This window comes from Rhinatrema bivittatum, chromosome 2, assembly GCF_901001135.1.
Source record: "Rhinatrema bivittatum chromosome 2, aRhiBiv1.1, whole genome shotgun sequence".
Classification (NCBI taxonomy): domain Eukaryota; kingdom Metazoa; phylum Chordata; class Amphibia; order Gymnophiona; family Rhinatrematidae; genus Rhinatrema; species Rhinatrema bivittatum.
This window is the reverse complement of record NC_042616.1, coordinates 520,286,062-520,430,240: the sequence shown is the minus strand read 5'-3', so window position 1 is coordinate 520,430,240 and position 144,179 is coordinate 520,286,062.

The window sequence follows — 144,179 nt, the reverse complement described above, 5'->3', positions numbered from 1 at the left end:
GGAGGGAGTGGAGTAGATGAAACTCCGTTTACAGAAGAGAATGTATGGGAAGAGCTAGGAAAAATAAAAGTGGACAAAGCCATGGGACCTGATGAGGTCCATCCCAGGATACTGAGGGAGCTCAGAGATGGACTGGCAGGTCCACTGAGTGACCTGCTTAACAGATCCCTAGAAATGGGAGTGGTACCGAGTGATTGGAGAAGAGCGGTGGTGGTCCTACTTCACAAGAGTGGGAGCAGAGAGGAGGCTGGAAACTACAGGCCTGTAAGCCTCACCTCAGTGGTGGGAAAGGTAATAGAGTTGCTGCTGAAAGAAAGAATAGTGAACTATCTACTGTCGGAAGAACTGCTGGACCAGAGGCAGCATGGATTCACCAGGGGAAGGTCCTGTCAGACAAATCTGATTGCCTTTTTCAATTGGGTGACTAGGGAATTAGATAGAAGAAGAGCTCTCAATGTCATCTACTTGGATTTCAGCAAAGCTTTTGATATGGTCCCGCACAGGAGGCTTGTGAATAAAATGAGAAGCTTGTGAGTGGGTGCCAAGATGGTGGCCTGGATTGCGAACTGGTTAACGGACAGAAGACAATGTGTGACAGTAAATGGAACTTACTCTGAAGAGAGACCGGTGTTAAGCGGAGTGCTGCAAGGATCGGTGTTGGGACCGGTTCTGTTCAATATCTTTGTGAGCAACATCGCGGACGGGATAGAAGGTAAGGTTTGTCTTTTTGCAGATGATACTAAGATCTGCAACAGAGTGGACACACCGGAAATAGTGGAGAGAATGAGATGTGACTTAAGGAAGCTGGAAGAGTGGTCGAAGATATGGCAGCTGAGATTCAATGCCAAGAAGTGCAGAGACATGCATATGGGGAGTGGAAATCCGAAAGAATTGTATTTGATGGGAGGTGAAGGGCTGATGTGCACGGAGCAGGAGAGAGACCTTGGGGTGATAGTGTCTAATGATCTGAAGTCGGCGAAACAATGTGACAAGGCAATAGCTAAAGCCAGAAGAATGCTGGGCTGCATAGAGAGAGGAATATTTAGTAAGAGAAAGGAAGTGATGATCCCCTTGTACAGGGCCTTGGTGAGGCCCCACCTAGAGTACTGTGTTCAGTTCTGGAGACCGTATCTCCAAAGGGACAGAGACAGGATGGAGGTGGTCCAGAGAAGGGCTACCAAAAAGGTGGATGGTCTTCATAAAATATGTACACCCTGGAGGAGAGGAGGAGCAAAGGAGATATGATGCAGACTTTCAGATATTTGAAAGGTTATAATGATTCATGGTCAACATCAAACCTTTTACAATGGGAAAAAAAAATCAATAGAACTAGGGGTCACGATTTGAAGCTCCAGGGAGGAAGACTCAGAACCAATATCAAGAAGTATTTCTTCACGGAGAGGGTGGTGGATGCCTGGAATGCCCTTCTGGAGGAAGACTAAAACTGTGAAAGATGTCAAAGTTGCGTGGGATAAACACTGTGGAACTATAAAGGCTAGAGGATGGAAATGAAGAGTAGAGCCATGGGGGTGGCTTGCTGGAATGTTTACTCCCTGGTGATTACTACCCTTACTCAAAAAAAATCCCTTGCACGGTTAATGCAACCCCGACATTGCTCTCTGCTTCAACGGCAAAGGGAAATGTGGAAAAGAGGATTTGCATTCAGATAACAACCAAAAAGGACTGAACTTCACAATCTGGGTAAATACATAAACATGGGGGTAGCTTGCTTATTATAGCAGTTACTACCCTAAACCAATTAAGCCTGATACATCACTTGAATGCATACAGAGCGTTGCTCTCTGCTTCTACAGCAGGGGGTAATGTGGAAAAGAGGATTAGCATTCAGACAACAACCAACAAGGACTAAACTTCATAATCTGGGTAAACAAATAAGCATGGGGGTAGCTTGCTTATTATGGCGGTTACTACCCTAAACCAATTAAGTCTGATACATCACTTTGAATACATATACAGTGCTGCTCTCTGCTTCTACGGCAGGGGGAAAAAAGTAGAAAACAGGATTTACATTCAGGCAACAACCAACAAGGACTGAACTTCACAATCTGGTTAAACAATCACGGGGGTAGCTGCTTATTACGGCAGTTATACCCTAAACCAATTAAGCCTGATACATCACTTTGAAAGCATATACAGCATTGCTATCTGCTTCAACAGTAGGGGGAAGAGAGGAAAACAGGATTTGCATTCAGACATCATCCAACAAGGCATCAATCTGTGCAGTCTGGGTGAACAAGCATCAGGGTGGATTGCTTGATGCGGCGGTTACAACCCTTAAACATAAGCCTTATGCTCACCTTTGATGCAACTCCAACATTGATGCAGAGAGTAATGACAGGAGATGGCAGGAAATTTGAATCAAACAGTTACCAACAAGAGCCCTGAAGTTGGTGGTTGGTGAAACAGATAAGTATGGGAAAATATTAAGAGTCGAAGCTTGCTGGGCAGACTAAATGGGCCGATTGGTCTTTTTCTGCCGTCATTTCTATGTTTCTATTTTCTCACATGTGGGTAATTGCCTGGTTTGACCTCTGTTGGAAACAGGATGCTGGGCTTGATGGACCCTTGGTCTGACCCAGCATGGCAATTTCTTATGTTCTTATAATCATGGCTGCCCCATGTCAGTTTCTCCAGCCTTTTTGAAAACATGATGTAATTGACCTGTTTGCATGTATTTTCCTCTCTTTGGCCCTCTTAAGTTTCAAATGACTGAGCACTCAAGGCCTTCTTTCATTTCTTCTACCTGATACTCCCACCACCACCTGTTCTTACCACTGCATCCCAAACATGTCTGTCACAGATTGGGTTGCCACTACCTCTATTGGTAGATTAATGCAGACATCTACCACCAAGCTTTAAAAAAAAAAAAAAGTTGTACAGGAGTGGGAAGCCTAAATAAAAGGTTTTATACAGTTTCTATAGGTATTCAGACTGAAAGGGTGATAAAGGAAGGAATATAGCTTTCATACCATGCAAGTTAACCAGCGTTAAAAAGCCAAATAGTCAGATGAGTGCTGTAATACCTAATCCTAAATCATGCTGTACTTTCCTCATAAGTGCACTGTTCAATCTTTCCATATCAAGGGAATTATCATCTACTGAATGCTGTGATCTCTAAGATCCACAAAACAAAGGCGCTATCAATGCTATTTTTGGACCTTACCTAATGTAGCACAGGCGGATTTCAGTGAACTGTAAAACACTTTCCAAACTTTGTTGCTCTCAACTGCTCCTGCTTTTACCATGAGTAATGTGAAAAGTTCTCTTTCTCGGATGAATGCTCCTCCTTTTAAGGTGATAAATCTTTTGGTCTCTCATCAGCTAAGAGGTTATGCATTTCATCTAAGCCTGAATGGCCTACATTTTTCTGTTCTACTTGTATAGTTTTTACTTTGCTTATTTTAGTCTTTTCACCTTAAATTAAGAACCCCCACAAAACTCCACCCTGCATTAACCTTTAACTCTGTCTTTATTTGACAGAGATAAAAATCTGACAGAAACTTAATTAAATGCATAACCTGACTAAACCTTCACCTGACAAAAATGGGCTCAGCCTTTAAGAGCTTGAGTTATGTGAAGAAAACCACATGCATGGCACAGACGCCATTGCACAGACTTGTCCAAGATTAGTTCCAGCACACAGGCATTAATGAGCAAACAAAGTGCATTTATAAAGAGACACCAGGCCACTTTATACCTTCAAGCAGCAACCTCAAATCAATAAAGCTCCATGTTCAAGTATAGTCTATTTACATGCTACTAGAACTTAAAAATGGCAAACATAAGCTGCATTAACACTAAAATCCTACCACAAATTAATAATAACAAATGAAAAGGAATGCATGTTTTATATTACAATTAAGCAAAAATATAAGAGCAATATAATGGTACTCCGTAACTGTTACTGAAAGGTAGAGAGAAGCTTACATGATAGATTTTAACTAACTAGGAGGGGTATGAAGGAATGTGCCTAACGCAAACGTATGAAAACCTGAGCAAAACAAATAGTATAGCGTGCCTTGTAATATTTATCATGATTCTTCGCCATATCCAATCAGAATAACATGAAAGGATGCTGTTAAGGGAAAGCTGAATGTCCATTAGAATGAATGGTATTCTGTTCCTTATCACCTGGATGTGTAAAGACTTTTGGGCAGAATGCATATGAGAATGTACTAAAGCATGTTATTTACCATATACTGTAGATTTATAATTTTTGAGGATAAAACAACGGTGTTGAAACATCAGGTATAACTTTTAAATTCAATTCACACCAATACATGACTCCTTTTCATGTGAAGGTGGGGGTGGGGGGGGGGGAGGGGAGGCAGATGGAGATTGAAGTAGCTTTTTTTTTTAAACGTCTTCCTTCCATATACTTAAAAAGTTGTTACTTATTATTTTAATTCTCTCACAAAGGTATGAGTGGATGCATGATGGAAGAAGCAGAATCACTCACAACATTATTAGATGAGATTCCACTGACGCATGAACCTCACCCCATAATGATGATAGGCTGACAGGTTCCACCTCTCCAGCAACCTATAAGCTGCAAACAAATGAGAAACTATTTTCTCATTTTAATTTTGAAAAAAAAAAAAAAGTAATAGCTAAAAAAAACCTTCCAGAGGCATATTTTACCAAGCAGAAGACTCAAGAATGCAGAATCATAGTTTACTAGTCTAGTATGTGAACCAGAAACGCTCCTTACAATGATGAAAGCTTAAAAGTACAGATATATATAATATTAAAATTAAAGTCATTCTATAAAAGCATATAAACATACCCAAAAAGTCCAAGATGAGACAATTTAATGTCCAGTTCATCCACGGTTCTGCACCCTTCTCCATCCCATCCACGGTCCTGCACCCTTCTCCATCTCATTTGGAGACTGTCACTAGTGGTATGAGGTAAAACTTACGTTACTGGGTGTGTAGCACTAAAATATAGCATTACATGACCCCCTCATCCCTGCCCACTGTTGCGGAATGTGGATCCTTGGGCCGAGGGGGAAGTTGGCACCACCTGTGGGGAAGAGCCCCATAGGACCCCACAGTCAGCAGGCGAGGCTGGGAGAGGCCTGAGACACCGCTGGCACTTCACCACTACCAGCTCGCATTCCCCTCAGGTTGAGCCCTTGGGTACCGAGGCCGGCTGGACGTATGTGGGGTCTCAGGTGACAGGGTCTGGGTGCCGGCGTAGGTCTCAGCAGATGGTGGTGAGTCGGAATCTGGTACTGGCAAAGGTCCTGGCAGGTGGCGGTCAGGTGTTGGCAGAGGTCTTTTCAGGCGGCATAGCTTGGAGGTCGGGTACAGGCAGAGGTCTTGGCAGGCAGCATATCTCGGAGGTCAGGTACAGGCAGAGGTCTTGGCAGGTGGCGTAACTCAGAGGTCAGGTGCAAGCAGAGGTCTTGGCAAGCGGCAAATCTCAGAAGTCAGGTACAAGCAGAGGTCAGGCACAGACAGGTCAGAATACAGGAACGCAGGAACGGAACTTCCAGGAACACAAGCAGGAGCCAAGTAGCGAAGGAAAGGACTGTAGGATAGGCCTTGCCTTAAATAGACCATAGTCAAGAGGGAGGAGCCTTGGCACCTCCCATAGCAAGCCCTTTAAATGGTGTCAGGTGACATACGCACCTAGGAAGTCCAGGGTGTGCAGGCGGGCCTGGACGGGGCTCGGCCATGTCCTTGCCGGGAAGGCGCGGCAGAGTTGTGGCAGTGACCCAGCACGGATGGAGCATGTGGCCAGGAAGGAGCGGGAAAGTCGGAGGCCTGGCAGGGCCCCAGTGCAGGTGGAGTGCGGATGCCGTGGCTCCCCACAGCTGTGAGACTCCCAGGGCTGACGAGTGGTGGGTGGCCTCAACAGTAGGTGGAGGGAGCCGGTTGCGGCTACTGCAGCTGGTTCCCGTAACAGTACCCCCTCCTCTAGGCCTCCACCCAAGAGATCTGGGTTTCTTGGGGTGATCTTTGTGGAATTGTCGGATCAATTTCTTAATTGATCCGACAGGAGGTGGGTGGAGGGCTCCCAGGAGTTTCCTCTGGTCCGAGACCCTCCCATGAGAGTAGATATTCCCACCTCCAGCCTCTTCTGACATCAAGGATTTCTTGAACCTGATAAATACTCTCATCTTCGGCAGAGACTTGTGAAGTTTCTGGAACCCTCCTGGAAGGCCATGATAGCACCAATGGCTTTAATAAGGAGGCATGGAAGACATTATGAATCTTCATTGAGGGTGGCAAACGAAGACGGTAGGTCACCGGCCCTAGCTTCTGGAGTATGGAGAATGGTCAGATATGGCAGGGCGCCAAGCGCATAGAGGGGACCCTCAAGTGACTAGAGCGGGTGCTGAGCCAGACTCTCTCTTCTGGACGGTATTGAGGTACCGGTCAACAGTGGCGATCGGCAAACTTCTTCACCGAGCGACCTGCTTCTGCTATCATCTGTTGTACATGGGTCCAGAGTCCCTTCAGTTTCTCGGCCGTCATCTGGGCAGCGGGTGAGGGAACAGACAGAGGAAGAGGCAAGGGAGGAAGTGGCTGTTTTCAATAGATTATCTGGAATGGAGAGGCTCCTGTCACGGTACAGGGGTGAGAATTGTGCGAGAACTCGGCCCAAGGGAGAAGCTCGGCCCAGTCATCCTGGCAGGCATTGATGAATGTTCTCAGGAAATGTTTCAAAGTGCGTTTGGTCCACTCCGCTTGGTCGTTTTCTTGAAGGTGATAGGCCATGGTGAAATCCAGGGTGACGTAGAATTTCTTACAGCGGCTTTGCCAGTATTTGGCCGTGAACTGGAATCCACGGTTCGAGGTGATATGCAGGGGAAGACCGTTGAGTCGAAAAACGTGTTGCACAAACAATCATGCTAACTGGGGAGCTGATGGAAGACTAGGTAGTGCCATGAAGTGGGCCAGTTTTGAAAAACAGTCCACTACTACTCAAATGACGGTATTACCTCCGGAGGCAGGCAGGTCCATCAGGAAATCTGTAGCTAGGTGAGTCCAGGGCTTACTGGGGGCTGGAAGAGATTGTAACAGGCCCCAGGGTTTGCCCATCAGTGTTTTTTGCTGGGCACAGATTGGACAGGGTGCCACATAAGCGCAGACATCCTGTCGCATGTTGGGCCACCAATAATATTGCTGGAAGAGAGCCATGGTTCTGGCCAGTCCAGGGTGTCCGGAGGTTCAGGAGTCATGATCCCACTTAAGGACCAGTGCACGGAATCTCCGTGGTACCATGGTCATGCCCGGAGGGACCGTCTGGGTTGCTGAGACGATAATCTGTGTGGGGTCAATGATGTGTTGAGCTGGCTCCACATGGTCCTCCACTGAGAAGGAGCGAGAGAGGGCAACTGTGCATTGGTTCTTGGATGCCGGGCGATAGCGCAGGTCGAAGTTGAAGCAAGTGAAAAATAAAGCCCAGAGGGCTTGGCGAGGATTGAGGAGCTGGGCTGCTGAAGATGTTCCAAATTTTTATGGTCTGTGTAGACTCTAATCCGGGGTTGGGCCCCCTCCAGCCATTGGTGCCACTCCTCAAAGGCCAGCTTAATGGTCAAAAATTCTTGATCACCAATGGCGTAGTTATGCTGAGCTTGGTTGAACTTCCTGGAGAAGAAAGCACATGGGTGCAGGATCCCAGCAGAATAGTTTTGTCTAAGCAATGCTCCTATGCCTTCCGAGGAGGCATCCACCTCTATGAAGAAAGGGAGCCTGGGGTCCAGGTACCAAAGACAGGGCCTCTGCAAGTAGGCCTCCATAAGGGCCCGAAAGCAGTCCAGAGCCTCAACCGGCCAATCTTTAACCGGGGCTCCCTTGCGTGTGAGGGCAGTGAGAGGAGCAGCCAATCTGGAGTAGTTCTTGATGAAGCGGTGGTAGTAATTGGCAAATCCCAAGAATTATTGGAGAGAATGCAGCCTGGCGGGTCATGGCCATTTTAAATGCTCTTTAACTTGGCTGGATCCATATGAAACCTGCGGTTGGATACGATGTGTCCCAGAAATGGAAGGGACTCTTTCTCAAAGAGGCACTTCTCTGGTTTGGCATACAGATGGTTTTCCCGTAAACATTGCAGAACTCGGCACACATCCTGGCAATGGGCTTGTAGGGTTTTGGAATAAACCAAGATGTCGTCCAGATACACGACTATGCAGTCGTATAGAAGGTCACAGAAGGCTTCGTTCATTATGTTCTGGAAGACGGCGGATGCATTACAAAGGCCATTACAAAGGTATGACCAAATATTCATAATGGCCATCGTGGATTTTAAAGGCTGTCTTCCATTCGTCCCCTTCTCTGATCCGGACAAGATTGTACACCCCTCGGAGATCCAGTTTTGAGAAGATTCGAGCCCCTTGTAGATGATCAAATAGCTCAAATATTAGGGGAAGCAGATACCGGTCCTTCACTGTAATGGCAATAAGGCCTCGGTAATCAATACACGTGCGAAGGGATCCATCTTTGTTGCCTACAAAGAAGAAGCCAGACCCAACCGGAGAGTTGAAGTGGCGGATAAATCTCTTCTGCAGGTGTTCCCTGATGTATTCAGGCATGGCCTGTGTCTCCGGCCGGGATAAGGGGTTCACCCGGCCTCGAGAAGGTGTGGAATCTGGGACCAGGTTAATAGCACAATCAAACTCCCGGTGCAGGGGCAAGGTATCAGCCGCCTTTTTTGAGAAGACGTCTGCATAGTGGCCATATTGCGGAGGGACTCCCTTGGGAAGCGTAGTGTTATCACTGGTGGCAGTAGCTGAGGTAGCAATTATATATGTCTGGTGGCAGGTGGACCCCCAATGGTGGAGCTGTAGATTCGCTCAATCAAATTGTGGGTTGTGTTGCTGTAGCCACGGGATACCCAGCAACACCAGGTCGGGTGAATGGCCTTCTGGATAATGTAGAAGGAGATTTGCTCCCGATGGATGGGTTTAATGTGGCATTCCATAGGGACAGTCATGTGGGAGATCCTGCCAGGAAGGGGTTCCCATGGATAGAGGACAACATGAGTGGGACAGGACATGGACATGTGGGAATCAAGAGCTGGTCCACGATCTCTTACTTGAGAAAATTCCCACCAGCCCCACAGTCTACCACAGCAAGTGCAGAGAAATTGCGGCCCCTTATGACGGGGTTACAGGCAAGGTTAGTGGGGGAACTGTTGCTGTCAGGCCTAAGGTCACTCTTCCAGTGAACCCTAGGCCCAGGAGTTTGACGGCCGCACAGGACATTGGGCTAAGAGATGCCCGGGTGCCCCACAGTACAGGCAAAGACCGGCCGATCGACGTCATTGACATTCCTCTGGTGATAACGGGCCTCGGCCCAACTTCATGGGTTCCTCCATCGACCCCTCAGCAGAGGGCTGGGGACGGGAACCAGGAGAGGGTGGACGCAGCCGAATTGGAGTGGTGGGGAGTCATCTGATGTTGCCTAGCTCCAGGGACTTCTCCCGAAGGCGGCAATTGATCCAGCCTGCCAGATCAAATAAGGCATCCAGAGACATAGGGAGATCACGGGCCACCAATTTATCCTTCATCCTGGACGACAGCCCTTCCAAGAAAATGGCCCTAAGGCAGGGCTCCTCCCAGTGGTGTTTGGTGGATAGAGTCCGGAACTCAATGGTATAGTCTACCAAAGAACGTACTCCCTGGCGGATATGCAAGAGCTTGGTGCTGCCCTGACTCTGCCAACCATGGTTCTCGAAGACAGTCCAAAATTGGTCCAGGAACCCTGAGAGATCCAATAGGAGGGGATCCGAGCACTCCCATATGGATGATGCCCAGGCTAAGGCCTTACCAAGAAGGACAGAATGTATGTAGTTTTAGTAAGGTCATCATGGAGTGTAGACTGCAAACAAAAGTGCATATTACACAGGTTGAGAAAGCCACGGCACTGCTGAGGATCGCCTGCATAGCAAGTCCGAGCCAGCAGAGGAATGACCAGTCGGGGAGCCGGAGCAGCAGCTGGGAGACCCACCGACGGTGGATATCGAGTTGTACGATATTTCGCTCACACCCTGCACCTAGCAGTGAAGGAAGTCCTGGAGCTGTGGTCCAGGGATCCAGAGCATGCGTATCTGCATGGCTTACATAGAGAAGTTTAGAAAAATAGCTGAAGACTTCCACCGAAGCATGAAGGTGGGTGACCTTTTCCGTGAAAAGCAGGAGAAATTAGAGAAGCCTCACAAGTGCCTCATCATAGATGTGGGTACCCGCTGGAATTCAACAAACATAATGCTGCAGAGGCTAGTGGGGTAGCAGACACCCCTGCATGATCTGTCTCAAGAAAAGGAAACATGTGTGCAGGCCCCCCTAGTGCATCATGACTGGTCAGTCATGAGACAGCTTGTGAAAATCCTGAAGCCCTTTAAGGATGCCACACAGGAGCTGAGTGCTACAAGCACCACCTTGGAAGATGGCTTTCCAATAGTAAACATCCTGTTAGAAAAGTTGGATGATTTTCAACAGGAAGAGAGAATGAGAGGTGAGGTGCTGCACTGTTTGGTGTCCTTGGAAAAGCAGGTGACAGAGAGACTAGGACCTCTAACCAGAAACCCCACATACATGCTCGCTACATTATGTGATCCACATATGAAAGGGAGACTTGCACTGGAGGAGAACATATATGAAGAGCATGCTGACAGAGGAGGTCTGTCAAATAGCGTGCCAGAGGTTGAGGCAGAGGAGGGATGAGGCACAGGAGAAAATACCATAAATGGCCAGATCAGACAGTAGTGCAAGTCAGAGCAGCTTCCTGTCATTGCCACCTAGCACACCCTCCATAGGAAAACAGAACAATCCTCACTTCTGTCCCAGGCAATCACTAAAGCAGCTGTGAAGAAAGATTCATGTCCAATGCCACCAAAGGAGATGGCATCGCAAATCTCAGTGACTCACTATCTCACTGAGACAACCGAGGACATGGAGACAGATGTGCTGGCATACTGGTCTCACAAGTCAAGCATCCAGCCAGACCTAGCGAGAGTAGCTCAGGGCTATCTCTCTTGTACACCAGCCAGTATCCCCAGTGAAAGAGTATTTTCCATGACAGGAGACATCATAAGCCCTCATTGCTCCAGGCTGTCACCATACTTGATGGAGAAGCAAGTGTTCCTAAAAATAATCTGCTTTGCTTGGCTTTCCAGATTTTCCATACGAGTGACAAGATGGATGAAAGGAACGTGAAGGTCCTGTAGCTGCTCTCTGCTCTGCCTTACTGAATACCATGCCTTATCAACAGCAATGGGGCCTCATCCAGCAACATGGAGTGACTGTGATAACTGTATCCGCCTACTTTGTCCGAAACACCATCAATTGAACCACAATTCACAAATCAAAGAGATGCTGCTGTCCAGGCCTGAGATGCCAGAATGATTGTTAGAAAGGTTTGCAATGCTGAGTCCTACTGTGTCGCCAACACTGACAGTTGGGCTAGACTACAACAACAACAATGCTGCTCCTATCCAAAGCCGAGATGCAAGACTGAAGGCTGGAAGAGATTAAATGCTGTGTCTCCAACACCACCAGTTGGACCACATTACAATAACTACACTGTTGCTGCCTACATGGCACAAAAAGTCAATCCAAGGGCCACAACTCACATCAATGCTGAGTCCTGCTGTGTACCCAACAAGGCCAATTGGGGCACACTTCAACCATACTGCTGGTCCTGTCCAGGCCTGAAATGCAAGCTCAAGAGCCACACTACAACCACCAAAATGCTGCTCCTGTCCAGGTCTGTGATGCAAGATCGAGGGCTGAAAGAGATGCAATGCTAAGATCTTCTGTGTACCCAAAACTGCCAGTGAGGCCACACTTCAACAACCACACTGCAGCTCCTGTCCAGGCCTGAGATGCAAGATTGAGGGCTGGAAGAGACTCAATGCTCAATTCTGCTGTCTTCCAATCCCATCAGTTGGGCTACACTACAACTCCATTGCTGCTGCCTCCACAGCCTTAAAAGTCAATCTGAGGGCCAAAAAACATGAATGATGAATCCTCCTGTGTCCCCAACATGTCAGTTGGCCCACACTACATCCACCACACTGCTGCTCTCGTCAAAGCCTGAGATGCAAGATCAAGGACTGGATGAGATGCAATATTGAGACCTACTATGTCCACAAACTACCAGTGGGGCCACACTTCATCAACCACACTGCTGCTGTCTCCAGGGTCTGAAAACCTAATCCAAGGGTGACAACACAACAATGCTGAGTCCTGTTAAATGCTGTGAACCTAACACCTCCATAGGGCCACACTTCAACCCCACACTGCTGCTCCTGTTCAGGCCTGAGATGCAAGATTATGGGCTGGAAGAGATTCAATGCTGAGTCCTATTGTATCTGCAATACCACCAGCTGGGCCACATTACAATAACCACACTGCTGCTCCTGTTGTTATGAGCGTGACCTCTGGCAGCTGTTACGAGCCGAGGGCTTGGAGGCCTGCAGCTATTGTTACGAGCGCAGAGGCAAGTTCATTTCTAAAGCAGGTGATGTGAGCCCTTGGGCCACGGCATGACTCAGGGAGGAGCCCCAAGACACACCGCGGAAGGTGAGATGGTACGAGCATGGGTACGAGGAGCAGGGCAAAGCTGAAGCAAAGTTAAGGATACAAGGTCTGACCCTCTACCGAACCTGCACGCCCCAGGATGACCAACAACACAATGTTGATCGATGAACAGTCCTCCAATCGTTCCAAGCCCTTTTGGACCTGCCACTGGGTATGGCAAGAGGCAGCAGGCCAGACAGAGGATGAGGGCAGATGGAGTCCTTAGAACACAGAAGACTTTGGACGAAGATTCAGGCGAGGATACTGTAGATGAAGTCTCAGGCGATGATCAAGGCACTGTAGACGAAGGCAAGGATCAAGGTACTGTAGACAAAGGCAAGGATCAAAGTGCTGGGTCGAGACTGTGACGCAGCGTGCCCTACACAGTCCACCCTCAGGACTGGTCGCGGACCATGCTGGGCTCGAAACAGACTCCAGGAGGGATAGTGGAAGCTGATACCGGAACATGACGAAGATACTGAAGAGGCCTGCACTGGGGAATGCCCTACACAGTCCACCCACGGGACTGGTCGCGGACCACGCTGGTGCGGAACAGAGTCTTGACATGGACGGACGCAAATTGCAATAGGCTCCAAAGACCGGGACAAGACTCAAGCACAGGATTCACGATTCTCAAGGATTAAAAACTTAGGACTGAAGCAGAAGTCTTCCGGAGGGTTGCACTGCGGAGATGAGGATGGCCTTTGTACCGTGAAGTGCCCTACACAGCCCACAACAATGACACGCCAGGAAAGTGGACATCAAGGAACCAAGGCATGGAGGCAGAGGCAAAGGCAAAGGCGTCAGGAAGGACATCGGACATCAGGAGGTACAAACGAAGAACATCAGGAACATGAAGACATCTGAAGAAACGGACGAAGGACATCAGGAACCTGAAAACATCTGGAGGCCCGGACGAAGGACATCAGGAACATGAAGATGACTGGAGACCTGGACGAAGGACATCAGGAACATGAAGACGAAGCTATCAAAGCAGGAGAAGACCACGGAGGACCTGTACTGGAGAGAAGACACAGACGACTGTGGAACCCGATCCAAAGGCGAGGAGTGACTGAAGAGGGACCCCTTTTATAGGGCTGAAGTAGGAAGTTGTCATCAGGTGGAGCCCGGGGATTATCCAGCCGCAGGCCCTTTAAATGAAGTGAGGGGGCACGCGCCGGCGCCTAAGAGGAAGGCAGAAGAGAAGACAGCACCAGGGACAGCGGCGTCCCCCTGCTCGCTGACACAGATGCAGGGAAAGGCAGGCTGGCTGCAGGCACCGGCAGGGACAGCCTCCCTGCTGGTCGAAGACCCCGGCAGTGGCGAGGACGGCTCCCTGTCGTCTGAGGACCTCAGGAGGAGCGTCGGGGAGCCGGAGCGGCATCAGCCATGTGGGAAGGCTCCCGGCTGTTCAGCCCTGCCGAGCAGGGCCGAGGACGTCTACAGAGGAGCCCAGAGACAGCGGCAGGCTCAATGCTCAATTCTGCTGTGTCCCAATACCGCCAGTTGGATCACCCTTCAACAACCACATTGCTACGGCCTCCACAGCCTGAATAGCCAATCCAAGGGCCACAAAACTTTAATGCTGAGTCGTGCTGTGTCCCCAACACCACCAGTTGGGCCACACTTCAACCACCACAATGCTGATCCTATCCAGGCCTGAGATGCAAGATCGAGGGTTAGAAGAGATGCAATGCTGAGACCTACTATGTCCCTAAAACCACCAGTGGGGTCACACTTCAACAACCATGCTGCAGCAGCCTCCAGGGAATGAAAACCCAATCCAAGGGTGACAACACAACAATGCTGAAGCCTGCTGAATGCTGTGTACCCAACACCGCTGGTTGGGCCACACTTCAACCCCACACTGCTGCTGCTGTCCAGGCCTGAGATGTAAGATCGAGTTGGAAGAGATGCAATGCAGTGTTCTATTGTGTCCTCAGCACCGACAGTGGGGCCCACACTTCAACAACCACACTAATGCTGCCTCTTCAGCCTGAAAAGTCATTTCAAGGGCCACAAATATCAATGCTGAGTCCGGCTCTGTCCCATCACTGTCAGTTGGGCCACACTTCATCAACCACACTGCTGCTGTCTCCTCAGTCTGAAAAGCCAATCAAAGGGCCATAGAACATCAATGCTGAGTTCTGCTGTGTCCTCAACACTGTCAGTTGGACCACAGAACAACCACCACCACCACACTGCTGCTCCTGTCCAGGCCAGAGGTGCAAGATCGAATGCTGGAAGAGAAGAAATGCTGAGTCTTACTGGGTAGCCAACACCACCAATTGGGTACAATAGCTACTCTGCTGCTGCTTCCAGAGCCCAAATGGCCAATCCAAGCATCACAAAACACCAATGCTGAGTCCTGCTGTGTCCTCAACTCTGCCAGTTGGGCCACACACTACAACAGCCACACTGCTGTGCCTGTCCAGGCCTGAGATTCAAGATCGACGACTGGAAGGGATAGAATGCTGTGTCCTGCTGGGTCCTCAAAAATGCCAGTTGGGCCACACTTCAACAACCACATTACTGCTGCCTCCAGAGCCCAAAAAACTAATCAACAATGCTGAGTCCTGCTGAATGCTGTGTGCCCAACACTACCAGTTGGGCCTCACTTCAACCCCCACATTGTTGCTCCTGTCCAGGCCTGAGATTAAAGATCACCTCCACAGCACCCAAGGATCCACAAACACACATAATAACAACATATACAATTGTATATCATCTGCAAAAATGTGAAAGCAGATGTCTGTAGATGTAAAGCAAAGCTACTTACCTGTAATAGATGTTCTCTGTAGACAGCAGGCCAAATCAGCCAAACCAGTGGGTGATGTCATCCATCAGCACGAGATGGGAAAGCTCTCTCAGAGCTCAGAAAAACCATCTCGGTATCTGCACTGCCACTGTTGCGCAAATCTCCTCAGTTTTGTACCTAGTAGCTAACCTTCAATTCCAAATGGAGGAGGACAGGATTGTGTGGCTGATTTTTCCGGCTATCTATGGAGAACAGCTGTTACAGGTAAGGGAACTTTGCTTTCTCCATAGACAAGAAGGATGATAAACACCTACGTAAGTGGGAACTGCCATGCTGAGGGCTGAATGCAAGTGTTTATCATCTTATTGCAGCAAAGAATATGCAATCCATGTTATGCTAGAGATTGGAGGGAGAGTTTAAGGGCTTAAATTAAATAAAATTTTGAGAACTGTTTGCCTAAAACTGCTGCCTTGATGTGAAGCATTTTCTAGGCAATAATGATTTGTAAAGGTGTGGAAAGAAGACCATCTTGCAGCAGTGCAGGTATCCTTTATGCAAACAGCGCGAAGATTAGATAAGGAAGTTACTGTATCCCTGATTTCATGGATTTATACCTTATTTTGAAACTGCTGTCATGACTGAGCTTAACAATAAGAAATGTAACCTGACGTCCATACAGACAGAATTTTTTTTTTGTAACAGATTACCCCTATTTGATTGGATTGAAGGAGAAGAATAGTTGTGAAGACCTTCTACAAGATTTTGTCCTTTCCAAAGAAAGCTCTTCTTCAGTTTGTACAGCTTAGCCCAGGTTACTCTTAAAGGAGTTGTGTCTCACCGAACCAACAAAATGGTCCCGGACCAAAGATGGATGTCACAGCAGTGTATGGGACAAAGAACTGCTATTGTTTCATAAGCAATGGCTAGCTGGACATAAACTTGTTGAGGCTACAAACCATGTATCCAGTTAAGCAGCACATACTGAAGAACAGGCTGCGTTTCCTAGCACATGCACCATCACATGAATCAGCTGCTAAGGAGAAAAGCAGTTTTAATCACTCTCCAATGATGTACACAGAAACGGTGATATATCCAATCAATACACACTTTGAACAGAGTGGGGGGGGGGCACCTTATTTTTCACTTGCGTGGCCCTTTAGCATAATGGCAGCCCCAGGCGAAGTGACATGTTTTTCCCCATTTCCCCATGATATTGCAGAAAAAAAAAAGCTGTGATATTTTATGAAGGTGCGTCTCCCACGATATTTCATTCCTCCTGTGGAAAAATATAGCAGTATAGTAAATCTCTCCCATATATTGAAAAGATGGAGACCATAAACAACCCCGAGGGACACCACAAGTAAAAGCATACTGTGAGGGAGAGTGATTCTCCAGATAGATATACTGAGGTCCCCTTATTCACGGGCTAATTAAAAAAAAAAAGCATGCGGGCGCCACTACCTGTGCATAATATGGGCTCACAAGCGAACATACTCTGGAATTTTAAATCATGCATGCAAGTAGACGTGCATGATTTAAAATGCCCCTACCTCATGCATGTGTGCTCCTAGTTTTAAGAGGTTACTCAAGCTAAGGCAAAGGGCGTATCTTCCTTAAGAAATTGTCATCTTTTACACGTACAGGGAAGACGATTTTAAAACATGCTCACGTGAAAGCCTCTCCTAATTTTACCCATTAGTCCACCCCTTTGCCCAGTCTATCTCGAGGTCCTCCGGACCTCTCTGGTTCTTCATCCTGCACTCCCCCCAGTGGACCCGGGCACCTCACCTTGCTGTGTAAGGTGTAAAAACGCGATTTCTGCAGATTTGCTCCTCATCAGGAGCAGCAGTAAAGTTATGCAGCCAAGCAGCCACCGCACGCTGCAGCTTCCAGTTTTAAGGTACGGAGTTACACGCGTTAACGGTTGACCCCCCTCCCATATCCCGCCCCTTTTCCACCCCCTTATGTTTGGCACGTGCCCGGGTACATATGGGCGGAAATCGTAGCACATGTGAGCATTTTTGCACGAGCAATGCTTTTAAAATCGACCTCTCAGTAAGACATGCTCAAGTTTTCCAGCTCAAGTTACCCAGATAACTTGCCCCAGATATTCAGCGGTATAAACGTCCCACTGAATACATTTGCCTAAAGTTATCCATCTGCATGTAGCCGGATTACTTAAAAACCTAACCTGCTATGTTTGAATATAGCTGGTTAGATATATTAGTAATCTGGCCTTTTGGGCCGGGTAACTTATTACTTAACTCCATATCTTTTAAAGATATCTGGTTAAGTAGCAATATCTTATTTAAAAAAAAAGAAAAGAAAAGAAGCAAAGGGGTCATGGTCCTATTTCCTGCTTCCTGATCCCTAAATATAATAGATAGCCTATCGGGCCATACACCCCCCCCCCCACCCCACATCTGCTGCTGGCCCTCCCCCTATCCCTCTCCCTGTTTATCCTTCGAGTGAGGCTTGTTTCAGAGGCTGCCCTAGAGCTGAGAGTGGTTAAGGGTCCGGAGGGTGGGGTGGGATGTTCCACACCACATCTTTGGACTGGGGGGGGGGGAGTAGGAGTTTATATATATATATAGAGAGAGAGAATACTGGAAAGGGGGTGGGGAAGGGTCAGCAGCGAACCCTGGGACATTTTTAATAAGTAAGAGGGTATTTATTTATTTATTTAGAGGCTTTTTTTTATGCTGATATTAGTGGGTACATCATATCGGTTTACATCAAACTGAAGGTAGAAATGACATATAACAGGGAAGGGTGATGGGATTGCAGAGAATAAAAACTAGAGTAATAAATAAAGAGGAGCGAGAAAAGAAACTGTAGAGAAATAACATGTTAACACAATAACGTGAATATTAGTAGTTTAGAAGCAAATATCTGTGGCAATGGGTTTATGGTGTAAGGGTCCTAATCTGGGTATGCCTGTTTGAAGAGCCAGGTCTTTAACTTTTTCTTGAATTTGATGGTGCAAGGCTCGAGGCGGAGATTCGTAGGTAGTGTGTTCCAGCGGGTGGGGCCTGCAATGGATAGGGCTCAATCCCTTGTGGAGGAGAGGTGTGCATTCTTGAGGGAAGGGATATGGAGCATGCCATTACGGGTTGCTCTAGTGGGGCGGCTGGATTGTATGAAATGGAAGGGCTCGTCGAACCAGCTAGAGTTGTGTAGGTAGATGGATTTGTGAATAAAGGTAAGGGTTTTGTAGAGGATGTGTGAAGGGATAGGGAGCCAATGGAGGTCTTTGAGGATGGGAGTGATATGGTCAGATTAAGGGCATTTGTGATGGTTCTAGCAACAGCATTCTGCAGCATTTGGAGTGGTTTTATGGTGGAGTATGGGAGGCCTAAAAAAGGGAGTTGTAGTAGTCCAGTTTGGATGAGAGGGTTGCATGAATAAAGGTACGGAGGTCATAGGTATGGAGAAGAGGTTTGAGTTTTTCATAACGTTGAGCTTATAGAAGCCTTCCTTTAGGACATTGTTGATGTGTTTTTTCATGTTTAGATGCTGGTAGGGAGTGCAGTGTCCGATCAGGCATCTATTAAACATATGGGGTGGGAATCAGAAAATCGGACCACAGCCCGCTTTACTTCTATATAAGACATTGCAGCTTAACTGGATATCTTTTGAAGATATCTAATTAAGTAGCAAGTTATCCGGCCACTGGAGTTATCTGCACCATGGACTGCCTCTTTCAAATACACATAAAAGTATCAGTGAAATTGCTTGTGTGCATACTTTTATGTATACAGCCCCCAGCGAAATTTTCAAAAGACCTATGTAACATATAAAACGGCATTATTCACATGTATACACTTTAGAAAATTCACTCCATAGCGAATGAGAACAGATAAAAACCAAAATGGTCTATCTAGTCTGCCTCATTGAAGTTTGTGCACTTGGATAGATGTGCATATGGGTTCCCACAAGCAACCCAATGGCAACTATCTCTCTTCCCATCATTTAATTGATCTCCACAACCTTTTTATATGACTGCAGTTGTTTGTTTATTTCAAAATTTTATAGGCCGCTTATTCACAGTGCTAGGAGGTTTACATTAATTTACATCAAACACATTTACATGCACGATTCAAAATAAGGCGCGAGATTGCACATGTGTGCTTATCTACATGCATTCATTGGCACGCTCACACATGTATTAAAGTTATCCTCAAAATGCATTGTAAATGGGTGTTAAGTAACTCCTGAGTTAAGACATGTTAACTCAAGTTAAATACCCCATTTAACTTGAGTTAACACTAATAGGGATGTGAATCGTTTTTTGACGATTTAAAATATCGTCCGATATATTTTAAATCGTCAAAAATCGTTAGGGCCATGATTCAATACCAATTCCCCCGATTTATCGTTAAAAAATTGTAAATTGGGGGAAGGGGGAGGGCAGGAAAACCGGCACACTAAAACCCCCTAAAACCCACCCCCGACCCTTTAAATTAAATCCCCCACCCTCCCGAACCCCCCCCCCCCAAATGCTTTAAATAACCTGGGGATCCAGCGGTGGTCCAGAACGGCCCCCTCAATTGAATCCTGTTGTCTTCAGCCGGCGCTATTTTGCAAAATGGCCGCCGCAAAATGGCGGCGGCCATAGACAAAAACGATTCGATGCAGGAGGTCGTTCCGGACCCCCGCTGGACTTTTGGCAAGTCTTGTGGGGGTCAGGAGGCCCCCCCAAGCTGGCCAAAAGTTCCTGGGAGTCCAGCGGGGTTCAGGAAGCGATTTCTTGCCGCGAATCGTTTTCCGTACGGAAAATGGCGCCGGCAGGAGATCGACTGCAGGAGGTCATTCAGCGGGGGTTCCGGACCGCCGCTGAACGACCTCCTGCAGTCGATCTCCTGCCGGCGCCATTTTCCGTACGGAAAACGATTTGCGGCAAGAAATCGCTTCCTGAACCCCGCTGGACTCCCAGGAACTTTTGGCCAGCTTGGGGGGGCCTCCTGACCCCCACAAGAATTGCCAAAAGTACAGCGGGGGTCTGGAACGACCTCCTGCGTCGAATCGTTTTTGTCTATGGCCGCGGCCATTTTGCAAAATGGCGCCGGCTGAAGACAACAGGATTCAATTGAGGGGGCCGTCCGGACCGCCGCCATTCTGGACCACCGCTGGATCCCCAGGTTATTTAAAGCATTTGGGGGGGGGGGGTTCGGGAGGGTGGGGGATTTAATTTAAAGGGTCGGGGGTGGGTTTTAGGGGGTTTTAGTGTGTCGGCTCACGATTTTAACGATTTTCACGATAGTTTACACACCCAAACGGCAACAATACGATTCCCTCCCCCTCCCAACTGAAATCGATCGTTAAGACGATCGAGGACACGATTCACATCTCTAAACACTAACGGTCTTTAGGAAATTGTCCTCAAAATGAAAGAGACCTTTTAATACATCTAACCCAGTAAGTCATTCCAGCTTGCGGAAATATTTGGTTATCATAATTCAATTTATAATAAGCACCAGGTTTTATTTCAAAGTGAGTAATTCAAAGCTTTCCATACCTTCTTTTAAATGTATGGCTTTATGCTCATTTCCTTTCTTCCTTTCAAACAGCTGATCCTCTCACCTGATGACTTGCTCCTGACATAAAAAAAAAAAAAGATTTAAGTTAGAGAGAAAACTACTAAATATTCAAGTTCTTCATAAAATGATGGTGAATTATTAAAACAGAAATCATCACTTAAAGCTGATCAAATGAGCCTTAATGAAATAGTGAAGTTGCTCTCCCCTGTGTGCTGTTAGCATTTGCTAACACTGCTAATGCTACCTTCATGATAAATTGGGACATATTTCCGATGTGTCTAATTACATACGTTGCATCTGAATAGCTTTTTAAAGAGTGATAAAACAAAAACATGACATAAAACAATGACTTTATTTTGGCATGAAACATCTTTTCTATACCCAGAGCTATGGTCTTTGTAACTCTAATAAGAGTATTTGAATCCTATCAATTTCATTTGCCAAAGCAAACTAAGAACCCATAACAACTTAAGCCATGCAAAGAACAAACCTGAGGAGGAGAGAAAGAAAGAGGCTGATGGACCAAAATCTGAAGTTTTTTCACGAAAGGGGACTTCATCCTCCTCATGACCTTTTGTCTGTATTTCTTGGCACACAAATATTTACAAAGACAAATACATACAAAATCAGACACACATACAAATATATCCACAAATAAATGCACACAAATACAGAGCTACATAGACAAACACATGCACACACACACAATGAGTCATGTACTTCAAATGATAGATGAATTAACTGAATAGGTGTACCTACATCTACAATATTTAAACAGCAAAACAATCTAGTTGTTTGTTCAATGTGTTATCCACCTTGACGCCTAGATCTCTTTCCTGGGTGGTTGCTCCTAATATGGAACCTTACAACGTGTAACTATAGCATGGGTTATTTTTCCCTATATGCATCACCTTGCACTTATCCACATTAAAGTTCATCTGCCATTTGGATGCCCAATTTTCCAGTTTTACAAGGTCCTCCTGCAATTTTTTATTTTATTTTTATTTAACAGTTTTATATACCGCAGTTCAGGTAACAATGTTACTAATCACTTCGGTTCACATTTCAACAATAACAATGACAATATAACAAATGGATTATAATGTCTTACATAGAACAGGGGGGATGAACTTGGAGAAAATTAACAAAGAACTGGGAGAGTACAACTTATATACAAATAGTTTAGAAGACCCGTATGTGAAGTCAATAGAGCTGTCTTGGAAAGACTTAGAGTCACTGTTATGACATTCGTTTGGAGAGGCAGGTGCGTATAGGAGAGTATTTTTTGAAGGAAGTAGCAAGGGTGTAGAAGGAGGTTGCGGGGGGGGGGGGGGGGGGGGGAAGAGTTAAACCGTGGTGATCTTAAGAGGATAGAGGTTATGAAAATGCTTGATTGAACAGCCAGGTCTTAAGTCTTTTTTTGAAGGTGGGTGTCGATTGTTCGAGCCTGAGGTCCGGAGGAAGAGAATTCCAGTGTAAAGGGCCTGCGATGGAAAGGGTTCTTCTACTTAATGTTGATTTGATAGGGTGTGCCTGAAGTGCCTCTCTGGCCTTGTCTCATTGGTCGAGCGGTGGTGTGAGGTTGTAATGGGAATGTGAGCTCAATTGGGGTGGAGTTGTGGATGACTTTGTGAATGATTGAAAGGGTCTTGTAAAGGATTCTATATTTGATTGGGAGCCAGTGAAGGTTCTTTAAGATGGGCGTTATGTGGTCCCTTTTATTGGATTTTGTTAGAATCCTTCCTGTGGCATTCTGTAGCATTTGTAATGGTTTTAGTGTGTTGGCTGGAAGCCCAAGCAGCAAAGAATTACAGTAATCTATTTTCGAGAAAATGATTACTTGTAACACAGTAACTACTCTGAATAATTTTGTATCATCTGCAAATTTGATTACCTCACTCGTCGTATTCCTTTCCAAATCATTTATAAATATATTGAAAAGCACGGGTCCCAGTACAGATTCCTGAGGCATTCCACTGCCCACCCGCCTCCATTGAGAAAATTGACCATTTAATCCTACTCTCTGTTTCCTGTCTTTTAACCAGTTTGTAATCAACGAAAGGACATTGCCAACTATCCTATGACTTTTTACTTTTCCTAGAAGCCTCTCATGAGGATCTTTGTCAAATGCCTTCTGAAAATCCAAGTACACTACTTCTGCCAGTTCACCTTTATCTACATGTTTATTAACCCCTTCAAAAAAGTGAAGCAGATTTGTGAGGCAAGACTTGCCTTGGGTAAAGCCATACTGACTTTGTTCCATTAAATCATGCATTTCTATGTGTTCTGTGATTTTGATCTTTAGAACACTTTCCACTATTTTTCCTGGCACTGAAGTCAGGCTAAATGGTCTGTTGTTTCCTGAATTGCCCCTGGAGCCCTTTTTAAATATTGGGGTTATATTAGCCAACCTCCAGTTTTCAGGTACAATGGATGATTTCAATGATAGGTTACAAATTTTTACTAATAGATCTGAAATTAGTTTTATGATGGCAGTCTACCCAGCAAATTGTTAAGGATAGCAACTGCCACTCTGTGCAAGTTATCTCTTTAGCCTTCTGTAAAGGATAGTAACTGCTGCTTTGTGCAGGCTACCTCCATTCAGAAATCTTACACCTAATGGTGTAAAGGTTACATCTTTTCTTCATTTCCACCCTCTAGCCATTAGGAATCATCTGTTTTTATCCCACACTGTTTTGAATTCCATTAACGCTATCTTCACCATCTGTTCTAGTAGGTCATTCCATGCATCCACCCTTACTATGAAGAAATATTTCTTGATATTGTTCCTGAGTCTATCCCCCTTGGAGTTTCAGATTATGACTACTGGTTCAATAACTTCCTTTCTGATGTAAAAGATTTCATTCTTGTGAATTATTTATACATTTAAAGTATTTATAATCCTGTATCATATCTCTGCTATCTCTCTTCTCCTTCTGGGTATACATATTTAGGACTTCCAGTCTCATAAGACTTTTGGTTACCTTTCTCTGGATCACCTCCATCCTGTCTCTATCCCTTTTAAGATACAGTCTCCAGAACTAAACACAGTACTCCAGGAGAGGCCTCAGCAAAGACCTGTACAAGGGCATTATCACTTTCTCTTTCCTTTCACTTTATACAGTTCAGCATCCCTCTGGCCTTAGTTACTGCTTTATCACATTGCTTCGCTATCTTTAGATCATCAGACACTATCACTTCAAAAGTCTCTCTCCCAGTCCATGCACATCAGTTCCTTACCCATCATCACTTATCACTCCTTTAGATTATTGCACCTCAAAAGCATGACTCTACACTTTTTAGCACTGAATCCTAGTTGCCAAACCTTTGACCTCTCTTCAAATTTTCTTAGATCAATTCTTTTTCTCTCTACTCCTTCAGGGGTGTCCAATCTGTTGCAGATCTTAGTGTCATTTGCAATAAAGACAAACCTTACCTTTTAACTCCCCCCCCCCCGCCATATACACACAATATTGCTCACAAAGATGTTGAACAGAACAAGTCTCAGAACTGACCCTGGAGGCACACCACTTATCACCATTCTTTTTCAGAGTAGGTTCCATTTACCATTTGTTGCGTTCGTGCCTCTTCTCGCCCTCGCTCCACCCTCTCTACCTTGGGAGCGACTCCCTTCGGCTCTGACAGACAGACACAGCCGTGGCTTCTCCCTGCCTCTTGGTCCCAGTGTCCCCGGGCTGGCTTGACGCTACGGATCCGCCATGTTCCTGATGACGTAAGGGCACGTGCGCGCTCCAGACTTTGTAACAGCAAGGGCGCGAACCTCGGGGCGTTCCCCCGTAGTGATATCATCCATTTTCACTTTAAAAGGTCTTTGTTTGCTAACCTCTAAAGAGTTAGAAAGGAACTCCAACAGGACTTGCTTCGGCAGTCCACGATACTTGCAACAATGATCCGAGTCAGCCAGGGGAATCCTTCTCCACTGCTTGGCCTTTTCAAACTTACCAGGAGTACCTACTCCACGGGGGCTCTGCTCTCTCTTCTTGATTTCAGAGTGCCAAGATGGGATCCAGTACTTGCTCCTCAAGGGCCTACGTCCCTGAATACTCAGAAGACTCCTCATTGCCTGGAAGCGATTGCAGACGTGTTCTATTGTAGATAGGAATCGGTACTCGCTCCACGAGGGCCTACATTCCTATAGCTCTGAAGACTCTCTTCCGTCCAAGACGTTATCGCAGGTACGGAGATCGTGAGTTATATTGGCAAGATTGCAGATAGGAACCGGTACTCGCTCTACGAGGGCCCATGTTCCTAGAATCCTGTACAGAATCACTCTAGAAGCCATTTCAAATACAGCCTTTGTGAGTTCTTATTACAGACTGCTTATAGGAACCAGTGCTCGCCTACAGCTCCTGTTCCTGAATGTACTGAAGACACTCTGTGACATAGAGACCAATGCAGACATCTACTATTGTGAGTGTACCATCTTGTATCCAGTATACCCTGTCTACTCACTACTTCTAGTCACTCTCTACAGCTCAGCAACCCAGAGATTATATTCCAGTATCAGAAGGACTTCAGCCCTGCTGGACACATCGACTCACTACTGTCACCACTGGTGGTTCAGCTTCCAGCCTAATAAAGAACTATTTGTGTTTATTTCATATTCCAGCCTAGCCGGTGTTCCTCTCAGGATCTCCTCCTGGGGGCGCTGTCATCTGCCATCGGCGCAGGGACTTACCATTTCCTCCAAGTGGTCATTCCTTACACTACTGTCACTCTGTGGGAGCCAACCACTACCGACCACTAACACCGCTTACGGAAGTATTATATAGATAGCTAACTCCTCTTTCTATGGGACTTGCCAGCAGCCTATATATAACAGATTGCTACTCCGTAGCGGAGGCATGATAGATTGCTAAATCAGTAGCGAAGTGCAATATACCTATTGTTAGCTCCTCTCCTCAGAAGAGTATCATTGAACAGACTGCTAACTCCTCTTCCCTGGGGAGTTGATCCATAACAGATTGCTACTTCCTTCCCTTACAAGAGCATCTAACAGCAGTTCGCTAACAGATTACTAACTCCGCCCTCCTGGTGGGGTAAGCACTACAGATAGCTAACTCCTCCCCTCTGGAGGAGCAGATCATGACAGATTGCTAACTCCTCCCCCTTTCAGGAGAAAAACAGAACAGATTGCTAATTCCGCCCTCCTGGCGGGGTGAGCGATAACAGATTGCTAACTCCTCCCCTCTGGAGGAGGAGAGCATAACACCATTGCATGCTGTCATCTACCAGACAACCAGTTTGTGATCTTTTCCACCACTTTGGGTCCCACTCCCATGCTTCTCATTTTATTCATGAGTGTCCTATATGGAACCATATCAAAAGTTCTGCTGAAATCCAAAGAATCCACATTATGGGTTCTTCCATGATCTAATTCACCCAATCAAATAAATCAATCAGGTTTATTTGACATAACCTTCCTCTGAAATAACCATGTTGTTTCAGATCTTGCAACCCACTGGATTGTAAACTATAGTTCATTATCCTATCCTTCAGCAGAGTTTCCATTAATTTTCCCATGAATGAGGTACAACTAACTGGCCTGTAGTTTCCAGCCTCCTCTCTGCTATCACTTTTGTGAAGCAGAACCACAACTGCCCTTCTCCAATCGTGTGACACCCCTCCCATCTCCAAAGATCTATTGAACATGTCCTGAATGGTCCAGCCAGCAAATCTCTTAGCTCCCTTAATATCCTGGGATGATTTTCATCTGGTCCCATGGACTTTTCCACTTCCATTTTCCTAGTTCCATTGAAACATTCTCTTTTGTAAATAGGGTGATATCTACCCCATACTCATCTATACTCTTGCCAACTAGCAATGGTCCTTCTCCATGATCTTCTTTAGTGAACATTGAATTTAAATATTTATTTAATATTTCTGCTACTTTCATGACTTTCTCCACACATTGTTCTTTGTCTCTTTTTAATCTTACAATACTACCATTGCTTTCCTGCTTTCTCTAAAATATCTGAAAAATGTTTTGTCACTTAACTTTACCTCTTTGGCAATCCTTTGCTGCACTAGAGCTTTTGCTCTCCTGATTTCTTTCCTAACCTCTTTTAGCTTTGCCAGATAAGAACTTAAGAACATAAGAAATTGCCATGCTGGGTCAGACCAAGGGTCCATCAAGCTCAGCATCCTGTTTCCAACAGTGGCCAAACCAGGCCACAAGAACCTGGCAAGTACCCAAACACCAAGAAGATCCCATGTGTTCCTCTTTTTGAGTTCCTCTGTACTTTTTGAATACTGCTCTTTACCTTTATTTTTTTTTAGCCACTTCTTTGGTTAACCACATTGGTTTCCTTTTCCGCTTACTTTTATTTAATTTTCTTACATAACGATTTGTTGCCTTTATTGAAAAGGGTAGGCAAGGCCTAGTATCTGGTTGCCCAAAATAATGTGGGCACCAGGCCTGGTCTTGCACTGCCCTGTGGGTTTTGTTGAAAGTTAAGGCCTTTAGAGAGGTGAGGTATTGGCTCCCTTGTTTCTCTGGGAAGTTCAAATCATGCAGGAGCTGTGATTGTCTCCTGGTTGCTTGTTCCCAGAAGAGCAAGGGAAAAAGACATGGTTCTTTCCAAGACTGACATAAAAGGGGTGAGATCAGTGTGCTTCCCATCTTTTTGCTGTTACCTGGCTTTGCTAGCTGTTTTCTTTTTTATTGCTCCTTCTGTTTTTAAGACTTAACTCAGATATGTCAGGGAAAGGTGGGTGAACCGGGGCTACCTCCAAGATGAGTAGGAAATGGCTGGGAGGTGAAGGTGTAGCTAAGGTTGGTGGGACATCATCAGCGGGGAGTGCGGAGGCTGTGGAAATTTCTTTGGTTAGGGAGGGCATGTGTTTCTCCTGCTTCCTCAGTGATTCCGTTGCACCAGAGTTGTACACGTGGTCTCGTGCTTGTGGAAGTGATTTTGAGTTGGACAATGTGATGGTCACAGTAGGCCTCTCTTCTGTTTTGCCATATGGCTGTGGTATTGAAAATGGTGGTGGCTGGAGTGGGAGGTCTTCGTTAGTGGAGGGAGCAGATTTGGAATAGAGGTGCAGTTGTGTTTTTTCCTAAGCTTGTGACAGGGGAGTTAGATGTCCTGTCCTGTAAGGGCAGGCAGAATGGCAGGTATGATTCATCAGTTTATTTTAGGGGTAGTGGCAGTTCTATTCCTGAGAGTGCCTCAGTGAATGTTAGCCCCTGGAGTCTTCCTCCTACTGGGAGTGGTCAGCGGATGGCTTGCAATGTGGAGATTTTGTGATTCTTTCTGCGCTTGGTTCTGGGTGGGAGCACTTGGCTACTGTTGGGCATTTTCCTGGTAGGGGTCTGGGTTTGCCTACTTACAGTAGTGGGGTATGGATTGGGTCACTCCAGAAGGTGTGGCTTCTTCTGAAATTTGGTTACCTTGGGAAAGCTGGCTTGATATAGCAGATGATCAGGAGCAGTTTCCGGCTAGGGAGTGGCAGATGCCTGTAGGTAGATATGGTGGTGTGTCAGGAGAAGGGTTGCAGGGGTCTTGTGCTTTGCCTTTACAGGCAGTGAGCAGAAAGGAAGGAGTTGCAGAGTATGTTGATTGTTTTGGGCCTTCTCAAACAGAGTTGGAGGAACTAATAGGATGTAGCAGAGCAGCATGTGAAATGACAAGATGGTCCTTCAGTGCCTTCTACTCTGCAGTACATGGTGAATCCTGTAGAGCAGTTCTCCAGTCCTCTAGTCAGTTGTAGGAGCCTGCTGTTATGGCCACCGGCCGTGGCCACCAGGGGCGGGCCCAACTCATGTCATGTCATTCTTGGCTCTCTACTCCCGATACACTTGCAGCTGTAGTTAGTCATTGCCACAGCATTCCTTCTTGCTCCCGGTGCTCCACGTGTTGGCTGGGATGCCACTGACCAGCGTTCTGACCTTGGACCTCCCTAGGCATGCACACGCGCCATCTATCTTCCCTTTAAAGGGCCAATGGCAGGAACTTCAGGCTCGTCCCTGGCTGATGACATCACTAACCTCCAGCCATCACTAACCAACTTGGCAATGAGTTCTTTGGTTCCTTTCTGGTGCTTGCTCCAGTACTCCGGACCTGTTGTTCCTGCTCTACAGATCCCTGCACTTCTCGTCGGTATCCTGTCTCAGCGCTTCCCGCATCTTGGGGCCTGGCTCAGCACTTCCTGAACTGGGACCCTGCTTCGGCACTTCCTGCTCCTCAGGGCCTGGTTCAGCACTTCCACACCTGGGATCCTGTCTCGGTGCTCCTGCTCCTCGGGGCCTGGCTCAGCGCTTCCATACTTGGGACTCTGTTTCGGTGCTTCCTGCTCCTTGGGGCCTGGCTCAGTGCTTCCTCACCTGGGACCCTGTCTCAGCGCTTTCCGCTCCTCAGGGCCTGGCTCAGCACCTCTACATTTTGGACTCTGCCGCAGCGCCTCCCACTCTACAGGATCAATCTCAGCACTTCTACATCGGAGATCCTGCTTCAGTGCTTTCACTCTTCAAGACCTGGCTCAGCACTGCGACATTACTGGACTTTGTCTCTGGGTCCCCGCTCCTTGGGACACCTCTCAGCGCTTCAACATCACAAGATCCTGTTACTGCACTGCCATGTCTCAAGCAGTCCCTCTGTGCTACTACTCTACTCGTACCTGCTACAGCAGATTCCCCGCTCTAGCCTTGCTTCAGCATACTACAATACCAGCCTCTGCTTCTGCACCTCCTTTCCGCAAGGCCACTCCCACGTGGTCCTGCCCTACTGTCTTCGGAACTGCAGCGGTCTTTCACCCCTTGAGACTTTCTCGCTCCTTCCGAGAGTACCTCGGTCTTGGACTATACCTAACCTCACTGACACTCTCTACTTCCAACCACCTACTCTCTCAGGGACCAGCCACACAGAGGTGCTCCTAAGACCAGCTGGCCCCAGCACTCAAGGGCTCAACCTGCAGGGAACGAGGGCTGGTACTGGTGAAGTTCATGTTTGCCTCTGTTCCTGGCCAGCCTCACCTCCCGATGGTGGGGACCTGCAGGACCCAACCCCTCAGGTAGCGTCAACCCCACCTCGGGCAAAGCGTCCACAAATCCTAACAACTACTATGTTTGGACAGTCTGTGTCAGAGTCTGGTGAGTCTAGGGAATGGAGTAAGCTTACTGCTAACTCTGGAGGTTCCTTGGTGGAAGTGATAGCCAATGGCACAGCTTGGAAACAGGGGCAGGTTGTTGGGGGTCAGATATTTTGGACTCTGGTGGAAGCACTGCAGGAGTTTCCAAGCTGTCTGTTGCTATGAAGGTGCCAGGGAGTTCAGTGGGGATTGCTGGGGTAGTATTGACAGGTCTGCTGTGAGTATTGGCTCAAGGCAGCAGGTGCACAAGGTTGTGCATAAGTCAGAGAAGAGCAGATGTAAGGTCCATAAGCGAAAAGGTAGACATTGTAGTGGATGGAGATCTTCATGTGTGTCATCTGGGTCCAGATCTTCCTCTTCGTCTTCCTCCTTATCATCTTCTCATTTAAGTCCTTTCCCTAGGCCAGTGGTCCCCAAACCTGACCTGGAGGGCCACCAGCCAGTCGGGTTTTTGGGATATCCTCAATGAATATGCATGACAGAAAATTTGCATGCACTGCCTCCATAACATGCAAATTTTCTCTCATGCATATTCATTGTGGATATCCCAAAAACCCAACTGGCTGGTGGCCCTCCAGGACAGGTTTGGGGACCACTGCCCTAGGCTGTGCAGACATGTGACAGGTGGGCTCCTGGCCTGATGATGCTCATGCAGCTTTCTGAAGAGATGTCTTGCTCTTATTGAGAAAAATTAGGAAGCAAAAATATATTGACATTTTCCATTTATTGAAGGGCTGAAGGGGTAAGAGGAGAGAGAAAAGAAAAAAAGGGGGGGGGGGGGGAGAAAAAGAAAGATTTCAGGGCATGGTCAGGAGAGCTCCCAGGATGATTCTTAATTAAATCAGATGTTTCCTTTGTTTAGCCAGTGTTGTGGGTCACTGATTCCTCATAATTCTGATCATTGTTGGCATATGATGATTTGATTTTAGTGGCACACAAGGTTTATGAAGGTTGGACTTGGTTCAGTTATGATGCGTGTTTCCAGGACAAGATGTAGGAAAATAAATGTATGTACTGGGGTACTCAGGATGTGGGTTTGTGACTCACTCAGATGAATAATAAATCATCTGGGTTTGTTCAGGTTTCTGATGCTGTGCCTGCATCTGAAGTTGTATCAATATCACAAGGATGGTCTTTTCAAGGGGGGCAAATGATTCTGGGAATGCTACAACTGGAGTGCCCAATGTTTATCGGTGCTTCAATAGAGCAGGATGCACCTTTTAGGATTGTAAATTCAAGCATTTGTGTTCCATTTGAACAGCAAACCATCTGGTCAGCAAGAGCTCCCATTGGGGCACTATGGAAGGGCAGCTGGAGGTGGAAAGTAGTGGCATTTTTGATAGGGCACTGACGCCAGTTTTGATGGTTTTCATGCCTCCTTGGCTGCAGTGTTACCCAAGGAAAAAGGCAACTGCATTTTTGAAGGAAATCTTTATGTGTGCCTTTGGAAAGAAAGGTTGGAAATTTGGCTTATGTGAGTAGGCTAGAGGATGTTGTACAGCAGAAATTACTTGAAGAGTTGCATTTAGGTAGGATTGCTAGTCCATTTTCTGATCCTTCATTTTCAAAGATGATTATTTCTCCATTAGCAGTCATGCCAAAAAAGGAGCCTGGAAAATTTAGATTAATACCCAATTTGTCCTTCCATGAATGATTTTGTTCCTAGAGAATTCTACACTGTGTGTTATGCATCTTATGATTTTGCAATCCAAGTGGTGTAACAATGTGACTGGGGTGACTTGATGGCTAAGGTGGATATTGAGTTAGCTTTCTCCTGTTACAAGTACACCCGAATAGTTTTCCTTTAAGAACATAAGACTTGCCATACTGGATCAGATCAAAGGTCCATCAAGCCCAGTATCCTGTTTCCAATGGTGGTCAAACCAGGTCACAAGGACCTGGCAGAGGCAGATAGATTCCATGCTGCTCATGCCAGGATTAAGCAGTGGATTTCTGCAACTGCACCTTAATAATACTTTATGGATTTTTCCTCCAAGAACTTGTCCAAACCTTTTTTAAATGCAGATATACTAATAGCTTTCACCACTTCCTCTGGAAATGAATTCTAGAGTTTAATTATGCATTGAGTAAAAAAATATTTTCTCTTATTAGTTTTAAATGTATTATCTAGTAACTTCATTTTGTGTCCCCTAGTCTTCATACTTTTTGAAAATATAAACAAATGTTTACTCTTTCATTCCATGCATTATTTTATAAATCTCTATCATTTCTCCCCATAGCCATTTCTTCTCCAAGCTGAAAAGTCCTAACCTCCTTAGCCTTTCCTCATAAAGGGGATGAAATGATTCCCTTATCGTTTTGGTCTCCCTTTACTATTCCTTTTCTAATTATGCTATATCTTTTTTGAGATGTGGTAACCAGTACTGCATGTAATACTCAAGATTAGGTCATACCATGGAGAGATATAGAGGCATTATGTTATTCTCTGTTTTATTCTCCATTTCTTTCTTGATAACACCTAGCATTCCATTTGCTTTCTTGGCTGCTGCTCTACACTGAGCAGAAGATTTCAATATATTATCAATGATGACGCCTAGATCCTTTTCCTGAATAGTGAGTTATAATGTGGAACCTTGAGCTATGAAGCTATAATGGGTTTCTGTTCCCTAAATGTATCACTTTACATTTGTCCATATTAAATTTCTTTTTGCCATTTGCATGCCCAGACTCCCAGTTTTGCAAAACCATCTTGCAATTTCTCACAATCCTCTTGTGATTTAACAACTTTGAATAATTTTGTGTTATCAGCAAATTTGATCATCTTGTTCCCATTTCCAGGTTGTTTATAAAAAGCAGTGGTCACAGAGCAGATCCCTGGGGCACTCCACTATTCACCTTTTTCAATTGAGAAAATTTACCATTTAGTCCTACTCTCTGTTTTCTATCTTTTAACCAGTTCACAATCCACAATAGAACACTGCCTCCTATCCCATGATTTTTTTAATTTCCTAAGAGGTCTGTCATAAGGGACTTTGTCAAATGCTTTCTGGAAATTCAGAAAAACTATATCCACTGGTTGTTAGGATTCTGTAAATATCAGTTGGTATGTGAACCCTGGGCTGAGTGAGAGGTGGTACCACCCACTGGGAGGAGCCCCATGAGCCTCACTCTCAGGAGGCTAGGTCTCAGCTGGGGTTAGACACTGAAGCAATATAGAGTCTTTATTAAAGAGATTGAAGCACTACCCGTGGAGCAGGGGGTGCCAGAGAGGAGGTCACACAGAGACACAGGGTCAATGGAATAGGAAGTACCCAGAGGGTATACCTCTGTAGCATTGGTAGAGGTCCGTGGAGTAGGTACACTGAAGAGGTCTCCTGTAGAGATGGTAATGGCCCGCGAAGCAGGGTACACTGAAGAGGTCTTTGGGTAGAGATGGTAGTGGCCTGCAGGGTGGGGTACACCAATAGTGTCCTCGGTAGAGATGATAATGACCCCCAGAGCAGGGAATGCTGGTGGGGTCCTCTGTAGAGATGACAGCAGTCCGCAGAGTGAAGTGCACAGTCGAGGCCCTTTGTGGAGGTGGTAATGGCCCGCAGAGCAGGGTATACCCGCGAGGGTCCTCGGTAGAGCTGGTAGTGGTCCGCAAGGTGGGGTGCGCCTGTGAGGTCCTTGATAGCATGGTAAGAATCTGTAGAGCGGGTACCTCAGAAGGAGTCCTCTGTAGAGATGGAAATGATCCGCAGTGTAGGGGTGCACCAGAGAGGCACTTGGTGGAGCAGAACGTGAACCACAGGGCGGAGCACTCACAAAAGAGCACTGTTGGTTCCAGGGAAGCCTGGGGGAATGGGGCAGGCAGAGTTCCAGGCATCATGCCCTCCGAGGAGCAGATAGCCAGGATGAGGGAGAGGCCCCCGAGGAGCGGGTACCTGAGACGTCCACGTCGGAACAGGAACTGGAATGCAGGGTCCTCAGGAAGTGAGGCAGAATTAGCAAGGATGAGACTCTTTGCCAAATTGTCTTTAGGCATGGCCAGCTGGTTTAAATATCCGAGGGGAATGACGTCATCTGGAGGGGATGCCTCTGAGGTTCCCGCCAAGACGCGGATAAGACTGGTCCATGTGCGCACATGCCTAGAGAGACCCGATGGCAAGATGGCAGTCAGCGACGTCCTTGCCGACCCAGGAGGCCTGGAAGCGGTAGGCAGGTCGTCAGCAGCTAGTGGAGATTGCCAATCTACCCCATGGAGTCAGGGAAGCAAAGAAGGAGGTGAGCAGTAGTGGTCGCAGCCATCTGCGATCGACAGGCATACCACTACCTTACCTTTAGCAGATTGGTGAAGCAAGACTTCCTTTGGCTTTGTCCATTAAACTATGGCTATTTATATGTTCAGCAATTTTGTTCTTTATGATCATTTCTACCATTTTTCTTGGCACAGATGTCAGACTCATTGGTCTGCAGTTTTCTGGATCACCCCTTGATCCCTTTTTAAAAACTGGCTTTTCATTGGCAACCCTCCAGTCTTCAGGTACCATAGATGATTTTAATGATAGTTTAGAAATTTCTAATAGCAGGTCCGCAATTTCAGTTTTCAGTACTTTCCACACTCTTGTATGTACACCATCTGGTCCAGGTTATTTGCTACTCTTTAATTTGTCAATTTGCCTTAGTACATCTTCCAGGTTACTGAGATTTGTTTCAGTTCCTCTGAATCATCACCTTTGAATATCATTTCTGACATGGGTATATCTTACATCTTCTTCAGTGAAGACCAAAGCAAAGAATTAATTTAGTCTCTCTCCCATGGCCTTGTCATCCTTAAGTGTCCCTTTTACTCTTGATCATCTAATGGTCCAACTGACTCCTTCGCAGCTTTTTAATTCAAGTGTACCTGTAGAAATCTTTATTATGAGGTTTTGCTTCCATGGTAAGTTTCTTTTCAAATTCTCTCTTTGCCTTCCATATCAATTTCACATCAAACTTGCTAGTGCTTAGGCTGATTCCTGTTTTCTTCATTCAGATCCCTTTTCCATTTCTTGAAAGATGTTCTTTTAACTTTTATAGCCTCTCTCACCTCACCTTTTAACCATGCCAGTAGTTGTTTAGCCTTTTTTCTAATGTGTGGAATACATCTGCTCTGGGTTTCCCAGATGGTGTTTTTAAATTACACAGCCAGTCCAACAGGTGTGTTGCAAAATAGATTGCAAAGTTCCATATAGAGAAACCCAGAAAAAACAATTAAACAAGTACACACCTGTTGGACTGGTTGATTTATGGTGTGTTTGCTCATCGTTCCACACTCCGTTGTGGTTTTTAAATTACATCCATTCCCGATCTAAATTTTTAACCTTTGCAGCAGTTGTACCTTTCAGTTTTTTGCTAACCATTTTCCTTAGGTTTTCAGTTTCGGGGGTAATATTATTTTGATAAGTGTATGCTAATAGATTAGGTTGTTCCATTTCATGCGCTTATTTTGAAATGTTTAGTACATTTGTTCACTGGGTAACCATGCATGCATGTGATGGGTTTGAGCTCCATTGTATATTACTTGAATGACTTTTTGTTCATGGGAACTGTGGCTTCTACAGCCTGTGAGGAATTCCTGGCAAGTTTTTTCTATGTGGCTTGATTATTTGGTATTTCACTGGCAAAAAACAAAACAGAGGAGCATGTGACACAGCTCATCTGCCTGGATAATAATTAAGCTAATAAATGAGAGTATTGAACTAGGCTCAGTGGAGATGGTAACTCAAATACTTAAGGACAAAGTTCGTAGGTTAAGAGAACTGATTTATGATGCCTTGCGAGCAAATAAAATTACCTTGCCACAGGTGCAGTCTCCCATAGGAAGTTTGAATTTTACTTGCAGCATGATTCCTTAAGGGTTGGGTTTTCCTCTGTCATTTGTCTGCTGCAGTGTCAGATGTTCAAAAACAACATCATCGTATTTGAATCACTCATCCTCTCAATAAGGACTTAAGGGGTATGGGTGACCTTCTTGATGGACTTTAACGGAGAGTTTGTTTAATAGAGTGAGCCTGTTTCCAGAAGAGATTTAGATTTGTTTTCTGATGCGGCAGGGGAAGTGGGTTATGGTGTTTATTGACAGGGTTCTTCTTGGGGTGTGGCTGCATGGTCTGAAACTTGGAATATTACCTTTTTGGAGTTATTTCCCATTGTTGTGGTTTTATTTATTTGAGGGGAGAGGTTGAGCACTAAAACGATTATATTCTGGTGTGCTAACTTGGATGTAGTGCAGGATTATCAATAGGTAGGTGTTGTGATTCTGCCTGTTAGGGAGCCTCCCAACCACCTAAGGTCCCATGGAGCTACATCTACTCTCGCTCCGGCCATTGTCTCCGTGATCCCATGACTCAGCAGGGCTCATCCTATTTAACCCTGACTCTTGCCAACCCCGGTGCCTTGTCATTTAGTCTACTTGGCCCTTTTCTTCGTATATCTTGTTTTGGCCTCCAGGCATTTAAGCACTGCTTCATTTAGCCTTAGCCATAGCTTCAGCCCAAGCCATAGCCATAGCCTTATTCTTGTGGCTTCTACCCTTCTGCTTTAACTTTGCCATGCCTCAGACTCCAGTCCTGCACTGCCTCAGACACCAGCCATGTCTTGCCTCAAGACTCCAGCTTCGCCTTACCTCAGACTCCATGTTCCAAGCCAGTCTGCTTCAATCCCAGCCACAGTCCAAGTCCTGCTGACCACCAGAACCCAAGGGCTCAATCTGCGAAGGAGGTGGCTAGTATAGGCAGAAGATTCCCTAGCTTTGTCCTGCCTTGATCTGAAGTCCTGGACTGTTCCCATGGGAGTCCCCCAGCCTAGCTGGGTCTTCAAACATAACAGATGACAAGGCCATACCATCCCTGCGACAGTGGGTAAAGGACATCTCGCCAGCCTGGTATGACCAGTGAGAATTTTTCTGCCTTAGTAGAACCCCAAGGTTTTCCAAAGTGTCCTATAGATAAACTCTCACAATCTGGCTTGCTGGGTGTGCAAGCAGTGCCTCGTTATAAATCCCATGTTAGAAGGACTTAGAAACATAGAAATGACGGCAGAAGAAGACCAAACGGCCCATCCAGTCTGCTCAGCAAGTTTTGCACTTTTTTTTTTCTCATACTTCTGTTTCTCTTGGCTCTTAGTAACCTTTTGGTTCTATTTCCCTTCCACCCCCACCATTAATGTAGAGAGCAGTGTTGGAACTGCATCTAAGTGAAATATCTAGCTTAATTAGTTAGAGGTAGTAACCGCCGCAATAAGCAAGCTACACCCATGCTTATTTGTTTACCCAGACTATGTAATTCAGTCCTTGTTGGTTGTTGTCTGTATATAGATCCATTTTTCTTTATTCCCCCTGCCGTTGAAGCAGAGAGCTATGCTGGATATGCGTGAATTATCGGTCTTTCTCCCCTACCGTTGAAGCAGAGAGCTATGCTGGATATGCGTGAATTATCGGTCTTTCTCCCCTGCCGTTGAAGCAGAGAGCTGTGCTGGATATGCATTGAAAGTGAAGTATCAGGCTTATTTGGTTTGGGGTAGTAACCGCCGTAACAAGCAAGCTACTCCCCCCTTTTTTGTGACTGCAAATCATTTTTTCCACATTTCCTCTTGCCATTGAAGCTTAGAGCAATGTTGGAGTCACATTAACCGTGTGTATGTTTATTGAATAAGGGTATTATCTCCAGGTAGTAGCCGTCATTCCCGCGAGCCACCCACTCTTCATTCACATCCTCTAGACTTTATGGATCCACAGTGTTTATCCCACGCCCCTTTGAAGTCCTTCACAGTTCTGGTCTTCACCACTTGTGTTGCTTGAGGGGGGGCATAAACTGATTCCTGATAAAATGCCTGTTTGTCCTGAAGCTCCAATTCTGAAACCACTGCCTTCTTTTCCTTGATACTGGAACGGCAGTAGAAGCCAACACATGACTGCACCATATGAGCTGGTGTGTCCTCAATGCAGATTTCCTAATCCTGCAGCTGCCTTTTGGAAATATGAAATATGCTGTGTAGATAATAGTCACCTTAAGCAAGATGTTTTTACTATGCATCCGCAAAACAATGCCTAAGACACAAGATCCAGTCACAGCACAACAGACCTCTGAAAAGGTAGGTTGTTGTAACTTCCAGGCCAAACTAATATCTGTGTTAACATCTGATGTTCCCTGTCCACATAATGAGAAAGTAAAAACCAAGCCAGTTAAGTCTGTGTTTAGACAAGATTATATTAAGCCTACTAGCCGTTAAGCCCGTAACAACGGGCTACATTTAAAAAAACTTTTTTTCGGTCCATTTCCTTCCCACTCCCTCCCCCTCATTCTCCCTCCTCCCTCTAGTCTCCCTCCCTCCCCTCTTCCTCCCCTCCCCCCCCTCCCCCTCTATTCTCCCTCCCTCCCCTCTTCCTCCCTCTCCCTCCCCTCTTCCTTCCCCTTCCTCCCTCTCGCCTTCCTCCCCCCTCCCCTTCCCCTCACTCTCTCCTCCCCTCACTCTCTCCTCCCTCTCCTCAGTCACTCCCCCTCTCTCAATCCCCTCCCCTTTCAGATCATCCACAACCGGCAGACAGAAGATCTCCGGGGGGGGGGGTGTCCCTCCCCCGCGCGCGCGGCGCCGCTACTGCTCATCCCGCTCCTGCTCGTCGTCGCTGCCGCCGCTACTGCTCCTCCCACTCCTGCTTCTCGCCGCCACCGCTCCTGCTTCTCACCGCTGCCGCCGCCGCCGCTCCTGCGGCCCTAGCGCCATTTTTTTTTCGGGCACGCTCGGTTCTGACCGACGTGCTCGCCCGTGCATGCGCAGTAGAGCTGCTTTCTACTGCGCATTTGCGGGCCGTCGGTCGGAGCCCATTTATAAGGTAGATAGTTAATATGGAGCGCCAGCCACAGAAAACTGAACAAGATCTATTGTAAAAATTACCAGTCTTAACTCCCAAAGAAGATATGTTTCAGCAAATAACCCAGAGAAAGAAACACTGCAATCAAGTTAAAGGGGAATATTCTTTGAGGGCTTCAGTATTCCTGTTAATAGAAGCAAGAAGGAGGCTCTGCAGCAGGAAAGAGGTTCCATTATGCCTTCAATTAACACACATTCATAGAGCCCTCCGTATTGCTCAGGAGTTAGTTCACAGTACCGAACTCTAAAAAAGAAAAGCAGATCCTCTATGCCTTTAAAACGTCTGTTCTGACTTTCCCTGAAAGTGCTGTATCTGTACAGAAATCAGGGGAGGAGAAACATGACAAAAGTATTCAGCTCCAAAGATTGCCTGTTTTAATAACTGAACCTTGTGTTTCAGCTTCTTCTAACACCACTCTAACTTCTGTTTCTACCAAGTTACCTGTCTGTATTTCATCTCCAGCTCAAGTTAACTTACTTTCAAAAACAGCCTCTGAACACGAAGAATTGGTAAGATCTGATTCAACCACATCTGGGTTTTCCAGTGCCTCGAAACCTGAAACTCCAGCTGTGCCTAATCAGAAGGTAATTAGAGCTCAAACCCCACCTAAGGTAGCTTGCACTTTTTCTGCCAGAAGCCTGGTTTAGTTTGCTTTATCTAAGTCTGATCCTGTAGCAGAGTCTCAGCCAGCCAGAGTAATTACCTGACTGGTGCCTAACTATGAAACCGACTTTATTCCAGTGCTGCACTCCACCCCAGATCTTTTGTTTCACTCTTCTGTAAAAACACCTTTACCTGAGAAGGATCTGGTATTCAGCCCCCAGATATTGCCCTTACTCTCGGAAAAGAACTCTAACCATATTCCACTTTCTATTTTTGTCCCAGATCCTGCCTTCAACAATCCGGTCCAGGAAGTGAATGCTACTACAGTCAGTTCATCCATGTCGCCCCAGGAGGGGTCCAGTCCAGCTATGTAGCACCAGGAGGGGTTCCTTCAGGCCATGTTGCTCAGGAGGGAGCCCCAGCTAGCCATGCTGCTCTGGGAGAAGCCCAAATCAACCAAGCCACCAGTCTTGCCTTCAGTCATAGTCACAGCCTCAGATCTGTCTCCTGCTATAGCCACAGCCACAGCCTTGCCACTGAGGGACTTTGACCCTCACACTTTGTCTGAAGGAGATCCAGACTATGACAACCCAGTCTTAGATGTTCTCTGTAGATTTTCCAAAACTTTCATTCAGACTCTGTCTCCTAGTATCCAATATTACCCCAGTTATGCTCAAGATCCTCCTTCCCAGTGGGACCCGGGGGGGGGGGGGGGGGCTTAAGATGGGGTTTCTGTTATGATTCTGCCTGCTAGGGAGTCTTCGAAACAGCAGAGGTTCCCATGGAACTGCATCTTCTCTCGCTCTAGTCATAGTCGCCTTGATCATATGACTCAGCAGGGCTCAGTCTATTTAACCCTGCCTCTTGCGAAGCCCGGTGCCTTGTCATTGAGTATACTTGATGCCCTGCTTAGACCCTCTCTTCTTGTATCTCACGTTGGCTTCCTTCCAAGCCTTTCAGCACTGCATGCTTAGCCATGGTCATAGCCTCAGCCTAAGCTACAGTCTTACTCTTATGGCTTCTAACCTTCTGCATTAACTTTGCCTTCCCTCAGACTTCCGCCTTGCCTTAGACTCCAGTCCTGCACTGCCTCAGACTTTAGCCTTGCCTTGCCTCAAGCCTCCAGCTTCACCTTGCCTCAGACTCCATGTTCCAAGCCAGCCTGCTTCAATCCCAGCCACAGTCCAAGTCCTGTCGGCCCCTAGAACCCAAGGGCTCAACCTGCGGGGGAGATGGCTGGTATAGGCAGAAGATTTCCTACCTCTATCCTGCCTTGTTCTGAAGTCCTGAACTGTTCCACTGGGGGTGCCCCAGCCTTGCTGGGTCCGCAACCATAACTGGCTGTAAAGTGGGTGACTTGTTGCAGGAGTTTGTTTTGCAATGTCTGCATCTTAACATGATTGTTTGTGTGCAGCATGTACTGGGTGTTGATAATGCAATGGCGGATTCTTGTTCTTTTTGCATGTGGGAGCTGTTCCATAAACTGGCACCAGGAGTCGATCTGCATGGCGTGGAGGTCCCCAATTTCCTCTGGCAAATCAGTATCCCAAAGCATAAAGTCTGCTGAGAGCATCATTAGCTCCATCTTACATGCCTGTGTATAGTAGCATCTGTAGTACATTTTTGAAATTTTTATGTATTTATTTATGAAAATGTTATATACTGCCTATCAGCGTTTCTAGGTGGTTTACATAAGAACACTCATAAAAATCAATTAAAATACATACAAGACAATAAATACACCAGTCTTCTTAAAAACATTGATACATAATAGCAGTTAAAAAACTGTCATAAAATAAAGCCTAAAAGTATTCAAACACATATAAAACTATTTACTACATCTACATTGTTCAGCGAGGGTTCCGGCGCCTCGCTGAACGACCTCCTGCAGTCGATCTCCTGCCGGCGCCATTTTCCGTACGAAAACGATTCGCGGCGGGAAATCGCTCCCTGACCCCCGCTGGACCTCCAGGAACTTTTGGCCAGCTTGGGGGGGCCTCCTGACCCCCACAAGACTTGCCAAAAGTCCAGCGGGGGTCCGGAAGGACCTCCTGCCGTCCAATCGTGTTCGTCTATGGCCGCCGCCATTTTTCGGCGCCATTTTGGAAAATGGCGCCGGCTGAAGACAACAAGATTCAGTAGCAGGAGCCCGTTCCGGACCGCTGCCGTTCCGGACCGCCGCTGGACCCGCAGGTTATTTAAGTCATTTGGGGGGGGGTTCGGGAGGGTGGGGGATTTAATTTAAAGGGTCGGGGGTGGGTTTTAGGGGGTTTTAATGTGCCGGTTTTGCGATTTTACGTTTTTTCGATTTTTTACGATTTTTTCACGATTTTTCACGATATTTTACCCCCCCCAAAAGGCAACAATACGATTCCCTCCCCCTCCCAGCCGAAATCGATCGTTAAGACGATCGAGGACACGATTCACATCTCTATGCTATATGGGCGCAAGGGGACACTGGTACAAAACAAGCAGCCAAATTTGCATGTGTTATAATGCTCGGTTTATATTTCAGAGACCTAGACACATCAAATTACAATAATCCACTGATGAGATTACAAGTGAATAAACCACAGTTTTAAGATCATTTCATTAATAGAAATGACGGAAGAAAAAGACCAAATGGCCCATCCAGTCTGCCCAGCAATCTCCCATACTTATATTCCCATACTTATCTGTTTCATCGACCAAGTTCAGGGGCCTTGTTGGTAACTTTTTGATTCAAGTTTCCTGCCACCCCCTGCCGTTGATGCAGAAAGTAATGTTGGTGTGGCATCAAAGGTAAATCATAAGGCTTAATGGTTAAGGGTAGTAACCGCCGCATTAAGCAAGTTACTCTGATGCATGATTACCCAGACTGCACAGATCAATGCCTTGTTGGTTGTTGTCTAAATGTAAATCCTCCTTCTGTTATGGTCCTGGGTCATGCCCCGGTCCCTCCACCTACCTCAGAGCTGGCCCGGGCTGCAGGAACTCGTCTTCAGCCGTCCAGGCCCAACATGGCTCCCGCCACGGCTCTCCCTTCACGAGGGAGATGCCGTCGATCTGACTTACTGGGCCCCGCCCCCTAGGCTTGCGGGGGCTCGAATCTTAAAGGGGCCAGAGTGGGAAATCAGGGGGATGGCCTTCAGATGACGTCAGTCGCTGCAGGGTATTTAAACCCTGCAGCTTGGCCTAATCCTCGCTTTGCAATGAGGTTCCTCTGCCCTAGAGTGTCTAGTTGCTGCTTTGACCTGCATCTTCAACCCCAGCTTCTGATTCCTGGCTTCTGACTCTGGCTCCATCCATGACTCCGTTTCAGCTTGACCCTTGGCTTCTGACTCCGTCTTCTGATTTCTGGCTTCTGACTCCGGCTCCATCCATGACTCCGGCTTCAGCTTCCATCTCTTCAGCAGGTATCCAGTTCTTCTCTTGCCTGGAGGTTTCACCTAAGTCCCAGCAGCTCGGGCCCTCACGGGCTCCTCCTGGGGGGGCCCTGGGCTTCCGAGGGTGAAGTCTCTTCTTGCCTCCTGGGCTCGGCCATTGCCTTGGATACCCTACTCAGGCTGCCCCTCTGGTCCTTGGTCACAGAGGATCACACCTAAGTCCAAGAGGCCCGGGTCCCTACGAGTTCCTCCTGGAGGGACTTTGGGCTTCCAGTGGCGAAGCCTTCTCCGGAACATCTCTTCAGCACTGCCTCCCAGCTGCGACGTACACTGTGGGTCCCCACAGCGCAACACCATCAGTCTCAGCTGGCCCAAGGGTCCACTCCTATAACAGTTTGCATGCCCATGGACCCGGTGGATCTCTCGGTCCTGAAAGCCATTCCAGGAATTGCACAAAGGTTGCAACAACAACAAACCTGCAGCAACTCCCTGATGACAACCGTTCAGCGGTTAGTTGACCTGCTTGATGGAGCCACCACACCCAGCCCTCCGGTACCAGTAGCCAGAGCCAATGCCGTACCGACCACGCCCATACAATTGCCAGCACCCTCACGGTATTCAGGGGATGTGAAGTTATGCCCAGGATTCCTTAATCAATGTTTTATTCGCTTTAACCTATTGCCAGCCCAGTTTCCCATGGACCGGATCAAGACTAGTTACATTATCTCATTATTGGATGGGAAACCTCTGGCATGGGCTTCTTCACTATGGGAACTTCAGAACTCCCGCCTGGCCAACCCGGTGCAATTTGTCACCACCTTCTGACGGATCTTTGATGACCCCTCCCGCGGGCCTACGGCCGCCTCAGAATTACTAGTGTTACGCCAGGGTAACCGACCTCTGTCCGAGTATGACGTAGAATTTCAGACCCTTGCAGCCGAGTTGAACTGGGGGAGTGACAGCCTGCACAGCATATTTCTGGAAGGCCTCTCCTCAAGGCTTCAAGACGAGTTGGCGGCCAGGGACCTCCGGGATGACTTGAATAGTCTCATTGATTTGGCAGGCCGCGTGGACTGCCGCATCCAACGCCGGTTCCGGGAAAGGAGACCCGCTCAAAGATCCGGGAGCTCGGGAACCACACCTTCCTGACCAGTGCCTTCCTCGGCTGCTGCTACAGGGAGTCCAGATGCAGAACCCATGCAGTTGGGCCGGGGCCCCATCTCTCAAGAGGAGAGGAGAAGACGTCGGGCCCAGGGCCTGTGTCTGTATTGTGGTGGCAAGGGACACTTCCTGGCTGTGTGTGCCGAGCGTCCGGGAAATGCCTGGACCTAGAGATAGTCGGGGAGCTAACCCTAGGTAACACCACTTCTGCCTCCCCATGTACCGTCCCAGTAACCATTTATTTTATTTATTTAAAAGTATTTTTATACCGTCTTTACAAACAGTGTTTAGTCAAAACGGTTTACATATATCAAAAATAATAAAGATGAAAATAAAAACAAATTAAAATTAAAGTAAAAGTTAAAAGTAAGAATAGTAATGATTGAAAGTGGGTTAACATGTAAAATATAAGTTACAAAAATTTTTCATTAATATAAAATAACAAATTGTTTAAAATTAAATAGGTAGCAAAAGAAATCAATACACAGAGCAAGAGAATGTTGGGTGCCTAACTGAAGATATGTATTCTGGAAGTGTGAAATGATTATTTAGTGGGTGGTATCTGAAATGCGGTTCGAAATAGGTGAGTTCCCGAAGGGAACTTTGATACGCTAGCCCTGATTGACTCCGGAGCCGGTGGGAATTTTATCCTCAGGGACTTAGTCCGACAACTTCAGATTGGGGTCCAACACCAAAGACCACCCATCTGGGTGTCTTCCATTCAGGGGACCCCTCTTCCCGGGACCCTCTCTACCTGTACCAAACCCCACACGCTATGCACAAGCCTACTGCATGTGGAGGAGATCTCGTTCCTCATCCTGGAAAAGTCCATGCATCCACTCATATTGGGACTACCCTGGTTGCGGAAGCACTCGCCAGTGATATGTTGGGACACCCTCCAGGTGGCGTCCTGGGGGTCGTCGTGCTTTGACACCTGCTTGACTGCGGTTCCTCGACCTGCAATACTTCTCCTGACCACTCCGTTAGCACTTCCGCCCCACTATCAAGACTATATTGATGTCTTGTCGAAGGAGAAGGCTGAGCTTCTCCCGGAGCACTGACCTTTTTACTGTGCTATCAACCTGATCCCGGGTACCACACCACCACGAGGATGGGTGTACCCATTGTCACTCCCAGAGACGCGGGTCATGTCCACCTATATCCAGGAGAACCTATACCGAGGGTTCATTTGACCATCCAATTCCCCGGCTAGTGCCGGATTTTTCTTCATGGCGAAGAAGGATGGGTCCTCCGACCCTGTATAGATTATCGTAGTCTGAACAGCATCACCCAACGCGACCGCTATCTCTTGCCTTTGATTCCGGAACTTCTGGACAGACTACAATGAGCCAAGATGTTTGCGAAGTTGGATCTCCATGGGGCGTATAACCTGGTGAGGATTCGGCCAGGTGACGAGTGGAAGACCACATTCAACACAAGGGATGGCCACTACGAATACCTGGTCATGCCCTTTAGCCTCTGCAATGCCCCTGCGGTTTTCCAGAACCTCATGAACAAGGTCCTAAGGGACATGTTACACACGTCGGTCATTGTCTATCTGGATGACGTGCTGATATACTCAAAGGACTTGGACACGCACCACCGAGATGACTGCAGGGTACTGCAAAAGCTTCGGAATAACCGGCTCTTCGCTAAGATGGAAAAATGTCAATTTGAGCAAGAGTCCTTACCCTTCCTGGGGTATATTGTGTCCTCCATGGGGTTCCATATGGATCGGGAGAAGGTGAAGGCCATCAAGGATTGGCCTCAACCTGTGGGGATCAAGGTGCTTCAATGCTTCCTTGGTTTCACCAATTTCTACCGGCAATTTCTACCACACTACTCCTCGATGGTGGCACCGCTTACAGCCCTCACCAAGAAAGGGGCTGACACCAGGAATTGGCCTGCCGCAGCGCTACGAGCATTCCAAGTGCTGAAGACAGCTTTCCTTCAGGACACTTGCCTCCATCATCACGGACCCTCAGCATCAGTTCATTGTGGAAGTTGACGCCTTCGACATGGCTGTCAGAGCTATCCTGAGTCAAATATCCAGTAACAGAAAATCCCTGCCATGTTCCTACTTTTCCCGTAAATTCTCTCCCGCAGAAAAAAATTATGGTATAGGAGACAAGGAACTTCTGGCCATCAATATGGCCTTCGAGGAATGGAGCCAGTGGTTGGAGGGAGCCCAGTTATCGTGTATCTGGACCACAAGAACCTAAAGTGTTTATGCCACGCCCAGCAGCTCAATCCCCGACAGGCTCGGTGGTCCCTCTTTTTTAGTCACTTCAATTTCCTTCTCTTCTACAGACCAGCAGCCAAGAACGTCCGGGCGGACGCAATCTCTCGTACGGCCGAGACGGAGGACACTCCTACTCAGCCGCAATTCATCCTCTACCCGGCCAAGGTACTCCTCGCGGTGTCCAACGTGGTCCCTATGGGAAAGACAGTAGTGCCAATGCGCCTCCGGAGGAAGGTACTATTGTGGGCCCATGACCCCTGACCGCAGGTCACCCAGGAGTAGCTAGAACCCAGGAATTGCTTTTTGAGTTCTACTGGTGGGCCCAGTTTAAGAAGGACATTTGTCTCTACGTCAGCTCTTGCCCGACCTGTGCTCGACAGAAGACTCCTACCGGCCGCCCCTGGGGGCTTCTTCAGCCACTGCCTATCCCCACTGAACCGTGGACCCAATTATCCGCGGACTTCATTGTCGACCTGCCCTCTTCTGTAGGAAAGACGGTGATTTGGGTTACGATTGACAGGTTCTTCAAGATGGCCCACTTTGTACTCTTCGCCAAGTTGCCCACAGCAGCTGAACTGGTGAACCTGTTTACCCACCACATCTTTCGCCTTCATGGACTCCCCTGACACATCGCCTCGGATCGAGGCTCTCAATTCACGGCGAAATACTGGAGGGCACTCTGCAAAAGGTTTGGGGTCCAACTAGACTTCATGACCGCTTTTCACCTGCAAGCTAATGGTCAAGTAGAACGCATGAACCAGACGTTAAAGACCTTCCTCCGGTCCTTCGTGGGAGACTTGCAGGACGATTGGGTGGCCCTGCTTCAGTGGGCGGGATTCTCATACAACCACCACAAACATTCCTCCACCAGCAGTTCTCCTTTCTACATGGTTTATGGGAAGGGACTCCGGCCCCCCTTGCCCTTGCAGTTGGTAGTACCATCTCCAGCCGTACAACTTACGACCCAATTGTGTCATCTCTGGAGATCCACCCGGGAGAAACTTCGACGCACTGCGGTTATTGCCAAGAAGTATGCAGACCATCTACGACATCCAGCCCCGTCATTTCTCCCCGGGGATAAGGTATGGTTAAGCACCAAACACATTCGCTTGCGGCTTCCTTCAATGCACCTGGCCCCAAGATACATTGGGCCATTTTCTATCGTGGAACGGATTGGGGCAGTTTCCTATTGCCTCCGCCTCCCGCCAATGCTCAGAGTGCACAACGTCTTCCACGTCTCTTTACTGAAACCACTGGTTATGTCCATCTTCCATAGGAAGACCCCTGCGTCAGCCACACCAAAGGCACAAGAGGATATGGTCTATCAAGTCACGGAGGTACTAGATATACAATTCCACCTCAGATGCTGGAAGTACCTTCTCTCTTGGGAGGGTTATGGCCCGGAGGAGAATTCCTGGGAGCCAGCCTCCAACATCCTGGACAAAGACCTCCTCCACCAGTTCTATGTGGATCATCCTACTAAAACCAGACCCCCGGGAAGGGGGCATAGGAGAGGGGGCACTGTTACAGTCCCAGGCTGTGCCCCGGTCCTTCCACCTACCTTGGGGCCGGCCCAGGCCGCAGGAACTCATCTTCGGCCATCCAGGCCCCACATGGCTCCCACCGCAGCTCTCCCTTCACGAGGGAGACCCGCCGATCCGACACGCTGGGCCACGCCCCCTAGATGCGCGCGCGTGCAGGGGCTCGAATCTTAAAGGGGCCAGCGCGGGAAATTGGGGGGTTGGCCTTTAGATGACGTCAGATGCTGCAGGGTATTTAAACCCTGCAGCTTGGCCTAATCCTCGCCTTGCAATGAGGTTCCTCTGCCCTAGAGTGTCTAGTTGCTGCTTTGACCTGCGGCTTCAACCCCAGCTTCTGATTCCTGGCTTCTGACTCCGGCACCATCCACGACTCCGTTTCAGCTTGACCCTTGGCTTCTGACTCCGTCTTCTGATTCCTGGCTTCTGACTCCAGCTCCATCCATGACTCCGGCTTCAGCTTCCATCTCTTCAGCAGGTATCCAGTTCTTCTCTTGCTTGGAGGTTTCGCCTAAGTCCCAGCAACACGAGCCCTCACGGGCTCCTCCTGGGGGGGCCACAGGCTTCTGAGGGTGAAGTCTCTTCTTGCTTCCCAGGCTCGGCCATTGCCTTGGATACCCTACTCGGGCTGCCCCTCTGGTCCTTGGTCGCAGAGAATCACACCTAAGTCTTAGAAGCCCGGGTCCCTACAGGCTCCTCCTAGGGGAACTCTGGGCTTCCAGTGACAAAGCCTTTGCCGGAACATCTCTTCAGCGCCGCCTCCCGGTTGCGACATCCACTGTGGGTCCCCACAGCTCAACACCATCAGTCTCAGCCGGCCCAAAGGTCCACTCCTATAACACTTTCCCACATTTCCCCCTGCCATTCAAGCAGAGAGCAATGCTGTATATGCATTCAAAGTGAAGTATCAGGCTTAATTGGTTTAGGGTAGAAACCGCCGCAATAAGCAAGCTACCCACATGCTTGTTTACCCAGACTGTGTAGTTCAGTCCTTGTTGGTTGTTGTCTGAATGCAAATCCTCTTTTCCACATTTCCCCTTGCTGTTGATACAGAGAGCAATGTTGGATTTGCATTAACCGTGTGAAGGCTTATTGAGTAAGGATAGTAATCACCAGGTAGTAGCCATCACCATTTCATCAAGCCACACCCTTGGCTCTTCCCTTCTTTCCCATCCTCTAGCCTTTATGGATCCACAGTGTTTATCCCATGCCCCTTTGAATTCCTTCACAGTTTTAGTCTTCACCACTTCCTCTGGAAGGGGAATAGCCCATTCCCCTTCCGGAGGGGATGTAACCTTTGCAGCATTTTTATTATAAAAAAAAAGCATTCTTTACAACTTGGTTCACCTGTAGCCAGAGGGAAAGGTTTGAGTCCATTAAAAAGCCAATGTTATACATTTGTTAGAAACCTGAATTTGGACTCCATCTACTATTTCACTACGTGGCATTATTTTTATTTTCAAAGAGTTGCTCATAGGGTCCAGTGTTGGATGATTTGTTGATGGGATATGCCACTTATGCCAATCGAAGCTGGCTGGTCTAAGACTTCAATCTCTGGTCATATTGTGGCTCTTTCATTTTTTATTAAGGCTCATAGATGGGGATGTCCACTAGGTAGTTTTCTGGTTAAGAGATTGTTAGCAGTCTAGTCCAGGGATTTAGTGCGGGTGGTGAATGGTAGATTGCCAATTACGCATGATTTGTTATTGCATATGCGGGAATACTTACCTGTGGTTGTGTTTTTTTGGATTATGAGACTCACTTATTTCAAATGTTTGCATTCTTTGGGGCATTTAAGGTGGATGAGTTGGTTGATACATCTGCACATTGTGGGAATCATACTGAGTTATTGTGGAAGTATGTGTTTCTCAAAGAAAACAAGATCCATTTGTAGAATCATAGATCAAAAACAGATTAGGCAGGCAAGGATACTTGGTTGGTATTGGCAGCGGTGAATGGGCTATTCAAGTGTCCCTTATGGCTAACATAAGGGAATTTTTGGCTGTCAGACACCTGGGTGGATTGCAATTTTTGGTGCATGATAATTCTTCCCATCTTACTAGATATCAGTTTTCACTGATGTGCAAAATTTTGGATTCTCTTGGGTTGAAGGCAGATTATTATTGTATGCATTCCTTCTGCATTGTTGTGGCAACTTCTGTGGTGATATTGGGTCTGCCTGATGGCGTCATATACCATATTGGGTGGTAGAAATCTGGTGCATATGAGTCATATGTTAGAATGAGAGGGTCATAATTGTTGCAATAATATTCTTTGTATTTTTCAGGTCACTGTCGTATGTTCAGAAATGTCTGGATTATGGGGTATTCCTATGTTGTGTGGGCTAGTTGGCATGCTTTACAGTGCCTATGTGGTTCGCATTTCGGTTTGGTGTTTCAAGTTCTCAGTGTGCAGGTTGACTGGTTTGGGTGGTGTGGAATGTGCTGGGATCAGTTGCTGTCTTTTCTGTAGTTTGTGATGAGAAGCTGGGCTTGGCCTGAAATGCTGGTGCTACATTTTGGGGCAATGACTTGGGTAAATGGACTTGGAATTTTGTATGCAGTGAAGGAGGATTTATCCATTATTATGAGTTGGCTTCTACTGTTATATGTTGATCTGACTTCATTCCAAGGTCTGCTTGTTTTTATCAGGAAATTTGGGACTGCAGCCTAGCTAAGGTTAACTAGTAGATTGGTTCCTGGCTTTGAATGCAAGGGTGTATGTGAAACATATGTTTAAGCATGTGTGGGCTTAGGATGTTTGTGGTGGATTGTTTTGATTTGATGGAGATCATTTATCTGACATGGGACAGGATCTCTTAAATAACAGTCCTAGGGACTTTGGAGGGTGTTCTTTTCTGGGAATTCTAGGCTGCATCTTTCGGGGGGTCATGGGATAGGATGACTATCCTGTGCTTGTGGCAGGATACTCGAGCCAGGTTTGGGGTAGGGTAGAATTGAGAGATCGGCCAAGTGGTTGTATATTTGATACCGGCTACCCTTTGTGGATTGGATGTGAATGGGATCAGTCACATCAATGGGGGCTCCTTACGGGTATGTGGTGGGAGGCCTCATAGGGAAGTGGTGGATGCTGCTAGGGGCCTTCAGGCCGGGTTGGCCTGGAGGTGGTGCATCTTGCTGGGGTTATTATGGATGTCCATTGGGGCAATTTTGGTTATTATAAGCATCTGCCTAGGAATATTTGTTTTCTTGTTGTTGTCATTAAAGCTGAGGCCTTATGATTCCCAACAATGCTGTTTGTAGTTTTCTTTTAGATGAATGTGGATGTGTTTGTAAAGAGATTGGGTGTAGGGAGAAGCCAGTGAGTCCTGATTGCCCGTATTAGTATAGTTCCTTTTAATTTGGCCCACTTCGCCCCTCTTCTCAAGTCTTCTAGTCTAAAGTTTCATGTCATAAAAGCCATAAAATTGATTATCTCTGTTAATGGAGAAACAATATTAACACCATGCATATCACTGATTCCAACTGACTCTTATATTCTATTTAAATATCAACAAATTCCAATTGTTAAGGGAGCGCTAGAAGCAGTCCCATTTCTGAAGAAATTGTGTACCCTTGGGCCACGATGCGACTGCAGAGGAGCTCCGGGAAGCACCGAGGCAGGCGAGGAGTGTCCAAGCACAGGCGGACAAGCTGAAGATACAGGACCCTGGCTTCTGCCGACCCTGAACGCATCGAAGAGACCCAGCCATGCGATGTTGGTCTCTGGAGTAGCCCTCTGGCCACTCGATATTCCTTTCGGACCTGCTGTACGGAAATGGCAGATATGAGACAGAGGCTGAGGGCAAGAACAAACAGGTTCAGATGAAGACTCAGGATACTTGAAGGACGAAGACGAAGACTCGAGATACTTGAAGGACTCAAACGTAGTCCCCAGTTGCTTGGAGATTCAAACAAGGTTCAGGATCAAGGAGAGCACTGAATAGGTACTGCCACACCATGCACCCTACACTGCCAGTCAAGGCAGGTCACGGGCCACACTGGTGGTTCCTGACTCAGATTGCTTGGAGGTTTCAAGACTATGGAAAGTGTTGAGTGAGCGATGCCATGCTGCGCGCCCTACACAGCCACTTAAGGCAGGTCATGGACCAAGCTGATGGTGAAGCAGACTCCAGACAAAGCAATGGAACTTCACATCAGGATATGACAAAGATTCAGGTGAGGCCCGCAGCGAGACGCGCCCTCCACAGCCAGTCAAGGCAAGGCTTGGCCACGCTGGAATGGAACAAGTTCAGACAGAGTCTTAGACATGAACAAAGGTAGACACAAGGAGCTCCGAAGACCAGGACAAGACCTCAGGATTCAAGACTCAGGATACAAGACTTGTAACATTAAAAACAAGGGTCTTCCGGAGCCTTGCGCTGCTGATGATCAGGACATCTGTATACGAGAACATCTGGACCCAAGGACATCAGGAGAACAAGATATCTGGGACTTCAGGGAATCTGGAAGCAGGGCATCTGGAACATCAGGAGATCTGGAGAAAAGAACAACTGGAACATCAGGGTATCTGGAACTTGACGAGATGGAGACACAGGCTCCGACGAGAGACCAAGATGAAGACAAGGAATTCCCACATGGAACAGAGTGCCTAGGAGAAGCTGGGTTGAAGAAAAGTCCTAAGGAGGACTGGCTCCTTGCGAAGGCACTGAAGCAATTTATTTATTTATTTATTTTTAACTTTTCTATACCGACGTTCCTGTATAAAATACATATCACACCGGTTTACAATGAAACTGCAAATTTGCTCAGTGGCGATACAAGGAACATGGGATATAAGTAACTGTGGCGAGGGGAACTATAACGAACTTCCCAAAAACATCAGAACAGAGAACAATCCTTAGCAATGAACACAGGCCCTTCTTATAAGGCACAATTTTATATGGCCATGCATATATGCGCGCGTACGCTGCCTCTACCGTGTAAGTGGGGGGATTTTAAAAGCCACAGATGCCAATGCAATTGCCCATTTTCCTAGTTCTTTCCAAGTTCACCCAGTTAAGGGATAGGGCTTCCTAACCCCCCTAGTTAAATAGCCTCCTTTTTACCCTTAAAACCCCACTCACCTCTTTACTTTTTTTGTTTTAGGACTTACACGCCATCCATAGCAGATTTAAAGTTACGCGGTAGGGGACCCCGGCATGCACTTGTGTTTGTAAGTATTTACGTGCTGTTTTCATTTATAAATCCAGGAACACCCATGCCCAGACCAGACCACGCCCATTTTCCAAAAAATGTTTTGTGCGCGTACCAGGAAATGCCCGAGTACATGGGCCCTTTTAAAATCCACGTAGTGCACGCCGACTCAACTTCTGTGCATATATCCCGGCTTTGGCTTATGTAGGGCTTTTAAAATTCACCTAATACTGCACTGTGCACACTTTTAGCCATATGGAAGGAGGACATGTAAATGGCTTTCAGAATTGTCTTTCCTGTGGCCTGTTCAGCGTTGAAAGTTCATACTTTATGTACATACCAACTGGCAAAAGAGCAAATGAGGGCAATTTTCAAAAGATTTTATCCAGGTAACTAAGTAGTTAAGGGGTGGGGTGGGCAGCAGAGGACAAAACTGGCAGACAGTGCACAGGGATTTCATTTTTCATCCCTCACATGTGATTTACAGTGTGGGCTTTGCTGTGGCAAATAAAGTACAAAATCCACGGGAATTACATACCCCATATTTTCAAAGGGGAATGTTAGGGGGCATTTCCCTTAGAAAATGTCCTTACATGCCACGGGCACAAAGTATTCATGGCCCTCCAAGTTCCCCCTGAGGTTTAAAAATGGCCCCCAATATTGTATATCAGGAGGTTTTATTAAATTACATGTTTTTTTAATTGCACAATTTCTTTTCTTAAGGAATAAACTTTCATCCATGCAAAAAAAAAAGGGTAATTCAGCTAATCTCATACAAAATGGCATTTCCAGATCCAGAAAAGGAGTATAAAGGACAATTGCAAGGCTTGGAGCAACCCTGCTGTGACCAAAGCATAAAATCAGCCTCTCTTTCTTCACACTTGACAAATTCCAGCTTTACTGATGACCCATTCACTACTTTTGCAGATTTTTTTTTTTTTCCCCAGTAACCTTCGGGCATCTTATTTCCCCTGCTACAACTACCAGCCTTCTCTTCAGAATCATAATTTACAACATACCTTAAGTTCTTTGTCTGTCTGTGTTTCAGAAATAAAAGACACTAAGGATATAGCAAAGCTTTTCCTTTTTCATTCACACAGAAAAACGGTTCAATTAACATAGCTTTGAAATGTTTTGAACAGCAGCGCAAATTCTCAAGGTTTTAACTTCCATTCAAAAAGAAGTTAGTAATGAATTGTGCTGTGAGAAATGGCTGCTTGTATCTTATCTTTTACTGTACAGTGTTCAAATTCTTTTTGGATCCCACTGCTAGTATTTCTGTTAAAAAAAACATACAGGTGACTTGATCTCTCCCTAAGGCAAGTGGGTCTTTAAGTGGAGACTTCGGTTTGTTTTCCCATTCTCCCAGAAATGCTCGATTTTTTTATGTTCCAGAGTAAAGCCAGGATGCGAGAAACAAGGACACTGCCTTGCCTTCATTTAAATACACGCGACTGTATGGCAAGTATTCAATATGCATTTTATTGCTTATGTGGCTTAGCTCCTTTTCTCACTTCATTGCAGGCGGTCATGATACCTACTTTCAAGTCAAGAAGAATTATGGCATATAGCAAAAGCAGAGAGCACTGTTACACTGGGGTCAACTGTACCCTTAGGCACTCAGTTACTCACATGGATTAAATATACTATTTATACATATACTGCCTTTGATCACAAAATAAGCCATTTATTTCCCATCTTTCTTTCAACTCTGAACATAGACGAGATAACTCTCATCATAAAGATAACATTCACTATAAAGATGAAATTTTTAAATTTACTTTAAAGGTAAATTACTACAGAATTTGTTTTTTTTTTTTCTAGTAGATGTACCTTAGGCAACATCTAAAGAGGATTACTATTTTTTTTTTCTGAAATGTTACCCATTTTTCAGCTTTCTTTTGACCTTTCATTCTTTCTTTAAATTATAATCTCCTCCATTTCAAGACAAGCTCTAGCCGTTCCCTAGGACATTATTGATTGTTAATGGGGCTCCATCTCCCACCTCAGCCTGCCCTTTATTTATCCACTTTGCCATTTCTGCTCTCCCTTCCCAGACGATCCTGCTGGGCAGCTCTGTTGTCCTATGTTGGCCCCACAACTGGAGGGGGGCACTTCCTCCAAGGCAGGCCCTCGCTGCCACTGGTTGACTGGTAAGGGCCACTGCTGTAGTGACAACCATGTTTCCTCCTCATCTCGGCCTAAGAATATTACCTCCACTGCACACCCGTGCCCTACTGGTCCCTCGTGTGAGATCTGAACCCCGTACCAGTCCAAATGGGCTCACTCTAATGAGTTGCCAGTGCTTTAACACACTGCAGTATTGCCAGCCACCCTCCAAGCTTCATGATCGCTTGGAATTCGGTTGGCAGCACTATTGGAGGAATATCGCCTGACATCACAGAATTTCTCAGTTTTGCAGACCATGTCCATTCTTAGCAGGCAGCTCCTGTCATCCAATCCCAGAATTTCAAGGTTTTTTTTTCAATTTCAATTATTACATCAACATAATTAGTCAATAATGCTCTCCTGTGGCTGATATTCAAGTACATATCTTCCAAGTATAAGCTCTGTGATATCATTTGCAATACCCTGAGACTTCATGATTTATTTATTTTATTTATATCCTGCCTTTCAACACTTCTAAGTGGATTATATTCAGGTACTGGAGGTATTTCCCTTTCCCCAGAGGCTTTAAAATCTAAGGGCCTAATTTACCAAGGCTTTTCTTCCATTCTGGATCTATGGGAAAAATGCTTAGTGAATGAGGCCCTAAGTTTGTACTTGGAACCATGGAGGGTAAAGTGACTTGCCCAAGGCTACAAGGAGCAGCAGTGGAATTTGATCCCAGGTTGGTAACCTGCTTGGCTATCCCTCCTCTCTGGTTCTAGAAAGCAGAATAGTTGCCATCCTGCCACAATGTCTTTGCTCTTTTACTGTTTCATTTTTGTCTAGCAAAGCAACACAAAATTATCAAAATACCTGAAAGAGTTAAAACAGAAGGGCTAAGGAATTTGCAGTCTTGTAGGCATGACTTTCCTTTAAAAAAGAAAAACAAAAAAACTTATGATCAATGTATATTTTTTCTTATTCAGACAGGCCTGCACTGCGAGCGTTTAACAATTATACTAAACCTGCTTATTTACATTTCTTTTTGTCTGCCAAAAATAAAGAAATGGGTCTACATGCTAGCTACAATTTTTTGCATTGTATTTACTTTCATTCAATCCATCAGTAATAGCTCCAGTCAAATAGCAAAAAAAGTGGTGTGCTTTTCTATCCTTTTTTTTTTACTTATTTTAGAGAATTGGTCTTAAAAAGTATTACTTTAAGCCAATAATCCATAATATCAAGGTATAAAGGCCAAAATCCATGTCAGGAACACTGTCCTGCACTATCGAGTTCACTGTCAAAGTTCTCACAGGTACTGCCCCGAATAGCTGACCTTAGGAGGGTGTGGGGCCCAGGGCAAATGAACCACAGTGGGACCCTGGAAAGCTGACGTGCTTGGCTCCACCCCCAAACTGACAGGAAATGTTAGTACTGGGGATGGGACTACCACGGCAGCATGGGACCCAGACTGTGGTTACCCCTGTTCACCCCCACAGCACAGGCCCAACCCCAAAGTCAATGCTTCTTGCAAAGACACCGCATCATCAAATAAGAGTTGTTGGCCAATTACATGGATTTACCACCCACATCGCAGCATTCCAAAGGTATTACTCCAGAAAAGATCCAAAAATACAGAGTCAGACCAAAAGTCCATCAAGTCCAACATCTCGTCTCTGACAGTGGCAGGTTCAGGTCACATGTACCCAGCAAATTCCAAAGATCCCTTTCTTGTTGCTCACTCCCAGGAATAAGGGGTGGCTTTTCCAAATCTTATCTGGCTAATAATGGTTTAGGAACTCTTCCTCCAGGAACTTGTCCAAACAGCTTTTAAATTCAGCTATGCTTGATGCTTTGACTATGTCCTTGGGCAACAAATTCCATAGCTTGATTGTTCATTGAGTGGAAAAATACTTTCTCCCATTTGTTTTAAATCTGCTACCTGTTAGTTTCATGGAAAGGGTAAATAACCATCTCCTATTTACATGTTTCACCTCACTTATGATTTTATAAACCTCTATCATTTCCCTTCTATTGCCTCTGCTCCAAGCCGAAGATCTCTAACCTGTTTAAGCTTTCATCATAGGGAGGCTGCTTTATCCCCTTTATCATTTTATTACCCTTCTTTGCCCCTTTTCTAGTTTCATTTTATCTGTTTTGCTTTGCTCGACTAGAAGTGCATGCAGTACTCAAAGTGCTGTCAAACCATAGTCTGATACAGAAACATTATAATATTCTCCATTTTTTTATTTTTCATTCCTTTATGTATAATTCCTAACATTCTATGTGCTTCAATGACCACCACTGCACACTGAACTGAGGACATAAATGCATTATCCACAGTGACTCCAAGTTCCTTTTCCTGTCTAGTGACTCCTAGTGCAAAACTCAGCATGGTTTATCTATAGTTTACAGACATCACTTTACACTTGTCCACATTAAATTTCATCTGCCACTTAGATGCCCAGGCCCTCAGTCTCCAAAGTCCTTCTGCGGTTCCTCACAATCCTCTTATGTTTTAACAACTTTGAATAATTTTGTGTCATCTGCACATATGATCAGCCTACTTGTTGCTCCCTTTTCCAGATTATTTACGAATATGATAAACAGCACTGGTCTAAGTACACATCCGCAGTGCTCTCCACTATTTTAATTTCTCCACTGGGAAAACTGACCCTTTACTCCTACTTTGTTTCCTGTCTTTTAACTAGTTACCAGTCAAAAAAAGGACATGACTTTTTAATTTCATGAGTAGTCTTTCCTGAGGGACTCTGTTGAACGCCTTCTGAAATCCAGATTCACTATATTGCCCTTTTCTACATCAACAAGCAAGATTAAATCAGCCAGTGCCAGTGAGCGATATCCTCTGATGGCACCAACATTGATCCAGCTCTCAGAGCTCATACGACTTTCTGAATATGCATGGGAGTTCTGTGCACAGCCAATGCCTCATGAGCCCCTCAGCCTTTCTTTGTCTGAGCTACCACACAGGCCGATTCCCAGTCTCTCTTCAATTTTTTCTATGAGGTCCACATTCAAAAGCCATTTAGACAGATAACTATTACATTATCCATCTAAATGGCTGACCTGGCTATATTCAACCTTTATCTGGCTATATTCAGCCTTTATATGGTTAGATGGCTAATAAGTTAGGGGGCTAGAATTTAGCTTGATAAGTTAGGGGTGGTCCCGAGGTGTAATTGGGAGGAGTTGAGTTACCCAGCAAAATTATCGATGAACTCCAATATTCAAAGTTATCTAGTTAATTCCCAGATTCATCAAAATGCATTATTAACAAGTGTCATAAGAGAAAGTGGTGTGTTTAGGGAAAGTTTAGAATTACTGCATCATATGATAACATACTGCTTTGTATCAGTAGTATTACATGGTGTGGTAAACTTATCACACCCTATGATAATTGAGAGAGAGAGAAAGAGACTGATAAAGATAGAGACTATGTGAGTGTCATATTAGTCAAGTATTTATATCTCAATAGGCCCCATTTAATAGCTCGAGGTGAGGTATTAGAGGTTGGTGGTGGTTTAGGGGCCAGTTTCTCATGTAGAGTGAGACGTACAAACAGCACAGTACACTTCGGTGAATATTAGACGTCATTTGGCGTGAGGAAAGTCTCACAAAGATGCCATTTCTACTATGTTCTCTCACCCTAGCTTGATGGACTCTATAACAGGCTACCATCAAGTTAGGGCAAGATAACATAGTGCAAAATTTCATTTTTGTGAGACTTTCCTCACTCCAAATGACGTCAAATCTTCATCAGGGTGTACTGTGCTGTTCATACATCTCACTCTACATGACAAACTGGCCCCTAAACCACCCCCAACACCTCACCTCGAGCTATTAGATGGCCCTCCTATTGAGATATAAATAGTTGTACACTGTGAGGGCCTCCACAGAGGCTATCTCTCTCTCATTCCAATCCCTTTTTCTCTCCTTCCCTTCCCAAGTCCAGAAATGGCCAAAATACAATTCTAAAAATTTATCATAAATTGCATTACTGCCATTATGGGCATATCGCATAGCCTAACACCAGGAAAAAGGTGTAGTTATTTCCAGCATTAAAACCATGCAATAGCATGCATTATGCTATCGCATGGTGTGATATCACCCTCATGTCCATAAATCCTGCCCAAACTCCTCCCTGATCCCACCCCTTCCAAAAATTTGCATTCGCACTGGGGCGGATTTTAAGAGCCCTGCTCGCGTAGATCCGCCCGGATTTACGCGAGCGGGGCCCTGCGCGCCGGTGCGCCTATGTTCAATAGGCCTACCGGCGCGCGCAGAGCCCCGGGACTCGCGTAAGTCCCGGGGTTTTCCGAGGGGGGCGTGTCGGGGGTGGGGCCGAGCGGTGCGCCGTTTTCGGGGCGGGACGCAGCATTTCGGGGGCGGGCCCGGGGGCGTGGTTTCGGCCCGGGGCGGTCCGGGGGCGTGGCCGCGCCCTCCGGAACCACCCCCGGGTTGCGTCTAGGCGCACCAGCAGCCCGCTGGCACGTGGGGATTTACTTCTCCCTCTGGGAGGCGTAAATCCCCCAACAAAGGTAGGGGGGGGTTTAGACAGGGCCGGGGGGGTGGGTTAGGTAGAGGAAGGGAGGGGAAGGTGAGGGGAGGGCGTTAGCGAATTCCCTCCGAGGCCGCTCCGATTTCGGAGCGGCCTCGGAGGGAACGGCGGCAGGCTGCGCGGCTCGGCGCGGGCCGGCTACACGGAATAGGCAGCCTTGCGCGCGCCGATCCAGGATTTTAGCGGCTACGCGCGAATCTACTAAAATCCCGCGTACTTTTGTTGGCGCCTGGAGCGCCAACAAAAGTACACAAACGCGCCGTTTTTGAAAATCTACTCCACTGTGCTCTAGCATTATTATCACATGTGTCATCGCATGCATTGTCATAACGCATTTTGATGAATGACCCAATAAGATTGCTTGAGTGAAAGAGCCAACTAATTTCAATAGTGTGGCTACACTGTTGATTATGCCTCCAAAGTTAGCCGGATAAGTTTATCTGGCTAACTTTTCTATCCAGACTGTGTCTGAATATAGACCTCTACATTTCTATTTTTGCTTCAGTTTGCAATTTCTTTTTTCACCACTACATAAGAACATAAGAATATAAGTTATGCCATACTGGGTCAGACCAAGGGTCCATCAAGCCCAGTATCCTGTGTCCAAAAGTGGCCAATCAAGTCACAAGTACCTGGCAGGTACCCAGACATTAAATGAGATCCCAGGCTACTAATCTTTATTGATTAATAGCAGTTTATGGACTTCTGACAAGGAACTTAGTCAAACATTTTTTAAACCCAGGAATTTGTTGCCGGAGGATGTGGTTAGTGCAGTTAGTGTAGCTGGGTTCAAAAAAGGTTTGATAAGTTCTTGGAGGAGAAGTCCATTAATGGCTATTAATCAAGTTTTACTTAGGGAATAGCCACTGCTATTAATTGCATCAGTAGCATGGGTTCTTCTTAGTGTTTGGGTACTTGCCAGGTTCTTGTGGCCTGGTTTGGCCTCTGTTGGAAACAGGATGCTGGGCTTGATGGACCCTTGTCTGACCCAGCATGGCAATTTCTTATGTTCTTATGTACACAAACTGCCATAACCAGATCCTCTGGCAATGAATTCTAGAGCTTAATTATGCCTTGAGTGAAATGAAAAATAATTTCCACCAATTTGTTTTAAATGAGCTACTTACTATATTCTTGGAGTGCCCCCTAGTCCTTGCATTATTCAAAAGAGTAAATAACTGATTCACATCTACTCCTTCAAGTCCTTTCATGATTTTGTTGCCCTCTATCATATCCCCCCTCAGCTGTCTCTTCTCTAAGCTGAACAGCCCTAACCTCTAGCCTTTTGTCATAGGGGAGCTGTTCCATGCCCCTTATCATTTTGGTTGCCCTTCTCTGCACTTTCTCTAGTGCAACTATATCTTTTATTGAGATGCGATGACCAGAACTACACACAGTATTCAAGGTACGGTCTCACCATGGAACGATACAGAGGCATTATGACATCCACTATTTTATTGGCCATTCTCTTTGCTTTTTTGACCACCACAGCACACTGAGACAACAATTTCAATGTGTTATCCACTTTGTCGCCTAGATCTCTTTCCTGGGTAGCAACTCTTAATATGGAACCTAACATCGTGTGATGACAGCAAGGGTTATTTTTCCCTATATGCATCACCTTGCACTTGTCCACATTAAATTTCATCTGCCATTTGGACTCTCAATCTTCCACAGGAAATTGCCGGAAGATCTCACAAGATTTTCCTGCAATTTATCACATTTCACTTTAGATTTAACTACTCTTCATAATTTTGTGTCATCCGCAAATTTAAGCACTTCGATCATCATGCCCCTTTCCAGATCATTTATAAATATAATGAAAAGCACTGGTCCTAGTACAAATCACTGAGGCACTCCACTGTTTACCTTTCTCCACTGTGAAAACAGACCATTTAATCCTACTCTGTTTCCTGTCTTTTAACCAGTTTGCAATCCACAAAATGATATCACCTCCTATCCCATGACTTTTTAATAGTCTTAGAAGCCTCTCATGATGGACTTTGTCAAAAGACTTCTCAAACTCCAGATATACCACATCCTCCAGTTCACCTTTGTCCACATGTTTATTTACCGCTAAAACCACTTCAGTTACTAGAAAATGCATTCTACTAGAGCCAAAGAAATTTGACCACATCACCTCCTTGCTCCCACGCACATGTTATAAAATCCGGGGTTGGCGCGCCCAAGGGGGTGCACACTTGTGCACCCCCTTGCGTGTGCTGAGCCCTAAGGGAACCCTGTTGGCTTTCCCAGTTCCCTCCGAGGCCACTCCAAAATCGAAGCGGCCTCGGAGGGAACCTTCCTTCCGCCAACCCCCACCTTCCTCTCCCTTCCCCTACCTAACCCGCCCCCCAGCCCTACCTAAACCCCCATCCTGACCTTTGTTGCAGAAGTTACTCCTGCCTCCGGGCAGATGTAACTTGCACACGCCGGCCGGCTGCCGCTGTGCCATTCCCTGGCAAGGCTGCAATGAAGGATGCCTCGGTCCCGCCTCCAGACTGCCCCCGAACCCCCGCCATGCCCCCAGACCCGCCCCTTTTTCGAAGCCCCGGGACATAAGCACATCCCTGGGCTTGCACGTGCTGCTGAGCCTATGCAAGATAGGCTTGGCGCACGCAGGGGCAGATTGGGGCAGCTTTTCGGGGGTTATACGTGTATGTTACGCATATAACCCTTTGAAAATCTGCCCCTATATGTCTGGTACTGGCCTACAGGGGAATGATCAAACTCTCAATAAGGTTTCTTTTTCTGTTTTTTTGTTTTTGTTTTTTGTGAAAGTGGCACCTGCCTATAAATTAAAAGATGAGCTAGGGGTGGGTGGGCGAGGGGTGGGAGGGTTGGGAAATACAAAACAGTCTAACTTCAGTTAGTCAACCAGAGTGACTCACTGCTCTCTTGATTAACAAATGTTGGTACCTTACCAAACCAAATCATACTACCAAGGTGAGTGCTAAACTTTTCAACCTTTTTACTTAGGTATACACTGCTCCTAGCTTATTTCTAGCTTCTGGCTACTTATTTTTTTCTTTTTTTTTTTAATATACAAACACTCTAACTTCTGCTTATTAGCTGCCTTACAGACCATTAAAAATAAACACACTAACTAAAAAAAAGTAACTACTGTGTATTAGCTGTCTTACTGACTATTTAAAATACAAACAGTCTAACTTCAGTTTATTCCCTGCCTTACTGACTATTAAAAGCACAAAAGCACAGACACACACAAACACACTAAATAATTTTCCCAAATAGTTAACTTCATCCCAATACTTTTAAAAAATAAAATTTCCCAAGCAAAAACTTACTGATTCCTTTCAGCCACTAGCAAGGTGATCCTCTCCTCTCAGTGCTCCCACCTAGAATATGTAGTTACTGTTGTATTGACCCAGAATATGAATGTTAACCAGAATATGCATTTGCTATTGTGCTATACTAGAATATGAATGTCGACCCAGTTCGCAATGTTAACCCAGAATATGAAAGCTGATTTTGTAAACTGTTGTGATCTCCTTTTTGCAACGACGGTATATAAAATAAATAAATAAATAAATAAATTTACCCCTTCATAAAAAAAGTAGATTTGTGAGGCAAGACTTTCCTTGTGTAAATCTATGCTGGCTGTGTCCCATTAAACCATGTCTGTCTAAATGTTCTGTGATTTTATTCTTTATAACAATTTCCACAATTTTTCCTGGCACTGAAGTCACGCTCACTGGTCTATAGTTTCCCTGATCTCCTCTGAAGCACTTTTTAAATATCAGAATTATTACACTGGCCACCTTCCAGTCTTCAGGTACAATGAATGGTGACAGATTTTTACTATTAGGTCAGAAATTTCATTTTTTAGTTCTTTCAGAACTATCATCCAGTCCAGGTGATTTACTACTCTTCAGTTTGTCAATCTGGCCTGCTACATCTTCCAGGTTTACCATAATTTGGTTCAGTTCATCTGAATTGTCACCCTTGAAAACCATCTCCGGAATGGGTACCTCCCCAACATCCTCTTCAGTAAACACCAAAGGAAAGAATTACTTTAGTCTTTCCGCAATGGACTTATATTCCCTAAGTGCCCCATTAACCCCTCGATCATGTAACTATCCAACCAACTCCATCACAGGCTTTCTGCTTTGTATATATTTTAAAAAGTTTTAATATAAGTTTTTGCCTCTATGGCCAATTTCTTTTCAAATTCTCTCTTAGCCTGTCTTATCAATATTTTATATTTAACTTGCCAATGCTTTATCCTATTTTCCTCTGATGGTTCCTCCTTCCAATTTTGGAATGAAGATCTTTTGGTTAAAATAGCCTCTTTCACCTCATTTTCTAATCATCAGGCCAATTCAGCGCGCGGGAAAGCTGGCAAGCACCTGCTCTCCCGGCGCACACACAGGCCACTCTCCTGGGCGTGTGATTCAGGAGGGTGGCCTATGCAAATTAGGGCCCATGGTAAAAGGAGGTGCTAGGGACACTAGCACTTCCCTAGCGCCTCTTTTTTGACAGGAGCAGTGGCTGTCAGTGGGTTTGACAGCCGACACTCAATTTTGCCGGCGTCGGTTCTCAAACGTGCTGACAGCCACGGGTTCGGAAAATGGACGCCGGCATAAATGAGCGTCCATCTTCCGACCTGCGGGCCGCGGGTCGATTTTTCTTTTTTTTTTTAATTTTTACTTTTTTTTTTACTTTTGGGACCTCCGACTTAATATCGCCATGATATTAAGTCGGAGGGTGCACAGAAAAGCAGTTTTTACTGCTATTACCCCATACTGAATAAGGGGTAAAGCTAGCGCGTCGAAAACGCTCATCTAAATGCGGGTTAACAGTAGAGATGTGGTTCGGTTTTTTCTGCCGGGTCGTTTTTTGACTCGGATACCTCGTGGTAAATTTCGGGTTTTCTCGTTCTGTTTTTTGAAAACCGGAACGAGGAAACCCGAAATCAGGCCAAAAAACGAAACGGCAAAGAAAGCTTAAAAAAACCCACCCCAAGCATTTAAAATCCGTTTTCTACGTAAATACAAACTACCCCCCCATCCCGATCCCTCCCCAAGACTTACTAAGTACATCCCTGGTGGTCCAGCGCGGTCCACGGGTTCCATTTGCCGTGCCGTGCCGTGCCCATGATAATTCAAGCCGTGCTCTGTAAAATGGTGCCGAATAGCCTCTGAACTACCATGTCACAGGGGCTACCGGCGCCATTGGTCAGCCCCTGTCACATGGCCATCGGCGCCATCTTGTGCTCCTGTCATGTGACTGGAGCTGACCAATGGCGCCGAAAGCCTCTGTGACATAGTATGGGCAAAGGCTATCGGCGCCATTTTGATTACTGGCAGCCGACAGCGAAATCGCTTTCGGACCCCTGCTGGACCCCCAGGGATTATTGGCAAGCCTTGGGACATGCACATGCACATGCACAGCGTCAAGCCCTTTTGACATGGTCCGTGTCAAAAGGGCTTGACGCTGTGCATGTCCTCACATCCATGTCTCTGCTATGTCCTCGATAACAAAAAAGCTAAGTGCTAATTTTGCAATGCTACATAACTTTTGATGGGCCAATGGGCCATTTTAATGTCTCACTTGTGCATAAGAAAAATAAAAAAAAAATTTTTGATGGACACTATATGACCTATGATTATAATATCGGTATACTTATGCTACTATGCTAACTAGCATCAAATATGTATGCCTTGTATGAGGTCTGCTGATGAATAATATCACGCTGTGTATCTACACTAGTATTGAGTCTTATACGTTGGGATTCTAGCTGTTTTGATTCATTTCCTGCAATAAATATTACACATGTTGTAAATGTGTTGTCTCTCTATTTGTGTAGCAAAGTTTATGATAGCGATATAGAGAGTTATATTTAAGAGATTACCCTCAGTGTTTATTATACTCAATTAAAGCAAGACATGAAACACTACGTGGAATCCTGTCCCATATGTGCAATACACAAGAGCTCTCGGGCTCACCCTTGGGGGGCTGTTACAGCCATTGCCATCTCCCAAAGAACCCTGGACCCACTTGGCCACTGAGTTCATCATTGACCTTTCCCTTTCTAATGGTCACACCACTATATGAGTAGTGGTGGATTACTTTTCCAAGATGGCTCTGTGGAGGAGTGGCCCTACTTCCCCTCCTTAACCTGAAATGGACCAGGCCATCTCAAATCCTACAGGGAGAAAGAGCTTTGTGGAAGGGGACCCTGCTGGGGCTCAATATAAATGTGAGCCCAGCTGGGATAAGAAGGTCTTGTGTTTCCAAGAGCAGGAGCTCCTGACCCTCTCTGGAAGATTGTGTTGTGAATATACTACAAAGGTAGGCCAGCTACTGTTATGTTGTTTTGCTGATTACATGAAAAAAAGTTAATGTACATAAAGAAAGGTTGGAGTAAGGGTGGTTCTTGCTCTGGCCTATAACGATTTGCTTGGCTATTCTTACAGGCTCACTTCATACCACTTCCCAGCCTGCTGTACATATCAGAGTTAGACTGCCTCTTTGTGCATGATTCCCCGGACTTCCTTTTCATATCCTCTTAGACTGAGGTGTTCAATTCACTACCCAGTTTTGGAAGAATGTCTGTAAGATGTTTCACATCACTTCTTCATTTTGGTTTACCATCTGCAAAGTAATGGTCAGATGGAAAGGGTCAACCAGATGTTCAAAAGCTTCCTAAGGGCATATGTCAATGACCACCAGGATGACTGGGCTATCCTCTTCCCATGAGCAGAATTCTGTCACAACAACCATGTGGGAAGTTCTTATGGATCTTCCCCTTTCCAAATAGTCTTTGGGTGTCACCCTAGGATGTCACTCCCAGTACCACTGCCATCTCCAGTCCAGTGGCTAATGCCTTGGGTCATGATCTCAAAGATCTCTGGCACAGAATACATCAACTGCTTACCATGGCTGCTAGCTGGTTTAACAAACAAGCTGACAAGAAGCACCAGCCTGCATCACAAACTGGGAGAACGGGTGTGCTTATGCACCTAAAATCTTCATCTCAAGATGCCCTCAACCAAGTTTGCACCTAGGTTCATTGCACTATTCCCATTCTGTGACATATAGGGGCAGTTGTCTATCAGCTAAAACTGCCACCCACTTTGAAAATTCATAATGTGTTTCACATTTCCCTTTTAAAAGTGCTGTTTCTAGCTTGGCCTTCATGTCAACCTCCCAGTCCAACCGAAGCCACATCTGAAATGTGTTGAAATTGACTTGAATACCTCATCTCTTGGAAGGATTTTGGCTCCGAGGAGAATTCATTGAAACTACATCCAACATCCAAGCTTTCCAGATGGTAAACGACTTCCACTGTTGGTTTCCCTAGAAGGCTAAGCCTAGAAGGCAGCTTTGGGGGAGTGGAGTATTATAATGTTTGCCGGTTGTGGAGTCATCCTGCAACCGGCAGCACTCATCTCAAAGTAGTCTCTCAACTTCCACGCCATCCCAGAATACTGAATAAGTTCTTTGTGGCACACACTGCCATCTCAGTGCTGTCACTGCCAGGCACCCAAGTGCATTCATGCCTTATCTGGGCCCCATGGTGGGAACTCTCTATCAGCGCCTCCCAATGATGTCAGCCCTGGCCGACTATTTAAGTGTGGCCTCTGCAGCAACACATCGCCTCAGCAACAAGTTCTCCAGCTTTCTGCAGTGTATCTTGCTACAGTATTCCTGATTCTGCCTTATTCCAGCAATCTTGTCTTGTTCTAATGTTTGAGCCCGCCTTGCCTATCCAGCCTTCTGACCTCATCCAACCTGCCTTGCCTTCCAGCCTGCCCAACATCATCCATTGTACCTTGCTCTCTCCAGTCCGTCTTGCCCTGTCTTCCCTCCAGCCTTGTTTCATCCCAGTTCCTTGTCTGCCTGCCCAGTATTGACCTCGGTTATGGAACTGGATTACTCTCTTGCCTACCACCTGCTTTAGACCTCTGCTTTGGTCTTCGACTACACCTTGCTCACTGACTGCCCTGATCTTAGCTCAGCTCTGGACTCTCTCTTCTGACTGCCCTGTGAAAATCTCACCTAAGTCTTGTTGGCCCCTGGAACCCAAGGGCTTGACCTGCAGGGAATGGGGCTTGTATAGATGAAGGTTCAGCCTTGTCCCAGCCTAGGTCATTTTTATTAGCTGTTGGCATGGGTCTAAAAGGTTTGTCTCCTAGGTTGCATCAACCACACCACAGTACAAGGGTCCACTTCCATTACAAAACAGTATGAGTTTTCATTTAGAACTACTCAACAACAGGAGAGAGACCTTGGAGTGATAGTGTCTAATGATCTGAAGTCGGTGAAACAATGTGACAAGGCGATAGCTAAAGCCAGAAGAATGCTGGGCTGCATAGAGAGGGGAATATTGAGTAAGAAAAGAGAAGTGATTATCCCCTTGTACAGGTCCTTGGTGATGCCTTACCTGGAGTACTGTGCTCAATTCTGGAGACCGTATCTCTGAAGGGACAGAGACAGAATGGAGGCGGTACAGAGAAGGGCAACCAAAAGGTGTATGGTCTTCATCGAATGCCTTATGAGGAGAGATTGAAGAATCTAAATATGTATACCCTAGAGGAAAGGAGGAGCAGGGGTGATACAGACCTTCAGATACTTGAAAGGTTTTAATGATCCAAAGTCAACGACAAACCTTTTCCATTGCAAAAAAATCAGCAGAACCAGAGGTCATGATTTAAAACTCCAGGGGGGAAGACTCAGAACCAATGTCAGGAATAATTTCTTCATGGAGTGGGTAGTGGATACCTGGAATGCCCTTCCGGAGGAAGTGGTGATGACTAAAACTGTGAAGGACTTCAAAGGGGCGTGGGATAAACACTGTGGATCCATAAATTCTAGAGGATGTGAATGAAGAGAGGGTGGCTTGCGGGAATGACGGCTACTACCTGGAGATAATACCCTTATTCAATAAACATACACATGGTTAATGTGACTCAATGGCAAGAGGAAATGTGGAAAAAAGGATTTGCATTCACAAAAAAGTGGGGAGTAGCTTTCTTGTTACGGTGGTTACTATCCCAAACCAAATAAGCGAGATATTTCACTTTCAATGCATATCCAGCATAGCTCTCTGCTTCAATGGCAGGGGGAATGAAGAAAAGATGATTTATATTCAGACAACAACAACAAGGACTAAATTACATAGTCTGGGTAAACAAATAAGCATGGGTTTAGCTTGCTTGTTACGGCGGTTACTACCCCGAATCAATTAAGCCTGATACTTCAGTTTCAATGCATATCCAGTGTAGCTCTCTGCTTCAATGGCAGGGGGAATGAAGAAAAGTGAATTTAAATTCAAACAACCAACAAGGACTGAATTGCACAGGCTGGGTAAACAAATAAGCGTGGGAGTAGCTTGCTTATTGCGGTGGTTACTACCCCTAACCAGTTAAGCCTGATACTTCAATTAGATGCAGTTCCAGCACTGCTCTCTACATTAATGGTAGGGGTGGAAGGGAAATAGAACCAAAAGCTTACTAAGGGCCAAGAGTAACAGATAAGTATGAGGGAAAAAAAGTGTGAAAGCTTGATGGGCAGACTGGATGGGCCGTTTGGTCTTCTTCTGCCGTCATTTCTATGTCTAGACAGGAACAGGATCAAATGAAATTCAGCTCTTGAACCCATTGCTAGAAGCTTTTCCTACTATTCTGTCTTTATGAAATCAATAAAAGATTCTTTCCTCCCTCAATCTACAAAACGTCTGCCCTCTAAGGTTTCTTAGTGTGTCTTGTGGTCGAATGTGAATTAAACATACATATTAACTAAATAAAACAAAAGATAATTAAGGAACTCTAACTGTATAAAATACTATCCTATATACAGTAATGACTAAATAATCAATCAATTACTTCAGCATATAAGGGTACAATAATAAGTGTGCTCATTCACACACACTCACAGTTCCGAACTGGGTCATATATGGGTCATATATACTTTTTCGTAAATCACTTATCTTGACCAAGTCTTATTCAAATCCACAGTGACTTATTCTCCTCATAAATTCTTCCTCCCTCTCCAAATGAACCAATGTTCCATGAAATTTTAAAGTGTTTCTGGCTTTAAAACTTAATTGGCAACCTCTACTCATGCCTTCCATTAAAATCACTGTGCTTCACAACCATAAAGTTATCTATTTTCCTTGTTTTTTTTAACTTAAATTGTACCTTCAGGCATTTTTCTAGCCACTCACCTTCTGACATCATTGATGACATCACCAACAGGTTCTGTACTTCCTTCACTGCACCAGGGCCTGCCCAAGGCCCAGGAGCCACGATTTACCTCAATAGAGCAACAACAGTGTCTCAATTCTCCTGCTGCTTATTGCTGTGGAAACACAGTTTATTTATTTTTTCAATTTGCCTGGCCCAAGCAGCTCCCTTGGGATTGAAGCAGTCGCAGCAATCTCATCTTCCATCTGCTCCAGCTTCCGAGTCACATGGCCTCTCAGTTTTGTGTTGCTGGGAGCTTCCCAGGCTCCCAGGGCACCTGTCGCAGCCTTGCAGCCTGACCGCATCATCGGGGAAACCCAGACCAGCAGTGATCAGCTCAATCAGCAAATCGCTCCGGCTCCTCAACACTGCCTACCTCTCCTCTTGCTCACGGCACTCTGCCACTTTATTTTTAAATCGTGTCAAACACCTCTGAAAGCAGGCTCAAGCTGCCTCTCCTCCGGCCCCAAAATAAACATTAAAAAAAACAATCCAACCATAAGGCATATAGAAAAATATTCTATAAGCATTTCCAGGGTTTTTTTTTCAACATTAATTGCACAAATTTAGTACATAAGGATCACTGAAAGAACATGACATCTATATTCTAGTCCATAAGTCAGAAGTTCATGACATTTGACTCTTGACCTCAGATTGATAACAGATTCTTACAAGGAACTTCTTACAAGGAACTTCTTACAAACCAACTCCATGTGCTATATGATTGTCTTCAAATTTCACTTACATGATTCTCATGTAGTAAAACATACAAAAACATGGAGCTCATTTGATTTTGCCAATATCTTCTTGCAATTTTATTGGCATGTGAAAATTCAGGGTATACTCCATTTTTTTGTGAATACAGTAATATCACAGACCTCAGCTATGTGAAAGCTTTTATAAGCTCCAAGTGCTTTTATAAGCTCCAAGTGCTGAAAAGAATACGACCTCTCTTCCACACACATGACTTTAGAACGATTCTACAATCAATCATTTTCGCAAAGCTGGACTATTGTAACACCATCATGCTTGGTCTCCCTTCATCACACACCAAACCATTGCAAATGGTCCAAAATGCCTCAGCCCGTATACTCACTAACACCAGGAGAAGAGAACACATAACCCCTATCCTGATGAACCTCCATTGGCTGCCCATCCACTTCAGAATAATCTACAAGGCCATTCTCACCATTTTCAAAAACATCCATCAATTAGCTCCAATCGATCTTCATATCACCCTCCGATTACACCATTCAACAAGACCGACAAGAGATGCTTACAAAGGATCACTTCAAGTACCTCCAGCCAAAACTACCAGACACATCACGCTTAGAGATCGGGCATTCTCCACAGCCGGTCCAACTTTATGGAACTCCATTCCCCCGGATCTTAGAATGGAACCCAGCATCTCAACATTCATGAAAAGACTCAAGACATGGCTGTTCACGCAGGCCTTTCCTAACTCCAACACTATGTAACTCCCAGCAATCATCACGCTCCGCTAGTAATAGAGTTAATAGCCACATCTTACAATGTTATTTATACATATATATAATTATCTGATCTTCATTTTCCTTCTCACTCCAAGTTATTGATTTCCTTGTTATATGTAACTGCTTTTCTGCACCATTGTTCAAATTGTAAAGTTTGTTATAATAGCACCCCTGTTTCTTGTGAACCAGCATGATGGGACTACCGTCTTGAATGTTGGTATATAAAAAAAACTTAAATAAAATAAATAAATAAATAATCTTTTTTGTATATTAAAGTTAAAAATAGATTTCTGCCAGTGGCCTTCTAGATACACTTGCTACATTCAGATTCTTAATACTGTACTAGGAGCCAAGTTAGGCAGGTTGCAGTAAGGAGAAGTGCAGGAAGGGATTTAAAGTTTTCTGTGTAAAGTTCCAAAACAAAGTTGAAAGAGAACAAAATCTAGTATGACTTTAAAAAAATGTTGAAGGGAAAAACTGCTGGAAAAGGTTGCTTTGAATGGAAATCTGTCTATTAGAAAGCGCAATTGCTTTCCTGTAACAGGTGTTCTCCTAGGACAGCAGGATGGTAGTCCTCACTTGTGGGTGACATCACCCAATGGAGCCCGGCACGGAAAACATGCCCAGCCTGCTGCTATCTGTGCGTCCATGCAAGGTCCCCCTTCAGTCTTGTAACATAGCAAAAATACAAGCAAGAAAATTTTACATAATAAACCAAAGGTGAACCCAACGTCGTGGGGAGGCGGGTGGGATTCCTGAGGACTAAGGTCCTGCTGTCCTAGCTGAACATCTGTTACAGGTAAGCAACCGCACTTTCTCCTAGGACAAGCAGGATAGTAGTCCTCACACGTGGGTGATTACAGAGCTCCAGACTGCCCCATGTGATCAGAGGGACCCACAGTAGCCGAACAAGGTGCCAATGGGCATAGCACAACTGTGGCACTATGGGGAAAACAGGGGCAGTCTGGCCCCATAGAGTGCACAATGAAAACAGTTGGGTTCAAGACTGGAATAGATTGCGGAGGATAGACTGGCCAAAAGTGCTGTCCTGGCAACTATCCCTGTCGAGACAGTAATGAGCTGTGAATGTGTGGAGAAAATTCCATGTCGTGGCCCTGCATATCTTGGCGACATGGACCGCATGCAGATGGGCCACTGCTGCCATAGCCTGCACAGAGTGAGCCTTCACCCTGCCAGTCTGCTGGAGGCTTGGCTGCTTGTAACAGAAGGCAATGCAATCCACTAGCCAGTTGAATAGGGTCTGCTTCCCCACTGCTGTTCCTAGCTTATTGGTGTCAAAAGACACAAAGAATTGGGTAGACTGTCTATGACTTGCTGTACGGACAAGTAGAAAGTGAGCGCCCATTTGCAGTCCAGGGTGTAGAGAGCATGTTCCCCCGGGTGAGAGTGAGGCTGTGGGAAGAACGTGGGAAGGATGATTGACTGGTTGATATGGAAAGCAGTCACCACCTTTGGAAAAAAGTTTGGATGCGTGCGCAGCACCACACGATCCTGAAAGAATTTTGTGTAAGGAGCGTACATGACCAGGGCTTGGATCTCACTGACCCTGCGAGCGGAAGTGATCTCCACCAGGAACATAGCTTTCCAGGTGAGGAACTTCAGGTCACAGGATTTGAGAGGCTCGAACGGATGCTGCATGAGCCTCGCCAGGACAATGTTGAGATCCCACGGGGTTGCTGGCAGGCAAAGCGAGGGCTTCATTTGAACCAGGGCCCGCATGAAATGCCTGACTAGTGGCTGGACTGAAATGGGTGCCCTGGCGACCCCTGGTGGTTGGCGCTGAGGGTGCTGAGCTGGTTTGGAGGCCAGATTTGGACAGGTGCCAAAGATAATCCAGCAGGCGGGGGAGCAGACAGGAGAAAGGGTCCAGTCTGCGGCCACCGAACCAGGTAGAGAAACACTTCCACTTCAAGCTGTAAGATTTCCAGGTGGAAATTTTCCAGGATTCAATCAAGACCCTGGAGACACCATCTGAGAGCTGTAAGGGCTGGAGGATCATGCACTGAACATCCATGCTGTGAGGCTTGGGTGGCGCAGGGTGCCCTGGTTCTGTGATAGGAGGTCAGGAGACATCCCCAGCAGAACTGGTGCACTCATGGAAAGGTCCTGGAGCAGAGGAAACCACATCTGCTTCAGCCAGGAGGGTGCCACCAGAATCATGGTCCCCCTGTCCTCTTGCAGCTGTGACAGAGTCCGCGAGAGGAGCAGAATAGGGGGGTTCGCGTACATGAGACCTTATCTCCAGTGAAGGGAGAACGCATCACAGGCTGGATGGTCCTTCCCCAGAATCAGGGAGCAGAACATACTCACCTTGTGATTGTGGGGAGAGGAAAACAGGTCAATGTCCAGCATGCTCCAGCGATGGAATAAGTCGGCTGCCACTGCCAGTTCCAGGGACCACTCATATGGCTGAAAGGACCGGCTGAGATGGTCCACCAGCATATTTAGGTGACCCGGCAGGTAGGTGGCCCATAGATACATCCCTCTAGAAAGGGCCCAATCCCAGATCTGTATCGCTTCCTAGCAGAGGGGGAAGGATCCTGTGCTTATTTCTGTACCACATCGCCATCTGGTTGTCCGTTCTCATGAGGACAACCTTGGAGGACAGCCTGTCCTGGAAGGCCCACAAGGGTATTGGATTGCCCGCAGCTCCAGGAGGTTTATTTGCAGCAGCCCTTGGCTGCAGTCCTAAGGCCCTGGGTATGCAGGCCATTTGGGTGGGCCCCCCACCCCTGAGGTGAGGCATTGGTGGTGAGGGTCATCTGGGGTGGGCAGGCTGAAATGGGAGCCCAATGTCCAGACTGGACAGGGCCTCCCACCAGGTCAGAGAGAAGTGAAGAGAGTTCGTGATCATCATCGGCACCTCCAGATTCTGAGATTCCTGTCACCACTGGAACCGCAAGGCCCACTGTAGGTCCCTCATGTGGAGGCGGGCCAAAAGGGCCACGTGGACTGAGGCCGCCATATGGTCCAGCAGGTGGAGCAACAGATGGGCCGGCACCCTCTTTCTGTTGCGAACAAGCATGGCCAGCGAGGAGAGGGAGACCGGTCAATCCCTGGGCAGAAAAGCTTTTTCTTGCACAATATCCAACCTGGCGCCGATAAAGTCCAGCCATGGAGATGGATTGAGATATGACTTGGGGAAGTTGATAACGAATCCCAAGGACTGAACTGTCAAGGCCAGTGCATTCAGGGCCCTGGAGTATGAGTCGCTCCGGATCAGCCAATCATCCAAGTATGGAAAGACATGGACCTAGCAACGCCTGAGGTAGGAAGCCACCACCACCAAGCATTTCGTGAAGACACATTGGGGCTGAAGCCAATCCAAAGTGCAGCACTTTGTACTGAAAATGTGCTGTCCCACCAGAAAGCGGAGGTTATTCCTGTGGTGGGGACAATTGCAATATGGGCATAAGCGTCCTTTAAGTCGAGGGAGCAGAGACAGTCTCCTCTTTGGAAGAGCAGGATCAGCATGCCCAGAGAGACCATTTTGAATTTTTCTCTTATGAGAAATCAGTTTATTGCCCTGGGGTCGAGGATGGGGTGCAAATACATTGGGGTAGATTTTCAGACCGCGCGAATAGGCATACTTTTGCTGGCGCATCAGGCGCAAGCAAAAGTATGCGGGATTTTAGTAGATACGCGCGGAGCTGTGCGTATCCGCTAAAATCCTGGATCGGCGCGCGCAAGGCTATCAATTACGTATAGCCGGCGCGCGCCGAGCCGCGCAGCCTACCCCCGTTCCCTCCAAGGCCGCTCCGAAATCGGAGCGACCTCGGAGGGAACTTTCTTTTGCCCTCCCCTCACCTTCCCCTCCCTTCCCCTACCTAACCCACCCGCCCGGCCCTGTCTAAACCCCATCCTTACCTTTGTCGGGGGATTTACGCCTCCCAGAGGGAGGCGTAAATCCCCGTGCGCCAGCGGGCCGCTAGCGCGCCGGGATGCGACCTGGGGGCGGGTCTGGAGGGCGCGGCCACGCCCCCGGACCGCCCCGGGCCGTAACCACGCCCCCGGACCCACCCCCAAAACGCTCCTGACACGCCCCCAAAACGGCGCTGCGCTTGGTCCCGCCCCCAACACGCCCCCCTCCAAAAACCCCGGGACTTACACGAGTCCCGGGACTCTGCGCGTGCCGGTAGGCCTATGTAAAATAGGCTCACCGGCGCGCAGGGCCCTGCTCGCCTAAATCCGCCTGGATTTGGGTGGATTTAGGCGAGCAGGGCTCTTAAAATCCGCCCCATTGAGTAGAAGCTGTGGCCCCACTGCTCCCAGGGAACTGGTTCTATCGCATACAGTGCTAGAAGGGCAGAAAGTTCTGATTGAAGGGCGACCTGATGGGTGAGCATACCCCATGATGGACATGGGGGGGGGGGGGTCTCTGGGAGCCTGCTGATGTTCAGGCGGTAGCCCTAGTGGATAATGGAGAGGACCCAATGGTCCAAAGTGATCGCTTCCCAATGGCAGGCAAAGCAAAGAAGCCTGCCACCGACTGGGGGAACGACTGCCAGGAGAACCGGCATTTGGCTCATGCCCCCTTGCCGCCAATCAAAAGCCAGTGGACGGGAGTCAAAAGCTGGTGGACGGGGCCTGCTGGGGGGGCTGGTTGGGCCCTCAGAGCTTGCTGCTGCCGGCCACAACCTCTAGTGCTGGACCGAGGTGGGCAGGCACAGTCAGCTGGAGGAAAGTACTTCCTCGGCCGGTAGAAGGGCTTGCGAGAGCCCAGACTGGAGGACTTCCTGGTGGCGGACGGGCCTTCAGAGGGGCTGACGGAGATTTCCTGAAGAGTATCATGCTGATCTTTTAGCTGCGTCATGACCTCTTTTACCTTATCCCCAAATAGGTTCTCGCCTGTGCAGGGGAGGTCCACAAACCTGTCCTGAACCTCTTGTCGGAGACCGGAGACCCGGAGCCAAGCCAGCCGGCCAGCTTGCTAGGCAGGCTGTGGTCTCAAAAACATCATAGGAAGACCTGACCTCATGTCTACCTACCTCAAGCCGCAGCGTGGCAATGGCTGCAAGAGACTCCTGCTTTTGTTGGGGAAGGCCCTTTGCAAACTCTTGGACCTGCTTCCATAGATTGCGGTCTTATTGTGTTATGTACAGCTGGTAGGCACAATACGGGCCACCAGCATAGCCCCCTGGAACATTTTTCTACATATGCCATCGAGCTCCCTGTGTTCGCGCCCCAGAGGAACAGAAGCAAGTGTCTGGAAGCATCTGGCCTGTTTAAGCACGGACTCCACCACCACAGACTGATGGGTTAAGTCTTATCTGGTTCAATAGGCCCATGGCCTATTGAACCAGATAAGTCGCATCAGCCTTCTTGTTTACCCGAGCAATCAACACCGGGTGTTCCCACATACAGAGGAGAAGCTCCTTAAAGATGTGGACCGGCACCAACACAATCTCCTTTGGAGCATCAAGGACTTTCAGCATCTTGTGATGGGTATCCTACTCCAGCAGGAGCTGGAAGGGGATGGCCTCTGCCATGGCCCTCACAAAGCTGGCAAATGACAGGTCTTTGGGTGGAGATCGACGCCGCCCCTCTGGAGGGGAAGGCTCCGAGAGGGGGTCATCGGAGAACTCAGAGGATGAGTTCGAGGAGTCATCGCCCAATGGGTCATAGGGACCTCCTCATCAATAGGGTCCAGATGCCGAGGGCGGGGACCAGGAAGGATGGCAGGCCTGGGCCCCAAGGGTACCAAATGCCGTGGGGTCACCAACAGCATCTGTGGACCCCTGGGCATCAAGGGGGGTATCTGCCGTGGTATGCCAGGAAGAACCAGCAGTGGCCTGGGGAACCGCGGGCACAGGCACCTGGTCCATGAGGCCTTATCCTCCTCAGAGGAACTGGGAATCAGGATTGCTCCGGTGGAGGGTGTCAGTGGCTGAGGAGGCATCGGAGGCCTCTCGGACACCAATTGTGTTGGTAGGGCACCAAGAACGACATCCAGACACTCCAGCAGGGGTGCGAGCATCGAAGGTGGAGGCTCTGGCACTGGTAAGGGGGCCAGTGGCACTGGAAGCTTGACACTCTGTAGTGCTTTGAACACCGCTGATTGCACCCTATGGATAGTAAGGACTGATGGAGGGGAACAATGCGTCACTGGCACATCCTCGGAGGGGTCATGAAGAGGCATGGTGCCCAGCACCGTTGCTGGTGGGGAATGCCTCGGGCTATTGGGGGCACCTGAGGATGGGGCCTCTGGTGGCCGGTGCCACTTCGATGGCGGCTCGGCAGCCGCTGATGTCTCTCCAGAACCGAACCCATGGCAGGATGTCACTGGTGTCAATGCTTCCTAGCTTTCTGGTGCTTGGCCCATTCTTTCCCTGGCACCGAGGAAGACGATGACTCCAAGGTGAGGGGGAGGGAAGAGACCACAGAGGATCGATCTTCCTCTCCCCAATCCTTAGGGGTACTGGAAAGTGGGACCGCCCCGGGAAAGAGATGGGAACGGTTCACCATTAGGCGTGGAGGATACCAAAGCCAAAGTGGAGGGTTTTGGAGAGCTGAAAAGCTTCTCCATTTTGTCCAGGTGTGCATGATGTCCTTTCGGAGTCATTTGATCTCACAAATGACACCCCTAGACGTCATGAGAAGCACCCAAGCAGAGGATACACAACTCATGCGGAGCCATGATAGACTGGGGGCACCATTGAAAACCCAACGACGGCATCGAAAAAAGAGGCTGGCGTGCAGTCGATGACCGACAGCACCCCGCTGCAGGAGTTTGGGAATCGACCACGAATAACGAAGGGAAAAGGCAAAGGTACCTACTGAACAGAGGAACTGAACGCAAAGGGAGACCCAATGCAGAAAAACCCCCGAAAAAACAGCAAAACACTTTCGAGGATTTGGAGCTCCACAACTGCGAGGCTACTGCACCGCAGAAAAGAAGAGACTGAAGTGGGACCTCATGTGGACTCGCGGATAACAGCAGGCTGGGCATGTTCAGTCTGCCAGTAAAAGTTTCTAGAAACTTTGACAAAAGATTTCCATGCCGGGCTCTATTGGATGATGTCACCCACATGTGAGGACTACCATCCTGCTTGTCCTAGGAGAAACTACTTTTCAAAATAGAAAGGCACATATTTGAAACAGTAAAAGATCAGAGTTTGAAAAATCCACTTGCCCACTTACCTGGGTCGAGTGGATTTTCTCAGAGGACAAGGTATTGTTATCAGTGGACCTAATCAAGGCCCTGGCAGAAGACAGATGCATTTTTAGCACTGATTAGGGCCAGGAAGGACAGAGAAGACTGCATTAGGTGGAGGGTTAGAGAAGTGGCGAAGAGAGAAGGAGTTTTGGAGATAGAAAAATAGAGTGAGAGGACTAGAAGGAAAAAAGGGAGAGAAAGGTGCGGGGAGAAGTGAGAAGTGGATGCTGGAGGAGAAGAGACAGAAGACTACACCTGGGTGAGAAGGTGAGTGGAGGAGGAAAGGAGGGGCTGCATAGGAAAGGGGTAGGGGGTGCTCTTAGCAAGGAATAAAATGCACTCACTATATACCTTTGCTGCAACTCCCACACCAAAAACAAATTATCAGGGAGGGGAGAGAGAAAGTCCTGAAGAAATGTTTCAAATCCTGAATATGATCTTTAAAAACAATTAAAAATAAGTTTGTTTCTCACATAGAGCCACTCCAAGAATTTCATTCTCAGTATTTTTCAGTTTATCATAGGACCCCCAGATTGCTAGTGTGCTAGAGCTGAGAAGCTATAAATGTTCTCAGGGCTTTCTCCTCCTTACCAGATCACTCACTCTCTTAGACTTATCTCTTCAGCCCTGGGATGCCGGGTTCATCCGGGGGGGGGGGGGGGGGGAGGAGATATACACCTTCAGGGCCCCTGGTGCAGTGGTGGACAAACACAGGCTCAGTCCTTAACTCACACCCCACTCTTTCACTTGCTGGTCAGTTAATTCTCACAGTTGAAGATGTCTTCTGATAAGAAAGGCACATTGAGTCCAATGGTGGTGTTCAACTGAGAATCCATGGTAGAATTGTGAAAATCATAAAGAAAAATCATTATAAGGAAAACATTGGTTTCTTTTTCCATGGTGCCATGTCTTCTCTCTCCTCTTCCTGTAACTAAACCAGTGAGCATCTCAAAACTTCCTTCCCTCAGGAGGGTAGGATAGTCTCTTTCAAGTTCCAGCATTTAACAAGGACTAGATGGCAAAACCCTTCAAGCTCCAAAAATAGATAACTCCAAAGAATTTCAACACAGCAACAAATATCCAGGTCTTCTTATCTGGGGGAAAATGCAATAAAAACCCAAGAACTCAGTTTTTCAAGAGTTAATGACTAAGTCTGTGTTTGCCTACCACTGTATCAGGGGTCCCAAAAATGTAGACCTTCTCCTCATTCTCTGGTCCTAACAACGGAGTCTAGCCATTCCACAGGAGGAAGCACTAGGCTTGAGAGAAGAGATGAGCACTTTGATTGGCTTTCTCAAATGTGGGCATCAATATGTAAGCAGAGACAAATCATGGCACCTAGTTGAGAAGGTAACTACAACAAGCCAGTTCATCTTTAATCCACACTGCAGAGCCAGGCCTTTCAAAAGGCTGCCAACAAAACTGCATTCTTCCAGCTAGTCTCTGTTGTACAGAATTCAATGGCATTCTGACCCACTATACGGGAACCCTGTTTAATTTGCAGGAGAGATGTGGAAGCAGAAACTAAACAGCCTGGTTCAACAAAGACATGCTTGAAGGCTGAGATAAAGATGTCAAAATAAAAAATCAGGGGATTTTGTCTCTCCCAGAGCAGAGAGGCCCAAGCCAGGGCTTACCCACTTAACACTGAGGTAATGTAAATCACTTTGGGGTAGATTTTCAAACAGGGCGCCCTCGCGTACTTTTGTAGGCGCATCAGGCGCAAACAAAAGTACGCTGGATTTTAGTAGATACGCGCGGAGCCGCGCATATCTGCTAAAATCCTGGATCGGCGCGCGCAAGGCTACCGATTTCGTGTAGCCGGCGCGCGCCGAGCCACGCAGCCTACCTCCGTTCCCTCCGAGGCCTCGGAGGGAATTCGCTAACGCCCTCCCCTCACCTTCCCCTCACCTTCCCCTCCCTTCCTCTACCTAACCCACCCCCCCGGCCCTGTCTAAACCCCCCCCCCCCTACCTTTGTTGGGGGATTTATGCCTCCCAGAGGGAGAAGTAAATCCCCCTAGACGCGACCCGGGGGCGGTTCCAGAGGGCGCGGCCACGCCCCCGGACCGCCTCGGGCTGAAACCACGCCCTCGAGCCCGCCCCCGAAACGCCGCCGACACGCCCCGAAAACGCTGCGCCGATCGGCCCCGCCCCGACACGCCCCCGACACGCCCCCCTCGGAAAACCCCGGGACTTACGCGAGTCCCGGGGCTCTGCGCGCGCCGGCAGGGCTATGTAAAATAGGCGCACCGGCGCGCAAGCCCTGCTCGCATAAATCCGGGCGGATTTACGTGAGCAAGGCTCTTAAAATCCGCCCCTTTGGTTTGTGAACAAGAAAGCGAGATGCCTCTATAGTGAAAACAATTGAACATTGATTCATAAATCCCCTACAGGATTATTGGTCCCCAGAAAAACACAGGGGAATCTTAAACCAGGCCTTCCTAAGCGGTCACTCAAAATTTGCGAAAGACATGGGAACTGACAGTGCCATGGCTTATGACTGTGCCTCTAGAGCCCTGGGTCAAAAGGTTAGGATAAGTGAATTCACCTGCTCTTCTAGTCTTCCCAAGCTTTGGTTTCATTCTGTCTACCAGATGTTCCCATGGATGGGTGCAGTTGTGGCCATCCATGGGAACATCTGTCACATCATGATCTGCTGGCTAGACCATGATGTGACAGCATAGTCTGCCAGAGGTGTGATTCCTAGGCTGGACTGGCAGATACAATGGCAAGGTGAGTCAGATGGGTTCCAATTGGAATAGCGGCAGAGTATTTTCTGCCTGCAGTGGCTACCTTTCCTTCAGTTTGAGCCTTCCGTTGCTGGTAACTGGCAGAGCTTACGTAAATCTCCCGATTCATGTGGTTTTGCGCGCACATGAGCACACCCATTTAAATGTTGGCGCACGTGTGCGCATGGCCAGTCTATTTTATAACATGTGCACATATGTTATAAAATGACCGTGTCCCTGGGTGCGGGCTGACGTATGTGCGCACACACACACACACTGGTTTCAAAGTTACCATCAATCTTTTTAAATCTAAAAGCATGTGCATAAATGCTGACTCCGCTTCAGCTCCTCCCCTATGTTCTTTTAATTTCATTAAGCCCAGGTCAGTTTTGAAAATTTGTATTACCTCCTACATTCCCAGTTGCCATAGTTGAGCTGAAGACGAGGAATGTTGTGCCCATATAACACATTCAAATCTTGGATTCAACCTAAGAGCATGCAACAAGAAAACTCCAAAGCTGCTGCTCTATGTCAGTTTTTGATTTAGGAAATATGTTATTTTGTTTCAAAAATCAATACGTATTATTTAAATCTTAAACTTTCCAGTCTTGATATTTTATCATATGCCTGAGGGCAAGGATTAAAGCAATCACTCAGAAAGCTTCTGTCATTTTGTAAATGGTGTGACTTCTCTTAAACACTTATTAAAATAATGAGCAAAATTGGAAGTTGTTTTTCTTATGATCCCAAGATAAGATATTTGTGAGGCAAATGGTTCTGCTGATATCATTAACCCTGTTAGGGTTATAATGAGAAGTTTGACTTGTCATGAAGTTCTATTTGTTTAGACATAATAGGCTTAGAAGTAAACTGGCCAAAGTTGTATCAAATTTTTGTTTTTTTACTTTGACCAAGATAAGTTTTCTTTAGATATTGAAGAATTAATGTGATGATTGCCAGAAATGTATTCTTTAACTAGAAACAATGATAGGGTGGATGAACTTGTTGAGGGGCTGGCACTTTTATGTTAGGGATGGCATAGAGTCCAACAGGGTAAAGACCCTGCAAGAGAAAGGGACAGTAACTTTGAAACCAGCACGCGGGCATCCCAAGACCAGGGATGCGGCCATTTTATAAAATATAGCCACATATGCACGCATGTTATAAAATTGTATGGCTACCATGCACGTGTGCCAAATTTTAAGTGGATATGCTCATATGCATGAAAATCCTGCTCCTTCCGCATAAGTCGGGGATTTTAAAACTGTTGTGCTCTGACACCATCTCCAGTTCACCCAGTTAATTGTAGGTCCTCCAAAGCCCCTTAGTTTAATAGCCTTCACTTCCCCCAGTTAGCCCAGACCCTTAAAACCATGCAGATTTGCCTATTTTTTTATTTCATAAATTATACCTCCTCCATAGCGGAAGTGAACATATGCAGCAGGGGATCTAGGCGCATGCCTAGGCGCATACGTTTTTACACACAGATCTCTGGTTCAAGCTCCAAAATGCCCATGCCCTGCCCAGACTACAGCCATGCCCGACCCCTTTTGCTGTGCACGCTCAGAGATACGTGCATATCCGAGCAGCTTTTTAAAACCACTTGTTGTGCGTAAGCCCGAATTATTTGTGCATCTTTTCATTAATGTGCATGCCAGGCTTTAAAAATTTGCCTTTAAATTCACAGCATAATCTTTATGGGTAGAAATCTCATGTGTGATAGGGAAGAGAATAGCAATGGGGGTATACTACTGTCCACCTGTCCAAACTGATCAGACGGATGATGAAATGCTAAGAGAAATTAGGGAGGCTAACAAATTTGGCAGCACAGTAATAATGGGAGATTCAATTACTCAAATGTTGACTGGGTAAATGTAACATCAGGACATTTTAGGGAGGTCAAGTTCCTGGATGGAATAAAGGACTACTTCATGGAACATTTGGTTTAGGAACAGATGAAAGGGGGGGGGGGGCATTTTAGATCTAATTCTTAGTGGAATGCAGAATTTGGTGCGACAGGTAACAATAGTGGGGCCAATCGGCAATAGGGATCATAGTGCAATCAAATTTGACTTAATGACTGGCAGAGGGACATTAAGTAAATCTACAGCTTTAGCAATAAAGTTTCAAAGGGAGATTTTGATAAAATGAGGAAAATAGAAAAAACTGAAAGATATAACTACAAAGTTTAAAAGTGCATGACAGTCGTGTACATTGTTTAAAAATACCATCTTAGAAGCCTAGTCCAGATATATTCCATGCATTAAAAAAGGTGGAAGAAAGGGCAAATGACTGTCAGCAGGGTTAAGAGACTAGGTGAAAGAAAATATTTTAGCCAAACAACTTCTTTCAAAAATTGGTCCATTTGAAGAAAATAGGAAAAAGCATAAACATTGGCAAGTTAAATGTAAAACACTGATAGGACAGGCTCAGACAGTATTTGAAATGAAGTTGGCAGTAGAGGCAAAAACTCATAATAAAAGCTTTTTAATATATATGCGAAGCAGGAAGCCTGTGAGGGGGTCGGTTGGACCGTTGGATGATTGAGGGGTTAAAGAAGCACTTAGAGAAGATAAGGACATCGCAGAAAGAGTAAATGAATTATTTGCTTCAGTGTTTACTAATGAAGATGTTGGTGGGATACCCATTCCAAAAATGGCTATTTTTTTTTTAACTATTTATTTATGTTTCAATCATACAAAGCAAAATCAATCTTGAACAGGAGACACTTAACGTCCAAAAGCAATAGGTCTAGAAATTACAAAACAAAGAAATACAGTATTAAATGGAAGATTAAACACATCTAATAACAACAAAAGGACCAGGAGGTGAGATTCCAAAGAAATTAAAAGGAAAAAAAAAGGCAAATTAACAAGAAAAGGCTTAATCCGACTGATCTACCAAAAAATGTATATCTGGACATGACTAACCAGAAATGTGTGGGGCAAGTGGCAGTTTCTTGGCATCCAAAAAAAGCTCTTAGTTGTTTAGGGATAAAGAAAATATAACAGTCATTATTCAATTTAATAATATATTTACAGGAATAACAGAAAAGAAAAGAATCACCTTTAGAAATAGTTTCCTGTCACAATACAAGAAAACCTCTTCTCCTCTCTTTTGTTGTCTTTGAAATGTCAGGGAACATTCTCATACATTTACCATGAAATGGAGAATTCAAGTTCCTAAAATAGAATTTCATGGTCTTAATGATATCCTGCTCTACTTTAAGAAAATTAACAATGTGCTACATTCTATCACTTCAACCCGGGACAGCTCTAGAAAATTGATGATTAAATAAATCTGAGGAGCCCTCAGGCTGGACTAATGGTTGAGAGTCTTTATGAACTAAAGTTGGCAGGAAAAAAGATATATTAATTGAGGGAACCTGATCCTCTGGAATAAGTAGAGATGTGAATCGTATGCCAGATCGTCTTAACGATCAGGTTCGGCTGGGGGGGGGGGGGGGGGGGGGGAATCTGATCGTTAAGATATGTGAATTGGAATTGTTTCCGATTCCAATTCACATCACTAATTTTTTTTTAGGGAGGCCCGCGCCGCTAAAAAAAAACCCCACCCGACCCTTTAAATCGACCCCCCCACCCTCTTGACCCCCCCCCCCCCAAAACCTTTTAACATTACCTGGTGGTCCAGGGGGGCCTCGGGGGATGATTTCCCGTTCCCAGGCATCAGCTGCGCTAAAACAAAATGGCGCCGATGCTCCTTTGCCCTTACCATGTGACAGGGTATCCGTGCCATTGGCCGGCCCCTGTCACATGGTAGGAGCACTGGATGGCTGGCGCCATCTTTAAAGATGGCGCCGGCCATCTTTACTCATCAGCCCCTATTATAGAGTATAGTATAATAGGGGCTGATGAGTAAAGATGGCCGGCGCCATCTTTAAAGATGGCGCCGGCCAAACAGTGCTCCTACCATGTGACAGGGGCCGGCTAATGGCACGGATACCCTGTCACATGGTAAGGGCAAAGGGGCATCGGCGCCATTTTCTTTAGCGCAGCTGATGCCTGGGAACGGGAAATCGTCCCCCGAGGCCCCCCTGGACCACCAGGTAATGTTAAAAGGTTTTGGGGGGGTCGGGAGGGTGGGGGAGGCTAAGGGGGGTCGATTTAAAGGGTCGGGTGCATTTTTTTTTTTTATCTGGCCATCGGCGCCATTTTAATTAGTGGCAGCCAAAATGGCGCCGATGGCCCGAGAGCGGGAGATCGCGCCGGGACCCCCCCATTGGACCACCAGGTAATTTAACATTTTGGGGGGGTTCGGGAGGGTAGAGGAGGGTAAGGAATTGGTTTTAAAGGGTCGGTGTGGGTTTAGGGGTTGTTTTGGTGTGCCGGTTTTCCCGCCCTCCCCCAAATAATTCCTGTGCCCTATTTAACGATTTAGGACGATTTATGACGATAAATCGGGGGCATTTGTATTGTATCGTGCACTCTGACGATTTAGGACAATTTTAAAGTTATCTGACGATAATTTTAATCGTTCAAAAATGATTCACATCCCTAGGAATAAGTAGAACATTGCAGACATATCTTTTTAAAGTAATATAAGGCAGTTCCCCAATTATTTTTGAAAGGTTCACCAGCCTGAGATTCAAATGTTGATTCCAATTTTCTAAAAGTTCAATTCTAGATAGAGAGTTCCTATCTTTAGCCATAGCCACATTAAGATTTTTAATTTTTGTGATTTCAGATCCCATGCGATTGTACACCCTATAAAACTTCCTCTTGGAACATAATCATTGGATCCAGACTTTTAGTTAGCACATCAGTCTTCATATTACAGTCCTTAATGGCTTTCCCAAGCCCTGCCCTTAGCTCCCATATCACGTCTGGAGTCACTACAGTTGGCTTGATAGGTGAAATATGAAACTCACCAAGAGGTTGGTGTTGTCCTGTGCAAAGGGGAAGACATGGGGAGGACTCTTCCAATATCCAAACTAATAGCCCCTGAAAACTCCAAGGACATCAGTTCGGCAATCACAATTTCACCTCCATCTCTCACCAGTGAAGATGTTAAAGCTCATGCCACCTCCTTTGCAAATTTTCAGGCCCCTTCCACTGGCATCATACACAAAATCTTACCAGTCTGCGACATTATGGTACACTGAAGCAACCATCCATCTCTGCTGGCAGAGATCTAAGACTGAGGGGATTGAGTGAAGCCTCATCTCCAGGTGAGAGCAGTGTTTGTTTACCTGTTCCCACAACAGGTATAATCCTATAATCCCCCCCATACACACACACACACACACAGTGGTAGTTCTGGGTGATATGTATTTATTTATTTAGCCATTTTATATACGTTGTTCCAAATAAAGATCACAATGGTTTACAACATGAGGTACATAATATACATCGAAAATTACATTGACTTAATGAGGTCAAACAAGATACATAATAAAAATTGACATATACTTGGGATAAGGTATTTAGTTCAGAGGATAGGTTCTTAATGACTTTGACCTTGAGGGCGTATGCTCTGTGTTCAAGTGATTTTAATTCGGTTATAGGTATTTTGAATTAACCATGTTTTTAGGTCACGTTTGAATTTCTTTGTTTCTGAGGTCAGTCTTAGATATTCAGGTAGAGAGTTCCATAGCATTGGGCTAGCCATTGAGAACATGTGGGCTTTTATTTTTGTTAGGTGAGTATTCTGTAATGATGGCTCAGCTAGTAGTCCTTTGTTTTGAGATCTTAATGATTTCTGTGGCCTGTATGATTGTAGAGCTACATCAGTGATTCCTAACCCTGTCCTGGAGACCCCCTAGCCAGTCAGGTTTTCAGGATATCAACAATGAATATGCATATGAGAGAAAATTTGCATGCACTCACCCCATAACATGCAATTTTTTTCTCATGCATATTCATTGGGGATATCCTAAAAACCTGATTGGCTGGGAGGTCCCCAGAACCCTGCGTGCAGGAAGATGACAACATGCCCGGTATCAGGGATAGGGCACTGCGTGCAGGAAGATCACAGCACTCCTGGTATCAGGGATAGGGCACTGCGTGCAGGAAGATCACAACACTCCTGGTATCAGGGATAGGGCACTGAGTGCAGGAAGATCACAACACCCCCGGTAACCGGGATAGGGTACTGCATGCAGGAAGATCACAACACCCCCGGTAACTGGGATAGGACACTGTAAGATCACAACACTCCCGGTATCAGGGATAGGGCACTGAGTGCAGGAAGATCACAACACCCCCGGTAACCGGGATAGGGTACTGCATGCAGGAAGATCACAACACTCCCGGTATCAGGGATAGGTCACTGCGTGCAGGAAGATCACAACACTCCCAGTATCAGGGATAGGGCACAAGTTCTAGTCACATTGACTGATCACATTACTTTTTTTTGTCAAGCTACCAACCGTTTCCATTTCCCATCCCCCATATATTGTCAGTAGGAACCTTGGTAACATCAATAAATAAGAGGGCAGCCAATAGGAATATATATTCATTCCTAAACTGACCTTAACTGACCTGAAAAGTGTCAAATTGTATCATTTTCTTTTAGTGCACACTAACTCCCGTTAGTGCGCAGCTAACTCCCGTTAGTGCGCACTAACCAAAAAACGATTTTTCACGATAAAGCAGGGGAATTTCTATTGTATCACACTCTTTACCGATTAATGATGATTTAAACCTTATCGGGATGATAATCTAAATCATTGAAAAACGATTCACATCCCTAGTACCAGGAAATAGGATTTGTCATTGTTAAATCCCTGTAATACGGGGTCCATTAAGGATACAAGTAAAGTCTCAGTTGAGCGATTTTTCCTGAACCCAAATTGGTTTGGATGTAGAAAGTGCTGGTCATCTAGTCTTCTAGATGTGATAGTAATTCTTTCTTGAGAAGTTTTGAGAGAAAGGGCAGGTTGGCTAACTGTCTACAATTTCCCAGCTGTCAGAACAGCTAGTATTCTTTTTTAGTATAGGTTTTACCACTGCTTGTTTTGCCATATCAGGGACTTTGCCTTCCGAGAGTGATTGATTGATTAAGGATGTGATTGTTGGGGTGATTGTGCTATTTATTAATTTTAAGGAGTTAGCTGGAATGGAGTCATGTGGGTTGTCTGCAAACTTTATTTTAGTGATGATTTAGGTCGAAACTTATCCGACTATCTAGCAGCTATTTAATAACCATTTATGTTCGATAGCCGCTAGATAACTGGATGAGTCACTTCTATGGTAATCTGGCTAGCTGGCTAACTTGGGGGCAAGCATTGGGAGGATTGGGATGGTTCTACTTAGTCATTTAACTTATCTGGCTAAGTAGCGATATTATGACTTTGGCAGATAAATTTTCTGTCTAAGTTTAGACCTGCTTAATAGCAGTTCTAAACTTAGACAGAATCAATTTATCCAGCTAAGTAGAAACTTCTATGTGGATATTCAGAGGCATTATCATATTGCTGAATATCCTTGTAACAGAGATGAATGTGTATGATCTGGTTAAGTTACTTTGCCTAATAAGCTATGAATATCTACCACACAAAGACTAGCAGTCATGCAACGAAATTACTAGGTGATACATTTAAGACCCATACTTTTTTACTCAATGCATAAACTCTTGAATTTTTTGCCAGAGAGAAAATGTAATAAAAGCTGTTATTGTAGCTGTGTTTAAAAAAGGTTTGGACAAGTTCCTGGAAGAAAAGTTCATAAATGCTAAGGTGGAACTTGGGGAAATCCATTGTGTGACCTTGCAATATATAAGTTACACAAGTTTCTTGTTGTAGGTTATTACTCCAGGGTCATCAGCTTCAGACTATGCAAGGTTAAGGCTGTAAAGACCTGCAGTTCAACTGATAACCCAGCACCAATAATGAAACTACACACCTTATTAGCATGTAACAGCATTAATCTTTACTGAATAAATAGCTCACTCCACAAACACATGAATACTGTAGAGGCTTAGGCATAAAACCCTGCTCTAAGATTTCAAACTGGTATTAAATTATCAGTTAGCTTCTGTCTTTATACAGTATTTGCAGTGCTAACAAAGTCCCAGCTTGTGTCCTACTTTGGAGCTGCTTGAATGCTGAAGGGCAGGAAATGACATCAGCATTGTTCCTACTGCTAACAACTGAATCCTCATTATAGCAGCCTCCAGCCAAGGGAACCCTTGGTCTTGGGCAAATCAAATGGACATAAGTCCTTAACAGCATGAATCTTCAGTAATAGCCTGCAAGTCCCAGGAAAGATTGCAGTTTTCAAATGTTCTTAGGTTGCAGCCACTTGGTAATGGCTGAAATTTTCTATTCATCAGGGAATATTCCCTTCTCAGAGATCTGATGACCCAAGTACTTCACTGACTTCTGGAAGAATTTACATTTAGGTGGAGACAGCTTCAACCCACATTTCAAAAGTCGTTGTAACACATTCCTCATGCTGTTCCAGTGTGTCAGAGAATATTATAGGATCATCTAGGAAGGCTACAACTTCATGTAGATTAATGTCAGCCATTATTTTCTCTATCATTTTATGAATACTTGCTGTCACATTTGTTAATCCTTGTGCCATTTTCTTGAATTGCTAGTTCCCAAAGGGTGTGGTGAATGCAGTTTTGTGTCTCTCCGTCTCTTCCACCTTGATTTGATAATAATATCCACTCTTGACATCCAGCACCAAGAACCACTTACTGTCTCTTACTGTCTCTTCAGTTCAAGGCAACTGATAGGAGTCCTTTCTTGTTATGTTGTTCAACTTATAATAGTGAACAACCAACCTCAAAGTGCCATTTTTCTTCCTAACCAATACCACAGGTGAAGCATAAGGGCTATCAGATTCCTCAATCACTCCTATTTCTAATAATTGTTTCAGGTGCTGCCTGAGATCCTCAAAATCAGCTGGGGATAGATGACGTGTGCATTCCTTGAATGGAGTTGGATCCGTGAAAGTAATTTTGTGTGTTATCCCCAGGATATAGCCAACATCAAGGATAATGACAGAAGAAGGCTCCTTTTACCTCCTGATTAATTCTTCTTTCTTTATGCTGTTTAAATTCTTCAGATATTGGAAAGTTCCTGAAGTCTAGCAACACTTTCTCAGACACTATATCACCACCTCCAACAGCTTCTGGTGTAGCTTCATCCATATGGGTTAAGTCTGTTGCCCTCATGGCCCTCTCCGGATCGACTGGTTCACCTTTACCTAATATCCCTCTGGGAGGCATCCTGATACGATGATCAGATACATTCTTCAATAATACCTTGTTTTTTATGTGTGACTTAGTGCCAGTTTGGATAAGCTGATGTTGTACCAGCAGACCTCCAGGGAAGAGGTGTTCTTCTGAAGCCTCAAGCAACATTGGCAAGCTTTGACCATGTTTGGGCATCCTCAAGAAGCATTCCACTTCCTTGGCCTCATGCCTTGCAAACACTATTGGTCTGGTGCTGGTCAATCTGGCCATCACAGGCCTGGTGACTTTCTGATTGGAACTCTGATGAGAAGCATACATTTGATATACGGTCACCCAATCCTTTTTCATGGCTAACTTCTTGTTGTAGTTTCTTCACAGTCATGTACTAGATGTTTAAGAGCATTTGTCCCTACTATCAGAGGCAAAATTATGTTCTTTTGATCAGGACAAACCAGGGCCAGAACAGAGTATTTGTTCCCACTTCCATAAGCCTCCTTGTGAAGCCATACTCTAAATTCAATATACTCCAGATATTATATTTATTTAGTTAGTTATTTTATATGCCGTCGTTCCAATGGTTTACAAAAGTAACATTTGTCCTTTAGGTCCTTACATTATGGGGCGGATTTTAAAAGGCGCACGAATAGCCTACTTTTGTTTGCGCTCCAGGCGCAAACAAAAGTACGCTGGATTTTAGTAGATACGCCGGAGCCGCGCGTATCTGCTAAAAACCTGGATCGGCGCGCGCAAGGCTATGGATTTTGTATAGCCGGCGCGCGCCGAGCCGCGCAGCCTACCCCCGTTCCCTCCAAGGCCGCTCCGAAATCGGAGCGGCCTCGGAGGGAACTTTCCTTTGCCCTCCCCTCCCCTCACCTTCCCCTCCCTTCCCCTACCTAACCCACCCACCCGGCTCTGTCTAAACCCCCCCTTACCTTTGTCGGGGGATTTACGCCTCCCGGAGGGAGGCGTAAATCCCCGCGCGCCAGCGGGCCTCCTGCGCGCCGGGCCGCGACCTGGGGGCGGGTACGGAGGGCGCGGCCACGCCCCCGGACCGCCCCGGGCCGTAGCCACGCCCCCATACCCGCCCCCAAAACGCTGCCGACATGCCCCCGAAACGCCGCGACGACTGGGCCCGCCCCCGACACGCCCCCTCGGAGAAACCCGGGACTTACGCGAGTCCCGGGGCTCTGCGAGCGCCGGGAGGCCTATGTAAAATAGGCTTCCCGGCGCGCAGGGCCCTGCTGGCGTAAATCCGCCCGGTTTTGGGCGGATTTACGCGAGCAGGGCTCTGAAAATCCGCCCCTATGGTTATAACACATATTGGTCTAACACATACTATAGTAAAATACATTTTAGTATTACATAAGGTACATATTTTGGTAAGTCAGATTCATTGGAAGAACTTTATAGGGTCATATGAATCTGGGGTGATGGTTTTAAACGTCTCAACTGAGGAAAGGAACAAAAGGTTAGTAGGATAGGGAATCTGTTTAGTGATTTACAAGGTTGTAGGGGAGTTATCATGAGTTACTTTGTTCTCTCATTTTTTTGTATTGTTTTTTATTCTTGTTATTGTTAACTCTGCATTCAGAGTGAGTTTAAGTTAAGCTATGAGTTCTTGTTGACACAGCATTCTGACAGAATTTAAGTTAGGTTATAAGCATTTTTAAAAAGCCAGGTTTTTAGTCCATGTTTGAATGTCTTCTTTCTGGGATCAGTCGTATTGTCTCTGGTAGTGAGTTCCATAGTTTAGGGCCTGCTATGAAGAACACTCAATCTCTTATCTGTGACAGGTGTGTGCTCTGGATCGTAGGTACTGCTAATAGTCCTTTGTTTTGGGAACTTAGGGTTCATCGTGGAGTGTATGGTTGAAGTGTCACACCTATTAGTCCTGGGTTATGGTTATGGATTATGTTAGAGATTAAAGTTAGAACTTTGTAGTATATTCAGTATTGTATCGGTAGCCAATGCAGTGCTATAAGTGAGGGTGTGATGTGATCAAATTTCCTGGTTCCCATTAAAAATCTTGCCACAGCATTTGTAATAGCTGTAGATTTTTTAATTGGCTGGTTGGGATTCCTAGGAGTAGGGGGTTTCAGTAGTGAGATATTAGAGAAAATCAACAATTGTAGAACTGTATGGAAATCTTCTGTGGTTAGTAATGGTTTAAATCTATGTAGAATGTGCAGTTTTGCATATCCTGTAGTGATTAATTTGTTTGTGTCTTTTCATAGTAACATTTTCGTCAATCTGAATTCCTAAGTCTTGGATTTGATTTGAGGGTGTGATATCAAAATTACCTAGGTTTAGTGACAGCGGTATAACAATGGGGGAGTTTCTCCTTAACCAGATGAGTTCATTTTTTTTTTTATAATGAGTGTTAGTTTTAGATTAGAGTTCTAGCTATATTGCCTTCATGGGAGCACTGAGAGGATAGGATCACCTTGCTAGTGGCTGTAAAGAATCAGTAAGTACTGCTTGGAGAAATTTTTAAAACTTAAAAATTTTGGGGAGAAGTAAACTATTAGGGGCAGATTTTCAAACACTACGTGTGCGGGTACTTTTGTTCGCGCCGATGGCGCGAACAAAAGTACACCAGATTTTATAAGATACGCGTGTAGCCGCGTGTATCTTATAAAATCCCGGGTCGGCGTGCACAAGGGGGTGCACATTTGTGCAACCTGTGCGCGCCGAGCCCAGCGCGGCCTGCCTGTTCCCTCCGAGGCCGCTCCGATTTCGGCGTGGCCTCGGAGGGAACTTTTCTTCGCCCTCCCCCCACCTTCCCCTCCCTTCCCCTACCTAAACCACCCCCCCCCCGGCCCTATCTAAACCCCCCCCTTACCTTTGTCGGCAAAGTTACGCCTGCTAAAAGCAGGCGTAACTTTGCGCGTGTCGCCGGCAGCCCCGCTCCGTCCTCCGGTCCCGGGGGCGTGGTCAGGAGGCCTCGACCACGCCCCCGGGCCGGCGCCATGCCCCTGGGCCCGCCCCCGAAACGCCGCGGCACGCCCCCGAAACACCGCGTCGTTTCGGGAATGCCCCCGGACACGCCCCCTCCCTCCTCGTTTCGAAAGCCCCAAGACTTACTCGCGTCCTGGGGCTTTACGCGCGCCGGCGGCCTATGCAAAATAGGTGTGCCGGCGCGCGCAGGGGTTTTAAAATCTGCCTCTTAGGGTATATTATTTATTGTGTTTATGTGTTTTGTTTTAAATAGGTATTCAGAAAGTCAGGCAACAAATAGAAGTTTGTGTGTTTGTATTTCCCACCCCTAGGTCCTCCTTTAATTTATAGGCAGGTGTCACTTTCACACTAAAAAATAAATTAAAAAAAATAAGCCTTTTAACTTAAATTCTGAAATTCCCCACACATTATCAAGAGTTTGATCATTCCCTTGTAGGTCACTACCAGATATATAATGAATGCACTAATACATTTAAAGGAACCTAACTGTACGCAATCCTACACCCATAGTGTTAAGTAGCGGGAGTTTTAGTGTGCCCTTGGGCCTCAGCCTGAACCAAGACTGATCCAGGACCGAACCGAGGGTTGATGGTGTGCTCCAGCATGGCTAACTGTCTTACCTTCTGCCAGGCCTGCAAGTTCCCAAGGCCAACAACATGATGTTGGAAAGTGAATGGTCCTCTGATCATTCTGAGCCCTTTCGGACCTGCCGCTTGGATCGTCATGGAGCAGCAGGCCTGGCCTGAGAACGAGGGCAGACGGGCCTTGACATGAAGACATGACACCAAGGCTGATGTGGACGGCATCAGAGACGAGGGCTGGAACAAGACATGACACCAAGGTAGTTGAGGACATGACACCAAGGCTGATGCGAAGACATCACGGACCAATGGTTGATGCGATGGCATCCCGGTCCAGGGTCGATGTGACGACATCAGGAACAAGACGTTAAAGTGAAGACATGACACCAAGACTGATGCAATGGCATCCAGGACGAGATGAGGAACTTGACGAAGTCCAGACGAGACGAGAGCTGGGTGGGTGAACATTGGCACTGTTTCTAAGGGCGCCCTACTCAGCCCACCTTCACAGGAGGACCCAATGGGCTAGTCACGGACCACCCTGTCCCACTGCGCACCCTACACAGCCTGAAGAGACTGGTCACGGACCACACGGAGAGCGGGACGAGCGCAAGGAAGAATCCAGCCGAGACAGAACTTTGACGACGGAGCCATAAGTCATCCGGAGCTCCAACAAGGCTGGCAGGACATGACGGCTCAGGAGCACAGGACACCAGTCCATCTGCAGGCCACTCCATGCTCAGGAAAGACGTCATCCAAGGGAGCCGGGCCTGACAGGACCAGAAGGCTCGGGAGCGATGAAGACACAGGAACAAGACACCAAGGAACTTGGGACATCAGGAAGCAGAAGTCAAGAGGAGACACCAGGACACCTGGACGAGGACCTCAGGCTCGAAGACTTGACTTGACATGACATGACATGAAGATGAAACGATGAGTAGCTCCACGAAGAAGACCTGACGGAGCTCTGGCAAGCAGGAGCCTCCAGAGTGAAGTAACTCTGATGCAAGGCAAAGACATAATGCGAAGACAGGCTTTTTATAGGGCTAGGCAGGAAATCAGTCCAAAGGTGGGGCCAGCTACACTTCCTGTGGCTGGCCCTTTAAATTCATTAGAGAGGTGCGGCCGCGCGCCTAGGAGGAAGGAAGTAAGAACTGTGCAGGACCGACGTCTTCAACGCAGGAGGCAGGGCTGGGCCTGCAGACAGGCCCCGATGACGGCAGCGGCTCCAGCCGCTGCAGGAAGCCCCGGGGGCGGCTCCAGCCGCCAATCCAGGCCGGGGCTTGCGGCCTCCGTGCCGCGAAGATGAGAGGACATCGGGGGCAGCTCCGGCCGTGAAGATGGACATAACGTGCGGCTTTCAGGCCGCGGTGAAGGGCAGGCATGAGGGGCGGCCTCCAGGTCGCAGGAGCAGGCAAGTCTGTGGCTCCAGCCGCGTGGGAAGGCCCGACTTCAGCGGCGTCCGTGCCGCATTGGGAGAAGCATGGGGAAGGTGAGTGCCTGCTCGCGGGGGTTAGTTCCGTGGGCAGGGTTCCATAACACATAGCAACCAAAAACTTAACTAGGAATTGAACAAATTTAAGATGAAGGCAGCAGTCCAGCAGCAAGCGGGGCTCCCAGTCTTTTGCATCGAGCTGGTGAGAAATTGTACATTTGTATCCGATGCAAAGAATTCCTGTCTCTCAGAAAATGATTCGGATCTCTGGAAGCTAGAGTGGAAGACCTGGAAGAGCTGAGGCAGACAGAGAGGTATATAGATGAGACCTTCAGGGAATTAGTAGCCAAGTCCCAACTCCAGTCTGGCAGCCCTGATACTGCCTTGGAGGAAGAAGGTCTCATGATCAGAGAACATCAACCTGGTGCAGCAGGAAATGATCCTGTAACAGGGCTACTGCCAAGGGAGGAAGGGTTAGGGTGGCCATCATAGTTGGTGATTCTATTATTAGGAATGTAGACAGTTGGGTGGCTGCTGGGCATGAAGATCACCTGCTAACATGCCTACCTGGTGCAAAGGTTGCGGAACTCACGCGTCACCTAGATAGGATTTTAGACAGTGCTGGGGAGGAGCCGGCTGTCATGGTACATGTGGGCACCAATGACATAGGAAAATGTGGGAGGGAGGTTCTAGAAGCCAAATTCAGACTCTTAAGTAGAAAGCTGAAATCCAGAACCTCCAAGATAGCATTCTCTGAAATGCTCCCTGTTCCACATGCAGATCTCCAGAGGCAGGCAGAGCTCTAGAGTCTTAATGCATGGATGAGACGATGGTGCAAGGAAGAGGGATTCAGTTTTGTTAGGAACTGGAGAACCTTTTGAAGAAGGGGGTCTTTTCTGAAGGGATGGGCTCCACCTTAATCAGGGTGAAACCAGGCTGCTGGCGCTAACCTGCAGCTTTTAAACTAGAACAAAGGGCCAGTAAGTAAAACCGTTGTGATGGTATATAACTTAATGACAGCATAGAAAATAAATAAACCGATAGTCGCTCAGCAGTGCATGGTTCAGAGGGAGGTATCTTCAAAGGATACTAATGAAGCATTAGAGTTAGGGCATCTCAACAGAGAGGTTCCAATAATAAGAAAAGTAGTCCAAGTGCCTCTAATTAAAACTCCCCTGAGCTAAAATATTCCAATTTAGTCCTGTGATCTGAAAAACAGAATGTAAATACAAACAAAAAACACACTTTGAAATGTTTGTATGCTAATGCCCGAAGTCTAAAAAGTAAGATGGGAGAATTAGAGTGTATAGCAGTGAACAATGACATAGACTTAATTGGCATCTCAGAGACATGGTGAAAAGAGGATAACCAATGGGATATACCAGTGTACAAATTATATTGCAAAGAAAGAAAGGAGCACCTTGGTGGTGGGGTTGCACTTTATATCCGGGATGGCATAGAGTCTATCAGGATAAAAATCCTACATGAGGAGGGTGCCATAATTCCATTTTCTTCCCTCAAATCAAAGTATGACCTCCCCTCCACTCAGTTTTTCGCTTGGCTGCAGCTTCGAGAAGCGCTAAAGCCCTTAAGCCTATCAGACATGTAATTGGATCAGCTGCCCTTCATTGTTTCTTTCTTTGAGGAAGTGGGAACTGCAGGACACCTTGCATCAAAAATCTATAGGTTGCTTAGAAGCTTTGCTGCGCCTTCTCCCATCTCTGCCCTGAAACAAGTATGGTCCTTAGACCTTCACACCGAACCCTCTGATAGAGCTTGGAAGTACATTTGGTCCTCCTCAGTCCGGGTTTCCCTATCCACTAGTTTATCCCAAACCTCCTTCTTCATAATGCACAGAGCTCTTTGGACCCCCTGGAAATTGCACAGGGCTCATCTCCTTCCCTCTCATAAATGGTGGTCCTGCAATGCCGATAAGGCCACCCTAGAACACATGCTTTTCTCCTGTCCGATGCTCTCTACTTTTTGGACACAAATTTGGACCAAAATGTCTTCTTTACTCTCGCTTTCCACACCAATCTCCTATGCTTTGATAATCCTCAGGGGAGCCCACCCTGCACTTGACCTCCCAATGCCACACAGAAGACTTGTTGATTTCCTACTCCTCGTAGCTTTACATAATGTCACTTCTAATTGGAAGAGAAGTGAACTACTCTCAGAGCCCTTGTGGTGGAATACGGTATGCCTATTCAGTAAGTATGAACGGGCAATGGCCATCAAACATAACCGACTAGCCAAATGGAGTTTAATGTGGCAACCCCTTGACAATTACACTATCTAACTTGATTTGAAATTTGGTATTGATACATTGTCCATGATGGTACCTTCCTCCTTGATGTTCTACTTCACTTACTTGGCTTCTCCCCCCTTCTCTTCTCTTCATCCTCTCTTCCTCTAGCACCTACCCCCTTCTTTCCTCTTTCCTTTTCTGCTTCTTCCTCTTTCCTTCTCCCTTCTCTCTCCTCTTTCTCATTATTGATATTCAAGTTTGTTATTTGGTTGTGTCTTAGCTACATTGTTGAGCATTTTCAATTGTTTTTGCTTTCTAAGCTATTATACTTAGGATACTGCTGTGCTGTGTTCTATCTCTTTGCCTAGCTACGGCTTGACTGTTACATGTTGTACTATGGCTAACTTTCCTAATAAAAAGATTACAACTAAAAAAAAAAAATCCTACATGAGACTAAATGCACAATTGAATCTTTATGGGTAAAAGTCCCTTGTGTGTTGGGGAAGAGAATAGTGATAGGAATATACTACTGTCCACCTGTCCAAAATAGTGAGATGGACAGTGAAATGCTAAGAGAAATTAGGGAAGCTAACCAAACTGGTAGTGCGGTAATAATGGGAGATTTCAATTACCTTCAATAGAAGACGTTGTATCACACTCTTTTTGTTTAAAAATGCTGTGAATATTTTTACCTTCTTAAGCGTTAGTATAAGCACATTAGTGATGAATTAGGGACTATCATAACACCCACTGTGTATTGCACTTTAATGGGTCATCTTTAATCATAGGTCCTAGTAGTCCAATATTTAGAAACGAAAAATTTTTTTTAAACTTTCAAATTTTACTTAAAACTCAAGAGATGTTACTTCCCTTTATTTTCATCGGAGCGGCTGCTTCAGGGACGTGTTCCGGCTGACTCACTTTGCCCAGCGCTCCTCTGATCACTTCATGGAGTGCTGCTGTAGGCAACTTAGTTTTATGAGTTTATAGAGGTCCCTCATAACTTCTAAAAATCAAAAACACTTTAAATTAAAGGACCATTACAGCATTATTTATAAAAATATCTTGCGATGTTTACATCTTGCACAGATAGGACAAAGCCACTCTACTGCACTTACCAGACCCATCTTGTGCTCCTACCATGTGACAGGGGCTGACCAATGGCACTGGTAGCCCCTGTGACATAGTAAGAGCAAAGGCTATTGGCGCCATTTTGAATACTGACAACCGACGGCCCGAGTGCAGGAGGTCACTCCCGGACCCCCGCTGGACTTTTGGCAAGTCTTGTGGGGGTCAGGAGAGTCCCCCAAGACTTGCCAAAAGTCCCTGGTGGTCCAGCGGGGGTCTGGGAGCGATCTGCACTCAGGCCATCGGCTGCCAGTAATCAAAATGGCACCGATAGCCTTTGCCCTTACTATGTCACAGGGGCCACAGCTGCCATTGGTCAGCCCCTGTCAATGGTAGGAGCACAAGATGGCACCAATGGCCATGTGACAGGGGCTGACCAATGGCACCGGTAGCCAATATGACGTAGTAGGTCAAAGGCTATCGGTGCCATTTTCAATCTGGAAGCCGAGGGTGTGAGTGCAGGAGATGGCTCCCGCCCCCCCCCCCCCTGCTGGACCTCCAGGGAGTTTTGGTAAGTCTTGGGGGGGTCAGGACATCAAGAATAGCTTTGACCTTATATTCTAGGTCATCTTTTGCATTGATGGCAGGTGGTTCCTGAGTCTTGGAAGAGAATTCACTGAGTATGAGAGGTTTCAAGAGTGAAAAGTGAAAAGCATTGTGAATGTTTAATCCGGGTGGTGGCTTCAGACTGTAAGTGATGTTGCCAAGACGTCGGAGGATTAGAAATGGTCCAACGTAACGAGGAGCAAATCGAGTGGAGGGTAACTTCAGTCTGAGATGTTTGGTGGATAACCAGACTTTGTCACCAGGTTTGAAGACAGGCACTTGAGAATGGTGAGCGTCATACAACTTCTTAGATATGATAGAGGTGTTTAAAATCATGAGAGGTCAAGAACGGGTAGATGTGAATCGGTTTTTTACTCTTTTGGATAATAGAAAGACTAGGGGGCACTCCATGAAGTTAGCATGTGACACATTTAAAACTAATCGGAGAAAGTCTTTTTCACTCAACGCACAATTAAACTCTGGAATTTGTTGCCAGAAGGTTAGTGCAGTTAGTATAGCTGTGTTTAAAAAAGGATTGGATAAGTTCTTGGAGGAGAAGTCCATTACCTGCTATTAATTAAGTTGACTTAGATAATAACCACCGCTATTACTAGCAACGGTAACATGGAATAGACTTAGTTTTTGGGTACTTGCCAGGTTCTTATGGCCTAGATTGGCCACTGTTGGAAACAGGATGCTGGGCTTGATGGACCCTTGGTCTGACCCAGTATGTTATGTTCTTATGTTCTTAGCACGGTCACTCGCTTTAATTAGCATGTCTTTCATATAAGTCCACAGATTATAGATTTCATCAGCAGTAGATTGAGCTGCTGGGGATGTCACTGAGAGCTTCAGTGGAAGTGGCGGTGTTGGTGAACGTCCATATACCACTTCAAAAGGTGTTGATCTAGTTGATGTTGCTGGATAAGAATTGATGGCGAATTCAGCCTAAGGTAACAGTTCAGCCCAGTTATTCTGACGGCAACTCATGTAGGCTCGAATGAACTGTTTTAAGGTTCTATTCATCCGTTCTGTTTGGCCATTTGATTGCGGATGATAGGCTGAAGTGTAGTCTAGAGAGATGTTGAATAGCTTGCACAAGGCCCTCCAGAATCTTGCCGTGAATTGGGATCCTCGGTCTGAGACTATGTGTTTTAGTAGGCCGTGAAGGCGAAAAATGTGCGATATGAAGAGCTTCGCAAGCTCCAAAGCTGAAGGTAAGCCAGGCAGCTCCATAAAATGGGCCATCTTGCTGAAGCGATCGACTGTTACCCAGATGGTATTCATTCCTCCAGAAAGGGGTAAATCGACTACAAAGTCAGTAGTGATGTGGAACCAGGGCTGTTCCGGAACTGGCAGTGGTTATAGCAATCCCCTCGGTTGGCCAGAAGCGGGTTTGTGTTTGGCACAGTTGGTACAAAATGCCACGTAGGATAGTGTATCTTTTTGATAGTAGGTCACCAATAAAACCTCTGGATCTTGAGCAGGGTATGGCATTGACCAGGATGGCCAGCCAGCTTAGAATCATGCGCCCAAAAGAGTACTTTCTTCCTGAGGTGTTTAGGCACAATGGTTTTACCAGCGGGCACAGAATGTTAGTCGCCAGGATGACTTTCTTCGGGTCAATTATGTGCTGAGGTTTTTCAGGCACATCCTCCGAGAGAAAGGAGCGTGACAAAGCATCCGCTCTGGTATTTCTGTCTCTGGGGTGATATTTAAGCACAAAGTCAAAGCGATTGAAGAATAAGGACCATCTAGCTTGTCTCTGGTTAAGACGTTGTGATTGGCGGAGATACTCTAGATTTTTATGGTCCGTGATGTTGAGCGCCTTCGAGCCAAGGCCACCATTCCTTGAATGCAAGCTTAATATCCAAGAGCTCTTTATCTCCGATCCCATAGTTCTTCTCTGCCGGGGAGAAACATCGTGAGAAGAAAGAGCAGGGACGTAAGGATTTGGAGTCTCCAGTTTGGCTCAATACATCCCCCACACCGTCGTCCGAAGCATCAACTTCTACAATGAATGGCTTATTGGGGTCAGGATGACACAAGCATGGTTCCGTGGAAAAGGTAGTCTTTAATTTCTAAAAAGCAGAAATGGCCTCCGCAGACCATTTTGAAGCGTTGGCACCCTTGCAGGTCATTGTGGTCAAGGGCACTGTTAAAAAAAGAGTAGTTCTTTATAATGCTTTTATAATAGTTGTAAACCCCCAAAATCATCTCATTAATTAAATTATTAATTAAGTTGACTTAGATAATAACCAACGCTATTACTAGCAACGGTAACATGGAATAGACTTAGTTTTTGGGTACTTGCCAGGTTCTTATGGCCTGGATTGGCCACTGTTGGAAACAGGATGCTGGGCTTGATGGACCCTTGGTCTGACCCAGTATGGCATGTTCTTATGTTCTTATGTTCTTCATTCAAGCCATCTTCAGTCCTCATCCAGCTGTCTTGGTCTTTGCTCTGCTGTCTTCAGGTTGTCTTCTGTCTTCATTTCAGTCCATCCATGTTGCCTGCCTGTTCTTTTCCTCATCCTTCTGCCCTGCCTATCCATCTCTCCTCTTCTCCCTCGGACAGATTCCTGGTTTGACCTTGGCCTGGACCCTGGATATAACTGACCACTGCCTACTTCTGACCATTGCCTAGACTTTGAATATGCCTGACTGCCACCTGCCTATGACCCAGGCCCTAGCCAACCATGGACCTAACCTTTTGCCATTTGCAGATACCCCACCTAAGTCCTGTCAGCCCAGCACCCAAAGACTCAACCTGAGGGGAACAAGGGCTGGTATAGGTGAAGGTTCTAATGGGTCTCTGCCTCAGCTGTGTCCGTTTGCCTTTGGTGGGTACCTGCAGGGCTCGTCCCTGCAGAGTGTGTCAATCTTGCCTCAGACCAAGGGTCCACAGCCACAACACCCATGTGAATCACTTTGCACTTGTGCACATTAAATTTTATCTGCCACTTATATGCCCATTCTTCTGGTTTTGCAATATCATTCTGCAAATTTTCGCTATCAGCTTTTGATTTAGCAACTCAGAATAATTTTGTATGTTCTACAAATTTGATCACGTCACTTGTTGTCTCCTTTTCCAGATCTTTTATAAATATACAGTATTAAAAAACATGGGTCCCAATACAGATTCCTGAGGCACTCTACTCTTTATTCTTCTCCACTGAGAACACCGACCATTTAGGCCTACTATGCTTCCTATTTTTTTAACCATTTTGCAATCAATAATAAGACATTCCCTCCCGTCCCATGACTTTTTAATTTTCTCAGGAATCTCTCATGGGACACTTTGTCAAATGCCTTCTGAAAATCCAAATAGACTACATCTACTGGCTCACCATTATCATATATTTATTAGACCCTTCAAAAAAGTGTAGCAGATTGGTGAGGCAAAGATCTACCTTGTGTAAATCCATGCTGGTTGTGTCCCGTTAAACCATGTCTTTCTATATTTTCTGTGATTTTGTTCTTTAGAATAGTCTCTATGATTTTTCCCGGCACTGAAATCAGACTCACCAGTTTATGGTTTCCCAGATCACCCCTGAAGTGCTTTTTAAAGATCAGGGTTACATTGGCCACCTACATTGGTGGACTATTCCAACAACAGGTTACAAATTGCAATAACAGAGCTGCAATTTCATTTTTTAGTTCTTTCAAAACTCTGGGGTGTAAACCATCTCATCCAGGCAATTTGCCACTAGACACTGGCCTAGCTGAATGAATAAAGAAAAGAGGAAATTATGAAGTCCTTATTCAGCCAGTTATGCCCTGGAATGCCTCTGACTTATCTGACCAAATTGTAACTGAATAAAGAGTTATTTGGATACAATTAGGCAAATAAGTTCTCCAAATATTTATTTAGCCAGATAACTTCTGAGTTATTCAGCTAAATGTTTCTGAATAAGGACCTCCAAATATGTATTTTCAGTCTCTAACAGGAGACAGTAAAATAAAGAAACATGAAGAAGAGTAAAGCTTTAACAGGCCCATTGAATAAATTTGCGCAGAAAACTGGCGTTCATTGTTGAGCGACCACTTTCCTAACACGCCCGCAGCCACCTCTTCCTAGCACGCGATCGAATATTTAAATAAAGGGTCGCAGTAAAAAGGAGGCACCAGGGACAAATGTGCACCCATAGCACCTCCTTGGCAGGGAACGCCCAGGAGAGGTGACCGTCAGCAGGCTAGGAATACAGACGCTCAATTTTACCAGCGTCCATTCTCCTAACCTGACCACCGGCACACTTTTTAAATTATTTATTTTTTTAAAATATTCTCAGACTTTTCGTTTCTCCAACTTAATATTGCCATGATATTAAGTCGAAGGAAGTACAGAAAAGCAGTATTTTCTACTTTTCTTTACATTTTTTCGGCTGCTCAGATGCCTGGGCTGGGCAGTTGTTAATTTCTGAAGGTAAAAACGGTGCGTCGGGCGCACATTCTTTTTATTTTGAATCGGGGGAGAATAGTTAATAGCTTCATCAACATGCATTTGCATATGATGAGCACTATTAGTTTTGCATGTTTGGACGCACTAATTCCCTTAGGGGCAGATTTTAAAAGCCGGCGGCACACGTAAAGCCCCGGGACACATGTAAGTCCCAGGGCTTGAAAAATTGGGCTGTCCAGGGGTGGGGCGTGGTGTGGCCAGAGGCCTCCGTATGGCTGCTGTGCCGGGGGATTGCGCGCTGGCACTTGGCTGGCGCATGAAAGTTACGCCTGGCCTCTGGCAGGCGTAACTTCGACAACAAAGGTATGGGGCGGTTTCGGGCTGGGGGGCAGGGCAGGTAGGGGAAGGGAGGGGAAGGTAGGGGGGGAAGGAAAGTTCCCTCCGAGGCCACTCCGATTTCGGATCTGCCTAGGAGGGAATGGGGAAAGCCAGCTGGTCTCCCTGAGGGCTCGGCGCGCGCAAGTTGCACTATTGTGCATCCCCTTGCACGCACCGACCCCTGATTTTATAACGTGTGTGGCTAGCGCGCACAAATGTAGGCCGCGTGCATAGCTTTTAAAATCTGCCCCTTATAGAATAAGGGGTTGTGGACGTGCATCCAAATCCTGCATCCAACCTCGGGTTAAACAGTGCGCTGGGCTGAGCGCACTGTATTGCATCGGCCTGTAAGAGAAAAGGAACGTGAAAAGACAAACATGAAAAATCACGGTGACAGAAAAGAGAGCAAAAATATCTGTTCGCTTTGGCGGAAGAAAAATTACTGAGGAGACTCGTGAAGGAACACCTGTGCAACTCAGAAAGAATTATAATTCTTTCTGAACTCTGAGAGAGCACGTTCCATGTCAACAGTGTCAGATGACATTACCCATTTGCTGTTGCTGATTTTTGCTGACTTTTCCCTGGAGAACAGAGTAACTATGAGATTTTAAAACTACTGCAATGTCAGTAGACCGAACAAATCATTATCAAACGTTGGAGAGAAAAAATGACAAAAATGTCTGTTCTGAGTTGTCTTGCCTTGCTTTTTTCCCCTTTCTGACCAGTATTCAATTTTTTTATTATTGTACTATTTTTGCTTTCTTGTTTATATATATATATATATATATATAATATATATATATATATATTTTAATGTTTTGGCACTGAGGATCTGTGGTTCCCTCATCACCAGTGTTGTGTTCTTGCTTTGAGGGTGCATTGCACAGATTTCACACACAAGCAACAGACTTTTGATTCCAAGAAGAAAACCTTTTGCTAGCTCAGTTACAGACAAAACCCCCAACAGCCAACTTCTTCTTTCATGATCCCTCTAACATTCTGGTCCTCCATGGAACACAATGGATCAATCTGTTTGCCCTAGTGACAAAAGTCGTACTGAAGATCTGATCAGGATCCTGGACAGGAATTCATCTAAACACTACACTGCTTGCATCATAGCTCATTTGCTGCTTCCCTTCTGAGAAATAAATATTTTTGAAATCTTGCTGTAGAGTACAGAGTTATAACAATCATAAATGGATTCAAGATTTATATGATTGCTCACAGAGGTTCAGAGAGATTTCCAAGAAACCAATTAAGGAATTTAAAATATGACTTAGAAGTACATTTTTTAATTGTCAGTGAGGTACTCTTATTTGAAAAGTATACTTTTTAAACACTGCTGAATGCTCAGCTCTGCCTTCAAACAATACATGTGTTAATTACTGAAGCTATGAGGGAGTTAGAGGAGTTATACAGTCCCAGGTTTTTCACACAGGTCTCCATCACCACATCAAGTATTTCTTAAGATGAATGTAAATCACAACATTCATAATTTCCCATTTTATGAAAACAATTCCCTGATTACAAAACCAAACAGTGAAAATGAGATGGTCTGTGTCTATGTTCTTAGACTTCAAGGTCATATCCGATCAATTTGCAAGTTATTATTTTGGATTCTAAACAAAAGAAAGTCATTGGCACACATGTAAAAATGTCTAGAAATTTACCGAAACAAAAATAAAAACAAAACTGTGCAGCAGTTTAAAAGCAAAGTTTGTTTGCAGATCATTACTTTCACCAGGAGACATGAATTATTTTTTCACATAATACATTATTGGATAGTGGAATGCACTGACAAGCTCAGAATGAATCTTTTAGGAGTTGTCATCATTAAACAGTACCCCATCCTATTGTTCAATGAATCTGCTTCTGCAAGAACTATCATGAATTTTACATTCCATGCTAATGATTTTTATTCCTAGATGACTATTTTAAATTGCATAGCAGTAGGGATGTGAATCGTTTTTTGACGATTTAAAATATCGTCCGATATATTTTAAATCGTCAAAAAATCGTTAGGGCCATGATACAATACCAATTCCCCCGATTTATCGTTAAAAAATCGTAAATCGGGGGAAGGGGGAGGGCAGGAAAACCGGCACACTAAAACCCCCTAAAACCCACCCCCGACCCTTTAAATTAAATCCCCCACCCTCCCGAACCCCCCCCCCCAATGCTTTAAATTACCTGGGGATCCGGCGGTGGTCCAGAACGGCGGCGGTCCGGAACGGCCCCCTCAATAGAATCGTGTTGTCTTCAGCCGGCACCATTTTTCAAAATGGCCGCCGCAATATGGCGGCGGCCATAGACAAAAACGATTCGACGCAGGAGGTCGTTCCGGACCCCCGCTGGACTTTTGGCAAGTCTTGTGGGGGTCAGGAGGCCCCCCCCAAGCTGGCCAAAATTTTCCTGGGAGTCCAGCGGGGTTCCGGGAGCGATTTCTTGCCGCGAATCGTTTTCGTACGGAAAATGGCGCTGGCAGGAGATCGACTGCAGGAGGTCGTTCAGCGGCGGTCCGGAACCCCCGCTGAACGACCTCCTGCAGTCGCTCTCCTGCCGGGGACATTTTCCTTACGAAAACAATTTGCGGCAAGAAATCGCTCCCGGAACCCCGCTGGACTCCCAGGAAAATTTTGGCCAGCTTGGGGGGGCCTCCTGACCCCCACAAGACTTGCCAAAAGTCCAGCGGGGGTCCGGAACGACCTCCTGTGTCGAATCGTTTTTGTCTATGGCTGCCGCCATTTTGCGGTGGCCATTTTGAAAAATGGCGCCGGCTGAAGACAACACGATTCTATTGAGGGGGCCGTTCCGGACCGCCGCCGTTCTAGACCACCGCCGGATCCCCAGGTAATTTAAAGCATTTGGGAGGGGGGGTTCGGGAGGGTGGGGGATTTAATTTAAAGGGTCGGGGTGGGTTTAGTGTGCCGGCTCACGATATTAACGATTTTTCACGATAGTTTACACACCCAAACGGCAACAATACGATTCCCTCCCCCTCCCAGCCGAAATCGATCGTGGACACGATTCACATCTCTACATAGCAGAACCCTGGTAGTTGGAAAAATATGGACTTAACTGGCTAAGTTGTGAGGTAAGGTTTCATTGCCATTTGTGATGTCTACTGTAAGTCCTATTTTAGCTGAATTGAGAGAGAGAGAGAGAGAGAGAGAGAGAGAGAGAGAGAGAGAGAGAGAGAGAGAGAGAGAGAGAGACTGGCCATAATATCATGGCCCATAGGTAGGTATTTGTATCCCTATGGTAGGCCCACCTAGTAACTCGAGGTGGGGTTTAGGTAAGAGTGTAGGGGTTAGGGGCCACTTTGACATTCTACGTGACACCTACGAACAGAACAGTGGTCCCATGAAGATTTGCTGGCCTTCGGAGTGAGGAAACTCACTCCAAGATGAGATTTGGGCAAGGTTCTCTCAACCTAGCTTGATGGACTCTCTACCTGGGTAACCGTACGGAAAAACGATTCGCGTGCAGGAAGTCGTTCCCGGACCCCCGCTGGACTTTTGGCAAGTCTTGTGGGGGTCAGGAGGCCCCCCCAAGCTGGCCAAAAGTCCCTGGGGGTCCAGCGGGGGTCCGGGAGCGATCTCCTACACTCCTGACGTCGGGGGACAAAAAACAAAATGGCGCCGGCGCCATTTCTACAACGCAGCGGAGGTCCGAGAGTAAAAGATCACACCGGGACCCTTCCTCTGGACCCCAGGTAATTTAAGGCATTTTGGGGGGGTTCGGGAGGGTGGGGGATTTATTTTAAAGGGTCGGGGTGGGTTTTAGGGTTGTTTTAGTGTGCCGGTTTTCCCGCCCCCCCCCCACTGGACCCCAGGTAATTTAAGGCATTTTGGGGGGGTTCGGGAGGGTGGGGGATTTATTTTAAAGGGTCGGGGTGGGTTTTAGGGATGTTTTAGTGTGCCGGTTTTCGATTTACACGATTTACACGATATTCACGATATTTAAAAAACCCAAACTGCGACAATCCGATTCCCTCCCCCTCCCAGCCGAAATCGATCGTTAAGATGATCGATCACACAATTCACATCTCTATAATGCACAGCTTAACACCAGGAAAAACATTTGTACTTATTTCCAGTGTTAAAACCATGCATTATGATATTGCCCATCATTTTCCTAAATCCCACCCAAACTCCTCCCTGATCCCACCCCTTCCAAAAATTTGCATTCGCATCATGCGCTATTGTTATTATCACATGCGTTATAGCATTAACACCATAACACATTTTGAAGAGAGACCCTGTTATTTACTTAACTGGTCAGTTTTGAATATTGACCCCATACGTATATATTGTACTATATACAACATTTATATACTATATATAGAACATTTATATATGAGGATAAATCACCATAACCTTCTTTTCCCAAAGATATTTTATTTATCAAATTAACTCCATATCCACATTACTAAAACTGCATCATACTATGTCCCTAATACATAATATCCAGCTTTCAATTTTAATAATATTTATATCACCAAATCTTACTAAAACCGCCCCAAAATTTTTTTTATCTCACTGATCAACAAAATTATCCAATTTTTCCCATCCTGCTGTATCTTCAAAGGTAAAACACCTTCCTCTTCTTACAAAAACCAGGAGGAAACCAGGGGAAAACTGAACTCACTCGCAGCTTTAAAATAAAAAAACACGCCATATCATCTTGATCCCCTGATGAAACCAAGCGAACGGTGAAACACTGAGGTCACTATGTTGGGGTATTAACCTATGAAGGTTAGGATACAGTGGGGAGTTTACCCATGAAAATCAGGATATAGCCGTGGAAGTATGGAAGGCAGTTAATATATTTACAGCTGTGGAAGTGTGGAAGGCATTTAATGTACTTACTAGGGATGTGCTATCGTTTTATATATATATATAAAACAAAAAATAAGGCAGTTAATATACTTACTAGGGATTTGCTACCATTCAGGATGAATTAGGCAATTTCAATGAAAGTGCCTAATTCATCCTGGTTCGGGGAACCTGAAACCCAAACGGAGTTTTCCCGAAATTTCGGGAAAAATTCATTTTTGGGTTAGTGTGCATTAACCCGAAATTCTGGTCCCCCCGAATTTCAAAGCCCCGAACCGTGGGAAATCTGATATTTCTGCGGCAGGCCGAAAACGAAGCCCGAACCAAAAGGTTCGGGCTCTGCACATCCCTAATACTTACTAGTGTTCGTGATGTGTGTGTGTACATACAGTAAATATAGAAGAATAGGAACAACTTAGGGAATGGCACAAAACTAACAAAAAAATTATTGATTTATTTTTCACAATTATATAAAATAAAATAATACGATATACAAAAGGATTGGCTAGCAGCAGATGCTGAAAAGGGTAAAAGTCCAAAAATGACTTTGTGCTGAGTTGTTGGTGATACAAAATCTTTATAAATCCTGTGGGGGCAGGGATCTGCTCCAAATTGTAGGAGAAACTGATGTTTGAAAATACATACAGCACAAATGTTGCTTAAGGAAGCTGTTCAGTGGTGTACTTCCAGTGTCTGTGTGAATACTCTACACCCTCTTTAATATGATAACTTACACAGTGAACAGCTGATTTTGCATGGGTTTATAATGAAACAACTTCCTTAAGCAACATTTGTGCTGCATGTATTTTCAAGTATCTACCTTATAAATGGGCTCTGACCGACGGCCCGCAATTGCGCAGTAGAGAGCAGCTCTACTGCGCATGCGCGGGCGAGCACGTCGGTCAGAGCCGAGCGTGCCCGAAAAAAAAAATGGCGCTGGGGCCACAGGAGCGGCGGTGAGAAGCAGGAGCGGTGGCGGCGGCGGTGAGAAGCAGGAGCGGCGGCGGCGGGGGCGGCGAGAAGCAGGAGTGGGAGGAGCAGTAGCGGAGGCAGCGACGAAGAGCAGGAGTGGGAGGAGCTGTAGCGGCGCCGCGCGCGCGCAGGAGGGACACCCCCCCCCAGAGATCTTCCATCTGCCGGTTGTGGATCTTAAAGGGGAGGGGATTGAGAGAGGGGGAGTGACTGAGGAGAGGGAGGAGAGAGTGAGGGGAGGGAGGAGGGAGAGGGGGAGTGAGAGGGAGGGAGAGGGGAGGGGAAGGTGAGAGAGAGAGAGGGAGGGGAGGGGGAAGGGAAGGTGAGAGAGAGAGGGAGGGAGGGGGAGGGGAAGGTGAGAGAGGGAGAGGGGAGGGGAAGGTGAGAGAGAGGGAGGGAGGGGAGAGGGAAGGTGAGAGAGAGAGGGAGGGGAAGGTGAGAGAGAGAGAGGGAGGGAGGGGGAGGGGAAGGTGAGAGAGAGGGAGGGAGGGGAGAGGGGAAGGTGAGAGAGAGAGGGAGGAGGGAGAGAGTGAGGGAGGAGGGAGAATGAGGGGGAGGGAGTGGGAGTGGGAAGGAAATGGACCGAGCCCGTTGTTACGGGCTTAACGGCTAGTATATATATATATCAACTACCAGAAATTAAGCAATATGTATGGTGTGTAAAGTGCTCAACTAATGACAGAGGAAAATATCCCAAAGGATGAGAAAAAGAGCACTAATGTTCAAGGTGTATAAAGAAGATCAACTCTTTTCTGACACTTTTTAAAAAAAATAAAATAAGGCGATAACTATTTATTTAGAAACATTTATTACCCGCCCTTCCTTCGTTCAGAGTGGGGTACAATATGAACATACACAATCAACAGAACAGCTAGACACAAATACACTTTTCAGATAAACAAACATAATGTATACACAGCCCATTTGTTACCTAAATATATAACAAGGCAAAGTGAACTGCATTGTATCAATAGCCACTACGCCAAATGAATGCAGTGGATATCCACATAAATCCAATACAATAATGTCATTATATAACATAGTCAACAAAACATCTCATTGAAAATACTTGCAAACATGTTCATGGTCATTTGACATAGTGAAAAGTTTGCATCCTTTGTTAATTATGGTTGCTTCCAAAGGTTTATCTGGCTAACTTTAGGATTGCTCTTTCGCAGTCCTAAAGTTATCTGGCTATGGAGTCATTCACTAAGCCGTTGTATTTATCACTGAGCCAAAGTAAATTATCCTGAGGCTTGAAGAATCCCCCTGACGCTTGGTGAATCCCACAATATTTTGTATTTTCCTATGGGGAAAAATACGAGGCTATGAAAGGCTCCCTACACAACGCAGAATGGCAGCCCTGGGACTGTGGGGCCACAATCACTTAAAAGGGTCATGCAGCCTTATGGATTCCTCCCCCCCCCCCCCCCCCAAGTCTAGTAAAAATTCCTGGAAGTCTGCTTAGACCCTTATGTCCCACCCCACTCCCTTACCCCGGTTGCCTTGAAGGCAGCCAGTTGTTTAAAAAAATTTAAATAAACTTTTAATATAGCAAGCTATGATAAACCAGGTTCCTGCTCCCTCGAACTTATCATGTGTTGGAGCCTTACGATGTGGACCGAGCTGTGTCTGGATGAAAATGATGTGTTTTAGACCTGTCAAAAAAAGAGGTTTTCAACACTGCAGAGACTGCAAGCCACCACAGCCAAGGTGAAGGAATATAAAAATACGTCAAAACAGCTGTGTGCCCTCCTGTGAATGACAAATGTTCTGCAAGAATTAGCATCCAGCATTCACAGTTGTTAACAAGTTGGGAAATGGGCTGTACTGTTTAGCCTGCCCAGAGAACAGCACTACATAGCCAGCAGAGGAGGAAGCCAAAAGAATGCTGAGGGAACATTTAAGGTAGAAAAGGTGCAATTTGGCTGGCTCTGTCCATGTGTACAGAGTGGGGACTGCCAGGAGTTGGAGTCAGGAGCCAGGAGCCAGGAAGAGAGGAGTGCCTCTGACAGCTATGCAATTAGTTCTCCTCCTAAGGAGGTAATTATCGAGAGAGAGAGACAGAAGTCTGCGCTCTAGATAGAAACAGACAGCTGTTCTTGCTTCAAATCAAATCCCAACAAGGGACACCGGAGCCAGGAACCGAGACACTGAGGGGTAGATTTTACAAATTTGCGCGCCGAGCCACGCAGCCTGCCTCTGTTCCCTCCGAGGCCGCTCCGAAATCGGAGCGGCCTCGGAGGGAACTTTCCCCCCCCCCCCCCCCGCACCTTCCCCTCCCTTCCCCTACCTAACCCACCCCCCCAGCCCTACCTAAACCCCCCTACCTTTGTTGCACAAGTTACGCCTGCTCAAGGCATATGTCGCGCATATGTCCCGGGGCTTGCAAAAAGAGGCGGGGCATGGGCGGTCCAAGGGTGGGGCAGGGCGTGGCCTGAGTCTCCAGGCACAGCAGCCATTTGCCGCTGAGCCTGGGATCACGGGCCAGCTGTTGGCTGGCGCGCGTAACTTCTTCAACAAAGGTAAGGGGGGGGTTCTAGGTAGGGCTGGGGGGTGGGTTAGGTAGGGGAAGGGAGGGGAAGGTGCGGGGTGGCAGAAGGAAAGTTCCCTCTAAGGCCGCTCCGATTTCGGAGCGGCCTTAGAGGGAACGGAGGCAGGCTGCGCGGCTCGACGCATGCAAGTTGCACAATTGTGCACCCCCTTGCGCGCGCCGACCCTGGATTTTATAACATGCACGTGGCTGCGCACGCATGTTATAAAATTGGGCGTAGATTTGTTCACGCCGGGTTGCGCGAACAAATCTGCGCCTGCGCGCAGGTTTTAAAATCTGCCCCTATATTTTCAATCTTTCATTCAGTGTCAGTCTCAGATTTTTTTAAGTTACACTGTATTTTTTCAACCATTATAATTTTTTCCTCCATTTTCATTATTTTCTCTTGATGCATATTGGTTCTTTTTTCAGTATTCAAACCTCTCTTAATCAGGTCTAAAAATGCTTGAGTTAAAGTAGTCATAGCTGATTCAATGGACGTCATAGCTTTCCACAGCGTGTCCATAGTCACAACTGGGGGTTCATGTAAAGAGAACACATTTCTAGACTGCATTATTACCAGGTTTTGAAGCACTGAGTCTTCTCCGATGTCCCTTGCCAGTTCAGCCATAGGGGCTTCTGTGGAGGTATTTCCCCTCTCCTTTACACCTCCACCTCTGTTCACCTGCCTTCCGCTATCTCCATCAGACTCACTGGGGGGCTACTCACTCCTCTCCTGCCCCAGAGCACAAGCTGTTTCTTCCTCCCCTGTTCCCGTCTGACCTCATGGAGGCAACAGCGTCGCGGGCACCCCTGGGTTAAGCGAAATCTCATCGGCCAAAGCGAGAGTTCCGAGCTCCTGGAACTCTTTCCTCGCGGCCCTCGCCTCTGGCGTTTTCGGGGTAGATTCGTAGAAGCTCTCTATTTGTTGGAAACTTGTTTCCTTCGAGGTAATAATCTCTTTCAGTCGCACCTTTCGCTTTGTGAGCGGCATATCGATGAATCAATAATTTTTCAAAGGTAATTTTGAAAAAAAACGACCAGGCAATAAGAGAGCTCCTGACATACGTCTCATGGAGTGGCCATCTTGGTCCAATGCACTCTACTTTTCCCATTTAATGTTCTGATTGGATTTACTGTCTAGTTACACAATACTAGAAAAAGGATTAATTACTGTTTTATTCTGGTATGACAGTTTTATCTGGTCTCTGGTGCTACAAATGAGAGGTTATTTGAGAAGAGCACAGAATTGAGGTATTGGCATGACCGAGACCCTGTCTCATCCCCCATTCAGGCTATGAATCCAAAGATTCATACAGTACCTGAATGTAAACCGATGTGATATCCCAGATCGAATATCGGTATATAAAAAATAATAAATAAAAAAATAAAATATTAATAAATATTTCTCATGTAGTTTTCCCCGCCCCCACGCACAGTGGTAATTCATGCTCCATCCACCAACCCCAACCCTTTACAGTAAACCCCAGCCCCCTTAGGCTGGGACTCTGACCCCCCCCTTCACTGGACCCCCCCCCTAACCAAAACTTCTCCCTGGTGGTTTAGAAGACCCACTCCACCTCCCCTCTAGTTCCCCCGGATCCCCTTTACCTCAAATTAATCATTGGTAGGACAGTGATGGTCTGGAGCACCTCCTAGGCACAGGGTCTGGGCAGAGGCTTGGTACAAAATGGCACTGCCCAGCCTTTGCCCCTAAAGCACTTATCCAGCTAAGTTACAGCGAACACCAGATAGCCAGATATGTATCTGGTTAAGTGGTGGCAGCTGATACTTAGCCAGTTAAGTGCAGCCTTATCCATGGACATTTTTAAACTTTTAAAAAATGTTTGTTCCCCTTTTTTAGTAGCGCTGAAAACTTAACTCCAGCTCTGACCCAGGATTTAAGTACGGTGCATTGGCCAAATGCAGTCTCTACTGCTAAATGACCTCATTTGCATGGGATTTCCATGCAAGAGCGCTAAGCAGTATTCCTGTCTAAGGATACACATTTCTGGTGCAACAGTTTTCAACAGTGGCCAAGCCAGGCCTCAAGTACCTGGCAGGATCTGAAGGGGTAGATAGATTCCAAGCTGCTTATCTCAAGAATAAGCGGTGGATTTCTGCAATTCCACTTTAATAATAGTTAATGAACTTTTCCTCCAGGAATTTGTCCAAACCTTTTTTAAACACAGCTACATTAATAGCTTTCACCACATCCTCTGGCAATAAATTCCAGTGGACCTTGCCCCATGATGGAGCAAGGCCTGGTCAATGCCATTTTGGAAAATGGTGCTGAATGGGCCGGGGACTAGGGGTCCCCCAGGCCCTCATATTGAACACTTATGAGGATTTTAAGGCAATGGCTCATGGAAGGCTCTGTCATTGGGGACACTAGGCTACCAATTTCTTTTGGAAGATTTGGGGGTGGGGAGTTACGAAGGCCACTACTAGCATATTATTTATATAGAAAGGGGTAGCCAGGTTGTGGGCCTCTTTTTGGGGGCTGTTGATTCAATATGAGGAAGTTGGGTCGGGGGTCATCATTTCTCAGCAACCTTAATCACTTTAACTATTTTTTTGTGGGACCTCCTTGATTGGTGACTTTGGTGTAGGGGGGGGGGGTGTCTAGTAAGACCCCCGGTGACTTTTTTTTATACTTCTGTGGGAGACGTTTTGGGCTGCAGGAGAATCAGGACCTGCATTAGAATCTTGGTGCTCCTGCGGAAGAATAACATTTCTAGAAAAGATGTAGATATAATAATGTGGCTGAAAAATTGTTACGCCAGCTGCATTATGTATTTACATAGGATTAGGTATGCATGAGCTGTTTTGCATGGATTTGCAATATTAATCTATGCAAATGCCATGCAAAGCAGCTTATTTGTAATGGGGCTGGTTTCAGGCCCAAACATCGCACAATATCACTACAATAAGATTATATTGCGTGATATATAGCGTTTATAGCCCTATTGCAGCTTTATAAATCTCCCCTAGACGAGATAACAGGCCTCCCTTTGAAATGCCCCAGCCCTACCCATGACTTATCCAGCTAACGTTTTAGCTGATTAAAAATTTAGCCAGCTAAGACTGGGGAAGTCGAATTTTAAATTTCACGATTTGTGAGCCAGATGAAATGCTTTCAGTATTAACTTCTATATGTCTATTGTGCTGCTAGAAGTGTATAAGTATATGTTTTATTGTGGTGAGATGTTGCATAAGCTGCTTTGTTCAAGTATTACTTGTAAAATGTGGAATATAAATCTTTAAATGGAATTAAACAATAATAAGGTCTATGTACAGTGAGCCAGTGAATAGAATAATTATCTGAGTATAGTTACCTGGACAACTTAACCTCAATATTCAGTGCAACTTACCAGAATAAGTGTTCCACTGCATATACACAGGTAAAGTTATCTGGACAACTTTAGGACAGGTATTTTTCTAAATCAGACTTATCTAGCTAATTTTACCTGGTTAGCACTGAATATCAGTGCTCATCACCTGCTAAAATGAAACTATGCTAATGATATTCTTCTATCACTATTGCTTTTTATGTAGTTAAATTTTGTGTGGGTAATGAGTTATCATGACAACGTTTAGCTTGTTAGTTGGGGGAAATATTCACATCTTACGTTTTGTCTAACTCCAAACGTTAGCTGGACAAAGCCTTTTAATATCGTCCTCAATAAGTATAAGTAGCTGTGCACTGAAATCCTGTCCTTTGCCTACTATCTAGTTTCTGGTTCTAAAACTTTTCTTTTCACTCTGTTAGAAATTGATCCAATTTACAGAGTATGTATAGAATATACCAACAAAGCATCTTTAGTTTCATCTGTATTCCTGTTGAAATGTAAAAGTCTGAATTGACAACCATACAAGAGAACTCAATTCCCCAAATTCAACACTAGCTTATTTTGTGCAAGTGAGTTCAGTCGACTTGTCACACGTTCACATTGTTTGTCTGATTTGCTGTCTGACTCTGTGATACATAAACGTCATGACAGATGTTTTTTTATTTAGTGTATGTTTAGTAATGCTTGAGCTCCGGTTCTTTGAGGAATTGCAAGCTCTCATTTTACCTTTTTGCAGCACGCTCTGATGCTATTGCCGTCACTTTCATTGTCCTGTTTTATGCTATCCTTATGTTTATCTTTGTTCCATTACTGCATCCTTTCTCAGTCATTCCCATCAGCTGCCTGCTTTCTCTCTTTCTACGTAGACAAGGCCCCTGGTCTCTCATGATTCTGTGCCTGTGGGAAGAGCTGCGAAATCCGCCCTTTCCCATGGAATTTGCTGGCTCCTGGAGAGAATGGGGGGGGGGGGGGGGTTTGAGCTTAGTCAGGATCAGGGAGGCAGAGGCTGCCCTGCGGTTCATCTCTCACTCTTTCCCTCTCTCCCAGTTAATTCCTCCCCCTCTCCACCAGCCATGTACTAATCAGGCAGCAGGAAAAAGAAAAAAGTAGAAGCACATTAGGCCATGTCCTCCTCCTCTGCCACCTGGCACTTGACTGCTGTTTTGAACCACATGATACTATGGTGTCCCACACGCTTAAAAGCAGCAATCAGGCCCCAGACAGTACCGTAGGAAGATGTGGACTGAGGTGATGTCGTTTTTCTTCTCTTCCTGTTGGTACTATCAATGTGGGAGAGGAGAGCTGTGTGAAACAGAAGTTGGGGAACAGAGGGTGCTATGTGAAAGAGGGGATGGGGTTATTTGAATAGAGAGACTGGGGGACTAGGGAATTATGTGAAAGGGGCTGGTAGTTGAGGGTATTTGCTTGCTAATCAGCTCATTTTGTAATGCCCCCTTGACCGCTTACCTCATGGGTATTCCTGGGTCGAGAATCAACCTGACAAGAGCGCCCCCTATGGCAGTCTCCGTCAGTCCTCACATTCTTGGCGCCTGGTGCCTCCACCTGGGGAAAAAGGTGTTAGTGGGTGGGATTTCCCTGCTTTCATCCCAGGAAAAAAAAATGGGAGAGTGAACAATGCTGGCAGTATGCACAAAAGAAAACAGGTTTATTAGACTATATAAGTCTATATATATCTACATGACTATGTACATCACTAATAGGATGTCAAACAGCACACTTATCTACTCATGGATAATGGTCTCAGGACACAGAACTATATACATTTCTACAAGGTAGCAAGAACATTTAATATTTGGCAATTTGGGGTTCTTGTCCCCTATAGCAGGAGTCCCCAACCACCGGTCCGCGGACCGGGACCGGGCCGTGGGAGTTTTTTGCCGGTCCGCGGCGCCGCCAAGCACCGGCAGGTGTGTCGCACGCTCCCGGTCTCTCCCGCTGCTCTTCCTTCCTGCTGCCGTTGCCGCTGGGCTATCAGCACGTTCAAGCCCAGCGGGAACGGCAGCGGTGCAAAAAAAAAAAGCTGTGGCATCCGCGGCTGGCCTTTTCTTCTTCCCGCCCCCCCCCCCCCTCTGACCCGGAACAGGAAGTGATACGCGGTGCGCAGGAAGGAGAAAGAGCCGTGCCGCATGAAAAAATAGCAGCGGCGACAGCAGCATCGGCCCCCGAGCAATCGAAGCAGCTGATAATAGGTAAAGGAGACAGCAACGTGAGCCTCCCGCGGCCGATGGGATTCTCCTTTCTTGGCCTGCGGGGGCTGGAGGAGGAGGTGGTGCAGCTACCGTTTGTGCTCGGGGGGGGGGAGGGGAGAGGAAGTGAGTGAGTGAGAGAAAGAGAGAGAAAGAGAGAGAAGCAGGCAGCCAGCCTGTGAGTGATTGAGAGAAACTGGTCAGAGAGCTGATGTGTGTGTGTATATGTGAGAGACAATGAAAGTGACTGCTCAGGGAGATGACTGATGTATATGTGAGAGTGTGAGACATTAGTCAGGGAGGTAACTGATGTGTGTGTATGAAAGAGAGAAAAAGAATGGAAGTGAGAAATCTGGGTATGTAAGAAAGCATGGGCATAAGAAGCATGGTGTTGTGGGGGTGAAAGAAAGCATGGGAGTGAGAAACCTGGGTGAGTGTGCATGCATGAGAGAGAGAGACTGCTTGGTAAGGTGACGGTGTGTGTGAGAGAAAAAGACTGGTGTGTGTGAATGTGAGAGAATGTGATTCAGGGAATGAGAAGCCTATGCACGTGGAGAGTGAGCATGGAAATGAGAGAGACTGGTGTGTGTGTAACAGAGAGAAAGTGATTATGGGAATGAGAAGCCTGTGCATGTGAAGAGAAGTGAGCATGGGCGTGAGAAACCTGGGTGTGTGTGAGACACAGCATAGGAGGGAGAAGCCTGTATATCTGAAAGAGAACATGGGAGTGAGAGACTGGTGAGTGTGTGTGTGTGTGAGAGAGAGAGATAGAGAAAGTGATTATGAGAGTGAGAAGCCCATATTTGTAAGTAGAACACGGGAGTGGGAAGCCTCTGTGTGTGTGTATGGCATGAGAGAAACTGTTCAGGAAGGTGACTGGTGTGTGTGTGCCAAAGACTGTTTGGGAGATGATTGGTGTGTGAGAGACAGAAACTGGTCATGGGGGCATGACTGGTATGGTGTGTTTGTGAGTCATGGGCACTAAGGAAGAGGACCATAAGTATAGAGCTTAGCTTCTACTGCTGCTTCTGGTGTGTGCCATGGCCTGCAGGGAAGGGGAGTAGGACAGCTGCTGGAAGGGGTAAGTAAAAGTGGCTTTTTAAGTTTATTTTTCTTGACTGCCATTTTAATTGTGTGATGTCTGCTTTTTTGAAATATTTTATTGGTGTTTGGAGAATGTTTAATAGTTTTTATGAGGTTTTAATTGTAGGATGTTATTCTGTTCATAGCTGTTTTGAAACATTTATTCTGCTTATTAGTATAGTTTTACAATTATTTCTGTGTGGGGATCTATAGCTGCTTGCTAGTTCTGTTTTCCTAATAAGAGGTGTATTGGTTTTTAGGACCTGATTTAATATTTGTAGTGTTGCCTTTTCATAGATAGGGTTGCTCCTGTTTGAGTGTAACTGTGTGCGGATTAGTTTATGTGCATTACTACAGATCCTGGGAGTATGTTAGGTCAGTTCTGTGTCTGTTACCGAGATGAAATATTTTGCTAGCATGTAAGCGTTTGTATCGGTCTTATTTGTTGTGTTTTCTCAAGAGGACATGCATTGGTGGTAAACTGCTGTCTTTTCATAAGTAGGGCTATTGAGCCTGGAAGTAGAAGGAGTTTGAGTTACTGTTACTGAGATGTCACCAGAACCAGAATATCTTTTTTGTAGGGTGAGTTGTTTGGGGAATGTCATAATTCTGCTTTACATCCATTATTGTGGGTCAGGGGGGTTCCCGTGGATACAAACTGTACTTTTACATCTAGCCCCATGACGATCATGGGTCAGTGTGCCATGCATATGAGAACCTATGGTGAGTTGAGTCACATTCACATTATAAATGTCATAATTAAATGATAAGTGTGCACTAAAATCCAACCCCCTCCATAACCCCGCCCTCATATGACCAAAGCCCCGCCCCTGTCTCGCCCTGCCGGGCCATGGAAAAATGGTCTTGCTTGAAGCCGGTCCCTGGTGCAAAAAAGGTTGGGGACCACTGCCCTATAGTATACAACCATATACAATAGAAGGGACCTCTTGCGTTCCTGCTCAATGAAGTGTTATTATTATCCTGCCTATTTTTTTCCCCCAAGACTCACGCATGTGAAAAGATGCAACTGCACTGGTGGGAAGTGTTGGCCTGGGGGAGTCCATCATATCTAAACTGCTGTCATATCCTCGGTGCTGCTTCCACTCTGCAGAAAGGTTCGTGCCAAAACTGGGGTCCACACCCTCCTGGGGAACTAGACTCCACCTCCTGGAATGCTGCTGGTACCCACACCCTCCTAGGAATCCCAACTGAGCCTCTGGACCTGCTGCTTTGGTCACCTTCTTCTTGGGGGACCACTTGAACTGATACTGGAGTCCACATCCTCCTGGGAGACTCCTTGATCTGCTGCTGGGGCCCACACCCTCCTGGAGGACTGCTTAATCTGTGGCTGGAGTCCCTTTGCTCAAAGGGGACCCAGAGTCACCTCCTAATCTGCTGCTATAGTCTCCTTCCTCCACCTGGGGGAACTGCTTGATCTGCCGCTGGGGTCCATGCACTCCTGGGGTACATAACTATGCCTCTGGACCTGCTGCTGGGCTCCTCTTCTTCCTGGGGAAGGCTTGATCTGCCAATTGGGTCCACATCCTCCTTGTGGACCACTCAATCTGTTGCTTGGGTCCCCTTGGTCAAGGAGGGCCCAGGGTCACCTCCCAATCTATTGATGGTGTCCCCTTCCTCCTGGGGGACTGCTCTATTGGGTGCTGGGGTCCATGACCTGCTGGGAAACCACACTTTTCCTATGGACCTGCCACTGGGGTCCCCTTCTTCCTGGGGGACCACTGATTTGCCAATGATGTCCAAACCGTCCTGGGGGACTACTCAATATGCCGCTAGAATGCCCTCAGACAAGGGTCATCTCCTGATTTGTTGCTGGTTTCCTCTTACTCCTGGGGGACTGCTCAATCTGCCACTGGGTTCCACACACTCCTGAGGAACTCATTGATCTACTGCTAAAGACCCCTTTCTCAAGGGAGTCTCAGGGTTACCTCCCATGGTAGGAGGGTTTTTTCTTGTCATGGGTTTACAGCTCCATTGGGCCCATGACTTGTTTAACATTCAGTGATTCAGGCCCTCTGCAGTTTCAGCTTTTAGTGATTTTAGCTCTGCTAAGCTCATGGCCAGTAATTCACTGTTACCCAGCCTGGATGGATCACATTCCCTCAGCCAAAAGCCAAGACCAGACAGGATCAAAGAAATAAAATACGTGCATGCCATTCCATCCTACCTGGCTTTTTTTTTTTCTGTTGTCTGACAACTGTGTACCCAAGGGTCTGACTTCCCTTGTTAGTCAGGGTAAGAATCTGTTTGCTTCCTAGGACTGTTTTTCAGTATATTTCTCTCATAAATCCCTCTCTCATTCAGAATTCTCCAAAGTAGGACTTTTCTAGTCACAGTTCAATAATTTAGGATTTTGCTATCCTTTGATTTAAAGTGATATTTCATTACAATTACCAACTGTAGTCCAGGGGGCTGTGACATGAAAATCCCTTGAGTCTCTGACTCATCTATTCACTTGTCCTTTAAGCACCTTTCCAGTTAGGGGTCTGGCAACATTTTCAATGTCATGCTAGCCTTCCTGGGCTGGCGGCTCATTCTCCTATTTTTTTCTCTGTTGCAGTTCACTTAAATGTTAGCATGCTCTTTACCCTCTCTCCCTTGGGAGAGGGGGTTTCAATTATAGTACTACAGGGTGCCAGCAGCAGAAAAGCAGAATGTATTTCAAATACCTTGCATTGTCCCTGAGTTAGGACATTTACTATGTGGTAAATGCCCTAACCTGGCTTTGTGAATGAGCTCTAGGGAAAAACTTACTCTACCTGAATAGATTTGCTTTGAAGTATCAATGAAAAGATGTGAGCTAAATAAATGAGAAGGCACTAACCTGCACGTACATTGTTGTGTGCAAAACTCCTTTCTATACCAGCAGCACAGTTTGCACACAAAAACTATGCACATGACCACAGTTTAAATTGCATGTTCTGTGAAGGGCTATGTTGGTAATTAATATGGATGTGCATTCATCTAGGATGAATTAGGAAATTCATCCTGGTTCAGGAAGCCTGAAACCTGAAGGAGTTTTTCCTGAAATGTCAGGAAAAATTTGTTTTCGGGTTTAGTGTGCACTAACGGGGTTAGTGCGCACTAACATAAAAATGTTAGTGCACACTAACCCCGTTAGTGAACACTAATCCGAAATTCAGGTCTCCCCAAATTTAAAAGGCCCGAACTGCAGTAAATATGAAATTTCCTTCGGCGGGCCAAAAATGAAGCCCGAACCAAAAGGTTTGGGCTTCACACATCTCTAGTAATTAATTAGAAATAGGAGCTTATAATTTATATAATATTTGGGTAATTGCCAGGTACTTGTGACTTGGATTGGCCACTGTTGGAAACAGGATACTGGCTTTGATGGACCCTTGGTCTGACCCAGTATGGCATGTTCTTATGTCCTTATTACATTGGTCACAGTTCATTGCTTAGAGATGCTGTCACCCTTAGTCTTTCCCTGTATTGGTGTTTGCTTGTTAATTTGAAGATCTCTGTAGTCCTGTAGATGAAACTGTGTAATTCTCCTGAAATGTTACCTTTAAGCAGCAACTCTGCACTTTCACAAGCTTGGTAGCCCTTCCTCAAACTCCAGAATGTAAATTCACTCAGACACTTAAGGCATTTCTTCAATGCAAACAAGGAATATGGACCTAACTCCCCTCTCACTTATTCACCTTCTGGTCCTCTTTGTCAGGAACCTCCTTGGAACCTAAGAATTCTCTTTATTTCCGGAGGACTGGAACAACACCCTTGAGTCGCAGCCACCTTCCTGGGATAGGAGATGGAAGAGAAGAAAGAACACAAGCTGAAGTAGGCTCATGTGTTTTGTAAGGTACCCTTCCACTAGGGAGTGTCTGAAAACCACTATATCCCTACTTCACTATCTCTTCACTCAGTGTCTCTGGAAACAATGATAAAATTAGTAAGGGACACTTTGGGGTCACCTTTACATGTTGAAAATTTGTGTAAAGCATGTATAAATGCATGAGGTGTAACTGAAGGAATGTGAGAAAGAGATAAAGATGTGAATGAAAGCATAATAGAATTAAATAGGATAAGAAAGATTATGTGAATATTTTGCAGAATAATGCAGAAATTAGGGTAGGCCAAATTGTTTTGCAAAAAAACAAATACCACAATCTTAGATGGGAAAAATGGCACTGATCTTTTAAAAGCTGTTTTTGCTTTTAAAAGATTGGGGAAGCTTCTGTCAGTGTTTAAAATTAGAGGACGTTAATTAAATATTTTTGATGGCAGTTTACAGATGTTAAAAAAAGAAGATTTATTCTAGCTATATTGCTTAATTTTCTCCAAGAATAACATTTTCAATTAATGGGAACTGTGCATAGCATGAGTCTCCTCAGGTTTTATAGCAAGCTAACCTTCAATTATAAGGGAGGAGGGTGGGTTTGTGTGGTTGACTTGATGGCTGACTAAGGAGAACACCTATTACAGATAAGTACTTTGCTTTCTCCATGGGCAAGCAGGAAAGTAATTGTCTGCAAAAGTGGGGATTCACAAGCTGAGAGTTGCATGAAAACATTTGTTATATTCTTTATCTGCTACTTAGCCAGATAAGTCTTAAAATGCTACCTATTCAGTGAAGTCAGATAGCCAGATAAGTCAAAAAAGCAGTACTTACTCAGCTACCTGACTTAGATGGATAAGTTATGTTTTCTATTTATTTATTTATTGTAATTTTTTATTTATCAATTTCACCTAAATTCAAGCACAGGTAGACCATATGAGACTTCTTAGACAATGATGCTTTTTTGACTTATCCAGCTATCTGACCTACTGCCTGATTCACTAAATCTTTTCTTCATTCTGTGTCTATGGGAAAATACCTCGATGAATCAGGCCCTCAGCCAGATAAGTAGCAGCTTTGCCAGCTAAGTATAGCTGGATAACTTTAGGACAGCTCATTGGCCTGACATAAAAAAGGGGTGTGGCTATGATAATTTTAGAATGACCACACCATGAATGAGAGAGAGAGAGACTCTTTATAAGGTCTTCATAATAGTCAACTATTTATATCACTATAGGAGGGACAGCTAGTAACTCAAGGTGAGGTTTTGGGGACAGTTTTACATGTGGAGTGAGACATACAAACAGCACAGAATACCTAATTGAAAATTTGACTTCATTTGGAGTGAGGAAAGTCAGACTAAGATGAGATTGCTTCAATGTTCTCTTGCCCTAGCTTGATAGTATGCTGGTAGAGAGTACATCCACTCTGCATATAAAACTGACCCTTTAACCCTACACCACTACCAAAACCTCACCTCAAGTTACTAGCTGGCCCTCCTATAGTGATATAAATAGTTGACTATTGTGGGTGCCACCCCAGAGGCTCTCTCTCATTCTCAGCCAAAAAATTATAGTCATTGCAGGCATATTGCACAGCTTGACACCTACAAAAAATGTGTAGCTATTTCTGATATTAAAAGTGTGCAATAGTGCCCCTCATTTTCATTAACCCAGCCCAATCCCACCCCTTTGAATAAATTTTCATTTGCACCATGATACATATTGCATGGTTTATGGTGTTAATGCCATAACACACTTTGATGAATGGCCCTGTAAGCCAGCTATATCATCTGGCTAACTCTTTATATCAGAGTTAGCCAGTTAACAAAGATGGCTAACTCATCTCCTCCCAGATATGCCACCAGAACACCCCTAACTTATCTGCTAAATTTTAGCCACCTGAACTTATTAACCAGCTAGAATTTAGCCAGATATGTGCCCAAATATTCATTTAGCAGCTAACTTTAGAGTTAGCTGGTTAAATGTTTTTGAATAAGAACTTGGGATAACATCTTGTGTTCCTTTGTGGTATGTGATGGGTTACAATGCATTTGCAGCAAAGAGGCTGATAGATCTTGCTAGACAAGTTAGAGATGTTCTGCATTTATGGACTGAGTCTCTGGAAGATTGGAGGACAGGATTTGAGATTTGAACACTGTCCCTGTTGTATGATCTTTAAAATCCAATAGTCTATTGTTATCAAAGACCAAAGTGGGCTGAATTGTTGAAGCCTCCCACCATTGGAAGGCTGTTTAAATCTAATTAAGAAGCTTTATTGATAGTCTAGTCAAAAGGCCGGATTAAATTTTGATTGTGTTTATTGGAGAGATTTAGTCTCTGCTCCATCTCTAACATGTGGCCTGCTCTGTTATTGATGCGGGCAAAGCCAGTGAAAAGAGTAAGTAGGTTTGATACTTTCTTTTTGAATAGTAGTTTTGTCTCCTGAAGTTTTAAGGTTGATGTTTCCTACTTGCAGATAGCTGCTCAATTGTAAGTGATGAAAGAGTAAGAAGAGTGGAACAATGATCTTTAATCAGAACCATTGTTTCTTTTACTTTCTCACAGCATCAATCAGCAAGTTTCTCATGAACATCTTCATGAAGACATTAAGCCGGCAGTCATGCTAGCCTTCTGGTTCCAATGGATACAGCAGACGTCCTGAAAGAAGTATCATATGCATCATAAGTTGATCAAATTAAATGTTTCCCACATTCTTCTGCTTCTTATATTATAGGAGTGAAAAAGTTCATGGGGTCTTAAGGAAGCTGATGGGTCATGTCTTGTAGTTTTTCAAAAAATTTGTATACGTATTGTACCATATATAGTTGTTGGGCAGCTATCCTAGATGTCAACATAGCTGATTGAAAAATATTTATTTCCATGGTGAATAGTATTGACATCTATACTCAAACTGTGTTTTCAAATGCTTTTTTTTTTTTTTCAAAGCTAATTCCACTACTACAAATTACCTTTTCATGATAAGGATAAGGCTGAACTTGAATTTAAGACCTAACTTCCTGGCTTCTAGTATGCTGATCTTGTCTCACCTTGGAAGCTAAGTGGGGGTGGGCCTATTTAGTAATGTAGACAAAGGCATTTGTCACATTCTTGTTTGGAGTTCTTGTAGTACTCTGTGAACCAGAACAGCTACTATTTGTTTTGAGGGTTGAATATATTTTAGCATGCAAATATATCTTCTCTATTTTCTGCCTTCTCCAATAAATAAACAGAATTATTTTTGTCATTATTTGGAATAAAGCAAGATATGATATATCCTCCAGCAGAGACAAACATTTTGGAGGCTGTGGAGAAGATTCTGATGAAAGTCCAGTGGACTCCTGATTATCAGAATGGCATGACAGAGAATTATATGATGATTATAAATTTATAATCCTTCTTGTGAGTCAGACAATACTATAAGTGGGTCTTCTGAGGTTGTCCTATGTTTGGACAAAAGTGAACCCTGAAACTTAGATTGTGAATTAGTCTGACTTAGACTGTGAATTAGTCTGACTTCTTGCCTGACTTGATATGGTTGAATAATAGATTGAGTTTCAGATTTAGAGACTAGGAACTCCAAAATGGGATATATTTATCCTAGATGGGATGGATGAGGTGGAGAATCTAGTATACAGTATTAGTAAAATAGTTTTTGATGACGTCAAGCCATATTTTCATCATGAATGGAAGATGCTTCAGTGTGGAAGAAGGAATCCCAATAGAACTACTCAATTCTGGAAATAGAATCAACATAGATTGATTTTGGATGAAGTAGATTCAGGTTGACCTAACTTTTTTATGTGATCGGTGCCAACATATTTATCTCAGTGCCAAGAAATTGTCTTTGCTGACAAGAACGTGGTATCTTCACTAGTCAACAGTGCCAGTGAAACTGCAGATCCAAAGAATAATTGCACTAAAGACATCTTTCTGTGTGCCTATTAGTTGTTGACACCAACATGGTCTGGTTTGACTCCTGTACTCTTAGGCACCGAAAAGTGCAATATCTCTCCCATTTGCTAAAGAGAAAATGGCACCTGTACTGATACTTCTCTGAATCTTGGCATCTAGCATGAGAGGACTCTGCTTTTTTGATCTAGGCGATTGTCCCTCAGCTGGTAATAGTTTGCTGTTTGTTGACCCAGAGGCTTGGTGAGAACTTAAAATTTCACTTGTAGCATTTAGTCTTCTCTCTCTGGGAGATATTTGGACAGGCAATAGAGTTAGGTATATCATACAACAAACCTAAGCAGTGAATAGTGATTTTGTTGATCAGATAACAACATGTTGTAGCAGTGGGGTCATCTTTTGAAGTGTGGTTTGCTTTCTGCTGTCATGAAGAGACCTGAGGCCATGTTAAACTCAATTTATTACTTTTTTCCAAAATTGAGTTTAACATCTTCAAGTCTTCTCTCTTTGTGATGTCTTCTTTGTGATGTCTTCGTCCAACGTCCAGGTCTTCCCTGTTGTCAACCTTCCTTGTGGTATGTTCCAGTCTTAGGTTTTTCTTCCACAAGCCTTGGGATCTCTCGTCTATTCTTAGATGTCCCTGATGCTCCGATGTCTCGATGTCCTGACGTCCAGAAGTCCGCCTGTTCTGAGTACCATATGTCCTGGCGTCCCAACGTTCTTCATCCAGATGTTTGTCCTTCTTTACTAAGACTTCCAGATCCTACCCTAAGCAGAGGCCCATTCCTGCTGTCGTCCATCTCTTCAGAAGTCCAGGTTCCTTGATGTCAAGATGACTTCTCTGAGGTACTGCCCTCTGCATACCTCTCTCTTCACTATACCTCATTACCCTGGAGAACACATCAGTAGATCTTGGCATTCCCCGGACTCTCCAATAAGTCTATGCTTGATAGATTGGAATCTCTCCGTTGGACTTCGTCGAGTGCTGCCCAACTCCTCTCCATCTGATGCTCCTCCCGCTCCTAGCGTAGTCCACGACCACCCTCCGGCTTGTGTAGGGCATGCAGCGGACAAGGTGGTCCACGACCAGTCCTTGGGCTGTGTAGGGCACCTTGAGGGATAGCACTCCCTAACTTCAAGAGCCTCGTCTCTGCTCTACTCCAAGAGCCTCATTTCTTCTTCATACCCAAAAGTGTTCCTCTTCATCTTCTCCAAGAGTCTCGTTTCATCTTCGTCTTCAAGAGTACACATCTCCTTCATCCATGTCCAGGAGTCCTCATCTAGTCCATGTTCCAGGAATCCTCCTTCTTCTATGAACTCTGACTCTTCACTCTTCGGACCAGGAGTCCCCTGTTCCAGTTCCATTCTTTCATGAGTCGAACTGTGTCCAAGCTTGCACTTGCTTTCCTATCCTTGGGGTATCTTGGGGCTCCTCTCTGAGTTATCTTGTGGAACAGGGGCTCACACTCACACAGGAGCAAGCAATCATGCCTCTACACCCCTTCCCAGGGCTTTCCCGCACGCATTCACCACGAAATACGTAGCCACAAGGCGTGTCCGCAACACTTTGCTATTACAAAACGTACCGCCATGTTATCCCAGTTTCTATGGCAGGACAAGAGAGCCAGGATTCCAATCAACAAACTTCTAGGTAGTTGACGAGAGGCTGGTTTGGCATCCCGAATATCGAGGAGTATGACATGGTGTGCCTACTGCGGCATATTAAATACTGGATTTTTAACACTTCCCATTTCACACCACTAGACTTTTAAAACAGCCTCCTAGTCCTTTCCTTTCCCAGTTATATTCTACATGCAAAAGTAGAACTCTTATCATGGGCCATAAGGGGCAATATACTGACAAGGCCACTGAGGAAGGCCTAGATATACCTTTGTTCGAGGCTTGGACATGACCTGAAGGAATCACGGTATTTCCCAATTTGAAGCAAGCTTGATTTTCTCCCAGGCCTGCAGGTTCCAGCATTTAAAAACTGGGCTGAATGGGGTATACTTCAATTACTGCAGGTGCTGGATGTGCAGGGTAAATTTCTGCCTTATCCTGAGTTGCAAAGGAACTTCACTCTCCAACCTAAGCACTCTTTCACTTATCTCCAACTATGTCACTACCTCCTAACGTTACAGCAGGTTAATTTGAAGGATGATTTTCCAGATAAGTTTGAGGAGTTCTTTCAGATAGAGAAGTGAGGAAAACTTGGGATATCTCCCATACAGAAATCTCTACATAATTTGGGAACCATCACAATTATTTTTCAAAACTTACTCAGCAAATGGAGGAGTGATCTGCAATAGCCTAGATAGCTTGCAATTGTCTCAGACATCTGCATGGATACCTGGGCTGTAAGACAAAGCAAATCTCAGGGAGCTGCAGTATACATTTCTGTATAGGGTCTACTTAGCCCCCCTTAAGCTTTTTAAAGCAGGCTTTTTAGAATCAGACATATGTGCCAAATGTCATCAGGCCAGAGGAATACTGGGTCATTACTTCTGGTGTTCTCTCACAATATAAAGGGAAAAAAATTGGTAGCTACTTAACCTCCTATTAGGTCAATTAGTGCCCTTTGTACCTGATAGGGTATTATTTGATGTTGCTATGTCTTTCAGGATGAGGGGAAAGGGATCTACTCTCCTGTTTAGAAAGGCCTGCTTGCTAGGGAAAAGGGTGATTCTATGAGTGTGGTCTGAACAATCACCATCCTCCTTCTGGTTCTGGAGAAGCAAGATGTATGGCTTAATGCAAATGAAAAACCAACACATGACTCATTCTTTCAAAGGTAAGCTTAAATTTATTGGTGTCTGAGACTCATATCTTCAACAGTTTTCTCCTCGAGCACAAAGTGAGGTGGCTAAATATCAATGAGAAATGCCCCATAAGGTGATTGTAGCATGGAATACTGATTGTATGGGCTTTGATCTCTCGACGGGACATATTGCAAGTGGAGGGGGGAGGGGTATGGAGAGTGAAGTAGGATTGTAGACCTAGGCAATGCCAACTGGGATCAAGTGTTATAGGTCTTGCTGGAATGTCTTGGGTTTCCAGGTGCAGTTGAATGTTTTGCTTCTTTCTTTGTCTGGATTATGGTGATTGAGGCAGAAGAGGTGGGTTGGGAATAGAAATTATTATACTAAAATGTTTTGTTTGCCATGACTGTTAGCTGTTTGCTGCTTGATATGCATCAGAACTCAATGGATGTCGAGCATTTGTTTCTTTAGATTATTCAATAAACAGTTTAAACAAACAATTTAAATAAAAAATCTTTTTTGGAGACTTATGAAAATTAAAAACAAAAAATACAAAATACTTTGACAAAGGAAAGAGAAAGAGTAAAAGTAGAAATGCAAGAGCAAAATAATATAATGAACAGCTGAAGAAGAAAGAGCAAAAAGGTATCATCTCTTATGGATGGAAGAAAAAAACTGTGGAAACATATGCGGTGGCAACTGCGCGCGAACACCCGCACATACTTAGAAAGCCTTCTTGGGTTATCTGAGCTCTGTCTCTGTGCCATTGGTTAATATCAACCATTTGTATGACTGATTACTGTCCCACTTGGCCATGGAGACTGTACATATTTTGTTTGACACTCAAATATCACCTTATACATTCCTTACTATTCAAATTTGTTTTCCGATACTTGCCTAAGAAGAGACCAATATGTTCAAATATTTTTTATTGACTCTTCAAAGATTTGCTATAATTGGACGCAATATAGTCCGTACAATGAGATTAAATCTATTTGGAACAAAAATAATGTGGTACAGTCAAACTCTCAGTTAATTTAAATGTTTCCTGATGAGAAAATATTAAAAGTAATAAGAGACCTACATTACATATATTAATGTTTTTACACATATCTCTAGCTAGATTCCCAATACAATGAATATACAACTGCATCCAATCAAAACACCTATGATACCAATCTATAAACAATTTACAATTATTTATGGATTGCATGATGTGGAAACCAGACCGTGTACAGTGAGGATGAAAGTAGACTTGTAAGTGAACATAGGGGAAGCAGGTGGTCAGAAATTTAAGAAGCAATCATGGGCTAAAGAAACAATGAACCACTAGGCTGTAAGTGAGAAAAAGAATCTCAAATGACATAAGCAGAGACGCACAGTAAGCCAAGGATGCTGGTGAAATAGAGAAGTAGCACACTGAAAAAAATAAGGCAAGCTGGGAATGTACTGTTATCCTTATGTCAGGGTTTGAAAAATTCCTCCAGAAATTACTTACCAGGGCTGAATGTACTCCCACTGCCAATCCCCCTCCTCCTCAAATAGTCTTTCCTGGTGAGTGCACATCCCCCACCTCCAGACAGCAGGGACAGATTTAGGTTTTTGTCACCCATAGACACTGTTGTAGGTGTGCCACCCCCCCCCCCAGGTCAGACATTACCAATGAAATTAACACTGACCAACTTAAAACAAAAATAAAGTAATGGTGCTTCTCATAAGAACATAAGAAATTGCCATGCTGGTTCAGACCAAGGGTCCATCAAGCCCAGTATCCTGTTTCCAACAGAGGCCAAACCAGGCCACAAAAACCTGGCAAGTACCCAAACACTTTCAAGTTTGCTCAATCCTTGTGGTAAGCCAAATTTTGCATGATTCTCAGCCTCCTTCTCCTTCTACCAGCAGGAGGAGAGCAGCACTTTTCACCTGTGTGTGCTAAAATCTGACATCTGAACATACGGACCCAGCTGATTACACAGCCCCACACATTCAAACATCGGAGTGAATCTGGCAGAGGCTGCACACACAGGTAAGAAGTGCTGTTCACCTTCCAGTGGGAAGAAGGGAGAGAGGGTAAGGTTACTGGAGTTCTGGTAGATAAACCTGGGACACTTGTTCCCTATAGTGCTTGTAGTGAATTAGCAGCTCATTTTGATGGGAGGGGTGAAGTCCAGTGGACTGTCCCCATGGAAAATTATACTAATCTGCTTTTGATCACATTCTTCAAGTTCTGTTATCACAAAATATTTCTGAGCACAATACAAAAGCCTTCTTACTGGTGGGTATATCCTACATACAAGAGAATTAATTACAGGCCAGAAAAAGTCAAAATTAACCAACAAAATCCAATTATTCTCATGTGGGAGACAAGTCCAAGTCAGGGATTTTGAACTTCGTCACAGGATATTTCATACTGATGCATATATTAATAAATTCTATATAGCAGTTAAGTTTCCAACCTTTGTTGTCTCTGGCTTTACTTCTGGTTCTTAGGAAAACAAAATAAGCCAAGCTGCTATAGACCCCTATCCAAAAATTACTTGCTAGCAGAATACCTCACTGTGGTCACACATGCAGAACACAGACAGAACCTCACCAAATACAGAATGAAGACACAATAAAGTATCAATAGAAGCGTGCAGACAAAAACAGAACTGGAAAATGCAAGAACCTTGACTCTGTATGCAGTGCACATATAATGAAAAACAGAAACATAGAAATGACGGCAGAAAAAGACCATCAGCCCATCCAGTCTGCCCAGCAAGCTTCTACACTTATTTTCCCATACTTATCTGTTTCACCAACCACCAACTTCAGGGCTCTTGTTGATAACTGTTTGATTCGAATTTCCTGCCACTCCCTGTCATTGATGCAGAGAGTAATGTTGGAGTTGTATCAAAGGTGGGCATAAGGATTAATGGTTGGTCATACATCAAAAATAAAATAAAAAATAAATAAAATGTCAAACATAATAATAAATCTATACTAATAAAAATATTTCAAAACAGCTGATAAATTGAACCAATAATTAAAAACACATAAAAATGTTTTAAAGGGGGGATTCCAAGATGGTCATGCTGGCAAGGCATTTGTGAGCTGTCCTGTCTGAGCCCAGCCCTTTTGCCACAAAAATGCCCCATTCTGGCAGGAAAAGAAGAGCCAGAGAGTGGGGTTTATCTTTGTTGCCATCTTCCATGGAGGTTCGGGGCCCGATGGACTTTCACTTGTGCCATGGAGGAATTGCTCCGGGACTTGGCTCGCTGGAGGTAAGCCGGCAAGCAGAGGAAGTGGGTTCCCTCCCTGAGCTGTCCATCTCTCTCTCCCCGGAGGAGCGACTTGCCCCCTCCAATCCTGCTGAGGCACGTGCATTGAGCCGGTCACAGGGAGAATCGGCAGCTGGAGATCTTAGAGACACTGTAGTGCCCTTTGATTCGGCGCTTTCTCCATTAGTGCCGATTGAGGACTCAGGAAAGGTGGGGGACTCGTCTGTCGATGAGGTGGAAAGGCACAGTGAAGAATCAACTTCTACAGAGCTAGCTTACCAGCCAGCGGAATTGGTAAGACCTACATTAATAACTATGGATTCCTTATGGGATGCTATCCAGGCACTTAATATTAATATTGCTTGTCAAATTAATCCTTTACTTAATTCTTTCTAATTTGGCTAGTCATTTGAAACTAATGGAAGCTGAAGTGGCTGAAATAAAGATGAAATGCGAATTAAACAAGACAGAGTTGGGAAATGTAGTGAGCCTACAACAAAATGTCATCAAGGAAAATCAAAGGCTTGCCTATAGGCTGGAAAATTTAGAAAATCAAGCTAGGAGAAAAACCTATGTTTTATTAATTTTCCCAAAGACCATACAGTGGCCCCAAAAGAAATGTGGAAGAGATATTTAATAGGAATGTGAATCATGCTTCTGACGATTGAAAATATTGTACGATATTTTCAAAGTCGTCAGAAATTGGTGGCTCCCCGAAACCAATAGGAAAACCCCACAAAATTGTTCGTGGTGTTCTCATCATTTTGGGGGAGGGTGGGAAAAACGGCACACCAAAACAATCCCTAAATCCATCCTGACTCTTTAAAACTGATCCCTTAGCTTCCCCCACCCTCCCGAACCCCCCCAAAACTTTTTACAAGTACCTGGTGGTCCAGTGGGAGTCCCGGGAGCGATCTCCGACTCTCGGGCCGTCGATTGCCACTAATCAAAATGGCGCCGATGGCCCTTTGCCCTTACCATGTGACAGGGTATCCGTGCCATTGGCCGGCCCCTGTCACATGGTAGGAGTAATGGATGGCCGGCACCATCTTTAAAAATGGCGCAGGCCATCCAGTGTTCCTACCATGTGACAGGGGCTGGCCAATAGCATGGATACCCTGTCACATAGTAAGGGCAAAGGGCCATAGGCGCCATTTTTATTAGTGGCAGCCGACGGCCCGAGAGCGGGAGATCGCTCCCGGGACTCCCACTGGACCACCAGGTACTTGTAAAAAGTTTGGGGGGGGGTTCAGGAGGGTGGGGGAAGCTAAGGGATCAGTTTTAAAGGGTTGGGGTCTGTTTTTTGTTTATTGGCTCGGGCGCAGCCAATAAACAATACCGCGATCGGGCCGCATGAAAAAAAATTAATGATGTGAATCAGAACCAGAATCCGAACCAATTCCGGTTCCGATTCACATCTCTAATATTTAATGGAAAATTTGAAGATTCCTGAAAAGGCTTTTCCACTTTTCTCACGTATATATTATGTTCCTTTGTTTAAAAAGGTTCCTGCAAATCTAAATGAAGTATCTGAGCTCTCCCCAATTGTTAAATCACTCACTGGATGTTACAGCACTATTGGAACATCTCAAAAAGATCTGCTTAAACCAGGCACATTGATAGTCTCTTTTCTGATGGAATCAGATAAGGATTGGATTCTTAGAATTTTCTTCCGCCACAGGTTGGAGCTTTTTCTAAATATGAAGATCCAGGTGTTTCCAGATTTTTCAAAGCAGACTCAAAAAAGAAGAAAGCAGTTTTTGCTACTTAAGCCAAGAGTTTTGGAGTTGGGAGCTTTTTTTATACTAAAGTTCCTTTGTAAATGCATGATAAAATATCAAAATGCCTCTTATATTTTCTTCCAACCTTTTCAATTGTCTGCCTTTTTGTCTAGTAAGATAACTAATCATCTATGACAGAAGGTAGTTCACTCCTTGATATAGCCAGCTTTTCCTATAGTTAGTTTTTAACTAAATTACCTTGAAATTGTGACTTGTTATCCCCTATTTGAGGACTTGGATTGTGGTAATTTATCCATGGATGTTACTATTTCTTGATGGTTTCCTTTGTTACCTTTTTATAATGTTTGGGCATTGTAAAAAAATTGCCACTTATTTTCTATTCAAGTGTATTGCCTTGAGTTGTATGTGAAATTGCATAAATAAAAAATTAAAAAAAAAGTTTTAAAAATTAACAAACACCAATAACATATTTCAAAACAGAAAACATATCAAGTAATGCCAAATAATTAAAATGAATAATGATTAAAAATCCCTCACTCTCCATACCTAGAACTTTAGATTCCAGTCACACTGAGATTATTGTGGAATATTCAGGGATGGAGGGTGTGCACAGACTTTATCCTCTTTCTCTCTCATATACTCACACACATGCTCATTCTCACTCATATGCTCACTGACTCTCTCATACACACGCATACTCAGGGCATGCCAGGCAAATACTCAGGGTGCTTGCCTACCTGTAGGGACTCTCAAACCTCCTGCAGTCTGCATGGGTCACCTCCCTTCACCCCCCCCCCCCCCCTCCTGCCTGCAACTAGCCTGCACATGAGCTGAATGCGAGTTCCCATTAGTTGAGAATCATTCACTGACTCGCACATATGTTCAGGCTCAAACAAACACATGCTGACTTAATCACGCACACATGCATGCACACGCTAAGTTTCACACATGCTCAGGGATGCATACATACAAGTACTCATGTTGAGATTCACACTCCTTCACTACTACCTTTAAAAAAATTGCTAAGTAGCCTGGCTGGGATGGATCACTTGGGTCTTTTTCTACCAATACTTACTTTTGTCCTATGTCCCACACAAGCTCATACTTACTGACTTGCACACACACTTGCTGACATACAAGCACATTCATTCTGACTCTCACAAATGCCCACTGATATACACATAGTCATACTCACACTCACTGAGTCACATACTCACACACACACTCTCATGCATGGTGACACACATGCACACACATTCACATAAGTGAAAAAAAAGTTTCAATTTGGAGGTTAGGGAGGGATCCAGGCAATTGCCAAGGCCCCAGAAGAACAGGTCTGGGTTGGAGGCCTGTTGATGATCTGGGAGAGTTAGAGGAGGTGTTGCTTGGCCTGGGGGAAGGGGGATGGGCTGCAAGGCCCCAATGTTGTTTTTTAAAAAACTAGTTTTTGTTGCAGAGAACAGAAAAGCCTCAGCAGAAACAGAAGGAAAAGAATCAGAACAGGTGAATGGAGGCAGGAAATGTGTTTTCCGCTGCCGCTGAAAGTGGGGGCGGGGCGTAAGCATGACCACATCAGAACTGCTGCTGAAAGGGAGGCCGAACGAGAGGGCTGCCACTGTGAGGGGAATCGCTGACGGTACAGAGGAGCGGCTGTCGCTGAAACAGGCCGAGAGAAGCAGGGGCAGCTCAAGATAATCTGCTGCCTGAAGCGAGGGATGAGATTGTGCCCCCTCCCCAAGGTGCAGCAAAGATCAAATTACTGAGTAGGCCAGGGGAAGGGGTCCCACCTGGAGTATGCCCTTTCAGTGATTTGAAATGCTGGGGAAGGGGAGAAAGCTAGGATCAGGATTCCCAGAGGAGTGCCAGATAAAGTGCCAGTGATAATATTTCTAGAAAACTACTAAACCTGCTGAACTCCCAGGAACCCTACCAATTGCCGCTCTCTCGGGGCAGATGCAAGGGTATTAGGATCCCTAGGCGAATCTTATAACTATGCGCTACCACATTCCTCCCCCACCCCAACACTCACACAATTTAAAATTATGCATTTATTTTAAAATGTCATATTAGCCACTTCCCCAAACAAAAAAGGGAGATTTTACATAAAATGGGCATTCAAAGTACACTCTTCTGAGATAGAAATAAATATAATATACATATTATAAGTGTATATTATAATATACACTGAGAAAAGAAAAAACATTTGGAATTCATACGGTTTTAGGCCTACTGGAAAGCGTGTTGGATGTAGGCTATGCCCTCAGATAGCCATGAGAAAATTTAATTACAATATTATAAACCTCCCATACCAAAACAGCACTAAATGCCAGAACTCTAACAGTAACAACCCTACCTATGAAAAGACAACACTGCAAATATTACAACAGGTCCTACAACACCAATACACCACCTATTAGGAAAACAGAACAAGCAGGCTGCTATAAATCTGCACAGAAGCTACACACTAGCAGAATACCTCATGGTGATCAAAGATGCAGAACACGGATAAACCCTCACCAAATACAATAAACTGACTATAACGTATAAACAGAAACAGGCAGACAAAAATTGAACTGGAAACCACAAGACGACAGAATAAGTATGCAATGCAACAATGAAAAAACCCCCATACATCGATATTCCTTGTTAATCATCAAATACAATCAAGAAATATAAAACATCAATCATACCAATAAAAAGAATAAATATGTTAAATCAGCTGATGAATAGTAAAATATCCAATAATAAAAAATACATACAAAAAAATTTAAAAAATTTACCAAACACCAATAAAATATTTTAAAACAGCAGACATAAAATAACATCCAATTTTGCAAAACTAATAGGGATGAAAAAAAAACATTCTTCCACTTTCCATACCTAGGAACTTTTTTGATTTCCAGCCACCTAAGAATCTCTTGGATTAATGGGAGAGGTGGAGGGAGACGAGGAGGTTGTACAAACTTTATCCTCTCTCTTTCTCATATACACACTATAAGACATGTTAATTTTTTCTCTTCTACACACTCTAAAACACATTTTCATTCTCACACACATGCTTATTTACTGATTCTCCCCCCCCCCCCCCCCCCCCCCCTCATATACATGTAGAAGCGCACACACACTTAGTGGTTCTCTCTCCCTCACACAGACACAGACACACACACACAAACACTCTCTCATACTCAGTGGCTCTCTCTCTCCCTTACACACAAACAAGGCACTCTCTTAGTCATGCTCTCTCCTTCATACATACAAGCACTCTCTCACACTCAGTGGCTCCTTCTCCCTCACATGCACAGGCACTCTCTCTCACTTTCAGTGGCTTACTCTCCTTCACACCTTCACCACACACATAGGCACTCTCTCATGCTCAGTGGTTCTCTCTACATACCACAAGCACTCCCTCTCTATCTCACACACACACCAGGAATTCCCCCTCTCCTCACACACACACACACACACACACACACACACATGCAGGCATTCATTCCCCCTCTCTCTCTCTACTCACACACACACACACACAGAGGCATTCCCTCTCTCGCTCACACACACACACAGCATTTCCTCTCTCTCACACACACACACATACACACGCAGGCATTTCCTCTCTCTCACACACACACACACACACAAACAAACACACACAGGCATTCCCTCTCTCTCTCTCTCTCACACACACACACACACACACACACACACTCACAGGCACTCCCTCTCTCTCACACACAGGTTCTCTCTTTCTCTCGCACATACACTCAGGCATTCTCCTTCTCTCTCTCGAACATGCATACAGGCACTCTCCTCTCTCATACACACATTCAAGGCCGCAGGAGGTGTGGGCCGTGTAACTGAAGCTGTGGCCCAGGGGCTATGTCATTCAAGCTGGGCTGCTGAAGTTCATGTTTTGCTGCTGGGCCGCATCACTGATGGTACAGCAAACGGAATGGGCCACATCACTGAAGAAGGCCACGATGGGAAGGGGCCATGTCACTCTTAATATGCACCATAGGAGGGCTGGGCCACGTCACTGAAATTAAGCTGGGGGCAGGGAACACAACGCTGAAGCTGTGCTGAGTTTCTTCTTTTGCCACTGAGCTAAAGATGCGCCTTGAGGGGAAAGGGCTGCTTCACTCTAAGATGCACTGTGGGAAGGGTAGACTCCATCATGAAGGTGCGCCACTGGGGTGGCTTCATTTAATCTGTGCCATTGTGGATATTTTCTTCTTCCCATAAGGATAGGAATCCTGCAGGTGCCTCAGAAATTATGTGCCTGCCAGGCCAAGGATTCTTCTGTCCAAGAGGGAGGGGGAAGGGGTGTGGGATCCCTGCGGGAAGTTTGTTGAAATTGTGCCGCTGGTGTTGGCTTAAAGGCAGGGTGTAGCAGTCACAGCAGAAGTATTTTGGGGACACCTTTTGCCGCATAAAAATGTTGCTGCCTGAGGCCGTGACCTCACCCTGCCTCATGAAAGAACCGCCCCTGAAGAGAAACCATCATAGGAAATAAGCTGCAAGCATGATACAGAGTCTGCCATGATATCAGAGGGACAGCAGAAGCTTTTTTGCCACTGGAGGCAGGATTTTATTTCTCTGCCTGCCACCCCCCAGATAACTACCACCCTAGGCACAGGCCTAGTGTGCCAAGTGACAAATCCAAGCCTGCCAGAGAGTCCTATTTCTCTCTCTCCTCCTCCAGTCTCCATCCCCTTACTTTCCTCCTTTCTCCCACATCCCTCCCTCTCCCTCTCCTTACCTCCACTCCTCCCCTCACTATGCTCCCCTTCCCATCTCATCACTCTCCTTCTCTCTCTTACTGTTTTCTATTTTCCACACCCCTCATTTTCTTCTTACATCTCTTCACCTCCTCCACATGGATTTCCTCATTTTCATTTTTCCCCCTCCTTCAGACCTCACCAAGGCAACTAATCTATAGGGATGTGAATCGTTTTCCATATCGTCTTAACGATAGAAATCGTGTGGCAGGGCAAGAAAATCGTCTTAGGCACGATTTTTTAGTTAAAAAATCGTTAAAAATCGTTTTTTCCGATTAGTGCGCACTAACTGGGAGTTAGTGCGCACTAACTGAAAATGATACAATTTGACACTTTTCAGGTCAGTTAAGGTCAGTTTAGGAATGAATATGTATTCCTATTGGCTGCCCTCTTATTTATTCATGTTACCAAGTTTCCTACTGACAGTATATGGGGGATGGGAAATGGAAACAGTTGGTAGCTTGACAAAACAAGTAATGTGATCAGTCAATGTGACTAGAACTTGTGCCCTAACCCTGATACCAGGGGTATTGTGATCTTCCTGCACACAGTGCCCTATCCCTATTAATACCAGGAGTGTTGTGATCTTCCTGCACACAGTGCCCTATCCCTAATACCAGGGGTGTTGTGATCTTCCTGCACACAGTGCCCTATTCCTGATACTGAGGGTGTTGTGATCTTCCTGCACACAGTGCCCTATTCCTGATACCGGGGGTGTTGTGATCTTCTTGCACACATCCCGGTATCAGGGATAGGGCACTGCATGCAGGAAGATCACAACACTCCTGGTATTAATAGGGATAGGGCACTGCATGCAGGAAGATCACAACAGTCCTGGTATTAATAGGGATAGGGCACTGCATGCAGGAAGATCACAACACCCCTGGTATCAGGGATAGGGCACTGTGTGCAGGAAGATCACAATACCCCGGAGGAGTGAGGGTCAGGCAGCTCCCCCCTGTCTGTGAAGCCAGCCTCTCACTAGTAATGCAGGGAGGGAGCTGTCTCAGACTTCACCATCCTCCCCCCCCCCCCTTACCCACACACCATTCACTAGCTGGGACATGGGGGAAGTCAGGAGTGAGGGTCAGGCAGCTCCCCCCTGTCTGTGAAGCCAGCCTCTCACTAGTAATGCAGGGAGGGAGCTGTCTCAGACTTCACCATCCTCCCCCCCCCCCCCCCTCACCCACACACCATTCACTAGCTGGGACATGGGGGAAGTCAGGAGTGAGGGTCAGGCAGCTCCCCCCTGTCTGTGAAGCCAGCCTCTCACTAGTAATGCAGGGAGGGAGCTGTCTCAGACTTCACCATCCTCCCCCCCCCCCTCACCCACACACCATTCACTAGCTGGGACATGGGGGAAGTCAGGAGTGAGGGTCAGGCAGCTCCCCCCTGTCTGTGAAGCCAGCCTCTCACTAGTAATGCAGGGAGGGAGCTGTCTCAGACTTCACCATCCTCCCCCCCCCCCCCCTCACCCACACACCATTCACTAGCTGGGACATGGGGGAAGTCAGGAGTGAGGGTCAGGCAGCTCCCCCCTGTCTGCGAAGCCAGCCTCTCACTAGTAATGCAGGGAGGGAGCTGTCTCAGACTTCACCATCCTCCCCCCCCCCCCCCTCACCCACACACCATTCACTAGCTGGGACATGGGGGAAGTCAGGAGTGAGGGTCAGGCAGCTCCCCCCTGTCTGTGAAGCCAGCCTCTCACTAGTAATGCAGGGAGGGAGCTGTCTCAGACTTCACCATCCTCCCCCCCCCCCCTCACCCACACACCATTCACTAGCTGGGACATGGGGGAAGTCAGGAGTGAGGGTCAGGCAGCTCCCCCCTGTCTGTGAAGCCAGCCTCTCACTAGTAATGCAGGGAGGGAGCTGTCTCAGACTGGTATCAGGGTTAGGGCACTGTGTGCAGGAAGATCACAACACTCCTGGTATTAATAGGGATAGGGCACTGTAAGAGATGACTGTAGTAGATTGAATAAAGATCTGATGTTTCTGCTCTCCTCACACCAAACAAAAACAACACACAAGCAGAGAAGCCCTTCTTACAAAGCTGAGCTAGTGAGTTAAGTAGGAGGAAAAGTAAACATACTGGTGCCAGTGTGGCTACTTAAAAAATACACTTACCAACAATCAATTACATATATTTGAACTGTGTACAGTTCCAGCCAGGACCACCTTTCTAAAATGCACAGTGATTGGCAAATTCAACATGCACTAGCATTTCAGGTGCCTGCTAACAAAATAATAAACAAACAAGTTCTAGTCACGTGAGTGCTGATCATTACATTACTTTTTTTGTCAAGCTTCCAACTGTTTCCATTTCACATCCCCCCAACCATATTGGTAACATCAATAGATAAGAGCACAGCCAGCCAATAGGAATACATACATACATATTCATTCCTAAGTGACCTTTACTGACCTGGGAAGTGTGAACACTTTGTTTCATTTTCTGTTGGTGTTCGTTAGTTTCCAGTTCCATTTCCCATCCCCCCAACCATCACCTCAGTGGTAACCTTGGTAACATCAATAGATAAGAGGGCAGCCAGCCAATAGGAACACATATTCATTCCTAACTGACCTTCAGTGACCTGGAAAGTGTTTATTTGTATCATTTTCAGTTAGTGCGCACTAAATCGAGTTAGTGCGCACTAACGGGGAGTTAGTGCGCACTAACTCGAGTTAGTGCGCACTAACACGATTTAACGATTTTTAACGATAAATCGTTAGAATTTCTATTGTATCGTGTTCTATAACGATTTAAGACGATATAAACATTATCGGACGATAATTTTAATTGTTGAAAAACGATTCACATCCCTACTAATCTATATGTTAGAAAAGTAAAGAAAAGCAAAAGAAAAATGATACCTATCTGGTTCTCAAAGGAGGTGGCTGACAAAATAAAGGCTAAAAGAACAGCATTCAAGAAATATAAAAGATCCCAAAAGGAGGAACACAAAGAAGAATATCTGGTAGAACTGAGGGAGACGAAGAAATTAATCAAGATGGCAAAAAGTCAAGCGGAAGAGAGGATTGCCAAAGAGGTAAAGAGTGGTAACAAAACATTTTTCAGATATATCAGTGAAAAGAGAAAAGTTCAAAATGGTATAGTGAAATTGAAAGGTGGAAAGGATCAATGCGTGGAGAGAGACGAAGAAATGGCAGAAATATTAAATGAATACTTCAGTTCTGTGTTCACTAAAGAGGACCCTGGAGAAGGACCGACACTAGTTAACAAGAAACTGGAGGGGAATGGAGTAGATGTAACTCCATTTACAGTAGAAAATGTATGGGAAGAGCTGGTGAAACTGAAAGTGGACAAAGCCATGGGGCCTGATGAAGTTCATCCCAGAATACTGAGGGAGCTCAGAGATGTGCTGGCAGGTCCGCTGTGTGACCTATTCAATAGATCCCTAGAAACGGGAGTGGTGCCGAATGATTGGAGGAGAGCGGTGGTGGTCCCGCTTCACAAGAGTGGGAACAGAGAAGAGGCTGGTAACTACAGACCGGTTAGCCTCACTTCGGTGGTGGGAAAAGTAATGGAGTCACTGTTGAAAGAGAGAATAGTGAACTATCTACAGTCCGGAGAATTGCTGGACCAGAGGCAGCATGGATTCACCATTGGAAGATCCTGTCAGACAAATCTGATTGACTTTTTTGACTGGGTAACCAAGGAATTGGATCGAGGAAGAGCACTCGATGTCATCTACTTGGATTTCAGCAAAGCTTTTGACACTGTCCCGCACAGGAGACTGGTGAATAAAATGAGAAGCTTAGGAGTGAGTGCCGAGGTGGTGGCCTGGATTGCAAACTGGTTGACGGACAGAAGACAATGTGTGATGGTAAATGGAACTCTCTCTGAAGAGAGAGCGGTTTTAAGCGGTGTACCGCAGGGATCGGTGTTGGGACCGGTCCTTTTCAATATCTTTGTGAGCGACATTGCGGAAGGGATAGAAGGTAAGGTATGTCTTTTTGCGGATGACACTAAGATCTGCAACAGAGTGGACACGTCGGAAGGAGTGGAGAGAATGAGACGGGATTTAAGGAAGATGGAAGAGTGGTCGAAGACATGGCAGCTGACATTCAATGCCAAGAAGTGCAAAGTCATGCATATGGGGAGTGGAAATCCGAATGAACTGTATTCGATGGGGGGAGAAAGGCTGATGTGCACGGAGCAGGAGAGAGACCTTGGGGTGATGGTGTCTAATGATCTGAAGTCGGCGAAACAATGTGACAAGGCGATAGCTAAAGCCAGAAGAATGCTGGGCTGCATAGAGAGAGGAATACCGAGTAAGAAAAGGGAAGTGATTATCCCCTTGTACAGGTCCTTGGTGAGACCTCACCTGGAGTATTGTGTTCAGTTCTGGAGACCGTATCTCCGAAGAGACAGAGACAAGATGGAGGCGGTCCAGAGAAGGGTGACCAAAAAGGTGGAAGGTCTTCATCAAATGACTTATGAGGAGAGATTGAAGAATCTAAATATGTACACCCTGGAGGAAAGGAGGAGCAGAGGTGATATGATACAGACTTTCAGATACTTGAAAGGTTTTAATGATCCAATGACAACGACAAACCTTTTCCATAGGAAAAAAATCAGCAGAACCAGGGGTCACGATTTGAAGCTCCAGGGAGGAAGATTCAGAACCAATGTCAGGAAGTATTTCTTCACGGAGAGGGTGGTGGATGCCTGGAATGCCCTTCCGAAGGAAGTGGTGAAGACCAGAACTGTGAAGGACTTCAAAGAGGCGTGGGATAAACACTGTGGATCCATAAAACCAAGAGGCCGTCAATAAAGAGTGGGTGGCTCGCCAGAATGACGGCTACTGCCTGGAGATAATACCCTTATTCAATAAACATACACATGGTTACTGTGACTCCAACATCACTCTAAGCTACAAC